General features: G+C 36.4%; 1 protein-coding gene and 1 pseudogene across 13 annotated transcripts; both read left to right on the forward strand.

The window, feature by feature from the left end:
- The first annotated feature begins 35,087 nt into the window (after window positions 1-35,087).
- C2CD5 (C2 calcium dependent domain containing 5) lies at window positions 35,088-117,808 on the forward strand. Of its 13 annotated transcripts, none has more exons than XR_009543570.1 (28): window positions 35,088-35,269; window positions 35,387-35,505; window positions 45,176-45,262; window positions 46,653-46,824; window positions 48,100-48,195; window positions 50,473-50,628; window positions 51,470-51,668; window positions 56,867-57,018; window positions 60,147-60,338; window positions 61,994-62,079; window positions 69,639-69,747; window positions 81,544-81,658; window positions 84,729-84,824; window positions 87,592-87,783; window positions 91,312-91,498; window positions 94,812-94,976; window positions 96,547-96,687; window positions 98,604-98,667; window positions 99,429-99,490; window positions 99,701-99,799; window positions 100,270-100,359; window positions 100,839-100,926; window positions 101,900-101,986; window positions 110,414-110,464; window positions 111,364-111,465; window positions 112,782-112,969; window positions 115,601-115,791; window positions 116,482-116,619. XR_009543570.1 is itself a non-coding variant. In XM_060166724.1 (28 exons), exons 2-28 carry the CDS (start codon window positions 35,416-35,418, stop codon window positions 116,611-116,613), a joined length of 3,345 nt encoding a protein of 1,114 aa, XP_060022707.1. In that variant the 5' UTR covers window positions 35,088-35,269; window positions 35,387-35,415; the 3' UTR covers window positions 116,614-117,808. The 13 variants fall into 13 exon arrangements, 11 of the variants coding, with proteins under 11 accessions (XP_060022707.1, XP_060022711.1, XP_060022712.1 ...); XR_009543571.1 differs by having other exon boundaries at window positions 115,688-115,791; XM_060166724.1 differs by having other exon boundaries at window positions 115,645-115,791; window positions 116,482-117,808.
- Window positions 48,266-49,389, forward strand: LOC132529207 (leucine-rich repeat-containing protein 34-like; annotated as a pseudogene).
- Window positions 117,809-130,916: the final 13,108 nt, after the last annotated feature.

Below are 130,916 nucleotides of genomic sequence, written 5' to 3' on the forward strand. Positions count from 1 at the left end.
AAAGTCTCAAGGCTAAGAAATAACCTCAGAGCAAAGTTAAAATTCAGAGTTCTGCCAGTAAAACGCAGTCAAAGCAAGTCAAGGGTGCAGCTGTAAGACCCTTTATTAAGACCTCAGAATGATTAAGGAAGTGTCTTGTGGATCCTAAGAGTTACACAGAAGGGCTTCTAAGAAACATAAGGGCATCTGACCATGGCAGCCTAATATGCCCCAAATAGAAACACATGCCCCAAAATTCTAATGGTAGAAAGCAGGCTGCGAGAATGACTTATGGAAAAGGAATGATAATGTAGGTGAAGCAAAGATCCCACAGAGGCTAAACCAAGAATCAATTAGACAATGAATTTGGAAAACTCCCAGGGATCAGCATTGGGACCCATCCATGGGGTCTGAGGACTGGGTCACAAGCTGATTTCAGATTGCTATGGACCAGTGACTTACATGTATCTTTCATGTCCTTTTTTAGAACTTGAGTTCCTCTTGCAGTTATCTTATCCTTTTCTCACCAATGTATACTGGTATGTCGGGGAGTAGGGAGTGGGGATGGGTAGACAGCTATTTTTAACTCACAGGTCTCCAGGTAAAGATGAAATGAACCTGAGGAATCTCATCCACAACTGGACCTAATACAGATGACAAGATCGTGGACTTTTTGCTAGCAGCGTAATGGGATGAGATTTGGGCGAGAGGGAGAGATGAATGTATTTTGCATATGGATGGAAGGTAAATTGTGTTGCTGGAGGCTAGACTGTGGTAGATTGTTTCTCAAGATAGCTATCTTAAGAAACAACTGAGCCAACAATTCCTCCCATCTCTGAATGTGCATGTTACTTCACCAATCCAAAGGTAGATTCTAATTTCCCTCCCCCAGAATATGGGTTGGATTGCAATTTACATGGACCTATAGAATGTATTAGAAGTGATGTTCTAAGTTATTAGAGAAATGCAGATCAAAACCACGATGAGGTGTCACCTCACACCTGTCAGAATGGCCATCATAAGAAAGTCTACAAATAATAAATGCTGGAGAGGATGTGGAGAAAAGGAAACCCTCCTGCACTGTTGGTGGGAATGTAAATTGGTGCAGCCACTGTGGAAAACAGTATGGAGTTTCCTTTAAAAACTAAAAATAGGACTACCATATGATCTAGCAATTCCACTCCTGGGTACATATCCAGAAAAAACAAAAACACTAATTCAAAAAGATACATGCACAGCAGCGCTATTTAAAATAGCCAAGTGCCCATCAACAGACGATTGGTTTAAGAAGATGTGGAATATATATACAATGAAATATTACACATTCATAAAAAAGAATGAAATAATGCCATTTCAGCAACATGGATGGACCTAAAGAACATACTAAGTGAAGTAAGTCAGCAAAAGACAAATATATGATATCACATATGTGGAATCTAAAATATAATACAAATGAATCTATATACAAAACAGAAACAGACTCACAGACATAGAAAACAAACTTGTGGTTACCAAAGGGAAAAGAGGTGGAGAGGAAGGATAAATTGGGAGTATAGGATTAACATATACAAACTACTATACATAAAATAGATAAGCAATACTCATTTACTTTGTAGCACAGGGAAATATACTCAAATCTCGTAATAAACTATAAAGGAAAATAATCTGAAAAAATACATATATATAATTGAATCACTTTACTGTATACCTGAAACTAACACAATATTGTAATTCAAATATACTTCAAAAAAAAAAAGAACTGAGATTCTAGAACATCCAAGCACAGGTGGCCTTAAGAGGTTTCTACTTTTAAATTATAGTACAGATATGGATTTTAGGCCTCAAATCTCTGCTCTTGGTCCTTTGTATATTTTTTATTGTCATTATTATTGTGACAAGCCAAAGTTGAGCACTTGTTCTTGTGTTCAGTATTGTTTGTGGGCATTTGAGACTACCTGCATGAATACATTGGTGTAGACTTAATCACTCGATGTCCCTTTTTAAAGTAATAGTTTAACTACCACACACATAGCTATTTCAGTAAACCCCTTTAGCTGAGAAATATGGTTAAGTGGTTATGGTCGTAAGGTAAGAGTAATGAATATCTGCTACTGTTTTCTTCCCAGAATCTACCCTATTCAACTGGCAACAGTATCTGAAATTTTCTTAGGGGAAATGAATCCTTTATAAATCGGCAGTGTGGTTACTGTGGGACGTGACCCTGCCCAGGTTCGATGCATCACACTTTCCCTGCCCAGAGAGACTGATTCCGAGGTTGGTGCATGAACCGGGTCAGGGCAATTAGTCAATGTACTGGAACCCTTTAAAAAGAGAAGCTATTTGTCTCAGAGTTACTGCTGGTAGATTTAAGCTTAGAGCTGCTGAATGCCACTTTTATTACCACATATGTGGAGAGTCTGCATGAAAGTGAATCCTAGAGGGAATAGAGCCAAATCGAGGGATGGAGGGAAGCAGAATCCTGATAGCATCATCTGAGTCTTGGAATCTAGCCATACTTGGGCTTTTCAGTTATGTGTGGCAGTCAGTAACAGTCCTTTTTCTCGATACATTATTAGTTCTTGATTATTATTTTCATTGTTATATATTATATCATTATTAAGTCTTAATAAATAAAAATTGTTCTTCAGCCTATTTTTTAGGGTTTTTTTGAGTTTTTTAATTGAAGTATAGTTGATTTACAATGTTGTGTTAGTTTCAGGTACACAGCAAAGTGATATATATATATATATATATATATATATATATATATATAGGTTATTACAAAATGTTGAGTATAGTTCCCTGTGCTGCACTGTAGGTCCTTGTTAGTTATCTAGTTTACGTATAGTAGTGTGTATATGTTCCAGCCTATTTGAATTGAGTTGTAATTAATGACTGAAGAAGTCTGACTAGAGCTTGTTTGCAGAGCAGAGGTAGAGTCACAGATGTGGAGGGCAAACTTGTGGTTGCTAGTGGGGGGGGCAGGCGGGGAAGGGGCAGTGGGGGGATATTGGGATTGACATATACATACCACTGTATGGAAGGGTAGATAACTAATAGGAACCTGCTGTGTAGCTCGGGGAGCTCTTCTCAATACTCTATAATGACCTGAATGGGAGGGGAATGTAAAGAAGAGTAGATATATGTGTATGTGTGACCAATTCACTTTGCTGTACAGTAGAAACTAACACAACATTGTGGATGAACTATACTCCAATAAAAATTAAAAAAGAAAAAGAAAGGAAAAGAAGCCTGACTAATACAATGGCATATAAAATCATCAATTCTAGAACTTGGAATTTCAGATTATTCTGATCTTACCCCAGTGTCTTTCCAAACCGAATATTGGCTAAGACTGGGCCATACTAATGAATAACACTTTCTCCTTATCTAGAAGTGAGTTGTAAGAACCAGTGCAATTGTGCTGCTCCATCCACATGCATGCTTATCCCACAGTTCCTGCACAATATTTTTTTTTCCCAAAGGCATGGAGAATGTTATAGTATAATAGAGGAAATAAACAGAGCATTCTTAAGTGACCGGTTTATTCATTTTAGGAGAGAGTATGTATAACGAAATGCAGTTTTGCTCAGAAATGAAAAGGGTCCTTCTGCTATTGTCAAACTTGTTTTTATAAACTCCTATCTTATTTTGGTTTCTCAGTCTTGAGTACTTTATCGTCAGGTCTTCATTGGTAAACCCCTTCCCTATGACAGTACAATGTGTACTCAATTTTGGAGCATGGAAAATACATGTACTTGTTTTGGACCTGTAGTTTGGATATATAATTGACAGCTTTGTGCTTTGGTGTTTCAAAAATTTTAAGGCTATAATGAGGAGTCACATTTACAATATATTTATATTTACATCAATATATTCTCTACAATGAATATGCTCCCTTAATTAAATCATGATACTGGAAAAACACACACACAGACACACGCATACACACAAAGAGGTTTCTACTTTTTGGGGATCCAGCAGCAATATAAGTAAGCTTGGGCTAGACCACTGAATAGTGAGAGACCATGCACTTCAAAAGAAAAGCCCTGGCTGCCAGTGCTCCCTGCTAAGGCCCCAGACTTATAAGGGAAGTCGTCCTGGGTATTTCCATCCAGCTTAGCTCTTAGATGCATGAACGACTTCAGCTGGCACTATATGAAACAGAGATAAGCCATTGCCACTGAGCCCTGCTCAAACTGCAGAATCATGAACAAATAAATGATCGTTTTTAAAAGCCACTAAATTATTGGACTGATTTGTTATGCAACAATAAATAACTAAAACACGGTGCCTAAGAACATTTTTGGGGATGGTGGAACACATTTAGGGAAACAATGGTTTAATAATTAGGGATTCAAATATGTTGAATTTGAGATCAGAGTGGGATATATAAACAGAAATGTTCTGCTGTCAAATTTATAACACCTTAAAGGAGAATAAAACAGGATTATATATTTATAAAATAATTTAAGTACTGATTGATTTAATAACGATTTACTGGTATCTATTATGTTCCAGGCATTCTGCTAGGGGTTGAAAGACAATGTAAATGTTTCAAGATGTCTTAAGTTAACTTAGCCAGTTAGCAATTTTGAGAATATTTTTGTATGTATTTGTAGCTCTCTCTCCATTCCCAACAGCCTTGATATCAGTAGTATCTTACAAGAAAGATAAGCCATAGGCCAAATTCTGACAGATGTACTAAGATTTATTAGAATATCATTTTAATTTATATGAAAATTATGGCCCTTCCATGATGAGAAAGCAGAATTCTATTTAAGAAACGCATATTAAAGTGATGAAGGAAAACAAAATTACAGTATTAATATTTTCATGGTAGGTTTGAGAATAAGTTGTTTGTCATTGGTATATTTTAATGTTTTGTGTTTTGCTGCTTTGAGGAGTATGGCGTATTTAATATTTTACAGATTATCTTTATGATTCCAATATAAGAATTTCATTGATTTATGTTTGCAGTTTCAAGTTGAAAGGCATAAGACAAAGTTATTAGGCTTTATAAATAGCATTATAACTTTTAAAATAACTTAAGATTCAATATAAATATATACACATATTTAATTTTCTAGATTTAGGAGTTATTTACGTACTTGGGGAGTTTTGCCGATCAGACAATTGAACTATTTAACTAAAACTATAAATGTGACCAAATATTAATCAAAAGCCTCTTAAAAGTAATTGTTAAATTTTTTCAGATTTATAAATTACTAACTTGGTAAGTGAAATTAAAAGCTTAAGAACAAATAAACTGACGGGCTTCCCTGGTGGCGCAGTGGTTGGGAGTCCTCCTGCCGATGCAAGAGACAGGGGTTCGTGCTCCGCTGTGGAGCGGCTAGGCCCGTGAGCCATGGCCGCTGAGCCTGCGCGTCCGGAGCCTGTGCTCCGCAACAGGACAGGCCACAACAGTGAGAGGCCCGCGTACCGCAAAAACAAACAAACAAACAAGAACAAATAAGCTTTTTAACTTATAACTTTAATGAATCAAACATTAATTTTAATTTTAATAACCTCAACTAATCTTTTGGAGTCATTGTCAAGGACACCAAAATATTCTCATTGGCATAATGCAGATCGAGAGTTCATCAATGTTAGGTGCAGTCTTTGTTGAAAAGGAATAAATGCTACCATGTATGTGTGTTCTTTCGCTTTGTTTTTCTATTTGTTTAACGGCTAAAATTTACATTTCTAAAATTTAGTTTGAATATTTAAGTATTTCAAGTAATAAACTGCTAAGAAAGAGATTTTTCTTTTCTTTTCTTGAGTACTACAACGTGAGGAGCAGAATTGTTTAAAAATGTCCCAGAGAACTCACTGCAGTTTTCCCAGACAAAAAGCAGCTATCTCCCAGGGGGCGGGGCTGCCGTTGACCTCAGATATCCATCAGCTGGTGGCAGGAGGGTTACAATTTTCCATGGGTCGAAAGATCTCCAGAAAGGGCTGGATCTAGGATTTGTGGGGCCTGAAGTTTACAGTCTCCTTTTGATAACTTTCATTTTTATTTCCCCAATAAATCTTACTCTTTAACCATATCATGTGACACTGTGGAATTCACTTTGACCCTCTTCTTAAGTTCTGCTGTTTGTGTGCTGACTCAGTGCTATTACTTTACATCTCTTTCACATGCAGCAATGGAAGAAATTAATTTGAAATTTTATCCTGCTCAAATACAAAGGAAGTGTAAGATGCAGCACGGCAGTCACAATTACGTGCAAGTGGAATGTAAGAAAGCTTAGAAAGACACTTGAAATAATTAAATTAGAAAGTGTCATTCCTATGAGCAAATTACAACAGATGTGAAAAATGTTTTAGGAATAAAAGAGGATATTGCTGTAAATTATGTGTTTTTGCACTATACAACCCTTTTTCATCTATGCGGTTAACGTACCTTTTTTAGTAAATACAAGATCTTCAAGAGAAAACCTATCTTGAAAGAAAAAAACCTATCTTCAAGAAAAAAACATCTAAGAATATGAGCTTTGGTTTCTGCACATGCTCCCGAGTGATAAGTAGTTTTACACAGAAGACTCTAGAGGTTGGGGTTTTAGTCCTGGCTCTGCTCTGCCTTTTTCCTGCCATGTGACTTCACTTGAGATCCCAGGTAAAGCAGAGATCATACAGCTTACTCTGCCAACCTGACAAAGTTATTTTGTCGTTTAGCCAAGTGGACGTGAAAGGATCTTTAAAGTTCAGAAGAGAGGTGCTATTGTACCCATCGCTTAGTCATTGCTCCATAATCATGAGCACACAGCCTGCCCCGTGCCTGGAATACACTGCGTATTGGAAGGGCACTTCCCCTTTAAGTCCATGTTCAAGAGCTATCACTTCCTAGAGCTTTCTTGTGGGTGTTCAACTTCATCTGAAGTCTTCTTTAGTCTGAAAGCATTTACTGATCATCGGATTATTTAGCTCATACCTTTTGTTATTCCCTTGAATTACTGTATATATATTTTTTAATTTGGCCACGCTGTGTGGCTTGTGGAATCTTAGTTCCCCCACTAGGGATTGAACCCACACCCTCGGCAGTGAAAGTGCAGAGTCCTAACCACTGGACCCCCAGGGAATTGCCAATTGTATTTTTCTAATGGAGTGTAAGGTCACGTATTGAAGGTAGGAAGCGTATAATATTCAACTTCACAGGCTGAGCGGATGTCTACTTATTTTTTGCTAGGCAATGTGGCGATTCTAAGGTGAACATTCTTCCTCTTTCTAGGAGTATCATAATGTAGTAGTAGAGATGAGACATTTTGCTTATTAAATATTCATATTTATTACCACTGAACACTATAAAATCATTAACATCTAGACGGTATCCGAAGCCCTAGGAATAAAGGAGCTTGATCTGAAAAGATTTTAGAGAGAAGAGAGCCTAGGGGAGAGAGCCTCAGAGATTCAATATCTAAGACATCAGGAGAGGATACTGAGAGTCCAGGGAAGGCTGTGTGCCTAAAACTGCTCTTTCAAAAAGTCTATTTTTAAAAAACGAACACCGAAAAAAAAAAATTACTCAGTGTCATAAGTCATGAGGGAAATACAAATTAAAACCACAGTAAGACACCGCTCCCCATCCACTAGAGTGGTTAATTAATTAATTTATTTTTGGCTGCGTTGGGTCTTCGTTGCTGCCCACGGGCTTTCTCTAGTTGCAGTGAGTAGGGGCTACTCTTCGTTGTGGTGCCTGGGCTTCTCACTGCAGTGGCTCCTCTTGTTGCAGAGCACAGGTTCTAGTCTCGCAGGCTTCAGTAGTTGTGGCTTGCAGCCTCTAGAGAGCAGACTCAGTAGTGGTGGAGCACGGGTTTAGCTGCTCCGCGGCATTTGGGATCTTCCAGGACCAGGGATCAAGCCTGTGTCCCTTGCATTGGCAGGCGGATTCTTAACCACTGCGCCACCAGGGAAGTCCCTTTCATGTGGTTTTAATTTGTATTTCCCTAGTGATTAATGATATTGAACTTCTTTTCACGGACTTATTTGACACCTTCAGGTCTTGTGAAGTATGCGTTTGCACACAATTATGAATATTAGTATACAAAACGAATTTTTCCTCCACAGATTTCTTAGTTTGTTAGGATTATTGTTTTTACCGTGATGCTGTGATTCATCAGTAGTTTGTATTTGAATAAACTTTGCAAAAATTAAGTTTCAATGCTGATATCTTTAAATGGAATTTACAGTAACCTTCACAATCATGTTAGACGTTTAGATGTTTTACCTTTGACAGAATGACTCTCAAAAACTTAATTTTGATTGCATGAGTTGTATTAAAAATTATTGAAATGAACTGATTTTTTAATTTGAAGCATCTGATAACACTGACATAAAAACAGGCACCATTTAACTATTTGCAAAGCTCTTATTCTGCTAATGGAGCCAACACATTAACAGCTCTTGCTCCACTTTTCATAAGAGCACAAGAAAACGTTCAATAAAAAAATGAGTGAAATTAATGGAAACAGTCGTTTGAACTAATGCATCACAAAGTGATATGTTAATGGGTTTTCTACACCTGCACATGTGAAATTTTTGGTCTTTGGGCATAGTCTTTTTAAAATAAGTACTTACTTTTCAAGTATGCACCAATGCTCCTTCCAATGATTTGTGTCTTCTGGATTTTTAGCAGTCATTTAGTAGTTATTACTGTTGTCCCCATGGTAGATATAAATAGTGGCAAATATATTGTGCAAGTAACACTTCTATCATCAATGTCCTTAAGAAATGGAAACACAGTACTTAATTTTTCATTAAACATGCATGTTATGGGTTGAATTGTATTGTTTTCCTGAAAATTCATATATGTTGACATCCTAATTCCCCACATGACTGTGTTGGAGATAGGGCCTTTATGGAGCTATAAGATCATGAGATCAATGAGATCATAAGGGTGGGGCTCTGATTCAATAGGATTAGTGTCCTCATAAGAAGAAATGCCAGAGAGCATGCTTACTTTCTCTTCAACATGTGAGGACACAATGAGAAGGTAGCTGTCACCAAAGAGCTCTCACCAGAACCCAGTTATGTTGGCACCCTGATCTTGGACTTCTAGTCTCCAGAATTGTGAAAAAAATAAATTTCTGTTAAGTTACCCCGTCTATAGTATTTTGTTAAGATTTCCCAAGCTAATACAGATAGGAGGACACTAGAAGGTTTTGAGACAAGGAGTGACGTAATCTGACCTTTTATAGAGACTATTCTGGCTGCTATGTTGAGAAAACCTAGACAACCATAGGTAGCTAAGGGAAGAAACAGGAAGACCAGTTAGAAATGTGGTGGAATAATATACATGAGATATGATGGTGGCTTGAAGCACTTGGATAGTAGCTAACAGATGGTGAGAAATGGTAAGAATCTGGTTTCTGAAGTTACAAAGTGTGCTGACAAATTAAATGTGATGTACAAAAGAAAGAGGGTATCGAGGATGGCTCAAAAATTTTTTGCCTGAGCAAGTGGACATATGATGAGAACAACTAATGAGATAGGGAAGAATGCAAGCAGTAATTTAGGCGAAGACTTACTAGTAAGATCAGGAATTCTATCTGAGAATGTTAAGTTTGAAATACCTATACACATCCAATCTGCAAGAGAATGATTCAGGCTGTAGATATAAATTTAGGAGTTGTGAGCACTTAAATAATTTTTAAAGTCATGATGTAACATAGAAGAACAAATCTGACTCCATATTGAATCTATTGCTTGAGTTCTAACCCTTGTGCTCTGTTACCTGTGCTTATCATGCTGGCTCTGCACCTTTTGTAAAAGAATGTTGCCTATAGCCTGAAATATGCAGGAGAGCCTATCCTTAAGGCTCTGACCTTGAAAAGTTCTGACCTTGAAAAGTATAACAATTTTCCATATAGATATAGAAAGTTGCAGAACAGAGAATAACATTTGTCTTGTTGGAGTTTTGTAAGAACGTTGTGACCAGACCTATGTGGACAACTGCAAAAACAAAGGATTCTGACACCAAGAAGTTTGCAACAACCAGCCACACTTTTTCCTGTTTTAGTATAAAAGAAGCCTGAATTCTAACTCGAGTAAGATGATTCTTTGGGACATTAATCTTTTTGGTTTGCTGGCTTTCTGAAAAAAATCGCTATTCCTTGTCCCAGCAACTAGTCTCTCAATTTATTGGCCTATTGTGTGGCAAGCAGTATGAGCTTAGACTTGGTAACCCTTCAACCAAAACAACATAATTCCAAAGGATTGAGTAAGAAGCAGAAATCAGCATCCAGCTGGCTCCTATTAAGCTAGACAAACTAGACCAGGAATGGGCAAACTTTTTCTATAAAAATCCAGATAGTTAATATTTTAGGATTTGCAGGCCATATGGTCTCTGTCACAAAAATGCAACTCTTCCATTGTAGCGGGAAAGCTGCCATAAACAGTATGAAAGTGAATGAGCATGGCTATGTTCCAATAAATTTGTATTTACAAAAATAGGCAGTGGGCTGAATTTGGCTTGTAGGACATAGTTTGTGGACTTCTGGACCTCTAAAATGGACAGTAAAGAGATTTTCAAAAGTGTAAAACAATGTCAGTTTTTTCACTAATTTCTTTTGAAGAATACAGTTTTGTTTCATTTTTCTTTCATTAAAAACATGCCCTTGTACACTGCTGATGGGAATGTAAATTGGTGCAGTCACTATGGAAAACAGTATGATGTGATCCAGCAATACCACTTCTGGGTATTTATCTGAAGAAACTGAAAACATTAACTTGAAGGCCATATGTACCACCATGTTCATTGCCACATTATCTATAATAGCCTAGACAAGGAAACAACCTAAGTGTCCATTGACGGATAAATGAATAATGAAGATGTGATACACACACACACACACACACACACACACACACACACACACACACACACACAGTGGAATATTATTCAGCCATAAAAAAGGAGAAAATCTTGCCAATATGAATGGCCCTTGAGGGCATTATGTTAAGTGAAATAAGTCAGGTAAAGAAAGACAAATGCTATATAATCTCACATATATGTGGAATCTTAAAAAAAAAATGAGCTCATAGATAAAGAGAATAGATTGATGGTTGCCAGAGACAGGGGGTGGAGGTTGGTGAAATGAGTGAAGGGGGGAAAGGTACAAACCTCTAGTCATAAAATACATGTCATGGGGATGTAACATATAGCATGGCAACTGTAGTTAATAATACAGTATTGCATATGTCAAAGTTGCTAAGGCAGTAGATTCTTAAAAGTTCTTATCAGGCTTCCCTGGTGGCGCAGTGGTTGAGAGTCCGCCTGCCGATGCAGGGGATGCAGGTTCGTGCCCTGGTCTGGGAAGATCCCATATGCTGTGGAGTGGCTGGGCCCGTGAGCCATGGCCGCTGAGCCTGCATGTCTGGAGCCCGTGCTCCGCGACGGGAGAGACCACAACAGTGAGAGGCCCGCGTACTGCAGAAAAAAAAAAAAAAAAAAGTTCTTATCACGAGAAAAATTTTTTGTAACTATGTGAGGTTACATACCTAGTAACTAGACTTATTGTGGTGATCGTTTTGCAATATATGCAAATATTAAATGATTATGTTGTACACCTGAAACTAATATATGTCAATTATATCTCAATAAAAAGAAATTTTTTTAAGGGAATTCCTTTATTTTTTATTTATTTATTTTTGGCTGTGTTGGGTCTTCGTTTCTGTGCAAGGGCTTTCTCTAGTTGCGACAAGCGGGGGCCACTCTTCATCGCGGTGCGCGGGCCTCTGACTATCGCGGCCTCTCTTGTGGAGCACAGGCTCCAGACGCGCAGGCTCAGTAGTTGTGGCTCACGGGCCTAGTTGCTCCGTGGCATGTGGGATCTTCCCAGACCAGGGCTCGAACCTGTGTCCCCTGCATTGGCAGGCAGATTCTCAACCACTGCAGCACCAGGGAAGCCCAATAAAAGTTTAAATAAAAATAATTTTTAAGTATTTATGTTAACATGTAATGGGTTTTTAATTATCATTGTAAATGAATTAATAGATTTTCTAAGTCTCAACTTTAATTTTTAAGGGAGTAAATATTAATAGATATAAGCCACATAACCAAAATCTCTTTGAGGTTCTCAATAATTTTGAAGAGTATAAAGGGAGTGCACAATGTTGGACGAAAGTACTGCTTTAGAAGTTGGGGACTTGAGTAGGAACCAGAAAATGGGACCAAAGAGGACCAGCTCATGAGTAAAGAGGAAAACCAGAAATGTGATGTCCTGGAAGCCAAGTGAAGAAATTGTTTCAAGGAGGGGGTGAGGGTAATTGTGCCAAATGATTGTCAAAATTCTAATGATAAGGACACAATAGACAAGAAATTATGGAGCTTCAAGGGAAAGGAGGGCCAATTATTTGTGGTAGAACACTGAAGAAGAAGAAGGTGATGGCATCCAGAGCACTGGTTGAAGAATTTGCCTTAAATGAGTGAAAAGTCCCCACTTCTACAGAAACAAGAGGTAGTAAATGAAGGATGAGGGCAACTCCTGGCAAATTTGTAGATGCAGGAGCAGGAAACTGAAGGAGTGCCAATCGAAGGGCTTCTATTTTCACTGAGAGGTTAGAAGTGAGACATCTGTTAGGATGAGGGTGTGATGTGTTTGGAGGCTTAGAGAGTGGAAAAAGTGAAAGGTGAGAAGATAGCTGACTAGAGAAATGAGAAGGCTAAGCAGGTAATGTTGAATTTCCATGTGGGGTTAGAGATATGAATGTATCATCTAATTCACCAATTGATGTAATTGATGGATTTTCTCTAGCAAATATTTAACAGCTCAGGTGTTGGGACAGAGAAGACAGACAACAGAATGGCTGGACCAGTGATAGGTAAACTTTTTCTGTAAAGAGCCTGATAGTACATATTTTAGGAGTTTGGGTCATATGGTCTCCATCACAGCTATTCAACTCTGTCTTTGTATTGTGAAATCTGTCATAGACAATATATAAATGAATGAGCATTGTTGTGTTCCAATAAAACTATTTACGGACACTAAAATTTGAATTTAATATATATTTTTTGTATTTATTTATTTAAATCAGTTTTTTTTAATTAATTAATTTTTTTTTTTGTCACACCATGTGGCATGTGGGATCTTAGTTCTCTGACCAGGGATTGAACCTGCACCCCCTGCAGTGGAAGCACAGAGTCTTAACCACTGGACCACCAGTGAAGTCCCTAAATTAGTTTTTATATATTGCAAACTATTATTCTTCTTTTGATTTTTTTCAACTGCTTTAAACTGTACAAGTAAATATTAGCTTGTGGGCCATACAAAACCAGGCAACGAGTGGATTTGGTTTGTAGGGGCCAGAGTTTGTGAGCCCCTACACTAGACAATGTGACAGATTAGGAAAAGTTGCACCCTTGAAGAAGAACTGTCCCAGAACTTTGAGTAGTGCTAGGGTTGGCTTCCATTTGTAGGGTGCACTTGTACAGTACACAAATGCACCTATGTATGTGATGGTGCTCACGGAGTTAGAGTCTATCCAATGACATGACAACAGGAAACAAAGCATAGGAATTAAGGATATCAGCACAAAAATGGCTGAAGTGATGTGTCACTGCAGTGTAAGCTGAATAGGAGTGGAAGTGAAGGTGGAAAGGGGCTGATAGACACCCAGGCAAGTGAGTCAAGGGCCCTTAAGTCTTGATAAGCCCAAGGAACTGATGTAGTAGGAATGGTGAAAGGAAGAGTTGGAAGGAAGATGAAAGTCCTAGAGTGGTGTGTTTGAGTTCAAGATTTTAGAGTGAAAGGTTTTCAGATAATAACAAGATGTATGTGGCTCATCCAGGGGTCAAAGTCTGTGATGAGAAAGAAGGAATGAACAAGTTGTCAATAAGTGAATGTACAAACAAAGGTTAGAGTTTGCTACAGCTGATAACATGAACCATAAAGGAATAGTGAGGGTGAAAGTGTAATGATCTGAAATGATTCAGAGCCAGAGAGAAATCCATCAGTTGCTCTATCGTATGCCTGATAGTCCCTGACCATCTCCCTTCCAAAAATTAGCTCCCAAATTTTTGTTCCAGCATCCCAAGGAATTAAGTCCTTCAAGATCCATTTCTTTCCTCCCCAAGAATTTGTCTGGCAGAAAAACAGCAGTGAAGAAACTTAGAGGCTAAAAGGTGAGGGAGTGGGAAAGCTGGGTAACATGTTTTGCTTCATTATATTCATATATTTCAATTACTAGCGGTGCTCCAGCTGAAAGTATCAGAGGCTTCTTAAACTAAGTATATGCCCAAACAGAATTTAATTTTCTCCTTGACACAGTCTCCCAGCTCCCCCTACCTAAAATTTGCCTCCCTTGAGTATACTCTATTAGTGAAAGACATCACCAGCCCTCCCCTGCCACAGCTCCTTTCTTGGTTCTCCTTAATCCCCAACTGTGTTGAGATCCATTGCTACTCTTCTGCTTTAGGCTCTCATCATCTCTTACCTGGATGATGACAACATCCTTTCAACGATCTCCCTAATAACTCTGTCTTTATTTAAAATTTTCATATATTGTTCATCATGGATTTTTTGCATTGTTTTTGATTTTTGAAAATATTGCATTAAAATATTGATCTTGTTGACTGAGTTTTGGGGGGCCTCCTTAAATGGTGCACACAAAGGAAGGGCTTCACTCACTTCACCCTTGTCCCAGCCCTACTTAATATCTCTGTTCTTGTCTCCCACAATCTGTTTTCCATTTAGCGAGGGCAGCCAACTTAAATACACATGTAATCATGTCACATTTCTACTTAAAGTTCTTCAAGGGATTCCTCTCAGGCTAATTCAACAAGACCTCAATAAGCTCAGTCTTTTTCCAATTCCCACTTACTATTTTAGCCTCTTTTCTAGATTTCCTCCTCCTTTTCTCATCATCACGATGGCTAACATTATGTCTCAGTACAGAATGAACAAGTTGTTCTTAAAGCTTTCCATGTATTATCTCACTCTATATAATGAGGTAGGGTAAATACTTTTACATTATATTATTTATTTATATATTATATTGTACCCAAAGACACTGAGCTATAAAATTCCACACCTCCCTTCCTCTAGGTTTTTTTAAGCCTTTTCCACATGTTTCCACTGCCTGGAAGGCTCTCCAATTTCCTTTTATGGTTACTTCCTGTGGTAGACTAAATAACGGCCTCCCAAAGACATCCACAGCCCAACCCCCAGAATCTGTTACTTGACATGGCAAAAGACACTCTGAGGGGCTTCCCCGGTGGTGCAGTGGTTAAGAATCTGCCTGACAATACAGGGGACACGGGTCCAAGCCCTGATCCGGGAAGATCCCACATGTCGTGGAGCAACTAAGCCCACGTGCCACAACTACTGAGCCTGCGCTCTAGAGTCCACAAGCCACAACTACTGAGCCCACGTGCCACAACTACTGAAGCCCACCCACCCAGAGCCCGTGCTCTGTGACAAGACAAGCCACTGCAATGAGAAGCCCACGCACCACAACAAAGAGTAGGCCCCGCTCGCCACAACTAGAGAATGCCTGCACACAGCAAGAGAGCCAATGCAGCCAAAAATAAATAAATAAATAAATAAATGAAAGAAGAAAAGAAAAGACACTCTGAGGATGTGACTATATTAAGAATTTTGAGGTGGGGAAATTATCCTGGATTATCTGGGTGGCTCCAATGGAATCACAAAGGCCCTTACAAGAAGGAGGCAGGAGGATCAGAGTGGGAGAGAATGTGACATAGAAGTAGAGGTTAAAGTGATGCCGTTGCTAGAAGGGGGACGTGAGCCAAACAATGCAGGTGGGCTACAGATATAGGAAAAGACAAGGAACCAATTCTCCCCTAGAGCATCCAGAAGGAATACAGCCCTGCTGACACCTTGACTTTGGACCTCCAATGTCCAGAACTGCAAGATAATAAAATCATGGGTTTTTAAAACTGAGATGTAATTGACATAGAACATTGTATTAGTTTCAGGTGTACAATAAAGAAGATTGGTATATTTATACAATGGACTATTATTCAGCCATTAAAAAGAATGAAATAATGCCATTTGTAAAAACGTGGATGCATCTAGAGATTATCATATTAAGTGAAGCAAGTCAGAAAAAGAAAGACAAATATCATATGATACTACTTGTATGTGGAATCTAAAAAAAGTGATACAAATGAAATTATATACAAAACACAAATAGACCCACAGACATAGAAAACAAACTTATGGTTACCAAAGGGGAAAGTAGGGGAGGGATAAATTAGGAATTTGGGATTAACATAAACACACTACTATATGTAAAATAGATAACCAACAAGGACATACTGTAGAGCGCAGGGAATTCCACTCAATATTTTGTAATAACCTTTAAAGGAAAAGGATCCGAAAAAGAATAGACATATATGTATAACTTAACCACTTTGCTGTACACCAAAAACTAACACAACATTGTAAATCAACTATACTCCAGTAAAAAAAAAATATATATATATATATAATGATTCAATATTTGTATATAATGCAAAATGATCACCACAGTAAGTCTAGTTAACATCCATCACCACATGTTACAATCTTTTTTCCTGTGATGAGAACTTTTAAGATTTACTTTCTTAACAATTTCCAAATATGCAATATAGTATCATTAACTATTGTTGCCATGCTGTACAAATGTGTGTTGTTTTAAGGTACTAAGTTTGTGACAACTTGTTACAGCAGCAATAGGAAACACTTTCACAGGGAAGACTTTTTTGATGCCCCCAAACTGAGTTAGATGTTCCTCCTCAATATTCTCTCCCCTCCCTGGCCTTGCCTTTCTTGTAGTACTTGCCTTGCTGCATTGCATTTCTGGGCTAGGAGTATAGAGGAGCAAGCCTTGCTATCCACAAATGTCTCTTTGGCATGAAAACAATCAAGGCCCACAAGACTCAGGAAGAAACTTTGACCTTCCCACAACTGCCTAAAAGAATTAGATAGAGAACCTGTTTCAGGAAGGAAGCCAACGTCATAGATAACTATAGTATGAGCTATTTGTGTAGACAGAGAGGAACGTAGCAAAGTCTATTAAAATTTCTCTCTGGGTCTCATTGTCTCTGCACGACCCAGCAAACATTTGTTTACCAAACATTTGCTTTTCCATCTCTGTGTAAATTGCTTTCCTCCACTTTGAGGTCCCAAACCACTCCCCACAACATCCTCTTTTGTCTTTAGCTGAAGATGACATTTCAGGTGAGGGTTTCAGCTATTTGGGTGGGTTACTCTGTTTTCCTGGGTTTCACCCTCATATACATATTATTAAACTTTTGTTTGATTTATCTCCTATTAATCTGTCTCATGTGAATTTAATTCTTGGACCAGCCAGAAGAACCTAGAAGAGTAGAGGAAAATTTTCTTCCTGCCCCACAGGGGACCATCTCTAACTCTAGACTGTAAATTCCTTCAAAAGAGATCATGCCACTCCTTTGTATCCCCAGAGCCTAACTTACATATACACAACTGCAGCTCAAGAGATTTGTTGAGTGAATGAATGAATGTGACTTCTCAATCAAAGAGGGTTGAGATTACGTGTCAACTGAAATAAAAACACACACCACTGGATAAACAAGGTTCTACTGTATAGCACAGGGAACTATGTTCAATATCCTGTGATAAAACATAATGGAAAAGGATATGGAATATATGTATGTATATATGTATGTATATGTATATATGTATAACTGAATCACTTTGCTGTACAGCAGAAATTAACACAACATTGTAAATCAACTATACTTCAAGTAAATAAAATAAAATAAAACATAAAAATTGTGAGTTAAGGGCTCCCCTGGTGGCGCAGTGGTTGAGAGTCCGCCTGCCGATGCAGGGGACACGGGTTCGTGCCCTGGTCCGGGAAGATCCCATATGCCGTGGAGCAGCTGGGCCCGTGAGCCATGGCCGCTAAGCCTGCGTGTCCGGAGCCTGTGCTCCGCAACGGGAGAGGCCACAACAGTTGAGAGGCCCGCATACCGCAGAACAATAAAATAAAATAAAATATAAAATTGTGAGTTAAGCTTTATTTGGGGAACTTACTGAAGACAATAGCCTGGGAGACAGCCTCTCAGATAGCTAAAGTGAAGCAAAGTGTTCTTTACCCAAAGTGAAGAACCTGATAAGAGCTCAATGAGAGATGAGCAAAAGCTCTATCTATATATAGGCTCTTCCTCAGCTCAAGTCAGCTGAGTTTCTAGATTTCACAGAGTGGGTAAATTATCTATTCATGCTTTTGAACTTGTGCATTGTTTAGAAGATTAGAAATCCAAAGATTTCCCAAAGTTTCCTTTATATTATGCAGAGAACCAGAATTTTTAAGCAAAACCGTTGTGACTTTTGTGACCACACAATAGAGAACAATATAATAAAAAGTGTAAAGCACCCAAAGAGCAAGGTACCTATTTTCTCCTAGATACTGTTTCTGTGGTTTCAGTTACCATCACCATGTGATGAGCCCAAAAATGTATTCTTCTCTGTGGATAGGCTACACTCTAGGCGAGAAGAGAAGAGAGCTGAAATGAGCCTTTGATTCAGTTAATTATGATTGCTACTGTAAAAAGTATTTAAAAGAACTATTAAGTTTTAGCTTGTTACTTAATGAAACATCTAAACAAAAGCATCATATTCTGACATGACATCTCTAACTTACTTATTTAATTTGACCCCAAGCAAAAATTTTCCAGGCAAGTTCCAGATGCTGTTCACCAGCTATTTTCTCCTCACATCTTCCTTATTAAATCCTCATGCCTCATTACTCCAAGCCTGTAATAATTGAGGTCATTGACGAAGATGTCCTCACTCTGCTAATCCCCACTTATTTTTTCCCAAATTACTAATCTTCAGGGAATATCTCAAACCATCATTTCTATTTCTGAGTCAGAAAAACAAAAAGTGGAGAAAGATATGGATGACAAAGACTTTTGGAACATTACACTTTAATATGGGCCATGTGACAATCTCTCCTTTACCTGGAAAGAGATAGATTTGATACACTGTCATTGGAAATTCAAGGTGCCCCAAAGGTAGGATTATTTTATTCTCAATACATAACTTTTAAAAACTAAAACAAGATCTAGGGAAAGAGTATGAAGGATGTTTTTGTCTTTGTATCTTTCTCTTTGTTATGAGAATTTTTGTGTACATGTGTTGAGGAGGGGGAAATTTCCCCCTCTAGCCTTTTTGCATTCTTGTGGCGGGACTAATAATAAAATTGACACAAGACTGATTGATAGGAGAAAAGGAAACAAAATTTAATTCATGCATATGGTAGACCCACAGAAATAGGACCTAAGAAGTGACCAAAGGAGGCAGCTTTTATATATTTTAGACAAAGAAACAATAAATTTGTGAGGAATTGACTGGACAAAGAAACTTAGGTTTGGGGTACCCAATTAGGAATCTAACCAGAATTTGGGCTGGGGGTAGTAAATTAAAGACGTTGCCAGGTTTGTTTATACAGGCTTCTCAGCCCCAATTCCCTGTCTCTGGTGATAAGGGTGTCCTTCTGCCTCCAGATGAAAAGAGGGTACCTTTCACATGAGCCATTTATTACCTGCTTTCAGGGAGACAGAGAGGAGGGTCAGAGTGGCCCTATTGCATTGGCTCTTTCATAAGTAGCTTTAATTCAAAATAATCAATGTGCCATTGAGGTACATTTTCGGGCGGCCTACTCTGAACCCCAACACATGTAATGCTTCAGTTAAAAGAAGCCGACCTTTCAAGGCAGGCTTTTTTAAATATAAAAAAATAAAATGTTTTAATTTGGTGTCACTTTAGGCATCAAGGTCACTTTACAAGGAAAGAGGCAGCTAAGTCATGACAATGGGTCCTGACCATAGATGGACTTTTCAAACTTTGGAGACAATTAAGGCAAGAAATGTCAGCAGCAGGTAGCTTTTGCCCTACTGGAATTCTGCCTGAGACTACCACGCTAGAGCTAATCTAACGCGCCATAGGATGGCAGGCCATCGCAGGAGACCTGAGACCTGTCGCTGACAGCCAGAGCAAAACTGTCCGTCTTGTAAGGCCACATTCCCCCCTGGCCAACCTATATGCAGCTACATGAGTGGGCCCAGCAAAACTGACAGAGGAGCCATCCAACCAACCCCCAGAATTGGCATAAGGAATCCTTGCTTTTAAGTCACCAAGTTTTGGGGTGGTCAAAACAGATTGGAACAGTTGAGGAAGACATCATGAAACTCAGCTAAAAAGGAACAACAGGCCCCAAATGGAGTCATTTATGCTAAGTCCACATTACCAAACCAAGACTTAATACCTAACCTAATTGCTATCTCAACCCCCTCAGAACGTGACCTTTAACGAGTCAACCTGGAATTGCCTGTCAGCACTAATCGAGGTAATTTGCCCAATAGGTACTTTCTTTCCCCTTAGGAAGGTGACCCTGCCTGAAACTGCATTCTTTGTGAATAATTTTCTGTTTCTGTCCCCCTTTGTGCCTTTAATAACCTTTCCTTTTCTGTAACTCAAGGGAGCTCCTATCTATTCGCTAGGTGAATGCTGCATGATTACGAACTGTTTAATAAAGCCAATTTGAGCCTTAAATTGACTCCATTGAATTTTTGTTGTTTAACAACATGTACAAAACTAAACTCAATTTTCTTGACTTTCAGAGTCCACTTTTTCTAGTAATAGTGCCTTCATTTCTATTCCATTGTGTCTTGAAACAGAGGCATACTTTTTCCTTCATTTTCTTTATTTCCGTCTCTAATGTAGAGTGTGTAAGCCTCATTAATTCTTCCTTAATAATTTCCTTCTCTGTTTTCCCTTCTTTTAACACTGTTGCCATGTTTATGTTAATTTAATAACTAAAGCATAACAATGATTCTTTGTTTTTGATCTTTAGCAGTTCAGTTTATCCTGAATCCTCATGGAGCTCTCACTGTAATAAAATATTGCTCTAATTATGCTTCTTTCCTCCAAAAAATCCTTAACTGGCTTCCTTTGCTGACACAACACTGTTCTTACTCCTTCGCTTTATTGATTGAACCACCTCCCTCCCAATTCTGGTTGCCATGTGTAGTCCTGAGCATAACCTATCTTTCTTCCAAGCTATCACTTTTCTCCAAAACCCCCAATTTCGGCCCAATAACAGTATTTATTATTTCTACACTATTCCATAAGCATTCTTTCTTCAATACTTTTGCTCTTCCCTGACCATTCTCAGATTCTTTTTTAACTCCTTTAATATTTTGTCCAAACCATGCAATTAACACCCACTATATAGTCATTTATTATAGTTATAGTTTTCATATGTAATATAAATTATAATTTTATATAATTTTTATATATTATAAAATATATTAAAATTTTAATATATTATATTAAATATATTAAATATTTATTATTTAATAATATTAAATAATATTAAATATTTAATAATATTAAATATATTAAATATTAAATATATTAAAATTTTAAATATAATTTTATATAATTTTTCATATGTAATATATATATGTTCTAACCACACACCTAAACTGCAAAATTCTGGAGATCAAGGTGCATACCTCAGACCTTGTATAAGGATAAAGTGTTGTCAGAGTAAAGAGTGATCAGTAAAGAGTAACTGATACTGAAGGAAGCAGTCAGATTTGGGTAGGTGGGCAGAGAAAGGGCATTTGAGAGGAACAAGAGGAACAAGAGAAAATGCACCGCTTGTTCCAGAGACTGGAAATATGATATCAAATAAAGGGTCAATTTAATTCCTTAACAACAACAACAAAAGCAGGGCTCAGCTATTCTTCTTCCCCTTGCTTACTTTTCTCCAAGGCACAAGGGTGGTCATTTTTGCCTCAGGACTTTTACACTTGTTGTGGAAAATATAATCACCAAAATAGAATTTTAAAATTACTTTGTTGTTTGCAAGAGCCGTGTTACAGGAAGGAAAGAGGGGGAGGGTTCACGAACTGTAGGCAAATTACCACCGTACCCCAGTTCCTTAACATACAAAATTACAGGATCTATTTTATCCAACTCCCCCGCCCCCGCCATCCTCCAGGGTTGCCTTGTGGTTAGCAGCGGGGAAATGCCTCCTACACCCAGCAGGGTGGCGGAAGGGAGGGTCCTGTAGTCAAAAGTTCCTGAGAGCTCTTTAAAACAGGCGCTGTTTGCATACATTTGAGGGGTTTTTTAGTTTTTAATTTTTAAAAATTTTTAAGTTTTTTGGCCACGCTGCGCAGCATGAGGGATCCTAGTTCCCCAACCGGGGATCGAACCCATGCCCCCTGCAGTGGAAGGGCAGAGTCCTAACCGCTGGACCTCCAGGGAAGTCCCTATCTGCATGTATTCGAGAGGGTCACACAGCTGGTCCAGTAAAACACTCAGGAACCACCATTTACATAAGCCCTTAACTTCTCTAACAACTGATACGAAGTGCTGTAACCATTCAACAAACTCATTTATTTGACAAATATTCTCTGAGTACTAGAGAATATTTGAGATAAACACTGTTCTAGAGGAAACATGCCTCACAATTAACAATATACAAAAATCATATACACAGAAGTTTTATGAAAGAGTAGGGAAATATATATACCATCAGAATACTGATCAAAAGAAAACTGGTCTAGCAATATTAGTATAAATGAAATACACTTTCATACAAGAAAATATTACTAGCAGTTCACTTGTAATGTTGAAATGATCATGAGGAAGACATCACAATTTTGTTTCTGTATCCTCTGAATAACAGCCTCAATACATATAAAGCAAAAAAGTTGACCGAACTGTAATGGAAAATAAATAAATCCACATTCTTAATAGATTATTGTGGAGAAGCTAATTTCTTTACCATCCCTTCTCTCCCTAAATCTTTGCATTGCGTATTCCTCTCCTTTTTTCCTGTTATTATCTTCTTAGAGAGCTAGTTTCAAGTTATTCTATTTAAAATAATGCCTCCCTATTATTCTTTTTTTTCATTAAATTATTCTATAATTTAGACAGTAAATATGGTCTATTTTTGCTTCTTTCCAATAGAATACATTTGATCACATTTTTTTTTATACGGCAGGTTCTTAATAGTCATGAATTTTATCCACATCAGTATATACATGTCAATCCCAATCGCCCAATTCATCACACCACCACCACCAGCCCCCGCTGCTTTCCCCCCTTGGTGTCCATACGTTTGTTCTCTGCATCTTTGCCTTAATTTCTGCCCTGCAAAACAGTTCATCTGTACCATTTTTCTAGTTTCCACATATATGCATTAATATTTGTTTGGTAATCAGATATTTGCCCCACCATGAAGGTAAATCTTTCAGATAGAAAAGTTACCTCTGGTAATAGCTCTCTCTCTGGGCCAAGCCCCCTATCTAAATTCTTTTAGACAGTTAAGAGAGAGAGAAAAGTTTTTCTTGAATCTGCTGGGTCTTGATTGCCTTCAGCTCAAAATAATCCACATATGCAGAGGGACATATTTTGGGGTGGTGTATTCTGCTTCCCTTCACTCCAAAATACAAAGAGTTAAAATAGCTATGACACTGTTATTATGCCTAAGAAACATGATAATATTATCAAATTTCCGATCAAAGTTAAAATTTTCCTGATTGTTTCAGAAATGTTCTTGCAGTTGATTTGTTAACAGAAGGATCCAATTAAGATTCATACACTACATTTGGTAGAATTGCTTCTTAAATCGTTTAAAGTATGTAACATTTTGTCACCTTTTTTTTTTTTAAACAGTATGTTTGTTGGAGAAATTGTTCTATAGACTTGCCCTTAATTTCGGATTTTCCTGATTGCAGCCCCATGATGTTATATAACATGTTCCTTTGTCCCCTGCATTTTCTGTAAAACTGGTAATTAGGTATAGAGATTTGATCAGATTCAGGTTCAATTTCTTTTGGCAGTAATACTTCATAGGTGTTGTACACATCCTATGGTATCAAATCAGGAGACATATAAGCCTAATTTTCTCTCCTTTTGTGATGTCAGGAGCCATTGATCACCATTGCATAAATCCAGGATTTCATTAGGGTTTGCAGTCTGGTAATATTTTTGTTGTTGTTTTTTAACTTTTTAAAATTGAAGTATAGTTGATGTAAAATACTGTATGTTACACGTGTACAATATAGTGATTCACAATTTTTAAAGTTATACTCCATTTATAGTTATTATAAAATATTGGCTATATCCCCCATGTTGTGGAATATATCCTTGTAGATTACCTTATACCTAGTAGTGTGTACCTCTTAATCCCCTACCCTTATATCGTTCTTCCTCTCTATCCTCTCCCCACTGGTAACCACCAGTTTGTTCTCTATATCTGTGAGTCTGCTTCTTTTTGGTTATATTCACTAGTTTGTTGTATTTTTTAGATTCCACATATAAGAGATATCATACAGCATTTGTCTTTCTCTGTCTGACTTATTTCACTTAGCACAATGCCCTCCAAGTCCATCCATGTTGCTGCAAATGACAAAATTTCATTCTTTTTATGGCTGTGTAGTTTTCCATTGTGTGTATATATATATATATACACACACACACACACACACACACACACACACACACATATCTTCTTTATCCATGCGTCTTTTGGACACTTAGATTGCTTCCATATCTTGGCAATTGTAAATATTGTTATGAACATTGGGGTGCATGTATCTTTTCAAATTAGAGTTTTTGTTTTTTTCTGGTATATACCCAAGAGTGGAATTGCTGGGTCATATTGACAGTTCAATTTTTAGTTTTTTGAGAAACCTCCATACTGTTTTCCACAGTGGCTATACCAGTTTATTGATACATTCCCACCAACAGTGTACAAGGCTTCCCTTTCTCCACTACCTCATCTACATTTGTTATTTGTGTTCTATTTGTTGATACACATTCTGACAGGTGTGAGGTTATATCTCATTGTGGTTTTTTTAAATTGAAATATAGTTGATTTACAATGTTGTATTAGTTTCTGGTGTTCAGCCAAGTGATTCATATATAGTTTATACATATATATAAACTATAATGGAAAAGAATATATACATATAAAGAATATATATATATTCTTTTCCATTATAGTTTATTACAAGACATTGAATATAGTTCCCTGTGCTATACAGTGCAGACTGGTAATATTTTAATATTACTATTCCGTCTTCAATTATGACTGGAATACATCTATATAGAGAAACTTTCCCTTATAAACTATTCCCTCAGGTTATCCTGAGGTGCAATTCTTCTAGGAAAGGCAAGATAAATGCTTCATTCATTCTTTGTTTAGTTTCTGTCTTCAGAATAATGTGTTGGTTTCCTAGCATTCTCCAAAGGGAACAACGAGGCTTTTTATTCTATTGTTGTAAATATCACTATGACTTTTACAAATTTTAAATGTTCCAATAAAAGTATACATACATTGATGTGGTCCAAGAATAAATGTATGTATATTACACACATGTATACAACACCAATATTATTACTAACAATTTGATCACAGAAAACAGATTAAGATTTCTTTGCAGTTATTTTTGTCCTTAGGATACTTCCCAGTGTGGATACATAGATAAATTCCTATGTTGTAAAGACATTTGGAATAATTTTTTTCTATGTGATTAATCTGTCATTTTTCTACATAATTAGGTTTACTTATTTTATTTCAATTATTTTTTAAATTTTACTTTGCTTTAAACTTACATATTTCCAAAGTCTATGCTACAAAACAAGGTACCTTTTTGAAAAGATTAGCTTCTTTCCTATCTCAAACACCCTGTCTTCTCTATCCCCTCATGGCTAACCATTTTTATTAGTTTTCATTTATTCTTTGTTTAAAAATAATATATGTGAATACATTTCTCTATATTATTATTCCTCCCCTTCCTTAGATAAAAGATATCTGGTGTTTTTTTTTTTTTTCCTAAACATGTTTGTTTTCTAAACATGCTTGTTTTTCATGCTTAGCCAGTATATTCTGGTCATTACTCCACAGTAGTATACAGATACTGTCTTTATTCAGTTTACAGTTGTGTACTATTTAAATATGCAAAATAACATAGTAGTTTATTCAGCCTGTCTTTTCATGATGGGCATATATGTTGTTCTTAGTCTTTTGCTGTTACAAAGAGTGCTATCATTTATAGCCTTGTGCATTCAACTTTCTGTGTTTTTGTTAGTGTTTCTTTGGGATAGGTTTCTGGAAGTGAGACTTTTGGGTCAACACAAGTGCATTTGTACTTGTCCTGAATATCACCACGTTCTCCTCCATGTCGGTTACGTAATTTTGCATTCCCACCAGCAATGTATGGTAATATCTGTTTCCCCACAGCCTTGCCAACAGAGTATGTTGTCAAGCTTGTGGGTTTTTCTCCATCTGATATGCAAGAAATGGCAACTCATAATGGTATTAATTTGCATCTTTTTTAAAATTATGAGCAGCTTTCTATATGGTCAAGGATCATGTGATTTTTTTGTGAACCATCTGTTTATATTTCTTAACCATTTTTCAAAAGCTCTTTTAGATGTTCTTTATACATCAGGGGTAGTGCTCCTTTGTGATACAAGTTCCAACTATTATTATGTGAGGAACATGTACGATTTTTCCTTTTCCATACAGCTATTCAGCTATCCCAACATCAGTCATTAAGAAATGGAACATGGCATTATTTTGCAGCTGAAAGGGGACCAATGTAGTTGAAATAGGTCAGTAGGAGAGTCATGAAAATAAAGCTAATAAAGTTGGTATGGGGTAGATTATATAAAATTTTACAGTACAGATTAGAAATTTTCAATTTTATCTTGGTAGCAGTAGATAGACACTGCTGTGGGGGTGTTTGAGCAAGCTACCCTTGGCTGGAGGTGGTGGCAGTGGATCAATTTCTTTAAGTTGAAGGCAAGACAAGCCACAGAGGTTAAGTAGTAGCAAAGGTCCCAAGGTATGTAGCTGAATTTATACTTGGAATATTTATTCAAATCCCAACATATTTAGTATTAAAAGACATGTAGTTGACTTTTCTTGTTCCAATATGGTTCCCATAGGTATTGCTAAAATTTCAACAGGCCACATCTGAATTGCAGTAGCTGTCTGCATGGATGGTGCCTGTAATGTGTGAAGCTACTCCCTCCTGTGGGAAGCAACTCAACCTACAGCAGGTCTAGAAATCCCTTATGCAACTGTCTGGAACAGAGTGCATAGGCATCGTATCACAGTGGGCTGTACAGGGATACTAGCCATAGATTCGGCTCACTTCTGTTCTTCCCATCAATTGCAGGAATTACTAACTGCCCCACTTGTTAGCACCCCTCCTCTAAATAGTCCACAGTGAGGTCAGCTTGGAAGCTGAATCTTGCTCAAGACACATTTAGTAAATATATATCTATAGCTTTACTTTTTTTTTTTTTTTTTTTTTTTTTGCGGTACGCGCGCCTCTCACTGTTGTGGCCTCTCCCGTTACGGAGCACAGGCTCCGGACGCGCAGGCTCAGCGGCCATGGCTCACGGGCCCAGCCGCTCCGCGGCATGTGGGATCTTCCCGGACTGGGGAACGAACCGACGTCCCCTGCATCGGCAGGCGGACTCTCAACCACTGCACCACCAGGGAAGCCCTAGCTTTACTCTTTAAGGTACATTGTATACATTATTGGACAGCCCCTCTAACAAAATGAAAATATTGGAAGTTAACAAAGGGGGTGGGAAATTATGTATCAGTGTAATCCAGTCATTGTTACATAGCAGCGGTCCCCAACAATTTTGGCACCAGGGACCGGTTTCGGGGAAGACAGCTTTTCCACGGACAGGGGGTGGTGGGGTGGGATGGTTCAGGCTGTAATGTGAGCGATGGGGAGCGATGGGCAGTGGCAGATGAAGCTTCTCTCGCTGGCCTGCCGCTCACCTCCCGCTGTGTGGCCGGGTTCCTAACAGACCTCGGACTGGTACCGGTCTGCAGCCCGGGGGTTGGGGACACCTGGCCTATAGGATCCTAAAAACTCTCTTAGTGCCATCTAACTGGCAAAGGAAAAATAACGTAAATACAGTGTTGAGTTAAAACTTTTAAGGGTCAGGTTTATAACTTGTAATGAACTGAGGTGAATTGGGATCTATTTCAGTTTGTATATGCTGAAATGAAACAATTCATTCGAAAAACAATCCCCTTGAAATGCAACAGTCTAGCACTAGGTGATAGGGTTAACACAGGTGGAGCATCATGGTTTGACTCGAAACAAACCCAGCAAGGCAAAAATTAAATAAAAAACCCACTTCTGACTGATGCCCTTCTCTTTAAGTTCTGAACATTCTTACTTTCTTATGAAGACAAGAGTCTGACAAGAATAAAGGGGCGTCACCTGATCTTTGGCAAAAAATTCCCCTAAAATAGAGTGATGCAAATATATTCACTATTTAAAAACATCACTTTGGCTGCTTCACGGTGAATGGATTAGAGGAAAGCAAGAGTGGAAGTGGGGATACCAGTCATCCAGGTGATAAACAATGGAGGAAAGTAGATGGATTTGAGAGATGTTTAGGAGTTATAAACCATGGGACTTGGTTTGTCAACGGTAAGGAAGAGGAAGAGTCAAAGTTGATTGTCAACTGTGGCTTTTCCAGATAGACCTTAAGTACACATAAATGGAAAACCTCTCAGCTTTGCAGTACAGACACTAATAAAGGAAGCTTGTCCGGTTGCTGGCACGATAAGAAAGGCCTTTAGCCTGCTTTTTACACTTGCGTGACATGGCTCACTGAGTGCATTGTTGGTTACTGACACAAAGCAGTGGGTTCCGCTTTAATAATCTAACGATCTGGAGCACATCTTACTCAATGTGGTGAGGATGCCCACCATCCACTGGGCTTGGCTTTATGAGATTCAAGGAAACCAATGGGAAGATGAGCCTACCTAGCCGCCTATTTGGCTCATTTTTATCCTTTATGCAGCTGATTTGCTGCTTTAGAAGTGAATCAATGCAAAAGTAACTGAAGCGAGTTCAAGTTGTCATTTGTATCTACCCTCAATCTTAAACCAGTGAGTCTCTGGCTTGAGCACTTGACTAGACATCTGGTTGCGCTACTGTTTGAGATGGGGACCACAGTGGAGGAGAACTGGGCCTTTTATTTTGCTGCTGTTGTTGTAACTGCTGTTGCTGCAGCTGTGTGAGAGGTAAAGAAAATAAATTCCGTTTTGGATATGTTGACTTTAAGGTTGCTTTGATATTCCAAATGGAAATAGGAACTAGGCAGTTGTATATATGGGTCCAGATCCCAGAAGAAAGTTGTGGGCTAAAGATAAAAATGTTAGAACCCTGGGCTTCCCTGGTGGCGCAGTGGTTGAGAGTCCGCTTGCCTATGCAGGGGACACGGGTTCATGCCCCGGTCCGGGAGGATCCCGCATGCCGCGGAGCAGCTGGGCCCGTGAGCCATGGCTGCTGAGCCTGCGCGTCCGGAGCCTGCGCGTCCGGAGCCTGTGCTCCGCAACGGGAGAGGCCACAGCAGTGAGAGGCCCGCGTAACCGCAAAAAAAAAAAAAAAAAAAAAAAAAAAAGTGAGAATCCTTAGCCAAACAGATAGAAATGGAAATTATGGACATGAATGAGATCGCCTAGGGAGAGAGTATAGTTAGAAGAGGAGCAAGAACGGGACTCTGAGAGAAACACGTTATTTGTCAAGGACAGAGAGCGGGCTGAGAAGACAGATGTATATAGCAGAATAGGGAAGAGAAGCTTGGGAGACTGTTTCAAGGGGAACGTGATCAACCGTCCAACGCTATTGAGAGTCCTGTAAAATGCAAACTGTCCACTGGATTTAGCGAGCAAAGTTTATTGATGGGCTTAAGCGAAAGCTGTTTTGGTATAGCGGTGGTAGCTAAAGCCAGATAGAAATAGTTTTAGGAGTGCCTGGGACGTGAGGAGAGGACACCAAATATAGACAACCCTTGAGAAGCTTAACTTTGAGGGGATGGAGAGAGATTAACAGATTTTAGGAAGCCAGGAAAGAAGAGAGAGCAAAGTAGTAATAGTATATGTGCTAAATGTTACGTAAATTTAATTCCACAAACATTTGTTGATCACATGAGGGGCACAGGGCGGGGAACTGAGAATTGCAAGATGAGAGAGTAGAAAGCAGTCCTTCCCCTCAAGGTGCTCAAAGTTGAATAGGGGAGAGACAGCTAAATAATTATGTATAAGGACAGTGCAGTAACACATGTGCTAGACACAGTGGTAGCATAGTATGTTTATTACGAAGGAGAACAGGGAAGACATTTGAAGTCACGTTTAAACTGAGTTATGAATTCTTAATTGTTTTCTCGGATGACTATGAGAAAGGTATCCCAGGCAGAGAGAAAAGCATCATTTACCGGAAAACTGCATATAGCCTTTAAAGAATATGGGTTCTTGGAATGGCATTGTCTAGATATAAACCCTGTCTCCAAAATTACCAGCTCTGTGACTTTGGGTAATGACCATACCTTTGCCAAGCCTCAACATCCTCATCTATAAAATGAAAGCTGATAATTCCTATGTCAGATTTTTCGGGCGGCATAAAAGCTGAGATGCACTGAATTCAGCAGCTGGTACACGGTAGATACGCAATATACATTAGCTCTCGTTATTACTGTAGGATTTAAAATGCAAAAAGTGTGGCAAGGTATGAAGCTAAAGAAGGTAATCAGGAACCAGATCATGATGGATTTGTCAGGAAATTCAGCATTGTTCCCAGCACTAATGAAAAGAAACTGGTGCAATTATTAGAAGACAAACTGAAGTCAGGCTTAATTCTACCAAAAAAAAAAAAAATCTTCAGGAAGCATCTTAATTATAATCTCCTGTTGATGAAGCCTAAGGCAACAGCTATGTACAAGTACCTCTCAGGCTACTAATTAGGAGGCTGAACTGCTAACCTCTAACTGTGCAATTTGCAATTTTTTTTTTTTACATTACAACCTCTTGTAACACAATGTATTATTTTTCATTAAGATTGTTGCTAAACTTCAGTTTTCTAATTCTTCTCTTTATATTTTTTGGTATCAAAAATGAAAAACTGGTAGTATGGCAACGCTTTGATTTCAGTAAAAAAGCTCTTTCACCTCTACAACCAAAACAAAACAAAACACACTAGGATTAGCTGATCATGTACTATAGCTGACCTTGAGAGTATGATAAGGGCATTTTTTTTTTTTTTTTTTTGCGTTACGCGGGCCTCTCACTGTTGTGGCCTCTCCCATTGCGGAGCACAGGCTCCGGATGCGCAGGCTCAGCGGCCATGGCTCACAGGCCCAGCCGCCCCGCGGCATGTGGGATCCTCCCGGACCGGGGCACGAACTCGTGTCCCCTGAATCGGCAGGCGGACTCTCAACCACTGTGCCACCAGGGAAGCCCTGGTAAGGGCATTTTTAAGTGTAGGGTTAGACTCCATAAAAAAACTGCAGGTAGATCTAAGGAAATTTGCATTGGAACTGTGGTCTCTATCCTTTTGTCATAGTTTGGATGGATAAAGGTTTCCCTAGTCCAAAAAGTCAGTGGTTTCTCTTTTAGATTTTTATTTTGAGGTAGTTCAACTTCTCACTTACGTAAGCAATATTCCTTCTGTAAAAGAAATTTTTGCTTTGAAAAGATAATTCTGGGTCACCACTGCCTAGAGTACTTAATTTAACCCATTGAGTAATTTTTTAAATTTTTTATTTATTTTTATTATTATTTTTATTTTTCCTTTCTGCAGTACGCGGGCCTCTCACTGTTGCGGCCTCTCCCGTTGCGGACGACAGGCTCCAGATGCGCAGGCTCAGCGGCCATGGCTCACCGGCCCAGCTGCTCCACGGCATGTGGGATCTTCCCGGACCGGGGCACGAACACACGTCCCCTGCATCGGCAGGCGGACTCTCAACCACTGTGCCACCAGGGAAGCCCTATTATTATTATTTTTTAAACAAATCTATTTATTTATTTTTGGCTATGTTGGGTCTTTGTTACTGTGCACGGGCTTTCTCCAGTTGCAGTGAGCGGGGGCTATTCCTCGCTGCGGTGTGTGGGCTTCTCATTGCGGTGGATTCTCTTGTTATGGGGCACGGGATCTAGGCACATGGGCTCAGTAGTTGTGGCTCGTGGGCTCTAGAGAGCAGGCTCAGTAGTTGTGGCGCATGGGCTTAGTTGCTCCGTAGCACGTGGGATCTTCCCGGACCAGGGCTTGAACCCGTGTCCCCTGCATTGGCAGGCGGATTCTTAACCACTGTGCCACCAGGGAAGCCCTTTTTTTTTTTAATTGAGGTAAGATTGGTATGTAACATTACATTAATTTCAGGTGTATGACATAATGATTTGATATATGTATACACCACAAAGTGATCAACAGAGTAATTCTAGTTACCATCCATACAATTGACCACTTTCACCCATTTTGCCCACCCCCAACTGTCTTCTCCTCTGGTAACCACCAATCTTTTCTCTGTATCTATGAGTTTAGTTTCGTTTTGTCTGTTCATTTGTTTTCTTCTTTAGATTCCACATGTAAGTGAAATCATATGGTATTTGTCTTTCTCTGACTTATACCACTTATCATGATACCCTCAAGTTCCATCCATGTTGTCACAAATGACAAGATTTCCTTGTTTTTTTATGGCTAAGTAGTATTCCACTGTATATACATACACACCTTCTTTATCCATTCATCTATCAAGGGACACTTAGGTTGCTTCCATATCTTGGCTATTTTGTAAAATGTTGCAATTCAAATGCATACATCTTTACAAATTAGTGTTTTTGTGTTCAGCAAATACCAACAAGTGGAAGAGCTGGACCATATAGTAGTTCTATTTTTAATTTTTTGAGGAACCTCCATAATGTTTTCCATAGTGGCTGCACCAATTTACACTCCCACCAACAATGTACAAGTGTTCTCTTTTCTCCACATCCTTTCCAACACTTGTTAAATTTTGTCTTTTTGATAGTAGTCATCCTGATGGGTGTGAGTTGCTATCTCATTGAAGTTTCGATTTGCATTTCCATGATAATTAGTGATGCTGAACACCTTTTCATGTGCCTGTTGGCCATCTGTATGTCTTCCCTAGAAAAATGTCTATTTAGATCCTCAGCTCATTTTAAAATCAGATTGTTTGATTTTTTTGCTATTTAGTTGTTTGAATTCTTTATACATTTTGGGTATTAGCCCCTTATCAGATATATGATTTGTATTCCCATTCAGTAAGTTGTCTTTTAATTTTGTTGATGGTTTCCTTTGCTATGCAGAAGCTTTAAGTTTGATGTAGTCCCACTTATTTTTGCTTTGGTTACCTTTGCTTTCGGAGTCAGTCCAAAATTTCAATGCCAAGACCTATGTCAAGGATCTTACTGCCTATGTTTTCTTCTAGGAGTTTTATGGTTTCAGGTCTTACATTCAAGTCTTTAATCCATTTTGAGTTAATTTTTGCCTATGGTATAAGATAGTAGTCTAGTTTCATTCTTTTGATGTAGCTATCCAGTTTCCCACTGTATATTCTTGGCTCCCTTGTTGTTAGTTAATTGACCATATATTTGTGGGTCTATTTCTGGGCTCCCTATTCTGTTCCACTTATCTGTGTGCCTATTTTTATGACAATATCATACTGTTTTGATACTATAGCTTTGCAGTATAGTTTGAAATCATGGACTGTGATACCTCCAGTTTTGTTCTTCTTTCTCAGGATTGCTTTGGCCATTTGTGGTCTTTTGTGGTTTCACACAAATTTTAGTATTGTTTGTTCTAGTCCTCGAAAAATGGCATTGTAATTTTTGATAGGGATTTCATTGAATCTGTAGAATGCTTTGGGTAATATGGACATTTCAACAATATTAATTCTTCCAATCCAGGAGCATGGAATATTTTTCAGTATTTTGTGTCTTATTTCTTTCACCAATGTCTTATAGTTTTCAGTATACAAGTCTTTCACCTTATATTAATTTATTCCTAGGTATTTTATTCTTTTGGATACAATTATAAATGGGATTATTTTCTTAATTTCTCCTTCTGATAGTTGGTTATTAGTTTAAAGAAAGCAACAGGTTTCTATACATCGATTTTGTATCCTGCAACTATAGTGAATTCATTTATTAGTTCTAACTATTTTTCCATGGAGTCTTTCTTTATACAGTATTATGTCACCTGTAAATAGTGACAGTTTTACTTCTTTCCTTCCAATTTGGATGCCTTTATTTTTAAAGTTAAAAATATCATCCTGATATCTTCATTTGGGAATTTTCCACTCCTGATGAATCCAGTGGTATAATCTTTTTACTGGAATGGTTAGTGCCGATTTTAGTATTTGATATGGCACGTATTGTTATTTCTACTTTTGATGCGTGGTATGGAGTGATTTGTGTTACCTCTTGCGTATGTGTGTTTCAACTTCCCTAATTTTTTTCTGATGGTTTGAGCTTATAAATTAGGCCTCATTTTAGCATGTTTATGTATATATACAATTGGGTCGATTCTTCAAGATGTTTAATCAAGCTTATCTGGTCCAATTAGTCGAACACAATTTCCTATGATAGGAGGTCCTGAACTACTGCCAACATTGTAGGTCTTATCTTTAGGTTGGCAGATGTTTAATAACCACACTGAGATGATCTAAGAGTGCAGGGCAATTTCTTTCAAGCAGTGGCTTTGGATTTCGAAATTTTTTGGGTTTTTTTCCCCCAAAGATCTACGTTAACATCTGTCACCCAGTACACGTGTGTATGACTGAATAAACAGTGTTACTGCAGAACACTTACTCGACTATCCAAGATGTTCCTGAAATTTTTCACTGTTTCAGATATAAGAAAAACTGTACCCTTTCCAGGTGGAAACCAGTTAAGCTGATTTCACGAACTACTAGTGGGTTGTTAAAGGCAGACTGAAATCGCTCCTCTAGCAGTCTCCGCTGCTTCTCCTTCTGTCCCAGCCTTTTGGAAATGCATTGCAGAAGTTACCGAGCCGCAGCTGCGGTTCATTCCCAGAGGGTGGGCAGGTTTTCTTCCTGGGAAGCAGCAAGGCGCCAAACTACAGCCCCAGAGTCGGTGGATGATGCGGGGCTCGACCCGTTTCCCTGCCTACCAGCTTCCTCGAAGTCCGTCCCGCCTCCTTTATCTGCTCTCCGCGAATTTAGTGCCTCCCAGGAGAAGTGGGCCGAGCGCCGAGCGATCGATGCCTCCTCCCCGCCCTGGGAGCCGCCATTTTGGGGGGAGGAGAAACACTCGTATGGGCGGCTGCGGGTCAATGGGATGTTGACTGGCTTCTGCTTCTCTTGCCAGCGCTGTGGAGCCGGGGCAGAAGCCTCCACCGGGGTCGCTCCTCCGGCTGCCTCTCCGGAATGAGGCCTCAGTTCCCGCGCAGGACGGCTCCCTTTTTTTTCCGAGAGTAAGTGGCGGCGCGGCGCGCCCCCGCGCGCCCTCCGCTGTCAGTTACCCCGCGCGCCCCCGTCCCTCCCCCGCCCCGCTGGGCGCTCGGCTCAGACTCGCTTGTTTATTTCTGCAGGAGCCCAAGGAGAGGCCGAAGCCGAGACGATGCCTGGGAAGCTGAAGGTGAAAATCGTGGCCGGGCGCCATTTGCCGGTGATGGACCGAGCTAGTGACCTGACTGATGCCTTCGTGGAGGTTGGTGCAAGGTCCTGCCCCTCCAAACACAGGGAGCGCCGAGCCCTGTGAAGGATCTTAGTCACCTCGCCCGCAGCCTCTCAGCCTTTTCCCCTGTCGACCGCCCTGCTGGGTGCAGTGCTTGTACAGCCCTCCCTGGAGGGCTGACTGCCGAGACTGCAGCCCATGTGATAGGAGCGCTGCTCGCAGGCGTCCGCGGCGCGCTGTGCCGCGCGGGGAGGCTGTTACTGCTCTGCCTGCAGGGTGACCCTGATGTCAGGACTCCTAACAGGCCACCTGCCAGTCAGGACATCCCAAGGTGTGACCACGCGGCCACTGAAACACACACACACACACACACACACACACACACACACCCTTCGTTGGCGGGGGGAGGGTAGTTAGCTTTTAATGCTAGAGTGATGGAGATGATGTTTAAAAAAAAAATTGTCATGATGAGCCAGAGCATTAGAACGATAATCATTTGGGCTATTAATGTTTGGAGTTGATAGATGCATGATAATATACAGCCTGATTCCATATCAATATAAAATATTGTTGATGTTCCCTAAAGATTCTCTGACCTAATCAGACATTGCCATGGCAATACTCAAGCTCAACTTCATTTTTATGTGAGAAACAGTTACTGGGTGTGTTATTGGGCCAGATGATAGGTAATGGGGATACACAGATTGCCAAAGCCTAGTCTTTGCTTTCCGGTATCTCAGAGACTGACCCACACAGTTTAGGTTAATAAATAATAGCTCATACGTATTGAATCTCATTATTGCCAGGTCTGTGCTAAGTTTTTTTCAATTCTTAGTCCTTATAACAGTCCTGCTCTTGTATTATTTTCCCATATTGTAATTGAAGTACCTGAAAGACACAAGTTTTTTGTTTATTTGTTTTAATATCACATGGACTTTTGTTTCCAAGCAATATATACATGTAATCAATTAAAACATATCTGAAAGGAACCATGAAACCTGAGAACTGCTATGGGGACTTGCTGGTACATAGGAGCCTAGCAAATTCAGGAAACAAGGGAAAATGTTCTGAGATAACATTTGCATCGTCAACCTCTATTGACTGTTTTTACAATTAAAAATATTTTATAACTTAAAAAAAACCCTAGGAACAGTAAATAATTTGCCCAAGGTGCCTTAACCTTGTAAATCTCCAAAGCCTAGTGGTTTGTTAATACACGGTGCAAATACTGCCTCTCCAGACAAGATGATGAGTGTTTCTGTAGACTGTGGAAACTTAATTCTGTCTCTGAAGGTTTAGGGAGGCTTCCTAAAAAAAGTGACATATGAACTGGGCCTTGTAGGGTACCCAGGATTTTACCAGGCAGAGGGAACATCAGAGGCACAGAGTGGCATACATGGTGTGTTAGGAAACCATCTTAGTTTGGGATGTGTCTGGAGTCAAAGCGGATGTGTGCGTAGTGGAGGTTGTGAGGGATAAGGCTGGGAATGTAGGTTGGCACCAGCGCCCTTTTCTGTGTTTTTTGTAAATAGAGGGTAAACGGGGGAAGTTCTTCAAGCAGAAATGAAGTAAGATCATGTTTGGATTAGGTTGTTTCTTTGTAGGATGACTTGAATGGTGATGTTATCGATGGACTGGATAGATGAAAGATGAGGCAAGATCAGTTAAGAAGGTGGTAAAATTACCCAGACAATATGTGCACGTTTAGAATGGCAATGGGAATGGATTAAAGGGGAAAGATTTGAGGGACATTTCTTAGGTAAAATTCTCAGGGCTTGGTAACAAATGGCTTTTGCTGGTGAGGGAGGGGTTGGATTAAAGGGTGACTCATTAATTCCTTCTTTCAACAAATAGTTACTGAGTGTCTGCTCTTTGCCAAGCCCCATGCTAGTCACCGATCTAGCTGATGCATATGTGACGGTGAAGAAAATAGACTTGGTTCCTGTTTTTATGGAGTGTATATTTTGGTGGGAGAGCCAGACATTAAAAAGTAAAGAAAGAGTACATTTATTTATTTATTTATTTATTTTTTATTTATTGGCTGTGTTGGGTATTTGTTGTTGTGCGCGGACTTTCTCTAGTTGTGGCGAGCTGGGGCTACTCTTCATCGTGGTGCATGGTCTTCTCATTGCAGTGGCTTCTCTTGTTGCGGAGCACGGGCTCTAGGGAGCGCAGGCTTCGCTATCAGTAGTTATGGCTTGTGGGCTCTATAGAGCGCAGGCTCAGCAGTTGTGGCGCACGGGCTTAGTTGCTCCACAACACCTGGGATCTTCCTGGACCAGGGATCGAACCTATTTCCCCTGCATTGGCAGGCAGATTCTTAATCACTGCGCCACCAGGGAAGTCCCAAGAGTACATTTATAATTACAAGTTGTGATGAGTGCCATGAAAGAAAACGATAGAGAATCTCAGGAACTTTAGGTTGAATTATCAGGGGAGCCCTCCGAGGAAGTGCCAGTTAGGCAGAGACCTGGGGACGAGAAGGAGCTAGCTGCTCAGGGTGTGCTTGTGTGTGTGTGTGTGTGTGTGTGTGTGTGTGTGTCTGTCTGTCTGTCTGTCTGTCTGTGTAGGGGAGGGGCCGGGCAAAAGAGGCTGTAGGATAGGAGAGTCTCAGCAGAGGGAAGATCCTGAGGGTTTGCTTTGTTTTAAGAAGTGAAGGAAGATGTGTGTGCTGGCATGTAGTAAGTGAAGGGGAGAGTGCTGTAAGGTAACGTTGGAGAGTTAATCAGGGAGCCAGTTGTGTAGGATCCTAGAGGCCATGACTGAAGGTTGGATTTTATTCTCAGTTCAGAGGGAAGCACTTGTTGAGATGAGCACTGTTGTTGCTGCTTGCAGAATGAACTGCAGAGGGGAAAGAGCTGAAGCAGGCAACTAGTTAGGAGATTCCATTATAGTTCAAAAAACAGGCAGTGAGGGTCAAGGTGATGGTTTTGCTAGTAGAATGGATGGATTCCAGATATGCTTTGAAGATAGACAGTAGGGGATTTGTTGGTAGACTGGAGTAGGGATCAGGGAAGGGGAGACTGAAAGGTGATTCCTAGCTTTCTGGAGTCACTGGGGCAATTTTCTCACTCTCCATAGAGTTGAGAGAGATTGAGTGGGTTGAGAATCAACTTCCATTTGGGCATGTTAAATTTGAGATGTCTTTGGTTCCTTTAATTGGAGTTGTCAAGGAGAAAGTTGGATTTGTGAGTGTGGTGTTTCGAAGAGAGGTATGAGTTAAAGATAAGCGCACACAGGCCAGTGCTTCTCAACTTTGTGAGACCCGGTCCTGCCTTTATATGGCAGGTATTTTGAAATCTTCCCTTTACTATCTTGGCATGATATCTATAGCTAATATAACCTATCTATGCCCACAGTTTAAAAATATCAATATAATGCTCTAACTGTAATATGATAGAGAAGTAAAAGTATTTTTTAATGTGTTTCAATATGGAAGTGCTTGTTAATGACCACGGAAGACATGAAGTAATCAGGTTGTGCCCATGATATTTACTGAGCCTTTGTATATATCAGATACTATACTGGCTGTTGTGCAGCATGCTGGGGATAGAGCAGAGAGCAAAATGAAAGTTTCTGTCGTCACGGAACTTAGGTTCTAGTGGAGGAAGGAGTTAATCAAAAAAATAGTTAAGTAAGAGATAAAGTATGCTAGATGGTGAGAAGCTCCCCATGTGGAGAAAATAAAGCAGAATTCAGGATAGGGAGTACCTCCCCTCCCTGTAAAATCACGTGAACATGACTGCTTCTCTCACAGAGTGAGACAGTTGTGTAGTTTTGGCATCTCGGATGGGCCTTCACTGCCATTGGTTATCTGATTTCCCAAAATACACTATAGTCAGCTCATGGGAAAAAAAGAGAGTTGTCCATTAATTTTCACAGTGGTTGCATTTCTTGACAGTTAATGTGTATTAAAACCCATCATAATATTCTATCTATAAACCTGAGTTAGGGTCTAGGTAGGTTTTTCACCCATGTGGCTATCTGGTGTGGATATTTGAAAGTCATGACATGAGACAAGTCTTCATTGTTGGGGACTGTCTCTTGAATTGCAGGACACCTAGCATCTCTGGTCTTCCTTACTAAATACTATTATTATTTGTCCCAAAAATGAAATTTTTGAAATTTAGAAATTATTCGTCCCTAAATTTGTAAAGTTTCTTTAGAAGTTGGTTCTGTCCCTTTTGCGAACCATTGACTTAGGGGAGAGAAGAGGGAGCGAGAAGACGGATGGATCCTTGAATGAACATGACATTAAGAATTTATTAGAGGTAGAGGACTAGGGGAAGGAAACTGAGATTGTTAGCCAGTGGGTGGGAGAAAAATCCAGAAAGTAATGTCTCAGAAGGCAAGAGAGGAAGTTTCTAGAAAGAGGAAATCCTCAACTGTCAAATGGCACTGAGAGGTCAAGTAAGGGGACAGAGAAGTCACTGGATTGGACAACATAAGGATGTTAAGGGTCCTGGCTTGAGGAGTGTCAAGGACGGAAGCCCATACTGTAGTGATTTAGAGGGTTAAAGTACATGGGAGTAAGGAAGTAGGAGAGGCGTGCATAGGCAATTGTTTCAGGAAATATGGCTGTGAAGGGAGAGAAGAAATAGTGTGTTATTTGGGGGGGAGTATGCAGTTTTAGTACTTAAAAAAAAATAAGGTGGAAGATATTAGAACATATTTGTGTGCTGATAGGAATAATCCAGCAGAAAGGGAAAGATTAATGCATGAAAAAGGGGATAATGAAGGATTACAATATAATAAAGGGATAAATTTTGTGATATGGGATAAAGGGATAAATATGTGATAAATAAAGGGATAAAATAAAAAATAAAGGGATAAAAAATAAAGGGATAAATTATGTGATATGAAAGATTTCTGTCTTTGTGCTGGGCTTGAAAGATGGTGCCATTTCCATAGGCAGAGAGGAAAAGGGGGCATCTTTTGGATGAAGAGGATAAATGATAAAAGCAAAAGGAGGGAATATAGCACAAGTAATTGAAGGGAGGGTTCTTGTTAAATAGAAGTGGGAAGTAAAATTTGGCTGGGTAGAGAGGATGCGGATTACTGAGTGGTCTGAAAACGATGAGGAGAAGTCTGTACAGCAGATGCTCTCTTAACCAGTTTCTATTAACTGCCTCATTACAGTGCCCAGTGCTCTGCATTTCTGCCATGAACACATTCTTGAATACCCCATACCGTTAGATTATACTCCAGTGTGCCTGCTTCTCCCATCAGTTGGCTGATATGCTTTACCAAGAGGCAGTTGCGTTTATTCCCTAACCTATTTATGCCAACACTATTTGTTATTGTTATTTATTTAAATCTTATACAAATCAGTGAAATAAGTGGGATAATGAAGTTGATAATGCTGTGTAAAGCATTATGGATACAGTTGCTAAAAATTGCTCTTGAATTAGATGAAGATTGTAAAAAATCTAGGATTCTCTATCCATAGTTATTTAACCAGTGATTTTAAGTTTTACCACATTTTGAAGAAACCCAGACTGGCAAACACAGATGATATGTTATGAGAGACTGGCAAACACAGATGATATGTTTTGGTTTATGCAAAAAAGATGACACAGAACTGTCAACGGTGGACCCTTACTCAAAGAAGAGGCTTCAGTCTTACGATAAAAGATAGAGGAATGAATATTTATTTATATGTTTTATTTGAAAATGTTTACTGTTTGTATCATTTTTAATGATTATCTGATCTAACCAGATTATTTGATTGACTAATCAGATATTGGTCCTGATTGCGTTGGGGTTGAGGGAATTTCTACTATATATGATGTGAGGAGTTTAGGAAGCCAGTGAAGACCAAGTAGTACTTAAGGATGATTATTGTGGGAATCTCCAGGATGAACAGGATGGGATTCTGTACCAGGGGAGTATTAATCAAAATATATCCCAATATTAATGTGCATGTTACAAACTGTTCCGCTAAACTACATTATCATTTTGTGTTTATCCAGGAGCCTTTGAGGGAACAGGGAGAGGAAAGGAAATTAATATTTAATGAGCATTTTCTACCAGACATTTTGCTAAGTCTCTACATACATTATCCTGTTTAATGCTCACAGCAACTCCCCTTTTCAGAGGAGGAAGCAGCTTTAAATAACAGGTTAAATAACTTTCTCAAGGTAATTTAGCTAATGAGTGGGGAAAGAGAAAGCGTTTACCTTACTAGGGAATCTTGTTAAAATCCCTGATGTTCTTTAACTAAATTGTAAGACATTCATTTAATTGCTGAGTAATAAAATCTCCTTCGAATTAAATAAGGCCAAATGAGCTCTGATTCTTCTTTAGTAGAAGGGGAATCACCACAATGTTGGCAAAACATACACTCTAGCCTTCTTCTTCTTCTAAAATCTTGTCTTTTGCTTGTTTGTTTAGTATAGTGTGGGGACTATCAGATTTTTACTATATCTAGAATGGACAGTTTACCAAAAAAAAAAAAATCACAGTATAGCACTACATTATAATGGGACAAAACTGAAGAGGGCTCTGAAATCAGAGCTTAAGAAATGATATGCTGTTTTTGGCAGTTGAGCCAAACTCCTTAAGTACATTTGGCTTTTGAATGGTTTTGAATGCTTTTATGAATCCTAACGACATTTTACTTCAAATAAAGCAGTTTTTAGGTAAATTAAACAATAAGTATTTCTTTGATATTTTGAATATTGAAATGTAATGAAAGCTAGATAAGTAAGATTTCTTAAGTATGAGCAGATTTCTTCCCAGGTTTCTTTTTCCTTGTTTCATTTCTTTAACATTTGTGATTTAAAAGTAAAAAAAAAAAAATTGTGCAAGTAATACATTTGGCCCTTCGTATCCCTGGGTTCCACTTCCTCGGATTCAACCAACTGCAGGTAGGAAATATTTGGAAAAAAATTCCAGAAAGTTCCAAAAAGCAAAACTGGAATTTGTTGTGTGTGATTGCTGTTTACATAGTATTCACATGGTATTTACAACTATTTACATAGCATTTACATTGTGTTAGGTACTAAAGAGATGATTTAAAGTGTATGGGAGGTTGTGCATAGGTTATGTGCAGGTACTGTGCCATTTTATATGAGGGACTTGAGCATCCACAGATTTGGGTATCTGTGGGGTGGGGGGATGGGTGGGAGGAGTCCTGGAACCAATACCCGTGGGTACTGAGGGATGACCGTACATGAATAGCTCCTGTTAGAAAAGATTCAAATACTCAAGTAAAACTTGAAAGCCCCTTACTTCTTACTTACAACACTATACTGTGTTGTCTACACCCTTATCAGTCCCTTCAGAGATAATTGCTGTCACTTCTTTGGCATGTATTCATCTACTCCTTCTCCTTGGCTTTAAAAACAAAAACAAAAACTTTTACATACCATATTTTTAAAAACAAATGTAATCATACTTTTTATATTCTACTACTTGGTTTTTTCAGTTATTATGCCATTGACATCATCCCCTGACAGTACATGTAATCAACTCCATTCTTTAGTAGGGAGCATGTGATTTATTTAGTCATTTTCTTGTTGTCACTAGGTTTTTGTATATCTTTTGGGAAGGGGCCATATGTGAAAGTACTTCAGGAGAAATTCCCTGCAGTGAATCCAGAATTTTATAACTGAATCAAAACAGTTTTTGCCATTTGAATTTTATTTTAATTTTTGATGTTTTTGAATTTTAAATAATCCATTTAAAAAATAGGTAATATATGTGCATGGCTCAAAATCCAAAATGTACAGAATGAGTCAGCCTCTCATGGCCTTTCCTTTAACCGATCTGTCTTGTTTCGTTTAGTGGCCGCTGTTAACATTTGTTGTATATCCTTCCAGAAACAATCTGTGCATATATAGGCACATATCATATGCCTTATAACATTTTGCCATTTTTTTTCCTCCACAAAGAATGCCGTACACACTGCTCTGCAGTAGAGGGATGTATCTTGGACATTGTTCCATACTAGTGCACGGAGAACTGCTTCTGTCTTCTGTATAGCACTGCATTGTGTGGCTTTCCCATACTTAATTTAGCCAGTTCCTGATAGATGGACTTCTAGGTTATTTCCAATCTTTTGCTACTATAATGCTGCTTATATATGTCATTGTGCACCTATGTATGAATTTAAAGGGTATAGGCATTTAAAATTTTGATAAGTGTTGTCAGACTGCACTTTGTGAAGATTGTTCTAATTTGCATTCACAGCAACAGAGTATGAGAGTGCCTCGTTCACACTGTGTTTTCAAACTTTTTGATCTTTGCCAACCTGAGTAGTAAAAATGTCGGTTTAGTTTGATTTCTCTTAGTATGAATGAGGTTTTCAGCTCTTGATATACTTAAAAGACATCTATATTTCCATTTCTTTGAATTTCCTTTTTTTGGTTGGTTTGTTGATCTTTTTCTTATTGCTTTGTAGGAACTTGTTAGAAATTGAAGAAATTAGCTGTTTGTGACATATTTGGCAAATCCTTTTTCTCACTTTCTTATTTATCTTTGACTTTATCATATTCCTTACCATGCAAGAACTCATTATTTTTATGTAATTTCTTAAACCTTTTCAACCCTCTGACCAAACTGCCTAGGTACCCAATGGTTGGTATCATTCCTTGATAATTCAAATTGCATGATAAAATAACTAGAAAAATGTACAGAAGATAATAACTATAGGTTTGGGTATTTTGCTTTTAGAACATTTTCTGGACTGATTAAACATTAATATCTACAAGTATTATAATACCAATAGTAGGGTTGTAGGTCAAGAAGGAAAGGAGATTTCATAGATTATCTGATTAAACCAGCATTTCCTAAGTATCTGCAACATGCAAAACTCTTTACTGGGTATCGGGATAAACCTTTAATGAATTTTGAGGTTAGAAAAGATACTTAATGGTGATAACTGATAGAATTAGGGAAGAGCTTAGAGAGATCAAGTTTAGGAAAGGTGAAACAATCTAGGAAGTAGTTTCTTAACTGTTTTGCTCTTAAGCTTCCTGACCGCTTCTCAAGTCCAGCCTGAGGTTTCACAATCTCCATTCTTTCTTAGAAGCAAGTCCCAGGGATTTAGCCTCCTTTCTGCCTTCTTCCTTTTCTTCTTATTTACTTTTGCATTTTGATTTAGTATCTGCCAAGACTGGCTATGAAGCAGGGTAGTCTCCCCATTCCAACCCCTTTTATTGTCCCTGAAGATAGAAACATAAAACCCTTAATGACCATAGTTTATTGCTGATCACTGTGTATGCACAGGTAAGGATTTAAAAAGTAACAAATACTGAGGAAGTGAGAAAATATGAGGATATGTTACTAAGTTCTTATAATAATGGGCTGTAGTTCTGGATTCCGTTGATGAGATGGTAAGAGTCAGTTGTCCTTTCTACCTTCTGATTGTATTTTGCTGGTCCTCCACCCTTAAGACTTTCCCCTTTTGTCTGAGCTCCTGTTTAGTGAAGGCCATGTGATTACTTTCTCCACACTGACATAATGGTCTGATTTTAATTTCCCTGTAGAGCTAGTCAGGCAGAACAGTGGGTGATCCCTTGTTCCAGGTGTAGTTTATAAACTTGCCTGGACCCATCCATACTTTCTTGCCTTTTGTCTCAGGGGATAGTTGTCTTTTATCCCCTTCATGGTTAATCCTCCTATTGTTTAGCTGATGTTAAATTTTAATTTTATTCACATTTTTAATATTTTTATTTGAACTGTTCTTACTTGTTTTTAGGTAAAATTTGGTAATACCACCTTTAAAACAGATGTGTATCTCAAGTCCCTCAACCCTCAGTGGAACTCAGAATGGTTTAAATTTGAGGTAAGTTTTTAAATGTCAGCATTTTTGTGGTGACCCTTTTTTCGCAGGAATGATTGGACTACGTTTTATTTCAGGTATAGTAGTTTTCCTACACCATAAAAATATTTCCTAAGAATATTGAGTTTTCAAAAAATTACGTTACAGTTCAGAAAATATCATATATGAATAGGAGAACCCAGATTAAAAAGGTATTATATTATTATATAGTAATTTTCTCTGGATTTTAGCATATACCAAAAATCACTTAAGAATAATGTACAGATTAAACATCTTTTTGAATTGTGATAAAAATACGTATCATAAATATTGCCATTTTAGCCATTTTTAAGTGTACAATACAGTAGCATTAATTGCATTCACATACATACAATGTTGTGCAACCATCACCACTGTTTCCAAAATTTTTTCATCACTCCAAAGAGAAAATACTCATTCAGCAATGACTCCCCATGCCTTCCTCTCTCCAGCCCCTCGTAACCTCTAATCTACTTTCTGACTCTGAATTTGCCTATATAAGTATTTCATATAAGTAGAATCATAAGTATTTGTTCTCTGTGTATGGCGTCTTTCACTTAGCATAATGTTTTCAAGGTGCATCCATGTTGTGTAGCATGTATCAGAATTTCATTCCTTTTTATGGCTGAATAATAGTCCATTGTATGAATATGCCATATTTTGTTTATCCTCTATCTGTTGATGCACACTTGGGTTTGTTTCTGCCTTTTGGCTATGGTGAATAATGCTGCAGTGAACTTTGGTGTACCAGTATCTGTTTGACTCCCTGTCTTCAGTTCTTTTGGGTCTATACCTAGAAGTGGAATGGCTGAGTCATGCGGTAATTTCTGTGTTAAGCTTTTTAAGGAACTGCCAAACTTTTCCACAGTGGTTGCATCATCTTACATTCCTACCAGCATGTGTGAGAGTTTTGGTTTTTCCATATCCTTGTCAATACTGGTTATTTTATTTTATTTTATTTTTAAAATGTAAGCCATCCTAGTAGGTCTGAAGTGGTATTCACAGTATAATTTTAATGTGTATTTTTATTATGAATGAGGTGAGTTTGATTTCCTATGGCTAAGGACCATCTGCATTCTTTTACTTTGAACTGTCTCATATTTAAACCACCTGAAGAAGGTATTTAGGTTTCGGAGGTTGACTTCACCAGACTTGATGACCAGTTTAATACAAAGAATGTAGATGTGAGGTGTTATCTAATTGGTTTTGATTTGCATTTCCCTAATGACTAATCTCTCTACCTTTGCTTAGAGATAAATCTATAAGATTTCTTTTCCTGGAAATAAGTAATCTTTTACATTTGGTATATGTATACATTTATGGTAATGAAGATTTTTAAATTATAAGATTTAATTTTTAAGATATACTTTTTTAGGTGGATGATGAAGATTTACAAGATGAACCTCTCCAGATCACAGTTCTTGACCATGATACATATAGTGCAAATGATGCCATTGGTAAAGTGTACATTGACATTGATCCTTTACTCTACAGTGAGGCTGCAACAGTCATCTCAGGATGGTTTCCAATTTATGATACCATTCATGGTAAGCAATACATTTTAAGAAAATAAGTCACAGTCTTTTAATTTATCCTTAAAGACTTTTGTGTTGTGCCTGGTATTTTTAAAATACATATCTTCAAAAGATGTCTTCTCTTTTAATAGACATGTGGTAGTCTGTATTGTTGGTAGAATTGTAACTTTCCTGACCATAATTTGAAATAATGCCTGCTAAATTTGTACAATATAGTAAGCAAATGTATCATTTGAAAATCATCTAATATTGCTACTCTGTTTCTAAAACACATTTTAAAATGAATAATCTTGAAACTTTTCTACTTAAAAATTCTTGAAAGGAAAAAAATTCTTCAAAGGCTTTTTGTTGCCTAAAGCAAAGTTCTCAAAGTATGGTCTTGGGACATCCGTGGGTCCATGAGATACTTTCACAGGCTCTGTGAAGTGAGATGAGAACTGTTTTCAGGATAATACTTATATGACATTTGCCATTTTTAGTCTCACTTTCTTACAAGTTGTACAATGGAGTTTTCAGAGGTTTTATGATGTATGATGTTACCACACATTGAATGTAGAGCAGAAATCAGAATCTAACTATTTCATTAAGCTACACACTATAGAGATTGGCAAAAATGTAATGTAATGCCACTCTTATCACTAAAATTTCTTTTGTTTTTCAAAATAGTTATTTTTATAAAAGTGTTTATTTTGACATAAATCGATTTACTGCTACTTTAAATGAAGTAATAAGTAAATATTTGTCTAAATTCTCAATTTAAAATTATAATATGGTAAATATTGAAGGTTTTGACCCGCATAGACAAAGATTCTTTGAGATCTTCAGTAATTTTTGAGATTGTAGAAGGGTCCTGCAATCAAAAAGTCTGAGAACCACTAGCCTAAAAATATGTCATCTCTTTAAAATGGCAGAGGGACCATTATGGGCATAAGGAACTGGCAGATGCTTCTGCCTACAGTCTTGCATTTTTCTGTCTATTTTACATTTTTGACCTGGCAATTACATTGATAGTAGTTTATTATAAGAAGATAAGATGTTTGATGAGATTTATGTGTATTGTAACATTCATATTCTATATTATTCATTGATGTTTAAAATGGTAAAATAAATTGGAGAACAGGATTTACTTAAATAAATTAGAGCATCTATAGAATGAAAATAATTAGGAAACAAAGTTAGCATTGCTGTTATGATTGATACATTATTTTTAAATCATTATTTGCTTGATTATTTAATTATACTTTATTTTCTTAAGGTAGAAACTTGTTTTTCCTTTTGAAATTACAGGTATCCGTGGGGAAATCAATGTAGTTGTCAAAGTAGACCTCTTCAATGATTTAAATCGATTTAGGCAGTCGTCATGTGGAATCAAATTCTTTTGCAGTAAGTAAATATATTTTATTACTCATTTGACAGGAAATTTAATAATTGTTAAATATGAGAAATCAAATTAATGTTTCAGAAGTCTAATGGAAAACGTATTATACCTTGGTCTTAATGCCAGAGAGAAAATTGTGAATTTTTCAGAAGTAATTACTGTAGCTCTGGGAACTGTTTATCTGATTTTAAAGTAAATGATATCTAATTTTTCACAAGTTCATAGAAAGTTTTTTTAGAAAAATCCAGTGGGGCATGTGTGTGCATGCGGTCATCATGACAGTGACACTGTGGCCCACAGGGAGGCTGCCTCTGGCTGTCCCCCACATCCTCCCTTCTCTAGGCTCTGTGCCAGCCTCTGCCCACAAGAGTGTGATTAGAAGGAATCACATTAATCATTGCTGGTTACAGTCACTTAACTCCAGTAGAAAGGGTAACAGGTGAAGATTTTTGGATCTTTTTCAGAATTTTTAAAGAAGAATCCATATATTAATGAGACAATATTTACATAAACCTATGTTTAGTGATATTGAGTCTGAGGTGGAGAATTAATTGTTAAAGCACTACATAAGATTACAGCTCTGAAATACTTAAGAATGACTGGAAACAAGATTGAAAATAAAGGTGGAATGTTTTCTCCTGCAATGCAACAATTTAATTCATCCTTAGAGAAATTAGATATGGGAATACAAAGTGTGCATTTGTAGGTGCTGTGCATTTGCTACAGTCCTAACTCAAAACCCAACAATTAAGGGAATAAACCCAAACGGACCTATACAGAAAGAGTCCACAATTCATTTAGGCCACATGTTGAAAGAAAATCACTGCATTGTTAAACTAGATATGTGTCTGCATAATATAAAACATTGTGATATGAAACAGATGATACACTGTATCTGAACAGTAGCCTATGCTACTTTGATGTCAGTGGGTTGTCAGAGGTTAGCGACAACATAAGGGGAGAGGACTTGTCACACTTTCTCAGCCAATGAAAACAAATCCCATTAATGTCTACATTTGGGAAACAAATTTGATGAGGCTACACGTGTGGCATATTCAGACTTAATTCAAATGGGCTCTTCAAAACCAGGCCATACAGACGTGGAGCCATTTGTGGTGGATGGACGTGTATATCTTGCAGAAGTCTCAAATGGCTTTAAAAAGCAGAATTATTTAAAAAGCATAATTACTGGACACTAATTTATAGAGAAGATTGCAAGCTAATCATCTAACGTAGATTTTACTCTTGTACCAGTAGGTCAACAAAGGTTAAAATAATTTTCACGTATTTGTCTTACTTTATAAAGGTTAATATTTTATTGCCCATTACAGTTCTTTCAAAAGTTAGAACAAATTACTTTTGTCAAATGTGTAAAAGATCTGACTATAATTAAGCTTTGAATAACTGTCAAAAAAAGAAAAAGCCAGTGGCATTTTATGCTGGTATAGGATGCTGAAAGATAGGAGTGGAGCACTAGAGGCGGCACTGTGGTACTATCCATAGTGACATAAGCATCTACAGGTATGGAGCCCTGCGGATGCCATGAAATATAGGTCACAATTAAACAGATCTGGGCAATTCATAGCCAGCCTGGACTAATAGGGTTGAAAACTCCTATGTAGTGGAGTTAGTTTCAAGGCATGCATATAGTTTGGTATAGATGTTCTCACATTCTCCCCTTTTTAATAAATCCAGTGACATTTGTTGTTCTATGTATTGAATGAGTCTATTAAGTAGTATAGTGACTACTGAACCAATTGGCCTTATAACCATGAATTATTAGAAACTACAGGCCTGTATGACTTCTCAGATTATGTCAGAAAGGTAATGGCTTGGTTTTTAAGGCTGCAGTATGTGGTGTGCAGAACTTTTTCAAAGGGCTTCCAATGATTAGAGTGTTTTGGTATTCATTATCTGCTTTCTGATTTCTTATATAATATCAGCTGGCTCACTTTAATTTTGACTTTTTTACACTTCGTATTGAACGCTATTTAAGATGGTCTGTAGCTGTTTTCTAAATTATAAAAATACAGTTTATATCTTACTGTGCTTACTTGAGAAAGGCAAGAGGCCTCATGAAGGAAAATGATTATTTCTAAGAATAAAATGGAACTTAGAAGACTGTTTGATTGAAAGTATAATTATGATTGCATTGAGGTTATCACAGTAAAAGATGTTCTTGTACTATGTATCCAAAAGGTAAGAACTTAGTTGTACATTTTTAAAAAGTTAAATTTAGCCTTGTGATAAAGAGAAGCATAATAGATAATTTTTTTTAACAGCGACATCTATTCCAAAGTGCTATAGAGCTGTAATAATTCATGGATTTGTAGAAGAACTTGTGGTCAACGAAGACCCAGAATATCAATGGATTGATCGAATTCGCACACCAAGGGCATCAAACGAGGCCAGACAGAGACTCATTTCTTTAATGTCAGGTATTTAAAAAAAAAAAACAAAAAACTTCATGGCTGATTGACTTAATCCTCCAAAATTCTTCACTTCCTTTTGACATGCTACTAAAACTTTACAATGAAGACTATGAATTGTTAACTGACTGATTCCCTATCCCTGGCCCCGTCCTCCTGAACACATGTGCATTGCCATCTTATAACAAGACAAAATCTGAATCAGAAGCTTATAGTTCTTAACTAGGTAGTAAAAGGAAATTGGGCTTATGAAGTGGCATGGTAGAAAATGCCCTGAACAAGGAGTAGGAAACTGAGTTCTAGTTTTCCTCCTTGGAGTGTTTATTTGTTGTCAGAGCTTAGGTAATCTCTCTAAGGTGTTTTGTTTAAATGTTGCCTTTTCATAGTCCTTCTCTGACAACTTGTACCTCCTTTTACCCCTACTCCCCCGCCACTCTTACCCCATTACTTTTCTTTATTTTCCTTTGAAGAACTTATTTCCATCTAAAGTTTGTATTTATTATGTACATATGTGTGAGTGTATATATACACTCACGCATACATACATACACACACACACACTCACACAGATATATCAGATAATAAATACGTTATATTTAATAAGTACAAATGTTTATAATAAATTTATGTATTTAAATAGAAAATAGAAATATATTTATACTTATATTAACATGTTAATTATATTTAATATTTATAAATACATGCAAATGTTATATTTAACATAATGTTACACTTAATATATTAAATAATCTGTGATTTTCTGGACTCTTTCCTATTACCACCATGTCCAGCTTTGTACTATGCAACATGCAGATAAGAGGCCGACTGTGTTTTCTTCCTTTTTTTGTAGGTGAACTGCAGAGGAAGATTGGCTTGAAAGTGCTTGAAATGAGAGGAAATGCAGTTGTTGGGTACTTACAGTGCTTTGATCTGGAAGGCGAATCTGGGTTAGTGGTACGAGCCATAGGAACAGCGTGTACACTGGATAAATTAAGTAGCCCAGCAGCATTCCTTCCTGCATGTAATTCCCCGTCCAAAGAAATGAAGGAGTAAGTATGAATCGATGAATTGTTCTTATGGAGCTTTTTATCTTTTGTCTACATATTTTCATTTGATTTGAAAATTTTTTTTTTTTTTTTTGCGGTACGCGGGCCTCTCACTGTTGTGGCCTCTCCCGCTGTGGAGCACAGGCTCCGGACGCGCAGGCTCAGCGGCCATGGCTTATGGGCCCAGCCGCTCTGCGGCATGTGGGGTCTTCCCAGACCAGGGCACGAACCCGTGTCCCCTGCATCGGCAGGCGGACTCTCAACCACTGCGTCACCAGGGAAGCCCTGATTTGAAACATTTTAGTAGAGTTGTTCAACATACATTTTTTCCTGCAGCAGTTTTCTTATCAGAGATGACTATCAAAATTTGAAGCTTAAAACTATTTAGATATTCCTAATATTTATACTGTCATGAAATTCAAATTAAGTAATATAAAATTAAACTTGGTCCACATCTTTAGACACTGTTTATCTAAAGCTTATGCATTCTGAAGAATTTTACTTGTTGTCTGGGGAATGCTTAATACCCTATATCTGATAATCCAATTATGCCTATCATTAGCAACATAGTATAGAAAGCAGGAAAGATTGACCTGTGCAGGGGTCTCAAACTCCAGTGTCTACAGAGGCCAAGTAGTTTATATAAATAAAATAATTGGGTATAATAGAGAATACTGGGGACTGCATAAAGCAGATGTTGGCAGACTTTTTCTGTAAAAGGCCAGATAGTTAATATTTCAAGCACTGGCCATATAGTTTTTATGTTTGTTTACCAAAAAAAAAAAAAAAGGAGTTTGCCAATCTTGATCTAAAGGAATTTAAACTCTTACATTTTTTTAAAAAAGTATTTGTGATCCAACAGAACATTTCTGTTGGCTCCATTTGGCTAATGTGTCATCGTTTGTGCCTAAGGCAGAGATTCTCAACATGGTGTTGGTGGTGCTATCAACAAAGAATGCTTGAAATGAAAATTTTCTGTCGTAATGCTTGGGGTGAGCAGGATGATTCTATTGGGGACCAGAAATGCTGACTGTCCCACACAGCTAGGGACAACTCTGTACAACAAAGACTTGTTCCATACTAAATGCCAATGGTACTTCCATTGAGAATCATTGCTCTAGAGATTCTTCTAGATCAAGGGTCAACAAACTTCTTTGGTAAATTACCGGAATGGAAATAGCAAGGACTCAACTCTGCAGATGTTGCATGAAAGCAGCCGTCAATAGTATGCAAATAAATGAGTGTGTCTTTGTTCCAATAAAACTTAATTATTTTCGAATCAGATGGCAGGATGGATTTTGGCCTGTACTGTATATAGTGTGCTGACCTCTGTCTTTTATCATCAGGAGGTCAGAGTTCTGTAGTCAGAAAACCCAAAATGTTTCCCAGTTCAGCAGTAGTCAAGAGAGGTTGCCTAGAAAGCAATCACAATTTTTTTTTTCAAACAGTCTATGTAAAAGTGAGATTCTTTATCAACTTTTTCTTTTTGTTTAATTGTTCCTTTCTGCTGGCCTTTAGTTATTTGGGTTAAATTTTAGTCACAAGAGGGAGCACAGTATTACATATATTTTCTAATTTTATTTGGAAATATATTGATAAGTGAAATGTTTTAAATGATTTATTGAGTGAATTTGCTTTATCTTCCATTTAAAATCTGTCTTAAAAAAGATATGAACTGCCTTCTGCTACAGGTAAAGTCAGATTGCAGGTATAACTTTTTGAGGGATTTAGGGTTTTTTTCTCTTTCCGTAGCAAATTTAAGTAAAGAGCTGGGTCCCTCTTCCTTCTGCCACCCTCCAGCTTTATCTGTACTGCCTGAAGGGGCTTGGCCTTTGCAATTGTGATGTCTGAAGTTTTCCTCTTTTCACTGAGTTACTTAGTGGAAAGAAAGCTGCAGTACCTGTTGGTGCCTTAAAGTGACATATGGATGGTAGGGGAATACATTTCGCCTTCATTCAGGAAGGCGAACATTATGTAAATCTGAGCTTGTCTAAGTTTTCTTTTTCTAATTTTGTTGTAGCCATTTGCCTTAAATTGTGAGCTATTCACACCATGAAGAATTTAAGTGGCTTCATTAAGATTTCCTAATGGCATATAACTGCATAAGTCATGTTATTTAAAAAAACAAAAACAAAACCTCAGGCTGCTTTATTTCAACCAGCTTCTTTGTATTTTTGTTAATGAATCAATTTGGGCACTAGTTTAAAATTGTTTTATGAGTCACCTGATTATAATTATTTTGGTTTTTAATTTTAACATTGTTGATTCTAGACAGGGATTTGATAAGGTAGTTTGGATTATGTTCCTGCCTGAATAGATTTAATGTTAGAAATACCACTAGGGTATTCTTGTAAGGCAACCTTTCATGCAAGGAGATTGATAAGAATTAGGACTCAAAGAATACATTATGGTGATGCTCTCTCCATTGTACTTGGATTTTAATTTGATGTCATAATTTGAACACTTAATGATGTTCATTTTATTTTACTTTTATTAATGGTGTGTTCTGCTCCATCAGTTTGTGTTTTCCTTTTAGATATTTAGTGTATTACGGAGTATAAAGCTCTTTGGTGTTTCCTAGCTGAACTATCTTGATGGTAGAAAGTGCATTTAAATATGGTTTATTGATTCTCTAATTTAAAAAAAAAGTCTAGGAGACATTAGTCATAGTTTCTCCTCTGTACGGCACTGATTCTTAGACTTTTTAACTCCATTAGCCACTTACTTCAACAGAGAAAGAAAAAACAAAAATAAAACCTCACCCAGTTGCTTGTGTAGAAATTAGTCACCAGTGAGATATTTGATTTTTACCAGTTAAACACTTTAAAAAATTAAATTAGCAACAAAAGCAGAAACATTTGTCCTATAGTAAAAGCAGTGATATTTTCAGAAAGTAGATGGTCTTTAAAAGACCATTATTGCCAGTTAACGAAAACTCATGTTTGGATCTTGATAAATTGTGATTATTGGGAATGTTCACTGGGCAGCGGAAAAGGAAAAAAGGCCAGGAAAAGTTGGGCTCTCGATTACTTTTACTTTGAATTCTAAAAAATGGGAGTATGGTAGTTTTTCAGTGTAGTGACTTAATTCATTTCCCCTCATTGTGCATAAGGGAAGGCATTGCACAATGAAATAGTTGCTAATATGAAGTCTAGGATTCTTAATTATATAATATACCTTTTTTTCCCCATCCACTATAACTATGCTCTTTCAGCTAAATTTCTTTGTGAAAATTTAAGTGCCATAGATGTATGTTTCTGGTCTAAGTGTATCTGGTCTAAGTATCCTTTACATGTGCATAGATGTGATCTATTGCAGGATGTTAGTTGATATCTTACACAATTTCAATTTAGAATGTAGTTTAACTAAATTCTGTTTAAGTTTAATAATCTATTCTGTTTGAAAGCTACACAAAAGTCATTATATTGCTTAATTAATGTTTTTTTTTTTAAAGCGGTGTCCCTTTGCTTTGTTTTGTTCCCAGTGTAACCTGGTTTTAAGCTATATACTTGGGGTGCTGAAATATGGAATAATTGGATCTACTTATATTAATTCAATTCACTCATTTCTCTTTATGCTGTCATTTTCATATTCTTATATAACTCTGTCTTGATATGCTAGACAGAAACAGTTCTGTTAAACTTCCTTTGTAGAAAAATATATCAGCAGTTATTCATATCTCAGTTTCAAAGTAGTGTAAGAACATCATATTTGGCTTTTCATTTTTATGTGTGTTTTCTTCCTGAAATATTGTTTAGTAAGCTCTGTGGTGATCAGAATAATAGCAAACATTTTAAAGTAACTGAAAATCCAAATTTTAATCTTTTTCTTATTTAATTCCACTGGCAGTTCTGCTTGCTATTTTTCTTATTCACATTCCTAATTTATTAATCAGATTCTTTGTAACTATTTCTTAACAAATTAATATTTAGCTCTTCTTTTTTATCTCAACTTGTTTTGTGCATGCTAGGGATTAAAAAATAATTCCTGCTCCCTAACTACAAGCTCCTTTGAAATTATTTTAACATAACTTTGCTATCTCTTGTATGTATTGTTTTCTTTTCTTCCACTTTGACCACAAATTCCCTCAGGTCTCCGCTGGTTCATCCTCCAAGCCATGGATGCCGCTCGACTCACAACAGCCCAATTCATACTGCTACTGGCTCACGACTTACTCAGAACTTCTCTGTGTCTGTTCCCACTCTCATCTATACTGGTACGAGACTGCTCAGACTCCAGAGCTGGGGAAGCAGGCCACGGGCAGAGTGGCTGCAGAGGGCAGGCAGGCAGGTAGCGTAGGCAGGTACCACAAGTCTTTGCTTCCTCCTTTTCTCACTCGTAGTCCAGTGGCACTGAAGAAATCCTGTATTTAGCCGCCGCAGAGGCTCTAACTACATGGAAGTGAAAGTGTTCTTCCAGCTTCCAAAGTCTCTTCCATAGATCCTCTAAGAACCCTATCTTGTATATGTATACTGTGAGTTTTTAGGAGAATCCTCCAGTATGTATTTTTGCCATTATTTCTGCATTTGGTTAGAAATAAAATTGATGATTGGACTCTAAGTGACATAGCTGCCAAAGCTTCTGATTTGCTTATTTTCTTTATATACAAAACTTGTAACAGTAGGGTCTGTTTCATTCTGTGGAAGAGAGCTGTTGGAAAACAGGTAAGCGACTCTTCTGCATAAAATGCAATGTTTCTGTGTAGCCTATATTCATTTTCCACTCTGCTGTGTTTTTAGCTGTGGCACTCTTGATGCTATAGGATAAGGAAACATGTTTTTCTTTTCAAGATATCTGTGTGTGCAAATATAAAAAATATTGTGAATATTTACACACACCATTTGCAGTCATCATTTTTTCTTTCGTAACTTAAAAAAGCATTGTTTGTTTGAAAATATTTTTATTCATGTATTTATTCTTTTTGTTTATTCTTTTAATGTTTTTTTACCCCCTTAGTCTGCCATTTCATGCTGTTTGCTTTTTTACTTGGCTTATTAACTGTTTCAAGGCAGATAATTACTTATCTGGAGAATGATGAATGGTTAAACAGCAATTGGATGTCTTTGGCCTCATACCCAGCTCCACACTTAAGAAATGACTGCTGGCCCTGCCCCAATACTTTCCTGGTGTTTAGATCATGCTGCCTCCGTCAAGTCCTTTGGCACATGATTACTTAATATTTCTCCACCTTCTTCTGGCAGGATTCCCTTCAATGAAGATCCCAATCCCAATACTCACTCATCAGGACCCTCAACCCCTCTGAAAAACCAAACTTATTCCTTTTCACCTTCCAAGTCCTACAGTCGACAGTCCTCTTCTTCTGATACAGATTTGAGTTTGACACCCAAAACTGGTAAGGCACTTCCACTCACTTTTTCTCTTTTTTTTCCAAATTTGTTTATGTTCCTTATTAGCTTTCCATCCAAGCCTTTCTTCCTGTTTTTGGCATTTAAGTTAAAAGATAATGTGAATACTGATCATTTTCAGTTACTACAATTAAAATGTGAAAATTTTGTGTAGTTCAGAAGTTATCTTGTTCAGAGAGCAACATTTTGTTGATTTAATCATAGCGTAGATAAGAAGGCCAGAATTTATTTTTGCATGTAGTCATTTTCCATTTCATGCTCAAATTAAGAGGAATAACATCGTAAAGCATTTGGATAGAAAATAACACTAGTAGCTTGCAATCCAATTCCTCATGCAGTATAAGCATTTTTGAATTCATTGTTTCTATTTTGGAATTTAATTCTAAGATTTTATTAAGAAAAAAATCTTACAACTGATTTGGTTATTTTGGAGTACATATATCTATTTACTAGCTTATTATTTAAAATATTTGGTTTTGCTAGTCTTACTCTCTAGGTTAGAAAATAGCATTTTTGCTTTACTTATTCTTGCATATTTGCCAGGGTATGAAATTTATAATTTTTCCCTCTCCTATTTGTATTTTGTTAATCTCTGAGTTTTTGTGAATATGTTTTATGATAAAAACTGATTAAAAAAATCAAATTAGTTTCTTACTCCTTAAAATAGAATTAGCTTATTTAAGTCATTGAATTATTATTCTTAAGAAAAATAAAAAATAAAACATTTAAAAGTTAATAGTTTGCAATTTTTGCAAATAGCATTTTTGTCTGGGAGTTTCCTTGCCAGATTGATGAAAACATTTTGCCTAGTTTATTTGCATTATTTTTAATTTATCATCTTTAATAACTTTATTTTTGTGTTAGACAAGAGATTTAGAAAATGACCCCAGATTTTACGAAAACAATGAAAAGAACCAGCACTACTTCCAAAGTAAAGAAAGGGCATTTTTAAAAATCCTATAGACATAATATCTGTTTTTATAAATGTAGTCACAAAATGTAAAGAAGATAATTATTAACACCTAATTCTTTGAAAATAATTGCTTTATTTTTACATGTATAATTATAAATAACAACTTAAAATAATGTGATATTTGATAGTAATGGATGCTTTGGAATATGGCATCTTCACCAGATTTGTGTCATAAAAACTGAACCATTGAAATTGTAGTGAAGTGGGTTTTTTGTTTTGTTTTTAAATAAAGGCTGAGGTTCTGGCCTTGAAATTCATAACAATGAAAACAATAAAAACCTAGGATAGCATTTGAAGAGTAAGTTTTCTTAAACATATTTTTGAGGCTTTGTCCACTGGTTGTTTATTTGTGTATTCCAGGTCACTTTTCAGTATTTCTTACCTTCCTTTTTTTTGCCATACTACAGACACATTTTTGAAAGTATTTCCTTGGTCTTTCTGTTTCTTTTTTTTCATTCACCAGAAAAGCCAAGTCTAAAGAAGATTGTGAAGTAATAAATTAACTGAAAGAGACTTCTCTTCCCTTAGCTTTCTAGTAGGCAATCAATTGTACTATCAATGAAAACTTTTTTGCATTTTATTTTCTAGCTCCAAATTTTTAGTTTTTAAAAATTAACTTACAAAAGAGTTATTATTCTCATGTATTTCTACATTTATAAGCTGTCGCTAAATTAATCATTTTGTTTTACTATAACTATTCAATACCTCAATCGCATATTTATAGGATATTAACAATTTTTAGTTGTTTGGCCTTATCATGGGTCCCAAAAATATCTTCGAATACTCCTGAGGAGCATTGCTGTTTCTCATGGAGATTTAAAGTGGCAAAATTATGAATGTTCTAAAGTTCCTAGAGCTGTAGTTCAGCATGTATTTCATGATAGATTAGTTGTTTATGATTGATTTATTATAGGTAAATTGGAGAGCCAAAAAAATAGAATGAAGTTAATAAAACTTAGACTGAGAAAGTTGTTTTTCTGTTTGTAGTTAAAGCTATCACCCACCTTCAGATGGGTCTTCAGATGGGTTTTTAAAAAATTTCATATTGATTTAAATATTTTTATAGAGTCTAATTTTTGACATTTTACAAGGTTTTATTTTCTTTTTTTTTCAAGTATTCAACTAGTAGGAGTGGAATTTTAGAATTCTAGTGTTAGGATATTGATGTGACACCTGACTCAAGCCAGTTTTTACTTTTTTTGGTCAGGCTTTTTACCATGTATTTTTTTTTTTTTTTTTTTTTTTTTTTTTTTTTTTTTTTTTTGCGGTACGCGGGCCTCTCACTGTTGTGGCCTCTCCCGTTGCGGAGCACAGGCTCCGGACGCGCAGGCTCAGCGGCCATGGCTCACGGGCGCAGCCGCTCCGCGGCATGTGGGATCTTCCCGGACCGGGGCACGAACCCGTCTCCCCTGCATCGGCAGGCGGACTCTCAACCACTGCGCCACCAGGGAAGCCCCATGTATGTTTTTTGTGATCCAGAGGGTATTTCTTTGGCTCTTAGGTACTCAAATCTTTGTAAATATAAACAGTACTGTGATAGGATTTGCATATTTAAAATTTTAGAGGAAAAAGAAAATCATTAATGTACATCTCAAAGATGGACAGAAAGAAGTTAATATATTATTTATTTAAACTTAATGGCGACTATCTGCCTAATGTGGTAGCAAGTGTTGATTTTTTTTGAATGGGTGTTCAAGTAAAATACTCATAAGTGGTATGTTTTAGTTAATAACATTTGAAGAACTATACTTTTACCACTTTGAGTAAGTTTTTATATTTGAGACAACAAATTTCTGGCTTTAAAAAATGTGGTACATTTTAGCTTTACACAGCCTTAAGCAAAAAATGGCAGGAAAGTCAGCTAAAAGTAATTAGAATGGCATAAAATCCTATGTTAGTGATTTAAAAATTTTTAATGAGTGCAGAGTTTGTAAAGGTTTTGTTGAATTTTAGACTCTGCCTTTTATTTATATTATGTTGAATAGATGATCTTGCTGATGACTTCATATGCTTACTTGATTTGTGTATGCATTTTACAGTTCATTTCTACTGTTATGTTTTGCTTCATCATTGCTTTCCTTATCCTGCATTTTCTGGTCATCTTCTGAATCTGCAACTTTTCTCTGCTACTTTCCTCCACAGCACCTTACCCACAGGGGGCTAGGATTTACCTGTGTCCCAGCTCCCCCTCTCTCTCTTGTGGTTCCCTTCATCTTAAAAAGTCCTGTCTTCTCCTCTCGGAATCTAGCCTTCCCCCTCATCCTTCTAGCCTTGTCAGCCCAGTTCTGAGGAAAAGTGTTTCTTTCAGTGAAGAGCTGTTCCTGGCTGCTTCTGGTAGGATCATATTATGTCAGCTTTTTAATCCCTTTATTTTAAATCATCTTTGAAAAAATTAATTATTTCATACCATATAGAAGTATTGGGTATTTTACACAGGATGTACTCTTATTTTTCTTATTGGCAGACAGAGTTTAATGGTTAGAATTATTATGAGGACATGATTGAGGATTACTTGATGGATAATTATGAATATTCTGCTAAAAGAATTTTATGTATTAAAAATTATATGTCTAAGGACACGTAGATCTGCATATTTCCAATAATTTTTAGATTCTCATTACCAGAGTTTCTGTTTTAGATGCTTTACTTTCTTTCCCTTCACACCAACTCCATTCGTGTTGGACCTATACCATCATGTTGCTAAACCATATGGTTACATTAGTAAATTATTCTGTTTGAATCAGTTTAAGTCTCATTTTGGTGATATTCTTTCATTATCCATTTTTTTTCTGTCCGTTACATTAATTTTCAAGTTATTCTGCTCTATTTTCTGATATTTCATTTATCTCTACAAAATTACGTTTTATTTTATGGCTTTCAATATGCTTCATATAAAAATCTTAGTTTCATTTCTGTGTTTAGTATTGTATAGTCTCTAAAAATTACATTTAGGTTACTACAAGAAAAATACATTTCTTTTTTATTTTTAAAGAACAGAATGGGACTATACACATGCTAACTTTTGTTTCCTTATCCAAGAACAGCTAAAAATGTAAAAGTAAATTAGTTCCTTTTTTAAGTCATCGTACATAGTAAATCTGCCTGCATGTATCTTCAGTTTTAAAAGGTGGGACTAAACTATAAACTCTAGTTTGTAGAGTACTGGCTTCTCACCTGTCCCCTGCTTTCTATAATTCTTTGACCATAATTGGTCTATTAGTATTATCAAAAGAATAAACTAAGATAGGGAAAGAAATTTAAAATTAAACCTTTAAAAAAATACATCTAAGAGCTTGGGAAATGTAATTCTTTCATCCATGACTGTGTACATTTGTGAGGTGTCTATTATATGCCTCTGGTTTTTTAAAAAAACTCTTTATGTTAATTTTTGCAAACGAGTGTTGAAAACTATGATATGACTATTAATACTGTTTTGTCATGAATGTTATGTTTAGGAATGGGAAATTATCAGAAAATAGATGTGACTATATTTCAGAATTGCCTGAAATTATTCATGCTCTTTAGAGAATTTTAGAATATTTTAGATAAGCCCAATTAGTGCTTTTTCCCTCTATATATTTACTTTTAAACAAACATTTAATTTTCTCTTATTTCTTTTAGTACTCTTAAATTGTTAGCATGGTATAAATAATTGGTATTATATTGATTATTTTTTATTAGAAGATTCAGCTTTTAAAATTGAATATTATATAAAAATTTATCACCTTAATATAATTTTATAAATGATTTTTAGAACAAATTAAGTCCAGAGCTTGCTGTGATCAGTAGGACTTTGGCATCTTGCTTCTAAAGAAAACTTTGTGAATAAAAAAAGTAAAATATGTGCTTAGTTGCCATCACAAATACTTTAAATGTTTGGATTCTTTTTAACAGATTTTGACTCATGATATTTATGAAGATGAATGCAATTAAACTGTCTGTTTCTCTAGTTGTTTTTTGGTTGTTATTTATGTACTGATGTTCTGTAGGAATGGGAAGTGGTAGTGCTGGAAAAGAAGGGGGGCCCTTTAAAGCTCTATTAAGACAACAGACTCAGTCAGCATTGGAACAGAGGGTAAGAGTCACTCAACATTCTTTATTCTTACACTGTTAATATGATTTTATTATCATGCTTCCATGTTCTTATAACTTATTTTTATAATTTTATAATAAGTTTATTTTATAAACTTGTTTTTATAAACTAGTTTTGGTCATGTATCTATAATACTGTAATTTCAATCCAAAATATATTTAAGGTATCAGAGTAATTCATTTATGAATAATTACTTTTAATTTGGAATAATTCTATAAATATTTTTGTTTTGTCTTCCAATATTATATTAGAAATAATCTATTTGGAACTATCCATTGAATGATGAAATCATTTCTGATTTTACATTAAAGTTATAGTATGTAAAAGAAAATAGATAATTTTCTAGAAAAAATTTTATTGATGTTATATTAAAAATAATTCTTTAGTATATTAATATATTTATTTTCTGAGATAATTTTTATCATTGGCCAATGTCCTTGGGGTTAAGAAATGCAGATTCCATATTTCTACAGATTAACATAGATAATATGGTTGTTCAGTATGTGAATACATCACTTTTAATTACTATAAATTTGTTTTATTAAATATGTTGTATGGAACAATGAATAGTTAAAGTTTTGGGATGATTTTCTCTTTTTATTTTTTTGTATAAACTTCATTGCTAAGGGAGGATCACCTCATAGGTTCTGTAGGAGGCGGGTATGTTTCTGAACCTGTGTGAGAACCTATTTCATGTATCGGTAGCTTTTGTAGTTTGAATCTTGATCATTTAAATTTTATTTAAGCTGTTAACAAATGTTGCCAGCTTTTTTTCTTTTCATAATTCAAAGTTTTCTTTTTTTAATTTAATAGCACTATGAGGCTCATTTTTTTTTCTACTTAACTAATACAGTGCATGATTTTATATGTCATGTCAGTTATTTTAAGGCACAGTTCCATAGCTTTCATTATGTCTGATTTGGAAGTTATAAGCATTTACAGAATTTTCTTTTACATGTTCCATTTTATACTAGCATTAAATTAAAATAAAAGAAACATAGTGAATGGCTGTAAAAGGGTGTATTTTATAAACCAAAGGTATTTCTTTTCTAGAGGTTGACTTTTGAGAAGAGTGTTTTTCAGATCCTATTATTATAAACAGTACAATAAGTAATTTTTTTAGACTTTCTTTCCTAGTGCTGAAAGTATCTGTGTACGCACTGTTTGGTTTTTAGACGAGGCTCCAGAGAACAGAGCTGAACAAACAGAGCGATGGGACTTTAGCAATACCTAGTTCTTTGCCTTATGCTCTGTCAGGCAGCAGTTGTCTTTCAGCTACTCTCACATCTGGCAGGCATACCAACCAGGCCATCAAGTAGCCCACCTAAACATTCAGACTGTGCATTGAAAGCAAACATAGACTAACAACATGGGGAAGAAGGTCAAATAAAGGTGTGTGTCACTTACAGTTTTTAGGCCAGAGAGCTCTTACCGCCTCCCTACTCCCAGTTTTACACTCTCTCGAGTCCTGTACACTAGGAATATTTCCTGTAATCTAATTACCATTCTAGAATTCACAGGAACAGAAAAACTTGAATTCCCTTGACGTTTGCTATAATGAGATTTTGCTTGTATGTTAAGCCCATGACTTTACTCTGCGTACTAAGAAGTTTGAAGAGCACCTAGCTTTAAAACAAAAAAAAATACTAATCAATGAAAATTGTTTTGGATTTAGTTTGGATAATATTTATGTTTTCAAATATGCTTTCAAAAATTCTTAAAATTTTGGACACATTAACATATTGGGCATACATTACTAGATAATCCTCGTGGCATTAACAGCAAAGGTGTGGAGAGCTACAGTTTTCATTTACAACTTTATAAAGCCTCAATTGGCAATATATTTACATTACCGAACCTTGCAGTGGCAGTTACTTGAATTTGTGAGCCTCCCTCTCTACCCTGTGTACGTAATAATAGAAAAAGCATTATCTTGTTTGGCTTTCCCATTTACCTGTGGTTGCCATTAGTTTGGGAAAAATATGTATAGAAGTATGAAGAATTCTCCCTGTATGTGTACAGATATGCCTTAACTCTGCCAAGTTGAACACTCGATCAAATTGAACACATGATCTACTTACCATTTTATATATTCATTTTAAAATACTCATTTCTACCCCTTGCTACCTTTAATAAATTATATGGCTTTTTTTTTCTTATGGAAAAGAGAAGCTTTATTTGTCCATCATTTTTTATTTTATGAGTTATTCAAGTAGCAGTTCTCAAAAATAAAAGTGTTATTATTTTTTTTCTCTCACAAAAGCATTAAAAAATAAGTTGACAAGATCTTGGTAACGGGTATCAGATTACTGGAAGATGAGAAATAGAGATAAAACTTTTATTTAGATTTAGGTTCTGCCTATGAACTGTTTGCTGTAAAGCAAATAGATTTATTTTTTCAATATGATTTTTTTTTCACTTGTAAGAAAAATGAAGTTACTTTTTAGATTCCGGGATGTATATTTTTCTTCAATAAAGAAACCTAATTGACTTAGTTTAACCTAGTATTTCCCAAATGTATTTTACCATGGAGTCTTCCATTTAAAGAAAGAAACTTTCTTTAACTTTGGGAAACTTAGATATAAAGCAAAGTCTTTTGACAAATTATCATTTAGAAGTGGGGATAAAATTATATAATAAATCATAGTAGGAACCTGGCATGGAGTTTTATATCTAGAAAGTTTACTCTGGTATCTTGAGATAATAAAAAGAATCTCTGATTTCAAAAAAAAATTGCTTAAATATCTTCTAAGAAAAATCCTATTTAAATCTTAAAAAAAAAAATCCATTTTGTTCTCAGAATTTTCAACTAGCCTGTCTTTGAGCACATGCTGTTAAATGATTTATGCTGCATGTACTTGGCTTATGTCAAAGTATCAACATATGAAGTCTTATCTAGGCTCCACAGGGCAAGATTTTTTTTTAAAATGTATGTATGTATGTATGTATGTATGTATTTATTTATTTATTTATGGCTGTGTTGGGTCGTCGTTGCTGCACATGGGCTTTCTTTAGTTGCAGTGAGCAGGGGCTACTCTTTTTTTTTTTAAATATTTATTGGGGTATAATTGATTTACAACGTTGTATTAATTTCTGCTGTACAGCAAAGTGAATCAGTTATCATATACCTATATCCACTCTTAGATTCTTTTCCCATATAAGCCATTACAGAGTATTGAGTAGAGTTCCCTGTGCTATACAGTAGGTCCTTATTAGTTATCTAATTTATATACAGTAGTGTGTATCTGTCAATCCCAATCTCCCAATTTTAACCTCCCCCCTCCCTTACCGCCCGGTAAACCATAAGTTTATTTTATACATCTGTAGCTCTATTTCGGTTTTGTAGATAAGTTCATTTGTAGCCTTTTTTTAGATTCCATGTATAAGCAATATCATATGATATTTGCCTTTCTCTGTCTGACTTACTTCACCCAGTATAACAATCTCTAGGTCCATCCATGTTGCTGCAAATGGCATTATTTTGTTCTTTTCTATGGTGGAGTAATATTTCATTGTATATATATACCACATCTTCTTTATCCATTCCTCTATCAATGGACATTTAGGTCGCTTCCATGTCTTGGCTATTATGAATACCACTGCAATTACCACTAGGTTGCATGTAGCTTTTCGAATTATGGTTTTCTCTGGGTATATGCCCAGGAGTGGGATTGCTGGATCATATGGTACTTCTATATTTAGTTTTTTAAGGAACCTCCATACTATTCTCCATAGTAGCTGTATTTTGCTATATTTGTATTTGCTATTTTTGCATTCCCACCAACAGTGCAAGAGGGTTCCCTTTTCCCCACACCTTCTCCAGCATTTATTGTTTGTAGATTTTTTGATGATGGTCATTCTTACCTGTGTGAGGTGACACCTCATTATAGTTTTGATTTGCATTTCTCTAATAACTAGTGATGTTGAGCATCTTTTCATGTGCTTTTTAACCATCTTTATGTCTTCTTTGGAGAAATGTCTATTTAGATCTCCCACCCATTTTTTCATTGGGTTTTTTGTTTTTGTTTTTTTAATATTGAGCTGCATGAGCTGTTTGTATATTTTGGAGGTTAATCCCTTGTCGGTTGCTTCATTTGCAAATATTTTCTCCCATTCTGAGGGCTGTCTTTTCGTTTTGTTTATGGTTTCCTTTGCTCTGCAAAAGCTTTTAAGTTTCATTAGGTCCCATTTGTTTATTTTTGTTTTTATTTCCATTTCTCAAGGAGGTGGATCGAAAAAGATCTTGCTGTGATTTATGTCATAGCGTATTATGCCTACGTTTTCCTCTAAGAGTTGTATAGTATCCAGCCTTACATTTAGGTCTTTAATCCATTTTGAGTTTATTTTTGTGTGTGGTGTTAGAGAATGTTCTAATTTCCTTCTTTTGCATGTAGGTATCCGGTTTTCCCAGCATCACTTATTGAAGAGACTGAGGGGCTACTCTTGGTTGCGGTGTGTGGGCTTCTTATTGTGGTGGCTTCTCTTGTTGTGGAGCACGGGCTCTAGGCGCGCGGGCTTCAGTAGTTGTGGCACGCAGGCTTAGTAGTTGTGGCTCGCGGGCTCTAGAGCACAGGCTCAGTAGTTGTGGCACAGGGGCTTAGTTGCTCTGTGGCATGTGGGATCTTCCCGGACCAGGGCTCGAACCCGTGTCCCTTGCATTGGCAGGCGGATTCTTAACCACCAGGATATTTTTAATATAAGGGCTTTCCAGAGAAAATGTCTTCTGTAGTCCCTGGCATTCCCATCTGGACATTGAAAGCAGGGTGTGCTTGGGCTGATCTTAAGGAGGCTGTCCTTTTCAGTGAAAGAGAACCTATAGATTCATCAGGTGTAGTAACGGACTAGAGATTAAGATCAATTCTTTAACTCAGTGTTTTAACCAGAAATGGCAAGAAGCCAGGTGATAAAGTCTGTGGTTCAGAGAGAACCTAAGCCCTCTTCATCTCAGTTTTTGACCTGAAACACGGAGATGATAGTACCTCTGTCTCAGGGTGTGGGAAGGATTGTGAAGCATAGTTTTAAGCTACTGTGCGTAGGACTGGCACACTCTAAGTGCTCCATAGTAGTCATTGGTGATGGTAGTGGGGGGTAGGTATTTAACAGTCAGCTGAGATACTGGCAGTAGCTCTTCTGAGAGAATTGTCTGAAGATGCTAGTTTGGGTTGATTAACGATGTCATTTTAATTGCAGGTTAAATTTTGTGTGTTAAACTGAGGGAGTGTGCTGGATGAACTGGGGACAGTTAGGACAGAGTTTAAGTTGGTAGCGTGGGTCTCCGCCTCTTTGAGCAGCCATTCCCCTACATTTTCTGCTGTGACCGGCTCTAGAGTGATGCTTTCCCTCCTGTCCCTTTATCCCATCTTCTGAAATCTGGGGAGAAGAGTCAAAGAATCCTGAATAGAGAAATCATTTAGGTTCATTTTTTTCATACTTATCTGAAATCTTATATGCAGATGGTTTCCAGCATGGAATTTACCTAATTTATTTCTCAATTTTTGGTGGAAGTACTGTTTTCCATTTAGCTTACAAAATTTTCATTTTCAGTGTCTCTTACCCAGAATATTTAAAATGTTAACTATCAAGATTAAGTGTAAAGTGTTTTTTTATACTTGGCCACAGTAGTTTGAGGAAATTTAAAAACTTCCGTATTCTTAAAATTGAAAAACCTTAGAGATCTAACTTATTAGGTAAAATACTAAAGTTTCCAGTAACATAAGCTTACCTGTACATTCCTCATTTAAAACTTATATTTTAAAAAATTTAGATGGAAATAAGGAGCTATCTTGACTAACCATTTTATAATACTTTTAAGTAAAATTCTCCTCCCGTCGTCTCCCTTCTCTTCCTCTTCCTCTTCCTATCAGCTGGGCCAAACCTGTCCACTTCCATTGACTGTTTTTTTACTCCTTTTTGTATAGCCTAGGTTTTTCTTGCCCTTGTTAAAGATTACTTTTAAATTCAAATGAATTTATTTCTAAATATGTATGTGTTTGTATGTACACACACACATGCACACACATATTTTTTAATACTGTATCTCATGAGTTATTGAGGTGTGCAGGACTGTTTGCCTCTGTGGTAAATGGCTCCAAGTTGCTATGCTGTGTGAATTATGCTTTGGTCAGTTCGTATTCTCCATGCTTTAAGCAGACAATCAGTAATCTTGCTGTTTTTAATGTGCCTGCTTCTAGTAATATTCTTTATCTCCCAGCTTTTATTTGCTGCATTTAATCTGCTGTGGGTCCAGAAAAAAAGATACCAATAGATTTTAGAATATGTTCCTAACATTATACATTTATAATTACCATATATCATCATATGAATATGGTCTGTGGGGATCTCTTATGAATGAAGTACCTGAAGTTTAGTACTTGGAACTAACAGTTCTTTTGACTGTTGAGGGCCCTGTTTTGTTTATTTTCCAGTTCTCAGTTATGTTCTGAATAGCTGAGGCTACTGGTAAGTGGCTTCTGGTTAAGTGAGCTACATTAATCTTGCAGCTAGACAGGTTGGATATTAAGTTTCCCTTACTTGCATCCAATTTGTACAACGCGAGAGGCTTCTGTATTTGGGCAACCACAGGAACTCCCCTCTCTTTCTGGGTGTTGTTTCACTGAATTTCCTTTCTCTGCTTTGCCATTTCTCTCTTGCATGCTTCTCTTTGTCTCTAAATTGACAAGTTTGATATCCTTGAGAGAGAAGGGGAGAATAAAGCCTAAAAGAACTTGTAGAATTTTATTGCCCGCCTTACTGTCATCTGCATACCTCTCCCCTTCCTTAATACGCATTTATGTTTTTACATTTTTTTCCTGCTGCCCCCATGTTAATAGAGAAAATAATCTCACACAATGATTCTCTGCCCACCTGAACTTGACATTGGCTCTTCTCTTCACCTTTCTATGTAGCTCTTAACCTGATCTGCTCATCTCTGTCTCCTCCTCCCTGAGTCCCACATTCTTTTCCATCTCCTGCCCCAGACCTTCAGTCTTTACTGGTAGCCCGGGATAGGGTATGTGTGTTGAGGGATAGTCTACGCCCACTGAGAAGTAGATGTGGGGTAGCGGGGCAGGCAGATTCCCCCCCGCCCTCCTGTCTCATTGCCACCTTGCATCAGAATAGGAGATTGCGAGGAAGGAAGAGTGTGTTCAAATACCTTTTTTTTTGGGCCATGCCGTGTGGCTTGTGGGATCTTAGTTCCCCGGCGAGGGATTGAACCCGGGCTCTCAGCAGTGAGAGCGAGGAGTCCCACCCACTGGGCCGCCACGGAAGCCCCCTGTTCAAATATCTTAATTTGGAACTCTGAGAACGTTTTTTTTCTCATTTAGAATTGATAAAAAGAGTGTTCGGACTTTGTATAACATGTGGGAAAATGGATTTAGAGCTCTAACATCCAAGAAAACTTTTAATTACAAAGCATCTGTAATGCATAATTGGTAGCCTTTTGTAAGGGGTAAATTCATTTCCTTATGGCAAGCTTTTTAATAAGCACATTTTTTGTACTTCACACATGGTCAGTTTTCTTCCCCCGTTCTTTCTACTAGGAATTTCCATTTTTTACCTTGACGGCGTTTCCTCCTGGATTCCTCGTGCATGTCGGGGGAGTTGTTAGTGCACGCTCTGTGAAGCTTTTGGATCGTATCCACAATCCTGGTATGTTCTTTAGAAGTTTGTTTTCGATGTTTCATTTACTTACATTGTGATTATTAACATTGATTTTTATAATTTTTTAAGCCAGATCTATCCAGAAAGAAGAATGACAAAGAAAGTATGAACTGACGCACGTTGCTCTAAAATATTTGCAGTAATCTTAATTAAAAATAATTAAACTAAGTATATATTTTAGTTAACGTTTGTATGCAGAACAAATCTTGATTCATCTTTGGCCAAGGTGTATGTATCACTTTGAGGGAATCCTTAAGTCACTTTTGAGTCAGCTATTATTTTCTTTGACCCATGCAGATAACAAATTTTACAATTTGATCATTGTGGCCATTAGCTTAAGATGTTAATTCTTTTCACTAGCAATAATTCTTTATGGATTTTGAGTAATTTCCTTATTCATAAAAGAAGTATTCTTTTAAAATGTAATTGTAAACATTGTGTAGAGTACCGTAAGAGTTTAAAAAAGGCAACTATTCTCTTTGGGTCCTTGGTTTCTTTTATGTAGCTATTTGTTCCATATAAGTGAACAAGAAAAAATAACAGCTCACTTCTTTAAAACACGGGGTCTTGATTATAAAAGAGAAGAGGCATGGAAGTCCTAGTAATTTCAAGCCCTTGGACTAAAAATGCTTTGATGATTTTGCTAAACCTAAAATAAGCATGATAAGTATGGTAGGAACTTTCCTATGGACTCTGTTCTCACATCTCTCATTGACTAGATGCCCAATAACTTGCTCAAATCACTTATTATTTTGATGACATACCTTAAACCTGAAGTTATATTAATATTCTTACTTGGCACATATCAGATATGTTTTTGAAAATTTTAAATTGTCATTTCCAGTAACCTCTTCCTGGGGCTTGTACCGACAGCTATATAAAAAAGAAAAATGCTTTGAAATTATTGTATGCAAAACACAAATAGTGATTTTGAGGATACAGAGCATTACCATTCCTTTAGATTTTTAAGAAATTTAATCTGTGTCCTATGGTTTAATGTCATTTGAGTTAAGCAGAATGGAATTTTTCTAGACCCTGAACAGGATTTCAGAAAAGCAAGACTAGCTAGGATTATTTAACTCTAAAGCTGAGCAAATACATCTTTTAAGCACCAGTCTTCTCTTTTTCTTCTCTCGTTTATTTTTTTTTCCCTGTTCCTTACTTTTTGAGTCAATCTAAGATCTTATCTTCATGTAGTATTTGCGTATTCTGCAGTAATTAAAAGGCATGTTTAGACTGAGGCCAGTTTACTGGATTGAGACATTGAGGACTATGCCAAGTTTCATATCTATGTGTTTAGGAACTTGAATTATTTGGAAAGTGCAAGGAAATACTGAGTTAATACTTGACATTAACTGGGTGACCCAAGGCCAAGTTACCTGTGTTTCTGTGGACCCTTGACTCAAATATTTTGATAGACGGCACCTACCCATGGATCTAGTAGCTCCAAAAATTCAGGAATATATTCAGTTGTTGGTGATGTCTTCTGTTTATTGAAAACATTTTGATGTCATCATTGCTTCCACATACTCTGAGTAAGCTGTAGAGTCTGGGAGAACATATGAAGGTTACTTAACTAAGTTTAAGTAGAGAGCCATATTTTACATGGCATTACTTAAAAACAACAACAACTGCTTTTGGGGGTTTTCCATACTTGCCAGTTTATTCTAGCTGTGTAAGAAATGTAAGAATCCAGACCCAGGGAAGAAAACACAAATCCTTCCTTATTACAGAATATATTTTGTGTATTGTAACTACAGCTCATCCATTCTCTTCCTTTCCTTCTCTATCAGAATATTTTTTCAATTCACATGGAGAAATTCTCAGTTACTAATGTTTTATTTCCCAGAAGATTGTGGGCATATACATATAAATACTTTAATGTTATGTAAGTTGTATTTCAGTTTTGTTTTATTTTCAGTTAAACACAAATCAATTACATAGTCTAATGGTCGAGTTATTATATTATTTTGATATAGTTATCACATTCTTTGCATTGTGTTTTTTGTATGTGTATTATGCATTAAAAAGGAACATTTGCTTAACATTTTCTTAATCTCCAGGCCCCTTAAATAATTATTTATGAAAAAAATTTTAATTTTGAAAAGAGCTGAATGTTAAAACTCAGTTAGCATCTACCATAATGATGTTGTATTAATTTTATGACACTGAGTTACTCTGCCGAGAGAAAATTATGATGGATGAGGTGCATGTGCTAATGTTAAAAGTGCTGTATTGGACTCTCAGATGAATCTTGCAGCTATTTTTTGACTAGTGAATATGGGAAATTTTCTTTTCACACTGCGTGTAAAAGGAAAAGTCTTAATTTTAAAATCACAACCACCTACTATATGGGTTGTTATTTTGGAGTTATTTCTTTTAGAACTTCCTCTTTTTAAATATTAAGCAAACAGGGTCATACAATAAGGGAAAGAGTGGGGTGGTTTTGAAAAGGTAATTATCTTTAATTAGACTTTAGTTAATGTTAGATTATGATAGCATGTTCCTTCTTCTCTATCTATTTCTACTTCTTATTAACTCTGCTGTCTGTGTCTTTCTAGTTCCTGTCAAGTGGTGTTGTCAATTGTGTTCTTATTTGTAGTGTTTTTTGTTTTTTTCTTACTATTCTGCACCTAAAACTGATCTACTAACTTGCTGTTTTGAACTCAGCCTTTGTCGGAATTATGGGTAACACAAGATCTTACAAACTGCTAGACTGGAATAGTTTCAATTCAGGTATTTTAATGGTCATTCAGTACTACATATGCTGACAAAAATTATGGCAGCTCAGTGAAGTTTTTAGAAATGTTCTAGATTAAATAGGCTTAATGTCAATTCAGTTATACAGATACATTTTGCAATACATATGTGATAACTTTTGTAATCTCCATGGAAATGGCAAACAAAAATGTGTTAACTAAAATGAATTAATCAAAACCATAGAAATACCATAAACTATGAATGACTTCTGTTAGGTGATTAACTTTCAGAATGATAACTTTAAATTATATTTATTACATTTTGGACAGTTTTTTCATATCAGGTAAATGACACTGGCATTAGCTTTGTGATTAAGGAAATATTAATTGTTAAATGTATAAGTATTAAATGACTAGTTTAATAATCGTAAAGTATATTTAAACTTCAATTGAGATTTGATTATAATATATTTAGTGTTCTATAAATATTATAAAAGTATAGCTTAGCATTTTTATTTATAATTCTAGAATGTTCCAAAATTTGGTAAGTAAGAGCAGATTTTGGGGGGATTAACAGCTTTCATAAGCTTTCCTCCTTCCTCTTCGACATGAGGATATATTTTTTCTTTTTAAGTAATTTTACATATGAATATAGTTTGTAGCTTTTAAAGAAACTAAACTAAGATAGCTTTACAGCTGATGATGTGGTTTAGAGTCAAAGGCAATTTTTCTTTTTGTTAAAAGCATGTTCTGTTAATATAAATATCTACATTTTTATGTTATTTCTATTTTAGATTTAAATTAAATACTAGAGCCATTTTGATTTAGTATCAGAAACTGGTATTTTCCTATAGAACTTTTTCAGCTAATTGCGTCAGAAAGTACATCTGTTTACAGAGAAACAAAAACAGAAACACCAGGAGGCTTAGCATTTGAGATAATATCCCATAATCTTTTCAGTATTGTAAACTTTTTTTGTTCTTAGGAGTCCAGGATGTAAGTTCTGATGTAAGTAGTGCATGTTTGACTATGAAGTAACTCACGTTCATCATGTAGATTTACCTAAAGTCAGTCTAGTACACAATCTGATCAAGTCCAACCTTTGCAGATTTAGACCGATCTCAATTGGTAAATCTTTGGGGAAATTACCTCTATTTCCTATCCAAGTTTTTGCCAGCATGTTATCACATTGATTAGAATTAATCATTTGTAATGTCATGCTTTATACTTAATTTTTAGTGAGAAATTAAAAATACCCTGCTGGATTCATTTAATAAAAATAAGAATATATATTTAAAACATAGGCAGATTAGGGTAGTGGGCAGAGAAAAAGGCTAATTGCATAAGTACAGGACATTGAGGGCATAAATCATTAATAATTTAGGGAGCCTGAAACCTTGTGAGGGCACATATGTTTAGAATGAGAGATGTATTAAATGATAGAACAGTTTTGGAAAAGTGGAAAAGGCAAAAGTTAAATCTTGTAGACACAATAAAGACTTTGTCCCATGTAAGCAGAATTACAGAATCTGGCGAGGAAAAACATGGTTGAGGAAGCAGTATATCTTGCCATCATTTAAAATAAAGTCCAGTAGTAAGTATAAGAAAGAAAAGGTGGATATGTTACAGTGTATTAAAAGATGACGCTTTTAGTTTAATGCGCTCATAGTTGTATGCTTTTGATTGAGGTGTTAGAATCGTTTGATTCCAATAGTTGGCACATATTCAGAAACCAGGTTTTTTTGGATACTAGTTTCAGAAAAATAACTTGATAATTCTGAAAAAAAGTGATCTATTTGGTAAATATATTCAAATCATTTATATATTTTTCTCCATCATTAGGGAATATTTAGCCACTCCTGTCCTGTATTACCATAGAAAATCAAGAATTGACCACATCAGTAAGAAAAGTAGTTGTTGATACAGTTTCTATTAATGCTAGAAACTGCTCATCAATATTGTATTTTCTGGACCCTCTGAATACCAGGTGTTAGATGCCTTCCAAGAGAAAAGAGAAGGGAACACATGGTAGTCAAACATACTTACTAATTATTAGACATTCCTATTTCGGAAACATTAAAATGTGGAAAAATATAGGAGAACATTTTATATCACACAATAGTATTTCATGAAATACGATATATCATGCACACATTTATTAGAATTTATTTTTTGCCATACAGTTCACTAGATAATAGGTGTGCAAAGGTGCCAGTCGTCCTATTTTCAGAAAGCTCATATTCTGGGAGGATAGAAGAATATGTAAATGGATTACTGTGTGTTATGGAGTGATACAAGATACAGAGTTAAAGAGGAAGGCAGGATTAACGCTGTGTGGCAGGGAAGCTTATAGAGGTGGTAATTCTTGAGCTCAGTGTTGGATGGTATATGGGAGATTCACGCAGATTTATATTTCAGACAGTGTATTTGGAGCCATGTTAATACATTCTGTGAATGTAGTTCTGAAACTTCAAGCATGTGCAAAACAATATCCTAGCCATTACTCATTCGATGATGTTTATTACATAGCTACTTCATACTTATTTTAAGTTTTTTGCCATTAATTTAGAATGTCTTTGTTAGTTTACCTTTTTTTTCCTGCCCCCATTTCTCCTGCTTTGTTGTCTTAGTTTGTGTTAACTACAAGTGATAGAAAATATTTTTATAGAGCAGGAAGAAGGGAACTCAGTATCTGAGAATTTATTTAAAAATTATTACCTTTTCTTACCTTGTTTCTTATTTTTTTGGCCTAGTAACAGACTTTGAGAAAGACAAGATGAATCTTGCTGTTAGGAAGGAGGATGTAACATTTGCGGATCTGTATGTGACATGCCAGGAGCAGGAGGTGCATAGGAATAAGACAGGGTAGCCCATGACCACATTTGCATTAAATCATTGACTAGAGGTTGGAGAATGGATTTAAAAGCAGCAAGACTAGAGACAGGGAGCCCAGTTAGTAGACTGCAGTGGTACTGGCCAGATAAGTGACCTAGGATTTGGTGGTAATAGGAGAGCTAAAGGTTTATAGTACACTTACTATGTACTACATACTCTTCTAAGTGCTTTATGGTAGTAGATCATTTAATCCTCAAAACACAACCCTGACATAGGCATTATTCCTATTTTGTAGATGAGCAATATGAAATGTAGCAGTTTCCCCAAAGTAAAATAGAAAGTGACTGAGCCAGAGTTTCAACCTTACTACTTTGGCTTCAGGACTTAAACTCGTAACCATAAATTTACGAACTATTTATAATGTAAAATCCACAGGACTTGGTGATTAGTAGGATGTGGTGAGTGAAACAGGCTCTTGGCAACTTTCAGCTGAGAGAGAAAGATAGATTATGGTTATTCCACATGTCTACAAGTCTGACATCTCAGGGGGCATGTGGAAACTCAAGTCTATTTGAAAGTTCAGTTGTAAACTTTTAAGAGTAAATTTTCATAGCCCGAGCTTATTGTTTCTCAGATGGCTATGATCTTTTTTTTTCTTCTGAGTTTACCACTAAAATTATTTCTGAATAGCTCACACATACATGTTTCTTAATTAGTAATAGTCTCAGTGAGTTGAGTAAAATTTGTTATTTTTTCTTGTGTAGGATGCCTGTCAGCTTAGATAATTTTTTCAGGAAGTGACAAGAGGAAATATAAAGTAGTTATATAATGTGGTTTGAAAAGTACTAGTTTGAAATAGCTTATAAACTTAGAAAATATTTTTAAGAGTGTTTTTAAGTCCTGAGTTAGTAAAACAAGGTGTTTGAAACTAAGTAACTTTTCTTTTGTTTCTGAGAATATTCTAAAAAGTTTTTTTTTTTTAAGTTTTAGACAGATTGTAGATTTTAAGACATTAGGCTGAAGATTTTCTCAATCTTATGGTAAATGAACTTTGGCTAGTGATAATGCAAGCTCTAGATTAGTGGTCTGAATTTAGAAAATATTACTCTTTTTTGTTAGTTTTTAGAACTGTAGTTGTTTAGAAATTTTACTTTATTTTGGGGGCAAAAATTAATAGTTAAAACCTAAGAAATGTATAGTTACTGCTTTAAAGATATTTAATTTTAACAAAATATGAGTCAGCTGATATATAAGGAAATATTTATAGAATATACATATCAGTCTGATCATGCAAATATTTCTTCAGTGGTTGTTTGTGGAGTGCCCACCATGTCTTGAGCACAATGCTGGGGATTGGGAACACCAGTGTTCATCCAGTGTAAATCCTCATCCTTTTTACATACCTGGTCGAGGCTTTTTGTTATACTATTTTGCTCTGTGAGTGTGTGTGTGTGTGTATGTGTTAGTTAAATGGAGATAGGCTTTCTTGGAACTTGAATTCTGCTGATAATCTCAGCAATTATTATTTTTCTATGTCTGAGAGACACTCATGAGCAGCTGTGCAAACTAAGCCTAAAGTAGTTAAGCAGCTTTTGGTTTTCAGTATTTTAATAAGGTTTTCAGGAAATAGATATATAGAGTTCAAGAAGGCATAAATATAGCATGCGTGACATGTGAGCTTTTCTTTATAATGTGACATATAACTGTAATACATAATTTTCCCTCTATACATAATGTAACGATATTCATTACTTTTCATTCTTTACTGTTAAAAAAAAAGTCAGATGGGTAATCTCCTTAAGTGTGAAATTTCACTCTTTTCATATATATGTATATGTAAAGTGTAACTGGATATTCTGTTACATTATTTTAATGTAACATGTAAATGTAATATATCATTCTCTCTCTGTATAAAATAATGTAACTGGTCGCCAGTTACATTATGTATAAAGAGTGAAATTTCACAATCAAGGAGTAGATTACGTATTTGACTTTTTCTTTTTTTTTTTTTACAAATAGTAAAGACTCCAGTTTGATCCAACATGGATTGTATCCCAACCACCATCCTAACATTCTAAATTACTATGTCTTGAAGTTTTCTCTGACTTGCACATCACTTCTTCTATAATGAGACTCTTCTTTTTAGTCTTTACTGAATCACCATCCAGTTTAAGGTTGTATACTCCCTTGAACCTGAACTCTCTAATTTCTATTTCATTAGGGGAAATATGTCTTCTTCAAAAGGTTGTTTTGGGTTGGAATATTAATTTCAGGTATTTGAGAATGTAGCTTTTTGTGCTGTCCGTTTACAAGATACACTATCATTGTACTGAAAATCCTACCTAACACTTCATCTTTCTTGCTTATTTAAAAATTAGATTGAATAACTATCCATTTCCTATTTTTCTTTCAACTAGATTAAAAGATTCCCAAGGACAGAGTTATTCTCTTCTAGAGCTATATAAAAATAGAACTAAATTGAACACTTTAGGTAGTCAGCGTTTCTTAGTTGCAAGTGTGTAATTGCCTAAAATCTCAAAGGGATTCAGTTTTATAAAAGCATGTTATGTTGAGTTGTTCATTTCTTTACTTTTTGAGGTGTAAACTATTACTGTCATTTTAGGAATCTTTACCAGTGTCACCTGTACTTCAAAAACAAGATAAAATGCTAAAACGATGGCAAGATATCAAGCTATGGCCATGCTCTAGACAAGTAACAGTAGTAAAGTGAATTGACTGTGGTGTCAACCCAGGCATGAAGACATTACCCCTAAAAAAGGCATCAGTGAGGTCTAGAGCTCAGTTCATGCCTACGATTAAAAGGATATAGTAAAAGATTTGTGATATTAGCAATGAAGAGTTTTGACCCTTAGAAGAAAAACATAAAATAGTATGAAATATAGTTTGTATAAATATATAACTTTTAATATCTCCTAAAATGATAATCTTTTTATAATTATAAGTAATTCTATAGATTATTGGGAGGAGCATGGTATTTAAAGTGAAAATATTTTTTTCTTGACATCTCTGAAATGTTTATTTGCAACCCTCGCATCTCAGCTGTATATCCTTCAAGTGACCAGATTGTATCCAGTTTCATATATGGCATGTATAGTTGCCAGCAAATTTTTAAGCCAGACTCTTTGTTTTGCCTTTTATATTAGTATGGTAAATCCTTAGTTTTTACTTTTGTAGGGTGAGTAAAACACTTCAAATTCACTAGTGTGTTTGCTGTAAGAAATGTAATTAGCTGTTTCTAAGCTTTAAAAATTCCATTAATAGGGATTAAATACTATGCTATTTCTGAATTTTCAGTGGTAATATGTTAGGCAACTATGATATTTCTGAATTTTCAGTGGTAATAAGTTAGGCTGAGTTATGATTACTACTTGAATTTTCTCTGGCTCATCTCTGGCATTAAGTATAAAATAGGCTTTGAAGATAAATTTAATTTTTCTGTAATATTAAATAAATTGATTTATCCTAATTTTATCTTAATTAACCCCTAAATTTAATAGCCAAAAAGTTCCTTTGACTTCTTGCTTACAGTTGTAGGTAATTATTGTTAATCCAATTACTAGTTTGTGATTAAGTGCTCCCTACTGTATGCTTGCCTTGCTTTCACCTAGAACCTAGGGCCATTACTTTCTGTAACCATTTCAGTGAGCTGCCATAGTTTTCAGTCTGTACTGTCACCTGATCCAAGCATGCGCCAAAACATCCACTGTTTCTGGCTCTTGTCTGCTGAATCTGCTTTGCAAAACCCTTCGTTCTTTGAGCTTTTGCTTTAGCCAAAAACCAAATTTAAGAAATTCTTTGGAGTGTGGACATATGCCATTTGCTTCCTTAGCCCCCCTGTTATGTAACTCTTTAGCTTTTATTAAGCTTGTAAATACTTTATTAAGTACAACAGTGGCATCCCCATGTGTAATTGTGTGGCTCATGTGTCAAAAATAAAGGCTGCTTGTGAACTTGTCAGAAGAGAATGAATGCTCTACTTGCGCTGCATTCAGCATTTTTTCTTGTTTTTTTTTTTTAATCAGCCACTTATTCTTTCATAGTGTTTGGTTTAATTATCTGATTATTTTATGTATTATACCAAGGTAAGTCTGATGTAAAAAAACTTTGTATTCTCTGTGGTTACATGTATCTCATAGTAATTATTATTACATATTTTTCCATTTAGGCATGCTGGCCTTTCTAAATAAATAGATCTTGAACTTAAAATAAGTAACTTCCTCCATTTTTCATTAATTTAAACAATATTGTGGATTACTTCCTGTAAAATTCATTTTCAAAACAGAAAAGCTACCATGTATTACTTGCAGCAAGATGTAGGCAAACCTAATGTGAGAAATCTAAAAATGTAGTGTACGATTATTTGGTTTAGCAAGTAGTATTGTAAACTACTGGGATGATGTAAAAAGTAAATAGCATGTTCTACTATTAAATTTTAGAAAAGTTAGACTTTTTGTTTTACATAGTTTTTCAGGAAAATAATTATTTTCTAAACTGAGATATATTTCTCTTATTTGTGATATCTATTTTCAAAGGATCATAAGTACTTTGATAGATTGAGCAACTACTTGAATAATAGTTCATCTTAATGATGTAAAATTTCCCTATTAGGAAAGGATGATGTTAAATAGATATCCAAATTGGTCTGAAAACATGTATGTCCTAAAAAGAATGGATTTGAAAGTGTATTTGTGCTGTTGACGTCTACATGTCAGTTAGGAATATGAAGAAGTTCTTTAACATAGCAGTGTATGTGCAAAATAGGGCCGCCTAATTGTCTCACACATTTCTTAATTCATAATATTGATTGCTAACACCATATTGTAGTAGTTTCTGTTTCTTTTCCTTCTTTATTTTATCTCGTACTCTGATCTTTTCCTAAGTTTCCTGGAGTTTGCCTTTCTTTCTTTTCTTCTGAAAGAAAGTTTTAAGGTAGCTCTGTATTGGATCCAAAACTTTAAATCAAGAACTGGCTGGCATCATTTGTAGTTCTGGCTTTTATCTCCTCATTTCTCCCCTTTGCTGATCTCCTCCCTGCGGGGGAGATCATAGGAATGTGAGCTATACCAAGCCTTTTAACCTTTCTTTACTTTGCTGTCTTCAGTATTTCACTAGTGAGTATGATTCTACTTATTCTACTTATTTTGAAAAACGTATTTGAAAACTGCATAAGTACTGAAATTCAAAAAGAAGGCTTTTGGATTGTTTGATTTTCAGTCTTAATAGTGCCTTTTATGTGGAAAATTTACAGTAAGAACTTAGCATATTATTTAGAGTTGTTTTTTCTATTCCAAATTGTTCCCAAACGGAAGTGCCACAAAGAGAAACAAATTAGGATATGCTGATTATAGACCGTTTCTTTTTTAAACATCTTTGCACTTAAAAAGTTACTATATATGCAGCTGCTGTTCATCAGTAGTTTGCAGCTAAATGCAAGTGATTAGGAAGTATGTGTGACAGATGCTCCATCTATAATGCTCCATTACAAGCAATATTGGACTCCTTATGGTAATAAAATGCAATTCTGTGATTCTAAAGCATTTTCTTAATGACAGAGCCACTTATGGAGTTACAGTGTTCTATCTGAAATTTGTCCTTATGAACATTAACCAGATTCTTTGTATTAATCTTTTAAATGTAGTTGCTTTCCTTATTTTGCATTGGCCAGTCCCTTTATTTCTTGCCACTTTGCTTCAGGACCCACATCTCTTTAGAAGAATGGCTACAGATGGCTTTCTGCTTTTTCACATTGACAAATCTTTGCCTTGGAAAGAACCCAGAATATAGCGCATTATAAAAAATAGGTACCAGGAAATGAAATCAGAATTTAAGTTAAATTTATGGATATAACTCATAAGGTATCCACTCAGGGAGGTGAGACATAGGGTGTCCTTTTAGGTTAAGATTGGAATCTGGAAACTCTGGGTCTACCTTTCAAGTTGTATCTAATAAAATACATCCCTGTAGATGTCCCTTAAAGTAATAAAGCAAATAGAACTAGGTGGTTTATCTTCTAGCAATCGAGTTTAAAATGTTAAACTTTTTGAGAAGTAGCATTAAATTAAAATGTTAATAAGCTTTTTGAGAAGTAGCATTTTAAAGATGTGAAGTTTTAAAAACTGTTGTAGAATAGTACTTCTTTGCCTTCCAGAGTATGCTTATTTTAACCATTTCTTGTTCAAATAGACAATGTGCTATTGAGTAGTGAACTGATTTAAAATTTATTTTTCAGATGAACCAGAAACTCGAGATGCGTGGTGGGCAGAAATCAGACAAGAAATAAAATCACATGCCAAAGCATTAGGCTGTCATGCTGTAGTGGGCTACAGTGAATCAACTAGCATCTGGTAAATGAAAACAACTTGATTTTCTAGATGCTGTAAGTTACAGATTGTCATCTGAAAGGGGGAAAGCTTTATGCAGATACAGGGAAAAGAAGAATAGTGGAGTGGTCCAGGAGCATGGGCTTTTTTAGAGTATATCACACCGAGGTTCATATGCCAGATTTGCTGCTTAATTAATGTGAAACTTTGGGAAAGTTACTCTACTCCTGTGAGCCTCAGTTTGTACACTGAAGTGGAGATAATAACTGCCTATCAGTTAAGGTTATTGAGGGATTAAATGAGAATATAATACTGGCACATAGCAAGTATTAACTCTAGGCCTACTTTACTCCAGTTTGTGACTCCACTAACTCCTTCCTCTGGGATTTTGGAACCCTTGATCTATTGTAAATGAACTTGCCATGTGTCTTTAAAGTTCATTGTAAACTCTTTCTGCCTTTTTTTTTTTACTAACTGTAACTTAACTTTCTCCTGCCAACAAATCATCCTTTCTAACTCTACCCAGTTAGGAGGGGACTTCCATACTCCTAGTTCTCAATCCACTTTTCTCCTACCTTTCATTTGGATAGCTTCTCCTCCTTAACATCCATGACATTCCACAGTTTAGAATTTTCTACCTCCAAAACTTTCTTCTGCCTTGTTCATTACTGCTTGGCCAATCTCCTCCAGTTAAACAAGGTTATCTCCCTTCTAACAGCCTGGCATTGTACTTTCTCATTCTCAAATCCTCTATCCCCACGTGACTTTCAGCCTTATTTTGGACCTTATTGTCACTTGAAACTGCTTCTCTTTAAAAATTTGAAACCATAGGGCTTCCCTGGTGGTGCAGTAGTTGAGAATCTGCCTGCCAATGCAGGGGACACGGGTTCGAGCCCTGGTCTGGGAAGACCCCATGTGCCGCGGAGCAACTGGGCCCGTGAGCCACAACTACTGAGCCTGCGCGACTGGAGCCTGTGCTCCACAACAAGAAAGGCCGCGACAGTGAGAGGCCCGCACACCGCGATGAAGAGTGGCCCCCCCCTTGCCACAACTGGAGAAAGCCCTCGCACGGAAATGAAGACCCAACACAGCAAAAATAAATTAATTAATTAATAAACTACCCCCAACATCTTCAAAAAACAAACAAACAAACAAAAAACAAAAAAAAAATTGAAACCATAAAATTGCCCTCTTGGATCACAACTTAATATTTTTCCACCCATCCCATTTGCTCATTTACACCTAGTTTGTTTTGACCCTTATCCTAACCAAGAGTTTTCCCAGTTCCTTACATAGGTTCTGACTTTACTTGCTATCTGCCATCCTTGAACCCTACTTTCCACTCGTTCAGAAGTTTGTATTGGATATCATCTAGAAACTGTGTGACCTTCTGCTGTCTTATTTTTCCACCTTGTGTTGGATAATTCTCACTGCCAGCTATTACATGGATAACTCTCTTGTGGTGGTGGTGATCATTTTTGTTGGAGAAAAATGATTAGACTAGTAAATGAGGATGTTACAGAGCCATGCTATTTCATCTTCTGAGGACCCTTTCTTTTCCTTTGCAGACCACGTATTATACCCTTGAACTGCTGTATTCCTATAGTAGCTGTTCTACTTTTGTTAAATGACTAACTTTGTTATGCTTATCCTGCCTTACTCCCCAGGTAGTCTTGCTTATTCATGGATTTCGTGTCATGCACTCTCCGGTCTTAGGGATATGGTTTTAAAAGACATAGTTCTTGCCATCAGATTCACATTCTCCTGGAGAATTATGACAAGTATAATATATTTTATGACAGAGACATCCTAGGATGCTTTAGGATCTCAGAAGGCTGGAGGTTAGAAGTAGGATTGGAAGAAAGTGTTAAGGAAGTAACTGAAGCTTGAACTGAATCTTGGGAGATGAGCATGAGTTATATCAGTGAAGAGAAAAGGCATAGGGAGGGTTTTCAAGGCGAAAAGACTAGCATGTGGAGAAGGCCACAGGTGTAGATCAGTGGCTGGAGATAAATCACAGTTGCAGGAGTCTATAGAAATGAGTTCAATTAATTTACTTAGAAGCTTGCATTCACCTGATACAAATTTCTCTTTTCCCTCTAGACCTCAAAATGTCTTTGTCTTTAAATCCTGTCTTTACTAGTTTTTTCTGTTCTAACCCATCCTACTTACTATTATTGGATTCAGTTCCCTGAGATGCATACCTTGAAATTCACACCTGCTCTTGTAGCTCCTTGATTTGGCGCCTTCTGTGGCTCCCCGTTACTTTTTCTGACGTTCTAAGTGCCCACTTAAACATTGTAAGCCTGGCCTCTTACAGACCATTTCTTTTATATCCTTTCTTCTGGTCCATTTACTCTCTGTTTCCAGCATTTCGTCCCTAGACTGCTACTTTTCTCACTAGCTTTGGGTGATCTCATTCAATAATTATGTTGATTGTTTAATTTTTTTGGCTTTCAGGCTGGGTGGTATGTAATCAAGAGTTTCAAAGAATTCTTTTGAAAATCAGTTTTTATCATACATATAATGATGTACCAAAAGCTCTGTTTAGTTTATTTTGTATTTTATTTGTTTCAGATATCTTTTTATTATTAAGTTTGAATTAAGCTATAACAATATAGATATTTACATAGTTGTGCCTTTAGAATAATTTTAATAAAATTCAGTATACATTTAAAGAGTATTTTAATACAGTTTGATGGGTTATTGCTGGATATTTTGAAACATTCCAGTCTTTATCAGCTTTACCATGTTTTAAAGGAGTCACACTGCTATATTAGAAATAAAGTGCCTTTCCATGGAAAAATAAAAAAATAAAAAACAAACAAAAAACAAAATAAAGGAATCAGTTGTCATTAATATTATGCTTTATCTTTTACAATTTTTAAATAAGAAAGAATTCTTATCCTTTCCATTTTAACAACATTATTTCTGTTTTCTATTCTAGGTTTAGGAGGTAATTCTGTGATACTAATATTTAGTAGAGTCTAACTTTAAATTTAAATTGTCACCCTTGTATCACTTTGATAGTTAACATTTTCCAAAGTTAGATTCCCTGAAAATGTTAACTTGTTTATGTTTTTTTCTTTTGTAGTGAAGAGGTCTGTATTTTATCTGCATCCGGCACAGCAGCTGTACTGAACCCTAGATTTCTGCAGGATGGCACCGTGGAGGGCTGTTTGGAACAGAGGTTGTCATGACAGCTTGGCTTATTTTCCTTAAGGGCAGAGAAGGGAGAGGTTGACTTTCTTCCTCTCAGAGCTGGGCTAGTCCTTCTCTATGAGGGTGGGTTATAGGTGTGCAATTTTGAAATCAGGACCAGGCACTTTACTGATTTTTACTTAATCCATAGCAACAAAGAAGTGTTGGATTCTGCACTGTATGACACATCACTAGTTCTATTATCTTGATAAATTACACATATGATTACCAATCGAAGGATTTCAAATATACATTTTTTTGTTTGCTACAGTGTAGAAATAATTTATTTTATTTGAGTTTTCTCTTCCTTTCCTTTTCCTTTCTCTTACCTCCAAAACAGGAAAAGGTCATGAAACAATTCTCATAAAATTCTTAATTTACAAAACAATCAAAATACTATGTTATCCGAAAATTATGTATAAAAGCTTCAATTATGTTATAAAAGCTTCATGAAATATAACTTTAATATATGTGAAAGAGAAAGCAAAAATGAAAGCATTAGGTAAAATGAGATTACTTTTTGGTTTATTTGATTATTGGTCCCTTTAATCTGTTAGCTTCCATAAATGTCATAAGTATTTTCCATAAAGCGATGAAGTTATCAAATATATGTACAAAAAACTATTAGTTTGGTACCAGAGTTTGCCCAAATAATATAAATTTTAAATACCCCTTGCTCTACACTATGCATATTTATTTTCCCCCGGTATTAATGTATTAGTGTATATTAAGGAAAAAAGCAAAAAAAATTCTGTATGTGATCAAATTTAGAATAAATTTGCAAGTCTCTGTATAGCAAAGAAAGATATGCTAGCTCTGGTAGGCACACAGAAGACCTTGGTCAGTTTCTTCTTTTGTCAGTATTAAAAATGGGTTTTGACCATAATATATTTCTGAGCATTAAAAGTCATGGTAAATAGGAAAGTGGAGGTGGGACATTTTGAAGTATATTGAACAATTGGAATATTCCTTTGAGAAAACTGACTTTGCCAGTGAGTTGTCCCAGTCCTGTCATATAGTTCTCACCTGTGTCAATAGATTCCATTCTTCACTAGATAGAAGCCTAATTAAACAAACAACCTTTCCCATCCAGCTTGGTTGTTTCGGTATTGTGGCTTGGATGGACACAGTGAGCTCTCTTGAATGGCAGACTGATGCAACAGATACCATCCCTACTTGTAAAAGAGGAAAATGTCTTTTTCTTTCTGCTATGAAATTACTAGTGCTTACTAGAGAAAATTTGAAAAATGTAGGAGAGTAGAAGGAAGAAAAAAATTCCCTAGGGTATGAGTATTCAAAGATAATGCCTTTTGTACATTTCATATTTCAAATGCTTTCATAAATTTTAGCACTTTTATTTTTTATTCCTTATGACGTTACACCACTTATGTTCAAATTTCTGTGAGGTGTTTAGTTAAAAATTGCCCCAGTTTTCATCTTTCTGTGTCCCCTTGTAACACATGGGCTTTGGATTCAAATAAACTGGCATAAGAATCTGAGGTCTGCTACTTAGTACTTAGTGTGACTGAGCAAGTTACTGAATATCTCAGCTTCGTTTCAGGCCAAGTGGAACTAGTTTTTGTTGCCCTCTGTTGGGAGTGAGTATTTAGCTATAGTTTTCTTACTTAATCTTCAAAAAAACCCAAAAAAGACCCTTTCTAGGTAGATATTGTTGTTACACTTTTATAGAGGAGGCTCTGAGAGGTTAAATGACTTGCTCAGAGTCACACGGCTCTGCCCAGATCTGTCTGATTCCCCTGTTACTTCAAATAGGCGAGAATGCCATCTCAACAATAAAAGAATACTATCTGGGAGAAACTTAATTTGATTTAGAGGGTTATTGTGAAAATTCAGTAAAATAATGTATACAAAGAATACAGAAAGTCTGACTCTTGATAGGTGTTGTATGAGTTTTCTTTTCCCTTTTTAATGTGTCTACTTGCCAAATTTCAACTTTTAAAGGGTTGCTTTAGATGAAAGGGATTTGAGAACCCACATCTTACCAGAGCCATAGAAGATGTGGCTGTGTGAAAGCTGGGATTTCTCCATGGAGCTTCCCTCTGTTTCCCTTCCTGTTCTCCTCATTTCCTCATATTTAATGACTGAATAAATACTTAATCATTCTAAAATGATTTCATAAACAGCACAATACAACAGACATTTTACAGTGAATGGGGAGGTTGTGGGTTTTTCATTTGTTCTTTATGTATGATGGATATTCATTTCTGAAACACAGGTGTTTTGGTTTCGCAGAAATGCTAAAACAGACATCATAAATTAGAAACTTTAGAGTATGCCTAGCTTTAACTTACATTTTTTCCTCTTAAATAGATTTGTTTTTAACCATAGAATTTTTTCAAATTTTTAGGTTGGTTAAAAAGTTTTTTTTCTTAGGAATTATTTTGTGATTTTATTTGTGTTATCTTTGTCACACAGTAGAAAAATGTCACGCTTATTTGTTTTTATGTTGTATCCCAAAGGAAAAACCATTGGAATAATAGTGGTTTTTGTCAGGTGGTAAGTCATCAAACATAAGAATTGATGCAAAATGACTCTACTTGTATAAGCCTCTTCTTTCATAGCACAGTGCATGGTTCTGATTTCCTGGTCATTTCTTATCAGTCATAGTGGTACTTAACTATGGTCGAAGTTGTGGTGTAGTTTGTATACAAGTACTGGATATGTAATGTATGTTTTTGAAAAAATGCATAGAATTTTCAAGAATAACTTTTTTTTTCTTAATGTATTCTTAATAGGCTAGAAGAAAATTTGCCTGCAGGCTGTGGATTTTGCCATATACCGTATGATGAACTGAATATGCCATTTCCAGCTCATCTCACATATTGCTATAACTGCAGGAAACAAAAAGTTCCCGATGTTCTCTTTACAACTATAGACCTCCCAATGGATGCAGCAGTTATTGGAAAAGGTTGTCTTATTCAAGCAAGGTATGTTTGTGAAGACGGTATTTGGGGTCCTTGAAGGAGTATAGGGTATGGAGTCAAATAGACGTATTTTCAAATATCTGCTCCTTCCTACCTGTGTGATCCTGTGCAGGCGTGGCAATTCTATCTGAACCTCTTATTTTACTGTATGGAAAATATGGAGGAAAAATACCCTCTTTATGAAACTCAGATAAGTTTATATGCAAAAGCAGTTTTAAACATTTAAATTCTGTACAAATGTGTATTATTATGAGGATTATTAATTCACCTGTTGCAGGCTGGGGGTGTGACTCAGTATGCTTTAATGACATTAAATATCTAATACATTGTGGAAATTGACTTTTTCATCTTTTTAAGAACAGTGCTATATGGTGTTTCCTTTACAACTTCAGTTAGCTGTTAAGAATTCCATTTAAAGTGTACTGGAATAGGAAATGCTAAATTGTGGTTGGCACACAGGAAACAGCTGCAGCTATCTAGGTCACCAACAACTGCCAGGCTACCAAATCCATTGAGCATTTCTGTCCTCATTTTACTTAACATCTCAGCAATAATCACACACTTGATCATTTTCTCCTTCTTGGAACTTTTGACTTCACAATGCCACACCTCCTCCTTTTTCCTACCTTTATGTATAGTCTTCAGACTCCTTGTTGATTCCTCCTCATTTCTTGTTCCTTGAGAGCTGTGAGTTTGGACCCCCTTTCAAAGCTTTCTCCCTAGTTGAACTTGTCAACCCCTATAAGTCTGTATGCTGTCTGTAAGTCTAGGACTCCCAAATTTATAGTTCTAGTCCAGAACTTTCTTCTGAGTTTCAGACCCATATACTTTCCTGTCTGCTTTACACATCATTTTCTTAGGCATCTCATACTTGTTCCAAATTGAACTGCTGATTTTCTCCATTTCTTTCTTTGGTCTTTTCTGTTTTCATAAGTGATACTTGCTGTATCCAGTTCTTCCAGATATGGTATTCTACCTCCCCATATCAAAGTTATTACAAAGGCATGTTACATCTTCTTCTAAAGTATGTTTCTAATCCATTTACTTTTGCTTTCATTCCCTGTTGCATCTTAGACCTTCCATTTAGGATTGTTTTTCTTTTGCTTGAGTTATCTCCTTGAGTATTTTTTTTTGGTGGATCTGCTGGTGGTGAACTATTTTTACATGTCTGAAAATGAGTCTCTTTTATCTTTAAAAGATATTTTGGGCTGGCAGTTATTTTCTTTAAGCACACTGAATATACCCTTCCACTGCCTTCTGGCTTTCATTGCGACTGTTGAGAAATAACCTATTAGACTAAATGTTGTTCCTTTGAACTATGTCTATTTTTTCCCCTCAGGCTGTGTGTGAGCCATTTTATTTGTCTTTGGTTTCTGCAGTTTCCCTATGAAGTGTTAGGTATGGAGTTCTCTTTATCCTAATTGTTATACCTTGGGCTTCTTGAATCTGTAGATTGGTGTCTTTCATGAACTAAAAAAAATTTTAGATTAGTTCTGTGTTTCATCTGTTCTCTCTTCTTGATACTCCAATTAAAAGTATGTTAGACTTTCTCACTGCCTCCTCTATGTCTGTTATTTTCTTGTCTTATGTTTTTAAATCTTTTTGTTTCTTTATGTTATATTTTGGATGTTTTCTTATTTATCTTTCAATTCTTTAATTTTCTCTTCAGCTGTCTTTAATATGCTATTACACCTAATAATTGTGTTTTTAAATTTTTGATAAATCTATTTTTATTCCCAGAAGTTTTATTTTGTTCTTTTTCAAATATATACTATAGTCTTTGATTGATTCTGTAACTGATGATTTTAATATCTAAAATCTTTTTTTTCTGTTGTTTCTGCTGGTTATTGTTCATTGTGTTTTACTTGCTTTGACTCACAGAAAGTTGCAAAAATTGTACAGAGTCCTGTGTACCCTTCAATGAGCTTCCCCCATTGGTGACATCTCATGCAACTGTAGTATAGTATCAACTAGGAAATTGACATTGTTATAATACTGTTAACTATGCTACAGACCTTATTCAGTTTTACACTTCTTTAAACTTGCATTCATATATGTATTTGTATATATATGTATAGGTCTATGCAGTTTTATCCCACAAATAGATTTGTGTAAACCACCACCGCAGTCAAGATACAGAACTGTCCCACCACCGCAAAAGAATTTCCTTATGCTACCTCCTTAAGTTTGTACCCGGCATTGCTCCTTGCCCTGGTCCTGTGATGCTTTTAGGAAGATTTTTAAAGATATAGTTTATTCAGTTTTTTTTTTTTTTTTCTGTTTTAGGTTAGAGGGGATTAGTCTTCATCAGCAGTTCTCAGAGTGTGGTACCTAGACCAATAGCATCACCATCTTTGGGGGACCGTATAGAAATGCAAATTCTCAGGTCACGTGCCAGACCTGTTGAATCGGAAACTCTGGGGATGGTAATTGTTTTTTAACAAGCTCTCCAGGTGGTTCTGATGCAAGGCAGAGTTTGAGAACTATTGGCCTAAATAGCCTGGCTTGCCAGTTCGGGGATCTTTCCTTCATCTTCACAGCTACCTGTTTTAGTCCAAGCTCTCATTGTCTCTTACCTAAATTTAAGCCTTTTGTCTGCCATCCCCACATCAGTTCTCTTATCTTTACTCCATTCTCTGTGTAGCAGTATAAAAGATGTCCTAAAATATACTTTGGATTGTGTTACTATGTAAAACCTATGTGGGGGTTCCCATTGCTGGCAGAATAAAATCAAACGCCTCACCATGACCCGAAGCCCCTAACATGCTCACGCGCATGCTTAACTGCACCCTCATCTGTGCTGCCCTCACCCTTGCTCACTTCACTTGACCTACAGTGGTCTCCTTTTGTTTCTTCTAATATGCCAGCTCCATTCCGTCATTGTCTTTTTCCAGCACTCTCAACTCCATCGTGCTTTTAAGATTCCAGTTCAGGTGTCGTCTCTGCTGTGAGGCCTTATGTCGAGTTACTCTCACTTTTCTTCACCTGGTTTATTTTCTGCACAGACTGGATTCTTAAGCATTATCTGTGGTTGCCTTGTTTCTTTGTTTATTCCTACTCCCCTCCCCTCTGCCCCCACTGAAATATAAGCACGAACAGGGACTTTGTGTTTTATTCATTGATCAGTGCTCACCACCTAGAACAGTGCCTGGCACATGGTGTACACTCAAGTAGGCTTTGTATTCTTTTAATGAGTAAATTAAGTTTTTTCCTTTGCTATCCACCCATTATATGATCACAGGGAGTTATGAAGCCTAAGATGCAAAATTATATTCTCTAGTGATTTTGATCAGTATTTATTTCATTTCTAGAGATTTTGAGATTTTTTTCCTTTTTATTCAAATAGGACTTTTAGCAAAAGTATGTACAGTGAAAAAAGTGACAGAAAAGATTATTGATAAAACTTAAGAAGTCCGTTTGAAACAAGTAAATGTTTTATCAAGCACACTTTTAGAAACTTTAAAAAAATTGGACATTTCTTAAGATTGTACCAAGAACACTCTCCACTGACTAAATTATTTTCCTTAACAGGTTGTGTCGCTTAAAAAAGAAGGCACAGGCAGAAGCAAATGCCACAGCTATCAGTAATCTGTTGCCATTTATGGAATATGAAGTGCATACTCAGCTAATGAATAAACTAAAACTCAAAGGAATGAACGCTTTATTTGGACTGAGAATTCAGATCTCAGTGGGTGAAAATATGTTGATGGGCTTAGCGGTGAGTTTCGATGTTTTGTTTTTGTTTTGTGATTCCTATAGTTGTAGATTCTGTTTTATGTGATTCAAAGAGTCTCCTAAAAAGACTTATCTAAAGATCTGGCATTAAGACTTTTAAGGCTTTAGGGACATTATAAGAAGTAAAAAAAAAGCCTAGTGATAGGCTTTCAAATGTTTTTATATTTATAAGATTATTATTTGAAATTAAATTAATAAACTATTATATAAATTTATTTATATTTTATACTATTATTATATTTTTGTATTCTGATCATAATTCCTATGGTCAGATTTCTAAGAATTGCCAGGTATAGCTTGTTTTGTAAGTTGGCCACCACTGTTCTGAACTTTATTATTGTTTGTACATTGCTAAAACAGGGTTTCTCCTTCTTGGCACTATTGACATTTGGGGCTGGATAACTCCGTTATATGGAGCTGTCTTGTTCATTGTAGGATGTTTAGCAGCATCCCTGGCCTCTGTCCACTAGATGCTAACAGCTTCCTCACAGTGTGACAACCAAAACTGTCCCCAGACGTTACCAGATGTCCTTTGGGGGACAAAATCACTCCTGAGCGGGGAGGACCACTGTGCCAAAATAATCTTTTGTTTTAATGGAGAAAATCAGTACATGAGAGACATGTGCACCAGTGCTCAGCAGTGGATTGTGCAATAAAATACGTGTGTTTCTGAAGTGCTAATAAATTGTGAGGCAGTGAAAAGCTCTTTATCTCACCTTCATGTTCACCTTGGCTTATTAGAAAATAAGTTCCGACTAGAAAGTTATCAGTGGGGAAAGTGAGAACTGCCTTTTTAAGTAGCCAGAGAACTAGATACCTGCAAAATATTTATGGAAATTCTCTCATATTCTCCACACTTTGCCAGCCAGAATTTTTGTCTATGTCACCAGTACTTTTCAAATTGGAATTCTCTGTCATCTTTCTGAGACATGCATAGATATTTAATTTTAAGAAATTTATGGGGGACTTCCATGGTGCTTCAGTGGGTAAGACTCCGCACTCCCAATGCACAGGGCCCAGGTTTGATCCCTGGTTGGGGAACTAGATGCCACATGCCACAACTAAGAAGTCAGCATGCCGCAAGGAAACCCCGGTGCAGCCAAAATAAATAAAGAAAGAAAGAAATTTATGGAATTTGGTTTCTTTTTCTCAGTATGCATTTGTAGATAAAATGCTAAATTGTTTCCTGCTTCATCTGTTCTTTCTATAAAAGCAAATATGCAAATTTATGTATGTAGGGGATAATTGTGTGTTGATGATTAATTAGGAAATCTCACTTTTTTAACAAGATGAATTTGCAGTGATTAATAAAGGTAATCTGATTCATATTAAAATACTTGATATTTAGATTAACTTGGGGAAAAGAGTGTTAGTTATAATTCACCCATCTAAAAACTAACAAGCTTAGCGAGGGCATAACATAAATGTGTAGTCAGGCTGAATACAGAACTGTAGCTATTGGTGGGTGTCTTGGGAGCTAAGAGCTTGGTTTAGATTCAGAAGTTTAAAGAACATTCTGCCAATTGTAGCAAACACTTTTGATGGTTGAGCCCCAGGAAACTAGTTTGTGACCCTGGTATAATTCTTCAATGCCTGCCTCAAATACTGCCTTTTCTGATTCTTACTAACCTTTTCTTCTTGATCACTAGTGGCACTCATTATAACCGTTTGAGCTTTTGATCTTTGTGCTGTTTTAGCCTGTGCAGTTAAATCTCAAGGTCCTCCTGAGCTACTAAATCTCAAGTAGCCTCCATGATAGCTAATCTCCGACGAGTGCCTCCTGGGTGTCTGGCACTGGGCTGCTCCAGAAAGAACGTAATATTATCTTCACTTTATAAGACGAGGAAACGGATGCTGTGATAGGTTGAGACTTGTCCAAAGTGATATGGTTACATGTACCGGAACTCAGTTTCAAACCCAGGCCTGTCTAGTTCCGGAGTTTGTGTTCTCAGCCATTCTGGGCTGTTGCCTCATTAGTGAATGCAGCTAAGAAAGTGTTAGAGATGGGGCACTATGGCGCAGAAGGCGTTCTGAGCTTGAGCATCAGAGACTGGGTGGTGAGTGCAGTCCTGGACACATGAACAACCCAGGAGAAAGAGCTTCTGGGGATCAATTTCATCTGGTGCACAGACTTCATCATAGAGTACTATAACCTTTCTAGGAAAGACTTTTACAAAATTGGCAATTGTGTAATAACAATAACAACAACAACTCCTCTAACAATTCAAAATACGCAAATATCCAGAGTTAAAAGAATTGTCTTCTCTTTTCTCCATTCTACTCCTTTGATGTTAACAATTTGATGTTTGTACTTTTATACATTTTTTTTTTGCTTTGCTTTCCTTACAGAAGCATATTTAAACATAAATGTACATAGGGGTGTGTGTGTGTGTGTGTGTGTGTGTGTGTGTGTGTGTGTTTTATCTTGTTTTGTATTTCCCCTAATAGTTTTTCAGTACTAATGGCATGTAGTACTGTTACAAAGTCACAATTTAGTAGTTATTTAATTAAATATTTAAAATAAGTCTGTATCAAGTTTTCTCTCTTGGTGATTATGGAGGCAGGATGGTATAGTGAAAAGTTCTTGGTATTTGGAGTCAGAAACAGATTCAAGTCTCTTCCCCACATTTATTGACAGTGTGATCTTGATTAAGTTTCCTGTCCTTTCTGAACTCAGTTTCTTTACTTGCTTTGCATGTTTCCCTTTTACTTTTGCCACTTTAAATGTAAGCTACTCATTCATGAAAAATTTACTTTTCAACAACTTTCAATCATATTTTTTTTTTGCGGTACGCGGGCCTCTCACTGTTGTGGCCTCTCCCGTTGCGGAGCACAGGCTCCGGACACGCAGGCTCAGCGGCCATGGCTCACGGGCCCAGCCGCTCCGCGGCATGTGGGATCTTCCCGGACTGGGGCACGAACCCGTATCCCCTGCATCGGCAGGCGGACTCTCAACCACTGTGCCACCAGGGAAGCCCTTCATATTTTTATAACCTGTTTTTTTCAGTGCAGATTTTTACAATCATAACAAAAAACTTTAAAGTCCAGTTGGGTATGTAGTGAAAAGTAAATCATCCTTTCACTGCTGTCCCCGACCTACCCAGAGTTCTTGCTGAAGTAACCAACCCCTGTTACCAGTTCTGATTTTCTGTGCCCTTCCACATATGTCCTATGCAAGCACTGATGCTAATTATCTTTTTCCTTCAGGGCAAGGACCACATTCCTGAATATGAAAACTTAAGGACTATTATTCTTTAGATATTTTTTTCTGATTATTTCCCCATTATTTTTACCAGTCAGCCACAGGTGTGTATTTAGCAGCTTTACCAACGCCTGGTGGTATTCAGATTGCTGGGAAGACTCCTAATGATGGCTCATACGAGCAGCATATATCTCATATGCAGAAGAAGATAAATGACACGATTGCTAAGAATAAAGAATTATATGAAATCAATCCTCCGGTAAGTGAAATAAATCTCCACTGTGAATATATAAGTTGCTATTTAGATTTTAGTACATTTTTAGGTTCTCTTAGAGATTTTTCTGCCACTGTCTAGATTTGCTCTCCTCATTGCTCGTTCTTTCACCTCCCTTTACATCCATGCTCAAATGTCTTATTTTTTAGGGAGGCTGACTTTGACCACCCTATTTAAAAAATTAACTCTCCTGTCAATTTTTGGTACTTCCTATCCTCCTTCTGTGTTTTATTGTTTTCTGTTTCTCTTACCTCTATGTGTCTTTGTGTGTGAAATATGTTTTTGAGTTTTGTCTACTGCTTGATACTCCCAATAGAATGGAGCTCCATCAGGACTGTATTCCTAATGGCTGGACCAGTTCCTCCTGGTAGTAGCCGCCTGATAAATACTTGTTGATGCCTAAAGAAATGGCCTAAAATGTTCTTTTTTAGTAAAAAGAAAGATTGCTTATCTGTGGTAAAAATGTTCAAGAATACAGAGTCTTTTCTTTCTCATTTTGTAGTCACTGTAATAGGTACCCTGTCAGATTTATCTAGGGCAGGTTAATGTGAAGTGTAAGTAAGATAAATGGATGCGAAGGTGCTGCAGAGGTAGCTGTGTTATGAAACTGTGTGGTTGCAGTCTTATGCAAGGTATGCCCTAGCAATGAACATTGAAGACATTTTTGAAAAACCTTTTTTAAAATAATCCTTTTTTTTTTTTAAAGATAGTTCTGTTACACCAACAACAGGCTGTGTCTTTTACATTTGTGCTTACATACCCACATTCTCTTGATATTCCTGTGGCCAGCAGATTATTTAGAACCTCTGAGTAGCTGTGATCTTTGGCTAAAAAATGGGTGAAGGCTTACTAACCCATATAAGATTGTAGCCTACACTGACCTCAAAAAGATCATTATTGTAACTATCAAAGTTTATTTAGCTAAATAAGTTGCATAGCAAATACATGTATAATATGTGTATTATATAAATATACACATACATAGATACATATATCATATTCCACATTTTACTATGTGAGGCTTTGAAAAATTACCACTGCATAAGATATGAAAGATTAGAATCTTATTTGGGTACATAAATCTTTAATTCTTTATAGGTTATTAGGACTTTTAAATGCTGAGTAGAAAATACCTTCTGAGCTGGAAGGACCGCCAATTCCCTACTAATTGTAGTGTCCTCTTTTTACACTAGATGTCAGTGTTGCCTTGCTGTGTCTGTGACAGTTTCTGGATTAGTGTATGAAGGTTGCTATTATCAATTAAAGGAAATAGCTATGTACTCTATAAAAGGTTAATTAGTCATAAAGGTTATAATTAAATATGGACTATGAATACATTTTACGTACTCCCCTCCCCCCCGGTAGTTTTCTGTTAATATAAAAATGTAAAACCAGACTGAAGCATACAAATATCAAATCATTATGTTGAACACCTGAAACTAATATGTTACATGTCAGTTGTACCTCAATAAAAAAAAAAAGACTGCAGTTTACAAAAAAAACCTAAAACAGAAAAAGACAGTCATATGATGTAAAGCAATTATATTTCTTTTAGGAGATATGTGAAGAGATTATAGGATCACCCATTCCAGAACCTAGACAACGCTCAAGACTTTTGAGATCTCAATCAGAAAGCTCTGATGAAGTTACAGAATTGGACCTTTCACATGGGAAAAAAGATGCATTTGTTTTGGAGGTATTATTGCATTGGACTAATTTCTTAAAGTTTTTGGAAGATAAGATATATATTTTTACAGTCAGGTCCTAAATTGGTGTGATATTTTTGTATCATTACAACTGTGAAAAATATCAAAAGAATATTTTATTATAGAAATTACAACAAACTTGGTAACATATCTTTTGTTTAACAAAAGTTAAAAAAATTTTGGAAAACTTCGTTTTGGAAAATTAGTTTTGGAAAAATTAGTGTTTGGGTTGAAATATAATTAAAATATTAAACTTTTGGAGCTTTTTTTGTAAACTTGGATTAATTTCAATAAGAAGGTTCTTTTCTTTCACTTCCTATAATTATTACCTGCTTTATATGTCATAACATGTTACTATAATTATAACATTTTTACATGTAACACAATAATATAAGCACTGTGAATTCTGAGTGTAGTGTTTTTTTTACTGAATTCAGAGGGTGTAATTGAACTTCATTGTAAAAACGCATCCAGAATGAACTAACTTTCTTGGAGAATAAATGACATGAAAGGTTTATGGAGCCTGTGCCCTCACAGATCTTCTTCCCATGCACTCCCCTGTAGAATAGTTAGCTTTGAAAGGATAGACGATCTTCCTTTGATATTGAAGGAAAGGAAAATAAATGAGGATACTTAGAAATGTTTTCTGGTAAGGTGCCAGTTGAGAGAAAAAATCATATGCCTGGATCTCAGTAAAGCAGGAAGGTGACAGTAGAATTGTATTGGGATGGGATTGGACGTTTGAAGAGTCTAGAATAGTGCCCTTGAATGTGATCAGGATGTCAGCTGTGGGAGATGCTCAAGGCTTAACTGAGGTGAGACTGTTACCTTGTAGGAAACTCAAACCATATGAATTTGTGCCTCTTTCTCATAATCTCTACAGTCTGAGAATGGAGGAAAAAAATGGAGGTTGGTAAAAGGTTAAGGAGTAAAAAGTTCCAGGGTAAAGTTTAGAGCAGTTAGTTGTACTCAAAGTGCCCTGTGATGGTGGCATCAGCAACAGCTGGGAGCTTGTAAGAAATGCAAACTCTGGGGCCCCTACTTCAGACCTAGTAAATGAAAATTTCAAAGTGGGGCCCAGGAATCTGCTTAACAAACCCTCCAGATGAGGGTTACTTTCACTTTGATCCAGAGCATTTTTCGTATTTTCTGATCCAGGGATCCTGGCTAAGTAGAGAACAGAAGTGCTTGGAGTATGGGCAGAAGAGGGCAAGGTGTAGAGAGATGGGGGTTATAGTTGATGCTGGAGATTTGAGTGTAGAATGTTTTGGGGAATACCACAATCGAGTTATGGCCTTGACTGTGAATGGCTAAAGCAAAGTGGAAGTGAAAGTGGTTCTTGACATCTCGGGTGTAAGTCAGGACTTAGATCCCCAATGTACAGATGAATGTCAATATGTGTCCAGTTGGATATGTTCATTACTTATAATTCACAACAGAATATTGTGATGTAGGAAAAATGGAATTTGTACTTATTCTTTTAAGACATGCCTTTAAATTTACCCCTATGTAATTTTATTTTAAAGCAGTTCTGTATTTAGTCAAAAGATTTTTTTAAATTGCACTTTATTAATTTAAACAAATAGAGATAATGATTGCTTGTTATCTTTGTAAATCTTTTGGAACATGCCCTCATAAAGACTTGAGAAAAGGCTCGGTTTTTTAAAAACTCAATATACTTTATAATGTAAAATATTTCATTTAGAAGTATTTATAATTATTGTGGAAAAATTTATAGATACTACAAAAATTTTTTCAAGTTTTATATTTTAACTTAGGGAAAAATGGCCCTACTTTTCCTTGACTCTTATGTTTTCTATTTAATAAATAATAAAAGCGATTTTTAAAAATTTGAAACAATTATATATTTACTACTTATGTGATAGGTTCAATCTTTCATTTTCAGATCGATGACACAGATGCTATGGAAGACGTACATTCTCTACTCACTGATGTTCCGCCTCCTTCAGGTGAACAGAGAAAAATTACCTGGAGATGAGACTAGTTTTGCATATCAGTATTTCAGTTCATAATTATTATAGCACTAACTTTATTTTAACAGCTTTATCAGTGTTACTTTTTGTCACATTCTTTGCTGCTCCAAGATTGAAAACATCGTTTAAAAATATTTACATTAGAACTTAGGTGAACTGATTTTTAATCTTTTTGTTTATGCATTACAAAAAAAACATGGTAATTTATTAACATGGTCTAAAGTTTCCCAGAGGTATAGAGTTTTAGAAAAAAAGAATGAATGGGTCTTAGTTAGAACTTCATGTAATAATTGAAAAATGTTATTCTTTTTTTTTTAAATTAATTTATTTATTATTCATATTTGGCTGCATTGGGTCTTCGTTGCTGCACGCGGCTTTCTCTAGTTGCAGCGAGTGGGGGCTGCTCGTCGTTGCAGTGCGTGGAGTTCTCATTGCGGTGGCTTCTCTTGTTGCGGAGCTCGGCCTCTAGGCATGTGGGCTACAGTAGTTGTGGCACGTGGGCTCAGTAGTTGTGGCTCGCGGGCTCTAGAGTGCAGGCTCAGTAGTTGTGGTGCACGGGCTTAGTTGCTCCACAGCATGTAGGATCTTCCCAGACCAGGGCTTGAACCCGTGTCCCCTGCATTGGCAGGCAGACTCTTAACCACTGTGTCATCAGGGAAGCCCCGAAAAATGTTGTTCTTTAATACAAAAATAAATGAAATGTTATCATATGTTTTCCCTATAATTTATTTTGACAGGCTTTTATAGCTGTAATACAGAAATTATGCCTGGTATAAATAATTGGACATCTGAAATACAGGTAAACCTTTTATTCTTTATTTTAAGCAAATATAGCATATATGATTTTAGCAAGTTTTTTCTTAATATATGTTTTCTTTTCGGCCTCTCTACTGCAGTTAAAATCTTATCTTTTAAAAAAATACCACAGTAGTTATGATTGTTTATTTTCTGTTACAGTATTTAGTTCAAAATAATGAAATGACATGCCATTATATCTCCCCATATTTAGATGTTCACATCAGTAAGAGTAATCCGATTAAGCAGCCTTAATCTAACTAATCAAGCCCTCAATAAGAATTTTAATGATCTCTGTGAAAACTTGCTCAAGGTAGGAACCTTTTGACTAACTATACTTTAGCTAAAACTCCTCAGGATCATGAAATTAAAGAAGAAAAGTATTTATATTGTCTGGAATACCTTACACAGTTGCAGGCCAAATTATTTTTATTTACTTATCAGTCTTAACCTGCCATCAAGTAAAATGCTAAAGATGTCCTCTCCATCTTAATATGCCACACTATAAAAGGAATATATTTTAAGTTATTTCATAGTGTTAAACTTCATAAAAATCTATATTTGTAAATTTAAAAAACGCCTTATTTTTTTATGACTTAGAAATATGATTAAATCTTATTGTCTGCTTAGATATTAAAAATATATTCATAATGAAAGAATAGACGAAACAGAAGTGTTTTACTCTACTCAACTTTATTTGCCATAGTATAATGTACATTAAAAGATCAGTTTTTATAAATTTTTAAATTAAAAGAAATATTACTAATATTTTCTTTTGTGTAGAGCCTGTATTTTAAACTACGGTCTATGATCCCCTGCTGCCTTTGCCATGTCAATTTTACAGTATCTCTCCCTGAAGATGAATTAATTCAGGTAACTAAGGTTCAGTCTGTTATTAAAGAAGATTTCTAACTTTAGTCTGTTTTAATATTATACATTTGCCATAATTAAAGAAGTATAAGCTGCTTTACTTCAAAATATTTTTAAACGTACTAGTATGAGGCAGACCTTGTCTGTCTGTTTCACTTTTGTGAACTCTAGTTATCTGAAGGTGTACTCATATGTATGTTCCAGCGTATGTACACTAGGTGTGCTTCTGTGCGACTTCTCTAGACCCCATCTTTCAGAGAAGGTTGTTGAGCTCTTTCTGGAATACCTATGTTTAGGTATACATGTTGGGCTTAGTTGTAGTCTGAATGTCTGAGTTTATGTGCAGCTCTGGTTGAGAATCTTAACCAGGAAAGGCAAATTAGCCAGTTTGTATAAGTTGTTCCATGGTACTGAAAAAGAATTATAAGAAGCTTTTTTGGGGAATGATTGTTTTGCTAATCATATTGTTTCTGTGATTCTAGGTTACAGTCACAGCAGTTGCAATAACTTTTGACAAAAATCAGGCTTTACAGACCACAAAAACACATGCTGAGAAGTCATTGCAAAGAGGTAAACCTATGGTAGATGGGAGCATAGTTCATGTTTGTCTGTGTTATAATTCAGTGATAAAATATAGAGGATAGGTAGAATAAATAAATGACGTGTTTCTTGACAAGATACTGTCACTTTTTCTGTTTTCTTTATCAAGATAACTGTGTGGATAAGCATATGGCTGATGATATTTTTCACACATGAATAGGTGGTTGGCTGCTATTTACATAGAAAATGCTGCTGTTTTTTAGAGTTAGCTTATAACATTAGTTCTGCAGTAATTTAGAGGCTCCTATCCTAGGAACTCTGGGGAGGTCCTCAAGGCATCTGAGAACCAACTGATGTAGCAAGCACCATGGATTTTTCTCAGGAAAGGTCCCATAGTGTTCAGCAGATCCTCAGAGTTGTTCTTTATCCAGTAAAATTTAGGAAGTACCATGCTTAATATATTCCAAAGAAATGCAAAATCTTAGAAACCATTTGTGTGTTCTGAAAAAAAAGAAGAGGGAAATAGTATACTTTCTAAAATTTAATGACTTACTGGCTAAATAAATATTCATGATTAATCTAAAAATTTTTAAGTTGAATATATCCTACATCTGTAGCATTGAATTAATGTCAGATGTATTAAATGATTATGTGTTCAGATATTTATCAAAAAATATAGATAATAACTGGTTTAAGTGTCATAGAACTAGTATAGTACAAAAAATAGGATAATAATCATCATTAGTGAGTGCTTATTCTTTGCCAGGCACTGTGCTAAGAGATTTATATACATTAGCCTTTCTAAATCTCACAACAGCCCCACCAGAGAAGATAGCAACCACTCTCACTGTCCGCAGGTGAAGGACCCCCATGGAAGAAAGCAAGGACAAACCAACCAGAATTAACTGAGTTGGGGGGGAAATTATATGTTATCCCAGAGTAATTTTTAAAAAATTAATAAGAGATCATTACTAATTAACTTGTGTTTTTCCTGCCTCTCAAGCCTCTACAGATAATGAAGAACTTCTGCAGTTTCCCCTCGAACTCTGTTCAGATTCACTTCCTTCTCATCCTTTTCCACCGGCTAAAGGTTGGTTAAGTAAGGGAAATGCAAGCACAAATACCAGTTTCTAGATCCTTTCTCTTGCTTCTTCACTGTAGGTAATCTTAACTTAATTTTGAGATGGAGATTTATTCTTCATTTCCTCATTGTATGTTTCTTCATGTTCATAAAGGGGAGAGAGTAATGTTCCTTTTATTTTAATTTCTCAAGTAATCTCATCATGACTTATTAAGGTAATTTTTTGTGTGATATTCCATTCTTATAACTCAAATGTATTAAAGTTTTATTTTCAGAGATTTGGATTTCCCAAAGTAACTATTCACATATGGTATATTTTGATATTTATATTATATCTGGTAAATTTTTTTCTAGCAACACTAACCTTCTGCAAAAATTTTTAGATTTTCATAGACAAACAGAATACTTATTTTCTTCAGAAGCTATGTGGAGAGGTTTTGGGTGGAGGTTAGTACAAGTGAGAAAGGGATGAGCTTTCTGTCTTTTGGGTGTCTTGGTTATATTTGAGGAACATTTTTTCAAATGCAAAATGATTGTCCCTTAATTCACTAGCAGTAGATCTACTTAGATCTGTACAATCTTTGGAGAAAAGTGGGAGGTGGTTTTTTCCATTTCTCTTCTGATTTCAGTGCAATTTTTATTATAAAAATTTCAGAATTACTGTACCTTATCTTGTAGCATTACATACACAATAAATGTAGTTTGTGTTTTTTCCTAAGTTTTTTATTCTTAGAAATGATGCTTTTGTTATTTAAAACCAAATTGGCATTTCTAATTTTTCTGTTTTATAATACAAGTGACATTATTTTATGGTTTCTACTTGTCAGTTACTTTATCTGATACCGTATTAGTTATAATACAACATAGTTTTATATTCACATTGCCTATATGTCAATAGAGTCTTTACTAAATCAGTGCAAGGCCTGTGTAGATAAATAGATCTTGTCTCATATTTTGAAGCTGAAAAGAAGCTACTTTCAGATTCTGAACTTTCTAACATGGTAACTGGTTCTTTTTCCTTTTTGTCTAAATTAAAATTCTAATTTAGAACTCCATAGAGAATTTCTTGAAAGAACAGAGAGGAAAAATCAAATCCAAAGACAATCTGAGTTCAGATTTATAACTTAAACATAGCTTTCAGAACAAAAAGCAGAACAATCTAGAATCTTCCTTGAACTGACTAGATAGGATTTTTTTTTAAACACGTATTTTCTACAGAAACTTATATTTAACACAGTGTTAGTTCCAAACCACTTTTAGGTATCACTTTATTTATCCTTACCCAGCAGTGGTGGCGAGGGGGAAACCAAAACCAAAAACCCAGTCAGCAACGACGAAAAGGTTTGATCAATTGCTAACCTGTACAAATATTTATTTGTGGATTTGGGGTCCCTGTTAGTCCAACTTTACCATGTTGTTAATAGCTACTGAATTCTGCAGAGGATTAGATTTAAACTCTGTATATTGGCCATATCTATATTGATAACTTACAGTTTCTGCAGTAGCTTTCAAAATATTTTCAAAGGTAATGAGAACTAGTGCTTTTTGAAGTCATTAGTATATTTTGTACAAATGATACTCTGAACTTAAAAACAAGGAAAGAAGAATTTGAGTAGAATAAGTCATATCTGAACAGTTCCTAAAATATTTGCAATTTATTTTAAGGAGCATGGAGAGGGACCATAGGTGAAGTAGTAAACCAAGAGACCTGGCTTTTCTTCTCAGTTCTGCTACTGATAAAGTGTGAGAACTTGGGCCAGGTAACCTCTAATTAAGCCACTTTTAGTTCCTCATTTGTAAAATGTGAAAGGATTAAGATTCTCTTTAGCCTTTAAATTTCTCTGATTTCTTGAGTTTCTATAGTTTATGGTTCTTCAATTATTAACATGTCCCTATTATTAAAAACGTAAAAGCTAAATTATGCCTGAGGTCACACTGAGCTTCTGTTAATTAATTTTCCAAATAACTTCAAATCAGTTAAACCAATGATTTTTAAACTCTGTTCCTCCAGACCATAGAGTTTCTTCAGAGGTGCCTCATGGCCTTCCAGGAGGCAAGGTGCCGGCGGGGTGAGAAGATAGGTCTCTAGACCCCCTACTTCTGAACTAGAGCAGCTTCAATGCACTACGCTTTATGTATCAGCTTTCTATGTATGATTTTCTTGGAAGAAAGCGTTTCAAAAAATTTGAAAATCACTGAATCAGATCATGCCACCCTTATCATCATCATCATCGCCACCATTTTCAGCTTCATAATGATCAATATCATCGCATCTAATACTAATATATATAAAACTTTAATACTAAGTGCTTAACTATAGAACCTTTGTGCCTTTCCTTGAATGTTACATTTTAAAATCATCAATGAACACTAAAAAGTTTATCTGTTTACTTTTTTTAAAGTCGTGTAAATTGTGGTTTACGTTGCATCCTTATGTATTGTCTTTGCGTCCTCATGTCTTGCCAGGAGAACATGGGCTATGATGTATATATTAGAAAAAGTTATCTCGAAGTGTTTTGGAAAATTTGAGGATAGGATGGGTTTTGAAAAGGTCTGAAAAGTGTAATAATAGAGTGTTATATCATGAAAGTAGTAATTGAACATTGTAACATGAAGGAAGGCTTTGAATAGAGAATAGAAATATCTGGGAAAAGTTAAGCTTAGCAGTTTAGAGGAAATAGGTGGGAGAGAGAAAGGTGAGGGTGAGGAATAAATGCTCAGAGAACTTCTCTACTTTCTTATCTGCAACCACAAGAGGTTTAAAAGTTTACTACTAATACTGATAAGTAAATAAATATATAGTTTTTATAGTTTTGTCAGGTTAGTTAGCTAAGCTGATCGAGATTTATCTTTTTTAATTCTGAAAACTTTGAATACTAATTTATTTTTCATGTTCTTATCACAAATGGGATAATTTATTAAAATTTTTTATTTCCTTTTATGTTGACAGAGTAGTCTCAAGAGCTATGCACAGTCTGTTTATTAACACTTCCATCTTTTCACTTGTAGATAAACCTTTCCTTATCTTTTTGTGTTATTGAAAATGAGTGAGTATTATGTGAAGAAAAGATGCTTCAATAACATGTTTCCTAATTGACAGTGTAGAGTAAGCTTGGGCCTGAATTGTCCATCCATGCTTAATTTTTTTTCCTTCCATCTTTTGTTATATTTGTTACATATTTTGTTTCTCAACGTAACAGAATAGTTTGATGTATGTCTCAAATTCGTGGTTGATTTGGTGTTACCTTGATAGTTACCATGATTTTTCCGATTTGAAATACTAAAACATGCTGAGCCTAAGTAATTTCTTAAAGGACATTATCATGTGATGGTCATCAAAATTCTTTGATGAATACTATGAGGAACAGAGGTGATGTGGCATCACTATAAATTCCTTTTTTTAATGAAACTGTGTTAAGAAAAAAGATGACTATAGCAAATTTTTTATACCACTTTCATAATGTTTTTTCCTCCTCATTAATATCTACATGTCAGCTTTCTGAATATCTGTCACTTCACTCTGAAATGGTTTTTTAAGAGGCTTTAAAAATGATATATATTTTTATGAAATGAAAATGAAAAAAGATGGAGCAAATATAGTAAAAATAGGGAATCTGAGTGAATGTAATCTGGGTGAAAATTTTTTAAAAATCAAGATATTTCTCATGAACAGTAATTAATCTTAAAAATTTTATGCATGTAATTTTTATAAAAGGTTGGCATGTTACTTTAGATATATGTCTAAAGACCTGAATCTTGAGATATTTGAAACCATATTGAGGGACTTAAGAACTTATATTAGACAAAAGTGTTTGAATTATATACCACTATAAATAGATCTCAAATACTTTATAAACCTAATCTATAATGGGATAATTGCTTTCATTAAAATTCTGAGAGTTTAAGGCTATAAAAGGGTTTAATTAAGTCAGTTTTAGTGTTTATATACTGTTGGATGAAACTGTATAGAGGAAAAGTTTTTTATATCACCCTTGTTTCTGTGTCCATTTTGCTTTATGCTGGGGTGGTATCCTCATGTTCAGTGGCATTAGCTATAGCCTGGGAGAAGTTCTTTTTTCACTGAGCAGTTGCTGATGAATAAGACAAATATAGGTCAAATTCTGGATTTCAGTAAAAAAGAAAACAAGTTTGCTTACACCCTCAATATATTATACTCCATAATTAGGTATCCACATTTGAAGCTTTTTTCTTTATTTTTATGGTAGGCTATCAGAATTACTTTTTGTTAAACCAAATTTGATTTTAAAAGATAGTTTAATTTTTTAAACTTAAATGACTTGCCTCACATTATTTTAACTTGTAATTAGAAATATAAATCTATAAGACCTACAAAAGTTAGCTTTTCCTTCTTCCTGCCAACTAATGGTTCTGAATTCTTACAAGTATATATAATTCTTTATGCTAACTAAAAATGTTTTTATGTATTAAGAGTTCATTCCATGTCTGTTTTCTCTCTTATTTTTTTAAGATATATTTTGTCACTGTGACCAAATGGTAGCAACTATGAAAAATGCTAAACTTCTTCATGTTATCCGTGGCCACAGCAGTGAGTGAGGGCTCCTGAAAGGAGAAAAATGCTGAGGGGAAGGAGAATGAGAGGAAAACAGAAGCTAAAGAGTGGAAAATGTGAAAACCTCATCCAAGAAGTGGGAAGGAGAGAAAGAGTTGATGGAGAAGTAGAGATAAGGAATCTTAGCTTTTCCAAGAGCTCGAGGGCAGTGAAATCCAGAGTCAGAGGAAGAGGGAGTGAAAAGCAAAGAAAATTGAATTGGGTTACTGACCCAAAACAAGGATTATTTGGAAAAAAGGATACAAAGGATGGGAGTGAGAGGAAGAGTGAATGATGGGGATTGAAGAAGAAAAGCAAGTGAGTTAGAATGTTGCACACCCGGGGTTGGAAGCTTTAATGACTCAAATAGGGCAGCTAATTGTCTTTTGTCATCTACTGTATGTATTACCTGTGTAGCTATGTAGTTGAATTTTTTTTTTTTACTAGCGGAATATCCAGATCGAAGCAATTTGTGTCTTTCTGTATGCCTTAGTAATTTTTAACTATAATATGGCAATTTCATTATCAATCCACCAGTATTTAAAGACCATTATGGACCAGATTTATACTGAATGTTTATGTACATCATTTGTTTAACTCAGTCATTAAGCCAGATTTTATAGTTATAAGACATAGCTGATCAATGCATTATAGATTGATGGAAGTGCTTAAAGGGACATAAAACCAAATTTTGATCATAATAATTTAAAACTAAGAATGGTTAAACAGGAAAATAAAACATATAGTTTAGAGACTCCAGATTGCATATATTTTAATCTGCCAGAGAACCTTTTCAGAATTTGCAGGAGGTTTTTCAAATTTTGTAATTTTTTTAGGGTGACTGGAAAAGATTATCTCAAATACTTTTTAGTTATTCAAAGCAAAGGTGATCTGTAAATTTTAATGATAGAAAGTAAGTTGTTAGAAGAGTAGTCAGTGTAAAACTCTATCATAGCTAACCCATACCTTTGTCATTGGTTATTTAGGAGAATGGAAGCATCTCAAACTTCGGAAGCACTGACAGGTGTATAATTGAGGGAGGAGGAATTCTTGCCACATTTTTTTTTCTGTTTTTCATCTATATGCTCATTTCCACTAAACTGCTTTAATCTAGGTTAATCCCCCTCCCCACTCCGCTAAGGCCTGTTAAAAATTGCTCAAGTGTAGTAAGAAAATAGTCAATCTGCATGTTCTGTTTGCCTCACTAACTTTCTAGGGTTGTTTTTTGAGGGATAGCAGGATTATCAGTAACTGGTGACTTCTTAAAAAAGCAAAATTGTATTCAATGGGAAAGGAAATGCTAAGAGAAGTGGGCTGCTGGGTGGCTTGATGTAGACTGTCTTTGCAGCTACAGTGGGGCCTTGCATATGAAGTATTTGTGTCAAACTCTTCCCCAGAGATGTGCAAATAGCCAGAACTGGGTGCCACCTCCTCAACAAAGCCCAAAGGACTTTTAATAAGATTTTTACCCCTGAGTATGAAATATGTTGTCTTTTTTTAAGTATTGACTTAGAGATTGCATACGGATTTATTTATTCTTAAGCAGAATTACTGCTTTGTCAGTGAGCCAGACAGCTAATATCTGCAGTTCCTTCTCTTGTGAAAAGCCTGTTATTACCTGGGAAGCCAAACTGTAATTGGAAGGAGCAGAGTGACCGAGAGTCTGAGGTCATTAGATATTTGAGGTGTTCAGACCAGTCCGAGGTGCTGACGTCCAGCTGCTGCCAGGACCAGCTCCTCTTGGGCCTTTTCTCTGAGAGAAAACATGAGCATCCTGGCAAGCATGTTAGGAGACGAACCTGCTCTCCTTCAGTGAGGTCAAAAATCTTGTCGCTTAACCATGTCTCTAATTTAAAAGTTTTGTTCTTTTAAAATTTTAATTCAAACACATTCATATTTGAGGGCAGGGAATAAATATTTTCCCTCACTTGTTTCTCCTCTTCCCTACCTTTCGTAAAATTTTTTTTGGAAAAGTAGTAAGTGTACTAAGTGTACATGGTGAAAAATTCAAATACTACAAAAAAAATCACATTGTCCAAAATAAAGCTTCCTTCTCCCTTCGTTTTCCTTCCCAAGAGGCAGATACTCTTTAACAGGTTATTGTCTATCTTTACAAGGATACTCTATCCTTTTTTAAAAACACAAATATTCTACAGATCATTGTATACCTTTGTTTTTTTCCACCTGACATATTTAGAGATGGGAACAGATACCGTCTACATGTTTAAGCTCTTTTCATGGGTACTTGCCATTAAATTATATACAGTTGCTACTAGAGAATTCCGTATTACCAAGATAATATCAAGGTATAGAAGACAATTTTAGTAATTTTCACTTTTTCTTTTAGTTTCCTTCCCATCCGCACATTTTAAAAACTTTCACAGAATACCTAATGCCGACTATATTTTCTGTGTCTATACTTACCGAGGCTATACTGCACAGGACATACGAGAGCTCTGGGACCCTCCTGGGATGTATGAGCCTGGGGTGGGCTATTTACTATCCCAGCTTCTGCACTGGGTCTGTTTCCAGGCTGAGCTGTCCCTAGAGATCTGGTAAGCCTCTGAATGTCAGTTCTGTTCTGGTCTTCCTCCTGTAGGTCCCATCGCTTCCTGGGCTTCCATTGCCCCTTAGGATCCTGAATCAGGAGGATACTCCCTCTAGAACTACAGTCTGAGGGCATGATGGTCAGGGCGCGTCCAGCGTGATCTCCTCATAGCCATTGTGTGGACCTCACCTAGTGATCCCTTTTATCGGACAGTTCTGTATTGTAAGAGGATTGTCAGCCACTGTACACTCTCCAGTATAGCTTGTGGTCATTGCCTTAAAAACTTGGGGGTGGGGTGGGTGCGGGAGATACTTCCATTGCACCCAATTAACAGAAACATTCTATAAATCCAATTTTTGAAAAGTATAACTTTTGCTAATTTAAGAATATTACCAGAAGGTCAACACATTAAGCAGAGACAAAAATACATATATTTACTTAGTTTATAATTTAAAAAAAGACTGGCTGACCCAAATTATTCTTAGTGTCTTTATGTGTTATTTCTATCTTGGCCACACTATATTCTCAGTTCTGAAATTCTTTGAAACAAAAATTCAAATAATGCCAGTGTGGATAGAGCCTGAACGTTAGAAATGGATTATGAAGTTTTCTTTCTTTTATAGTACTGTTTAAATTTGTACAATGACTTAAATATCTATAGTAAAAATACAAACTATCAGGGAGAATGCAGGATGCTGCTTTTATGAGCCTACTGTAAAGGGGATTCTAGTTTGGGATTCCTAGTTGTTTCCGTGGAGAGCGGTCACCTTTTAGTTCCACAAAGTCTTGATAGCTCCAGAAGGAGCTGCTGAAAGCAAAGGCCTTGAATGAAGGGGTTGGTGGTGAGGGGGCAGGTCGGGCTGAGGTTTGTGTTTATCTGTGAGAAATAGGTCATTGCCTTGTCTGTAATTTTTAATCTTACTGGCTCTTCCGCCACAAACATTTCCCTTCTGTTTTTCATTTCAGATTTTCTTCCCAGTAGGTTGACCCTTTTCTCTGTTCAGTTTTCTCACATCCCGCTTCCATCCCACTAACATTTGTTACTGTGTTGATATTTTGTGTGTAGAGTTTCTGAAACCTTTTTTGTGTTATACTAACAAGTAATCTTTCTTGGCATGGTATTTATTAAGCTAGTTTTCATATATCAATAGAAACTGTGTTTTAAACCTAAATACTTCTATTTGGTTTACTTTTATAATGAAGCCATAAAGATTCCCTCCTATTCGTCTGGCTTTTAGAGAGTATTAACCAAGAGCAAAGAAGAGATACTTGCTTATACTTAGCACCCAAGCTAATGTTGTTCATATTGTCTTATTAGAACACCTGGAGAGTGCAAGTTCTAACTCAGGTATACCAGCTGCACAGAGAGGTGAGTTTGTCTAATCAAGCAAATAGTCTCCAAAGGTGTGAAATTCTAGTGTGGTGATTCATGAGCGTACAGACATCAGAGAAATGCACTGGACGATGGAATAGACACCAAAATGTGGCTTTATTGTAGTTAGAATGTGTCTTACAAAATAGTAATTAAACAAATATTTACATTTTTAGCATTTTAATAGTGTCCCACTTTCTAAAACTAAAGCTTTAGCTTTTTAACATTGTTTTTTAGCTCAGCAGTAGTAAAAGTTATTCTTTTTAAAATGAGAACTTGTTAGGCTCACACTTGCCCCTCACCCCACGTTATCAGAAGCTTTGTCGCCAAAATCAGACATGGAAATAGAATATTGACAAAAATGACCCTTTGGCTTTCTTGTTACTATTGGTAGAAAGAAGGTATTTTAATAAAAGATAAGTTAACTAGTGATTTTTTTTCATGTATTCTTCACCGTTTGATTCTCATTATTTTTATTTTTGATGTCTGGGTAAAATTAGGGCAAGGAATTATTCACAAAGTTCTGATTGTAAATTAAAGCCCTGAATATAAACAGCCAAAACAGTGTGAAGTAAAAAGAATGGGAAATGAAGTTAGTTAAAACACAGCATATGGTCCTTTCCCTGATCTCTCTGTTAGACCCGCTTCCATTCCCCCTAAGAGACCACACAGCTGTGACATCACCAAAGATGCTCAGCCAGCCAAGAACTTGGTTTTGGACAAATCAGTGTCTAAAGCTTGACTCTTTACTATCCCTCTTCCCTGACTTGAAAAGGACCACTTTTTCCCCTAAGTTACGGTTAAATTACGTCATCGGAAGGAGTGTTATGACGAGTAAGAGACGTCATCCATATTTTTTCTTTGTTTTTTCTTTTGTTTTCTGTCTGTGTTTTCAGCAACGTCAGTTGATTACAGTTCCTTTGCAGACAGATGCAGCAGCTGGATAGAGCTCATTAAACTGAAAGCTCAGACCATAAGGCGTGGATCAATTAAGACAAGTAGGCGGATGTTTCTACCATGTTACAATCTGAGAAGCATATCCTTGATTTCCCAGTGGTGAAGGCTAGACCTGACTACTCAGTAATAACATTGCCAATCAATCATGTATTGGAGTGTGAAAGCTGCAGACCCTAAAGGTCATTTAGCAAAAGCTATTGAAGGGCCTTTAGATTTTTTTAACTTTAACTGTAGGGTTGTGTTTTTAGTATTTTATTTTTGTGAAGGTATTCTTGAAAGTATATAGATATTATATCATCTAGTGTAAGGAAATGATGAGCTCTCTTATTGAAGAGACACTCTTCCAGGACCCAAGGTACTAGGTAGTGTACGGTATTTGTCAGTTTACTAAGAGCGATATCCAGAGTGATAAAAGAATGAGGTATTTCCAGAGAGAAAGTGGTCAACTCTTATCTCACTGCTAGACTCAGGATCAGTACTTACATGTTCTTTATCTATACTCCATGTGTTCTGGTAGACTTTGAGGTATTTGAGTGAAAGATTTTACATTAAAGGGAAGGAACTGTGTTTTAGGGGGAAGATCACAAGATATGGAACCAGTCAGATATGGTTTTGAATCCTAGTAGTGCCATTTTAATAGCTGTGTGACCTTGGGCAAGTTTTGTGAGCCTCAGTTTCCTCACGTGTAAAATGGAGATAACACCTACGTTGCTGGGTTGTTGTAAGGATTATATATATACATATATGTGTGTGTGTATATATATGTATATATGTCTGGTTTATAGTAGTTATTGGATAAGTGGTAGCTATTATTTGTTATTTTATGAACAAACAACTTTTAGACAGCCAAGGTCATTTGTTGAATTTTTTAAATTATGAGTTTGATGGAGAAGGTTTGGAAAAGAAACCTACTACAACTAGTTAAGATATGGTTTATCTACAAGTTGACAATGATGAAGTCGTCTGAAAAAAAGATGGAAAAAGCTGCACTGGGAAATGTAACAACTTTCACACTCTCCTTGTAATAATTTGTTCCTACAGCAGATAATTTTTAATGCTCTACCGCTTTTTCTTCACTTTATAACGATCATTGTGTGTGTAGCTCCACCTCATCAACATTTTCTTTTGCAGGAATGCCATTTTTCTTCCAAAAGATTCCATTCCAGCATTTCCTCTTATGTTTTTCTTTCTCTCTCGATTTTTAATTGCATGCAGTGCATGATAATTTCTTTTCTTTCATGACATGGCTTAGCCTCACAGACAGCTGAATGTTGTCACCACTTATTTGGAAACCTTAGGGAATAATTGAGTCACCAGCATATGATCTTGATGCTTTCTCTTCTTTCTCCAATTTTAGCTGTGACAGTCGAAAAAGCAAGTCCAGTGGGTGAAGGAAATTTCCGGAATCGTTCTCCACCTTGTGCAAATTCTACAGTTGGCGTGGTTAAGATGACACCTCTTTCCTTCATTCCTGGAGCAAAAATAACGAAATATCTTGGGATAATTAACATGTTTTTTATTCGGGAAACCACTTCTCTTCGTGAGGTAATTTTATAGTTGTTATTTAATTGTTTTTGTGCGTTTTCTGTGGTTGAAGATATTAGTATCAAAACCAAACAAGTTTCAAATTGGTTGTTTATTTGCCAGAAGTAACACACACACACACCCTTTTTTTCATAACCTGTCTGGATTGTCTCTAGCAGCTAGTATTATCACAAGAGTTGTGTTGTGTTTAATCCCATTTGTTATTAGAAACTCCAGGTCCTTATCATGTGGTAATTAAAACAAATAAATGTATCCGCGTTTGATTAGAGGTTTAAAACAGCCCTGAAAGAACAGCTTAGTCTTCTCAGTAGGTATTTGCCTGAGATATATTTAAATAGCAATTTTTAAGAGTTTACATTTAGAAATAGTAAGGGACTGTATCATGGAGAGATGTCTTGGGGATTGTTTATGTCATTTAGCTCTATCGTTTTCTTCCTCTGAAAAAAACTGAGGCCGCTTGTTTTCTTCCCCTCTCGCCGTCAGTGTGTAAAAATGTTCAAGTTCTTACCTCACACTGGCTGGGTATCATTAAACTTTAATTTGTTTTTTTAAGTAACAGCAGTTCTAATCTTCTACTTGATGTAGTCAAAGTTAAGAATCAGAGTCAGCCTATTATATTTTGCATTACAGAGGAATTTAAACTCAAGAAAAGATTATATTTCTATTTGTCTTATGTTTTGGAGCAGGACTGCTAAGCAAATTACTGTGAATGGGGAAATTTTTTAATTATTTAGGTGTGAAACCCAATAAACTCTTCAAAATTTACTTCAGCGGTAGTTTGTATTTTTAAAAAGTGTGTTCATTATAAACATGACTTAACTATGCTTTTTCCCCATTGCTTCATTAACAGTGTTTCTATACTTTCTTGGAAATAACAGCTTGCTTATTAATTTTTGATATCATGCTCACCCTACTGCACCTAGCACAGTGCCTGGTGCAGAGTAAACATAAGTTGTTTTTGTGTAAGTGAGGGAGTGACTTCTGACAGATTAACTAATTAGATAGATGTTTCCTTTAAGATAAATTACTTTTAAAATCATATTCTAATTGTGTTGAGATGGGAAAGAAACTATCTTAAGATGCTCTCAAAAACCTTTTAGTGTAGAATTAAAATAGGAGACACTTTTATTAAGTTTGACAAAGAAATTTGGGTGTGAGAAGCTGGCATAGATTGGTGAATTGACCTTTTCCGGTTGCTCTTACTAGCACATGGATATTGTACTATTGAATCCATAAAATTTTATTTCCTAAGTGCCTTCTCTACTGCTTAAGCAACCATACCCCAAAATGTTACTTCATAGTAGATTTCCTTTCAACAGAGATTTGTAATATTAACTGTATGGTATAATATCCCAAATTTATTCATTGCTTGATGAATTATTTGCTTACAATTATATAATCTTTTAAAAATTACCCCTCTGTAGTCTCTGTTACTCTGCTATCAGAATTTCTTGATTTGAGATGGAGGAGGAAAACTGATAAAAGTAAAAGGAAAAGCTGTCCCGGGTGATGATTGAGTCAGAGGCAGGCTGACACAACTCAACTTAATTCCTTAATTACAAAGAGAGATACCTGTACAAAACTTTATATAGGATCCTGTGACTTTTCAGAAAGATGTGACCTGGACGAATGGTTCTTCTAACAGTGTATTAAATTTTGCCCTTAACCTACAGTTTAAAGTTGGAAATTTCTTCCTAGACTGTAAATAACATCCAGTAAAATTTGTGGAAAACTTAGGTTGAGAAGCATTTTAAGCTCTCATTTAGCCTTTGGTTTCTGTTTTGTTTGTTTTTGAACACTGAAAAAGTTCCCCAAACTATTGGATTTAATTCCCTAACTAATATGTACGGACCACTTAGTACGTGCATCTGTTGAAGTAGGTGTTAGCGTATGTAGTTGTGAGCACAGCAGAGTCAGTTTCCGACCTGATGGGATTTAGTCTAGTGGAACTCGGGCATGGTGGACAGTAAATAAATAATAATGTGATTAATAGGTAACTCCTAGTAATAGTAAGTCATATAAAGAAATAAAACAGGGCCTGTCAGAGAATATAATGGGAGAACTTAATTTAGACCTGATAAGGAAGGTTTCTCTGCGGAAGTCACATGTAAACCAGGACCTGAAGAATTGAGTAAAAGTTACCCTGGTGGAAAATTGGGTGTGGAACCTTCATGTGCAATGACCCCGAGGCAGGAAAAGATGTCACACCTTTGAGAAACTGAAAAAGACAAGTGCGATTGGAACCTGGTTCATTTTCAGAATAGGAGATATGGATAGCAGAGAAGTCTCATTGTTTTTATTTACCATCAATTTATTTGAATGATGATGGGAACGACTTGATAGAGGGAGGTGCTGAAGATGGAGGGACAGTTAGAACTCTTGCTCTGCCATCTGTCCACTAGCTCTGTGGTCCTGGCTCGTCATGGGCACGTCACAGATTCTCTGAGCTTCAGTTTCATCATCTGTAAAATGAAGATAGTAATCCCTGTCGTAGACATGTGCTCAGTAAAGGTTTGTTTGTTCATTCATGCAACAAATTCCCATTATGGAGGGAATTAAAATGATCGTCCATTATATTAAGATCACTTAAGATGTTTTAATATGTATTCTTTGATGTTTTATGTACATTAGTTTACACATGTATCCAGTTTGGTTTTTTGCGCGTCATCATTTAGGAAGGAGGTGTCAGTGGTTTTCTTCATGCTTTTATTGCTGAAGTGTTTGCGATGGTGAGAGCTCACGTGGCTGCACTGGGAGGGAATGCTGTTGTCTCCTACATAATGAAGCAGTGTGTCTTCATGGAGAATCCAAATAAAAACCAGGTGAGATGGGGTTAAAAACCTCTGATGGCGGGAACCTGTGAATGTATCCCATGGCCTTTTCACCTCCCACCCTCCCCCGAAAAAGAGAATTGCTCTTCAGAGCTCTTTGACTCTAGAGGCTTAAAACATGTTTTAATGAATATGTTGGTAACCATGGTCCTGCATAGGTCAGATGCTGTTTTCACATCCCCAGTGACTAGTTATTCTTAAATACCTTTGGAAGTTTTGCTCCTAATTTACTGTTTCCTCCACCTTCTTGGTGGGTCTTTGGGATCCAGTGATGGCTAACGGAGGACAGTTAAAAGATGCCCTCTGGTTTGGAATGTGATGCTGTCCAGTTCTAACCGCCCTGCTGGTGAAGAGTACATCATGATGGGGCCACACTGTTTATTTCTAATAAGTAATATAATTCTGTTAATGGGGACAAGGGAATGTTGCTTAGGTTAAATCTTAGAATAAATTTCTTTTATCAGTTTTTTAATAACTCACAATTGTTAAAAATCCCTTTAAAAAATTAAATAACTGTATTAATGAGTTTGTTTGTTTCCTGTGAATTGCCTTCTTATCCTTTGCTCATTTTTCTCTTGGGTTGTACGCTTCTTCAGCTCTACGGCACTGCCCCCAGGGTAGCCAGAAGAGTATGAGCGTGTTGTTGAGTTTGTGACTGAACATGTCCTGTTGTTCTTATAGGCACAGTGTCTTATAAACGTAAGTGGTGATGCAGTGGTTTTTGTTCGTGAATCTGAATTAGAAGTGGTGTCAACTCAGCAACCTGCTGCCACCTGCCAGCCCTCATGTACTGGAGGAGAAGTTACAACCTGAAGTCAGTTAGAAAGAATGAGCTTCACTAAATGACATTCATGGGTCTCCTTTGTTTTGTCATTCATCTTACTAGATGTAAAAAATGGACTTGAGAGAATTGAGGAAGAATTGATACATTATGAGTATATTCGATTTGTCTGGGATCACTTGGAGGCCTGAGAATGTTCAAATCTTGACATTTTAGTTTGGCCAGCCTAGACGGACAGGCCCAGTGGAGCCTTGACCGCACCTCCCCCCCAGGAAGTTCAGATAAACTTCTCTGAGAACTGTAGTAAAGATGGAAGCTATGTATAATTTATGTTGATTTTAATAAAATCATAATTTAGAAAATGAAATGGTAAGATTATAAGGAAATTAGGATAGCTCTCCTAGTGTAATTTAGAGAAACTAAGCAAGAAATGAACAAATTGTTAATGAGTAAGTCATCTGATTCAAGGAATGTATGGGGAAAATGGAGAAAAGTTTTCAGAAAACTACGTGGGTTTCTTAGTATGTTATTTTGATGAGGAATTTGGTAACAACTGAAAGGGAAAATTGCTTCAGCCATCTTTGAAAAAGAAGTTAAAATTCTGCAACTGGTATCCATAATATGTCCTAACTACTGGAAAAGAAAAGTAATTTATCAGAGCCAGTGTCCTTCCATTGGAAGTTTAAATAAGGAAGGAGGAAAAACATTACTATATAACTTCGTTTCTAGCCAAGTTTCAATTTGTGTTTAATTTGTCTGGAAGAGGCTTGGCTTCAACTGGGAAGAAAAGGCCAGTGAATTTTGTTGAAGTAGTTAAAATATAATTGATCTAGAAGGAACATAAAATTATTTTCTAATAAAGTCATACTGCACTCCCACCAAATAAACAGAATTTTAGTAATATCTTAGGGATTTTTGATGGTGAGTTAGACCGTATTTGGCATAGAGTTTGGAAATGTAACTTGAATGTAAATATGCTGCAGAATGTTGACTATATGGATAGAAATACTTTTTTTGTCAATGCCAAATACCTATTACAAGTGACCCTTTAAAAGTACATTCCTCCTTTGCACAACAAAATTTCTTTATAAAACTCATGATTTTGCTCTTCCAGGATAACAACTGCCCTAAAGATTAGGAGTCATTTCCTTGTTATCACAGGTGTCAATATTTTTCTGTACTTTGTTTATAATTTTATTTTTTAAATAAAAAGTTTATAAACTGGAATATTCCTAAATCTCTTTTTTTGCCTCTTTGATATAGTAGTCAGTGGTCAGAAATCACTTTCCATCTGATCATCTCCATTCATTTCTTTAGTCAACAGTCATCTGTTGTGCGTATACTATATGCAAGGCCCTGTTCTTAATTTGGGGGAAAAAATACATATGTAATTGTGCTACTCTCATTGCCTTTGGTAGGAAACCTACAATATTAAGTGAGAAAATGTGTGTAGCTTGGGATGAAGGTAGCTTCCCCAAGGAAATGATACTTAAGCTCAGTCTAGAAAAATAGGCAGGTCCCTGGAATTGACTGACTTGTTCATAGTTTTGTTTATCCAGCCAGCCAGCCAGCCAGCAGCTATTTTGGGATTCCTGAGTATGTTTCTGAGTCCTTTCTTGGCAGGGGGTTCATAATGTAATTATCACTAATTGAGTACCTGTTTTGTGCCACATCCTGTGCATATGCATTGTTACTAATTCTTAAAACATAAAACTAGCTGGGTGACGTTATCTCCATTTTGGTCTGAATATTTGGATACTCAACAGAGGCACAGGCTGATTTCTAGAAAAGCCAGAGTTACAGAACTCAGGCTTGCTGTCTGCAGACCCAGGCCATTTGCTCAGTGTGGGTTACCTGTGAAGTACAGTCAGCCCATGCCAAGATTGGCTCCTTCCAGAAAAGCTGAGGTTACCTGATGCCCCAAGAGTTGCTGTTGTTCCCTGTGTGTGGATTCCCTCAGAAACATCATTTTAGACGTGCTGGGACTTAATCTTTTGGAAATATTGAGGCCAGTTATGGGATCTAACAGCACACCTCATGGTATCTCTCATTCTTTATTACTGCTCCAAAGCTGAACTACACAGTTTAACCAATACTTTGTTAGTTTGCTAGACTCACTGTCCCACTTCCTCCACCTCCTACTCTGCTGTAATCCATCACCATCTGGCTTCCATCATCTGATCTACCCCTAAATTTGAACATGCCAAGGATGCAAGTGTTGGATTTCAATATTGCTGCATCAGATAGCTGACAGGCTTCTTCATGCATACACATATAATTTTTCATAAATTGGATCATGTACATAATTTTTAAAAAGTGGTTTTATTTTTTTACCTTTACACCTAGCTTTCTCTTCCCCCATATCATCCCTCCCAATCCATGTTAATAACCTAATATGTATCCTTCTTACATATTAAAGTATGCTAATGAGGTATAATTTACATTCAATAAAATGTAAGTGTACAAGTTTTGACAAATAGGTTCAGTTGCGTAACCAAGATAAAGAACATTTCGTCCCCCGAAGAGCACACCCTGTTCCCTTTTGCAGTCAGTTCACTTCCCCTTCCATGTAAATAGGATCTTGTGCTTGGTAAATTTCACTTAGTATAATACTTTCTAGATGCATCCCCATTTGGACATTTTTGCCTATTATGTATAAAACCTTTTTATTTAAGTTCACACTTTCCTGTGAAAATAGGATTTCTGTTCTATGGGGTTGACTTCTTATTGATAGATCATCTGCCATATGTGTGACAAAACTTCCCCTGATTTTGCTGTCCATCCATGTAGCTTATGGCAACTTTGATCATATCCAAACTTGTAATTTTATTATAGATAGTATGACTTTCCTTCCTTAGATTCCCTGAGTTAAGATGACCTCCGCTCGAGTTTTTGGCTGTCTTGCAGGTTCATCCAACTTGTCCTGAATTGCTTTCGTCTTGGTGGCTCCCCATCAGACTTGCTACGTTCATTATTTGTTATTAGATAAATGCCATCACCACTTGACCAGCTTTAGCTTGAGTCAGACGCCTGAGAGATTCACAGTCTTCCCACGATAGCCCCCAGCCGCACTGGACGAGATGCAGAAAAATGTGGAAGCATGAAAATGTGTGTTATGCGAAAGCAACATATTTATTGTCAAGCACTTTTGTAGCTTTTTCTTTTTTCAGGGGGAGGGTCTTTCAACGAGTACTTTGAGAATCTGATCTAAGCTCTGTACCTTGTCTCCAGAAGAATAAGCATACATGTAAAATTTTGCACACTACTTCAGGAGGTTTATCAAAAACCCTTTGTTGACCTCAAGTTAAATCTAGTATAGGCTGAATGGAGGGGAATAAGGAACCAGGCTGAAGGAAATATTGGGAAGGATTGGGTAAATCCTATCCTAAAAAGTTTTGACTTTTCTCCAGTAGAAATGTCAAGACATTTTTAAGATTAGACTTTTAAACTTTAAAAAGTACATATTTATAGTAGGCAGAATAATGGCCCTCCTGCCACCCTCTGCAAAGCTGAGTCTCCAGGGCCTGGGAGTCTATTACCTTACATGACAAAAGGGACTTTGAAGTTAGGATCAAAGCTAAAGACCTTGAGATGGGGAAATTATCCAAGGTTATCTTCGAGGGTCCTCGAATCTAATCAGTTGAATCCTTACAAGTGGAAAGGAGGGGTAGAAGAGTAGGTCAGAGAGATTCGATGAGAGGTGAACTCAACCTGCTGGCTTTCAAGAAGGAAGAAGGGAGCTACAAACCAAGGAATGTGGGTGGCATCTGGATGCTGACAGCCAGCAAGGAAATGGGGTTCTCAGTTCTACAACTGCAAGGAACTGAATTTTGCCAACAACTTAAATGGGTGAGGAAACAGATTCTCCCCTCGAGCCTCTAGAAAGGAACAGGGCTGAAGCCAACAGCTTGGTTTTAGCCTGGTGAGACCCACGTCAGACTTATGACCTGTGGAACTGTAAGATAAACTTAAGTCACTCGGTTTGTGATCATTTGTTATGGTAGCAATGGAAAACTAATACAAGTTCTCATAAGTTTAAATTGTAGAGGTATAGTTCAAGTATCAAGTTACCATAGTTATGCCACTTACGGTAACATCTAATATGAAATGCTTCGCAGACTCAAGGTACAATTGTAACTTTTATTTTCCAGTTAATTTTTTAATTGGAATACACATCTGAATAATTAGCAGAAATCCATAATCTCCAGTCTTTGAAGTCATCGTCAATTCTAGGGCCTTGACACAGTCCCCCAGATATTCAATCAGCTTCCAGAACCTCTTTGGTTTGCATTTGCTTCTCAGTGCCACATGGTGTCGCTGTTGGAATGGATTCCACACAGTAGAAGATGGTCTTCTGCAGCAAGGGTGCCAAACCGGCCAAGACTCCCATACAGGTTTCCAGGATTCTTTAGCAGGTAATTTCCTCCATGCCTACTCCATTCGAGGAAGGCTGCCAAGTTTCAGTTCCTAGTGCTCAGCAGCTGTCAATTGAGTTGTGAGAGCTATAAATTCTAGATGTCAGGTTTTTTTAAAAAATATGTATTTTGCAAATATTTCCCCTCAGTCTGTGGCTTATTTTGTGTTCCTTAAACATCATCTTTTGAGGAAAAGAAGTGTTTAATTTTGATGAAGTCTAATTCTTTTTTTTTTCTTTTTTGGTTTGTGCTGTGTTCTATCTAAGAAATTTTTGCCTGATGAACCTCAGAAACATTTTCTAGAATTTTCACAGTTTTTGGCTTTACATTTAGGTACATGATCATTTCAAGTTATGTTTTTATATGGTGTGAGGTAGGGGTCAAGGATTTATTCATTCATTCATTTGCTTGCATATGGATATGGACAATGTTGACTAGCTTTTCTACATTGGATTGACATGGTATCTTTGTTGAAAATTGATTTTTAGTATATACAAGTATAATTGATTTTTTACATTGATCTTGCATCCTGCAGCCATGTATTGATTCTAGTAGATTTTTCTGTGTTTCTTTGGAGTTTTCCTGTAGACAATCATTTTATGATTGTACATGGGGACAGTTTTATTTATTCCTTTGAATCTAAATAGCTTATATTTATTTTTCTGGTTCCTTACTAAATTGGCCTTATTAATTATTACCTTATTAAATTATTAAGTAAATATAATGTAGAGTGATAAGGGTGGATATTCTAGCCTGTTCCAGACCTCAGGGGGAAGGCATTCACTATTAAGTATGATGTTATCTGTGGGTTTTTCCAACATGCTCTGAATATTATCAAGTGCTTACTCTCCATCTACTGAGATGATCAGATGAATTTTCTTCTTCAGTTTGCTGATATGGTGAATTACACTTATTGATTTTCAAATGTTAAAACCAAATTCTCAAATGTTAAACAAAATGTTCCCTCCTTTTTTATTTTCCAGAAGTTTGTCTAAAATTGATGCTATTTTTTTCCATAAATGTGTGATAGAATTTGCCTATGAAGCCATCTAAGTCTTGAGTTTTCTTTGTTCAAATATCTTTAACTATAAATTGATTTTATTGAATTTATTAATAGATATGGGGCTGTTCAGGTTATCTTTTTCTTCTTGTGTAAGCATTGGTAGTTTGTGTCTAAGTAATTTGTTTTTTCTGATTTGTGGTTTATTGCTATAAAGTTATTAATACTAGCTCCTTATTTATCTTTGTAATATCTGTGGGAACTGTAGTGATGTATCCTCTTTAATTCCTGATATCGGTAATTTGCGGCTCCTCACTTCTTTTCTTGATAAGCTTGGCTGGAAGTTTATGTCATTAATTGACTTTTTCAAAGAACCCACTTTTGGATTTATTGATTTTTCTCTATTGTTTTTTCCTCTGTTGTCAGTGCTATTTGAGTCTGCTCTTATCTTTATATTTCCTTCCTGACACTTGTTTTGGTTTAATTTGCTCTTATTTTTCTAGTTTCTTCTAAGGTGGAAGCTTAGATCATTGATTTGAGGCCTTTCTTCTTTTCTAATATATAAAAGTGAATGTGGGGCTTCCCTGGTGGCGCAGTGGTTGAGAGTCCGCCTGCCGATGCAGGGGACACGGGTTCGTGCCCCAGTCTGGGAAGATCCCACATGCCGCGGAGCGGCTGGGCCCGTGAGCCATGGCTGCTGAGCCTGTGCGTCCAGAGCCTGTGCTCCGCAACAGGAGAGGCCACAACAGTGAGAGGCCCGCGTACCGCAAAAAAAAAAAAAAAAAAAAGTGAATGTGACACATTTCTCTATATACACTAGTTTAAGAGGCTCCCCAAATTTTGAGATGTTGTTTTCATTAAATTCAAAGTATTTTACAATTTTCTGTTTTATTTCCTCTTGGACTAATGGGTTATTTATAAGAGTGTTGTTTAGGGATTTTTCCAGTTATATTTTTGTGGTGATAACAAGATCTAGTCTCTTAGCAACTTTGAAGCTTGTAATACAGTATTGTTGTGCGTTAGAGCTCTAAGACTTACCTATCTACTCTTTGCAAGTTTGTACCCTTAAAAAACATCCCGGGCTTCCCTGGTGGCGCAGTGGTTGAGAGTCCGCCTGCCGATGCAGGGGACACGGGTTCGTGCCCCGGTCCGGGAGGATCCCACATGCCGCGGAGCGGCTGGGCCCGTGAGCCATGGCCGCTGAGCCTGCGCATCCGGAGCCTGTGCTCCGCAACGGGAGAGGCCACAGCAGTGAGAGGCCCGCCTACCGCAAAAAAAAAAAAAAAAAAAAATTCCGCCAATGCCCACCCCATCTTCATCCCAAGCCCTGGTAACCACCATTCTGCTCCCTGTTTTTTACGAGTTTGGCTTTTTAAATTTTAAAATATTTATTATTTATTTATTTATTTATTTAATTTATTGATATAATTGACATGTAACCTTGTGTAACTTCAAGGTGTACAACATGTTGATTTGATACATTTATATATTGCAATAGGAAATAGCACCATACAGTTAACTAACACCTCTATTTCATCATGTAATTACCATTTCTTTTTTGTGGTGGGAATAATTAAGATCTTTGTTAATTGCAAAATTTTTACAGTTTCTGAGCAATCAATTATTTATTATAAAAGAATTAATATCAATTGAGAAACATTTCCAAAATGCTGATTTAAATCTATATCCACTTATTGAGCTTGATAATGTCTCTTGCAAATGATTCAGAAGTTTTGATAAGGTTGGTTTATTTTTCATTGCTAAACAAGAGAATCATTTTATTATGTCTCTCAGATGTAACTTTTACCTGTGAGATTTAATTACCTCAATTAGCAAAAAGTATATTGCCACAGCAAAAAATATTATATAGTTGAAGATTCTCCTCCAGTATATCAATGTAGCGCTTTCATTGTGATGTTTTTTGAAGTAACTTTACATATACAAGGTTAATTGGAAACCTTGATACTCCTAGCAGCAATGTTTTCTTGACAGGAGATTATTTATCTGAGATTAAGGGAATTGATTAGATCTGTAGAGAAGATGACAGATGAAGCTTAGAATGAATGATGACCCAGACAGTGGTTAGAACACTTTTTCTCCATTTACATTGCAGTCAGTCACACATAGCATTTTATTCTCACAGGTAAGATTTTCAAGGAAACTGCTAGGCTTCAGATTGAGGGAACAAGAAGGATTCTTTCTGGCATAAGGATGAAGGTAACTATTTCATACCTTGTAAGACAAAGGCACACATATATGTTTTAACAACAAAGTCATCTAGTTGAATTATTCTTGTCTGCCTTGGGTGGTATTTGCTAGGTGTATTTAGAGAAACGGATCTATTTACAGACACTCCCATCTTTTTCTCACTCTCTGAAATCGAGGAAATTGAGGAGAAATCCTTTCTGTGTTTGCTTGGACACAGTTATGTTTGATGGGCCTTCATCAGAATATAAATTGATCAGTCTCCTAATCCTCCACTTTGAAATAAAGTACTCAGCCATTATTGACTCCCAGAAATATTTATTGGCCCGTAAGGTTGTCCTCCACACATTGGCACAAATATCTCGTTCACCAAAGTGGTTATAATGATGGAAATAAAAGCTGAAGCATCAATTTGTAATGGGTGGAAGGAGGTGGGGAGCAGCTGTGTTCAGTGGATTGATTGCTGTTTGTACCCTTGGGCATTTTCCAGAAAGCCCTTTCATATTTATTCTTATCATGTTTCAGAGGCATGAACCTAAGGGACTGCCACTTAATGTCTGTAGTTGGGAAACTCGAGACCAATTTTCTTGGATGCTCAATGGGAAGGACATAGGTACCACTTTATCCCTCAGATTTTAGGTCTTAAATTATTAATAACCTGTTTGCAATTGCTTTTATTTTGTGTCAGCTGAACTTGGCATATTACAAAGAGTTCTACAACCAACCAAGAGTTCTTGGCATATTACAAAGAGTTCTTAGTACATAATAAAGGCAGAGTAAATATTTATTACAGGTAAAATGAATGAAACTTTTGTTTTTTCTTTAAAAAAATTGAAATGCCATTGTTTAGGGTTCAAGATAAACTTTTAAGCATAAAGCTATTTAAGATAAAAACCAGTTAATTCTCTTAGTGCTTACGTATCTCTAATAGCTTTTACCATTTTAGTGTCATGCTGTCTGAATTTTAATCTATCCTAGGAGTTACCTTGTTTGTCTTTTTTATTAACATTTTCTTATTTTTTAATCCCAATGTTTCAGGAGCTTTTATTTTATCACTTTTTTTTTGTAGGCTTGTTTTTGGGATTTCAGTTTTTGGAATCTCTGATATTTTAAAACTAAATTACTGGCCAAGAACCTTTCAGTCATTCTTTTATAAACATTCTGGTTTTAAATACCTACCATCTAAACAGCAATCAATCAAGAAAAGAATAAAAAGCCAATAAGGTCAATTATTCTTCTGTCCAAACTCCAAATTGATAGTCTTCAATTCTGATATCGGTTTTGTCTAATTATTTAAAGCTTTGGCAAACGTTTTGACAGGACATTTGATGTTAAGTGTGTTATTCTCCCTTCCTCCCTCCCTCCCTCTTTTTCTTTCCTTCTCTTTCTCTCTCCATCTCCCACCATTCTTCCTTCCTTCTTTCCTTCCCTCCTTTCTTCCTGCATTTCACAGGGATTTTCAACATTCATCCTCCTAAGGTCACTTATTACATTAAAAGTTCAATGTGTTTATTTTATTATTATTTTAAAAAGATTTATTTATTTATTTGGCTGTGCCAGGTCTTAGTTGCGGCATGCGGCTCCTTTAGTTGCGGCATGCATGTGGGATCTAGTTCCCCGACCAGGGATCGAACCTGGGCCCCCTGCATTGGGAGTATGGAGTCTTCACCACGGGACCACCAGGGAAGTTCCCAATGTATTTTAATGCATAAAACACCAGCCATCTAGGACAGTTCCATTTAAAATGGCGAGAAGAAGTAGTTTGCTCTAAAGTCCACATTCGCTTTGAAATAAGAATTGTGCCTCCAGAGTGAGAAAGAACTGTGCATAGGTTTGTCACAGCAATTATACTGTCGGCCTGCAGAGCTATGTTGGCAAAGGTGCTGGTGTTCAGCAGACTCTTCTAGTCCTGGATCCACCCACCTAGTACCATTACTTCTTCCGCTTAAAGTCACCTCCATGGGGTGAGAAACTTGATCACTTAAAGAAGCCACCCAGTCTCTCTCTTGAACATCACCTAATGCTAATTCTCCACATAGCCCTTACTACTCACTACTTGATATTTTCCTTGTTTGTTTCTTTTGATTATCCTCGTGGAATTTAAGCTTCAGAAGCTTTGTGTCTTTTTTTCTTTGCTGAGTATCTGGCATGTAGAAGAGAGCCGGGAATATACCATATCTCATTGACTAGCATGACATCAACTGTAAGATACACCATCGTTTTACATACGTGTGGAAAAAAATGCCACCATTTATGCTGTGGGACAATGCCTTCTTGTCACTTTAGGCTTTTAATTTTAATATATTGAAGAGCTCTTTTAGATTTGTTTAGAAAGAACATAAATTTATCATACATAGCAAAAATAAATTGGTTGAGCTATTCCTGAAACAACTTCTCACTCAGAATCCAAATCTCCAGGATAAATTTTCAGTGAAAGTTGCCAGTACATACATTTTTCCACACAATATCATGGTCTGTGTCATCAAGTGCATCAGTGAAGCAGTATTTCTTAAAAGATTGCTCCATTATTGTCTTCGTGATGTTTTTCCCAGATGGTGACACTCGCTCTGCAAGTTTTGATGCTTGTGGAAAGTCAATGCCTGGCAGACAGCAACTCTAAGACTCACCCAGATTTCAGAGAGGTCAAAATGTGAGAAACTGTACATCCATGCATTGCAAGAATAGGGTTGTAGATACTCAATAAATAAATGATTTTTGAATACTTAAAGAAATGACTCTTGTCAACTCTCTCTGTCCTTGGGCAAGCCAGTTTATTCCTTGAGCCTTATTTTTCTCATTTAGAAAATTAAGGTGTTAGACTAGAAGCCCCCTAAGATCCTTTTTGCTAAAAGAAAAATTGTTAAGTGCTTTGTAAGGGGCTGTAGTTGTATAAGACAGTATAGTGTTGGTGAACCATTAAAAAATACTCTGTCCAACATGATCTTCAAAGGTTCAAGGTTTCAGTTCAAACAGTAAGAATTCCACCCATCTGTCCTTTCAGATAATTGATGGGAGATGCAAGAGCTCAGCTCAGAAGGTATAAGGTATGTGGAGTGTGGGCATTCTCACCACACTTAGCTGGCCCCTTTCTTTTTTTTTTTTCTTTCTTCCTTCCCTGCGGTACGCGGGCCTCTCACTGCTGCCTCCTCTCTCATTGTGGAGCACAGGCTCCGGACGCGCAGGCCCAGCGGCCGTGGCTCACAGGCCCAGCCGCTCCGCGGCATGTGGGATCCTCCCGGACCAGGGCACAAACCCGTGTCCCCTTGCATCGGCAGGCGGACCCCCAACCACTGCGCCACCAGGGAAGCCCTGGCCCCTTTATGTGCCTGGTTGTGGCTGGTGAGTGAGTATACAGCACACAGAGTACTGCCATTAGAGAGAAAAACTAATCATTGAGGGGATTTACAGACAGGAAGAAATGTATGCTTAACCTCTGTATGGCTCAGGATGTAAGGAAGGGATGACCTCTGGACCCTTTGCCAAGGTTAGAAAGTACTTGGAGGGGCCAAGCAGAGAGCAGGACTCAGGTTGCAGCTGTGGTAAGAGGACTATCTGGCCCGACTGCAGGTGACCCAATTGGGCAGAATTTAAAGAATCTTGGTTGTCAAGTTTTGTCTTGGTTCTCTCTATACACAGCCCTCAGAGTCTTGTATCTCCAGATGTGGCTGAATGGACACTTTGTGAATACAGAATTGTTCCTTTATAAGCCTGAAGTCAATGCCTACAAATTTGGGGAGCAACTCCATGAACCACCAGATAACCCATGTAGGTATGCACAACATCCAGCTAAAAATGTCTATAGGCGCTGCCTGACATGACTACCTACATCAATTAATCTCCATGGCCTTGAACTTGCTGTATACCTCGCTATGTTTCAGGAGGCCCTATCTTAGACACAGTGACCTCCTGCACATCAGTGAGAGGATTGAAACTAGAATAAGGAAAGCTGGGATTTTTTTCTCCTTTGTTTCTTCTATTACTGAAAGTATCCGACTATTGTAATTAATTGCTTCCTGCCTGTTTCTTTCCCTAGGTTATGAGATACTCCCCAGAGAACTGAGGAACAACAAAGAAGTACATTATTAACTAAAATCAGCACATTCCTTTTTTTTTTTTTATTTTTTTACCATCCTGGAATAGATAATTTATCGTAGTTTGATGCCTCAGGAAACATTCCATTTTGGTTACAAGACACAGAAACAGGCTGTCTTAAACTTGCCTCACAGACACCTTCATATACTTGGCATGGTGCTAACGCCTCCTACTGCCGTGGGATTTGTTCTTTCTCAGCGTAATTGGAAATTCTCCTTCCAGGTCAGAATCAAAGAAGGATTAGAAAGAAGTCCATTTCAACATTTAAAGACCACTTCAAGAATACTTATAATATCCTGCCAGTTATGAATATATTACATTTACTAAAATTTTCTAAGTGCCCTGCCAAATTTTTTCTTAATATTATAATCAAAAGTATTTAGTTATTGGTATTTCTGTAGCCACTGAAAATGCCAAGTAATTATATACAGAATATATTTTCTCCTTTGAAACTGCAAAGCCCCAGAGGTTCAGACCATAATGGCCACACTCTTCCAGATACATTATTCATTATAGACTAGCTCTCAAGAATCCTACATTATAGAAAACTAATTACCTGCTACATTTTAAACCACACGTATGCTAATTTACATTATGAGCATTTTGAACAATCTTTCACTCCAGGTCAACTATTTATTTATTTATTTTTTTAATAATAAAGGCACTGAACATTTTTTGGTAAAGCTTAAAAAAATTAGGGAAATTTGACTAGCGAAGAATTTGACAGAATTCATTATTAGATGCATGATAAACAAGTATAATGGAAGATGGGTAAGAAATTTATGTTCTGGGCCAACTGTTTAAATATAAGTCTTTATTGCTTTATGATTCTGTACAGATGCTAAGGCCTGAAATGGAGGTGATAAGAGATGTGTCTACCTATTGAGGATGTGAAAGACACCACTTGTCCGTTTGCAGGCAACACCTTGGAGAGGATGAGGTAGGATGCTTTTTCTAGGTGCCCTGCTGCCCGTACAAGGAAGCTTCCCAAAGGATAGTATATGGAATTATATGCATGGTAAATTTGGGTTTACAGTAAGTCCCCTACATACGCACCTTCAAGTTTCGAACTTTCAAAGATGCGAACGTGCGTTCAACATGTCCAATCACGTTAAGTTAGCTCACGTGTCTGGCGTGTATTTTCACATGCATGTATCCTCTACAAATGGTTGTGCTTTTGTGTACTTTACTGTACAGTACTGTATAGAGCACAGTAGTACAGTATCTTTATTTCAAGGCCAGGATGTCTGGAAGCAAGCGTAAAAGCAGCCGTGATGTAGCTGGTGCTGCTAAGAAGCGCCAAGCGATAACAATGGAAACAAAAGTGGAAATAATCGAGAGAGTGGGGCGAGGCTAAAAGAGGTGGACGTTGCTTATAGCAAGAATTGTTCAACCATCAGCACGATTCTAAAGACAAAATCATGGAACATGTGAAGTCTCCTGTGCCAATGATGTCGACAGTAATATTGAAGAAGCACGGAAAAGTGATGGAGGAGATGGAGAAACTTCTCAGTGTGTGGATGCAGGGTCAGCATCAGCATCGAGTCCCGCTCAGCTTAATGCTGATTCAAGAGAAAGCTAAAGGCCTTTATGAAGACTTGAAGAAGAAACAGGGGAAAGAATCAGAGGGCTCATCTTTTAATGCCAGCCATGGCTGGTTTCATTGGTTCAAGGCTAGAGCCAACCTTCACAATGTAAAAGTGAGTGGTGAGGCAGAGAGTGCAGATATGGTAGCTGCCTGGGAATTTCTTGAAATGCTTTGAGAAATTATTGGTGAAGGCACGTATTTACCTGAGCAGGTTGTTTTTTTTTTTTTTTTTCGGTACGCGGGCCTCTCACTGCTGTGGCCTGTCCCGTTGCGGAGCACAGGCTCTGGACGCGCAGGCTCAGCGGCCATGGCTCACGGGCCCAGCCGCTCCGCGGCATGTGGGATCTTCCCGGACCGGGGCACGAACCCGTGTTCCCTGAATCGGCAGGCGGACTCTCAACCACTGCGCCACCAGGGAAGCCCCTAAGCAGGTTTTTAATGTGGTTGAGACAGGACTATACTGGAAGAGGATGCCAAACCGAAGTTACATCAGTAAGGAGGAAAAGTTGATGCCAGGCTATAAAGCAACAAAAGATAGGCTAACTCTTGCTTGGTGGCAATGCTTCCGGCGATATGAAGCTGAAACCTCTCTTAGTTTTTCAGAGAACACAAGAACCCTTAAAATCATAGCCAAGGGCTCTCTTCCTGCTGAGTGGAAGAGTAACCCCAAAACCTGAGTTACACAGACCAGTTTCCAGTACTGGTTTTTCCACCACTTTATCCCAGAGGTAGAGAAATATTGCTTGGAGAAGGACATCCCATTCAACATTCTTTTGCTGCTCGACAGTGCTCTGGACCACTCCCCGCTCAAGGACGACTTTCATCCCAATATCAAAGTAGTGCATCTGCCACCGAATACTATGTCCCTCATCCAACCTATGGACCAGGGAATTATAGCGACTTTCAAGAAATATTTATGTCACACTTTTCATCAGGCAGTAAACACGTGTGACGAATCAGGAACAACCTTTTGACAGTTTTGGAAGGACCATAACATCTACAATGCCATAAAAAACATTGACTTTGCTTGGCATG

Source organism: Lagenorhynchus albirostris, chromosome 11 (assembly GCF_949774975.1).
Source record: "Lagenorhynchus albirostris chromosome 11, mLagAlb1.1, whole genome shotgun sequence".
NCBI classification, from domain to species: Eukaryota; Metazoa; Chordata; class Mammalia; order Artiodactyla; family Delphinidae; genus Lagenorhynchus; species Lagenorhynchus albirostris.

What these genes read in the sequence shown, in the direction of transcription:
- C2CD5 (XM_060166724.1), top strand. Translation starts at nt 35,416, where the DNA reads ATGCCTGGGAAGCTGAAGGTGAAAATCGTGGCCGGGCGCCATTTGCCG. An exon ending in AGTGAATCAACTAGCATCTG is followed by an intron (nt 81,659 to 84,728) that starts GTAAATGAAAAC and finishes TTTCTTTTGTAG; the next exon opens with TGAAGAGGTCTGTATTTTAT. An exon ending in TATACCAGCTGCACAGAGAG is followed by an intron (nt 110,465 to 111,363) that starts GTGAGTTTGTCT and finishes CTGTGTTTTCAG; the next exon opens with CAACGTCAGTTGATTACAGT.